The sequence below is a fragment of the Argentina silus genome, assembly GCF_951799395.1.
Source record: "Argentina silus genome assembly, chromosome: Y".
In the NCBI taxonomy this organism is placed as follows: domain Eukaryota; kingdom Metazoa; phylum Chordata; class Actinopteri; order Argentiniformes; family Argentinidae; genus Argentina; species Argentina silus.
In genome coordinates, this window is record NC_139654.1 from 10,609,688 (window position 1) to 10,729,713 (window position 120,026).

The 120,026-nt window shown below is 47.7% G+C and overlaps 1 protein-coding gene and 1 pseudogene across 2 annotated transcripts; one reads left to right on the forward strand and one right to left on the reverse strand.

Moving 5' to 3' along the window:
• Positions 1-3,529: 3,529 nt before the first annotated feature.
• Positions 3,530-39,695, reverse strand: LOC310823986 (ELAV-like protein 4; annotated as a pseudogene). Its single transcript has 4 exons — positions 39,621-39,695; positions 34,696-35,021; positions 8,057-8,210; positions 3,530-3,758 (listed from the first exon to the last, which is right to left on the reverse strand). The product of its transcript is annotated as an ELAV-like protein 4 (transcript).
• A 42,481-nt stretch (positions 39,696-82,176) lies between these two features.
• Positions 82,177-83,276, forward strand: LOC310823987 (uncharacterized protein; the record flags this gene model as incomplete). The annotated part of the gene is made up of 2 exons (XM_083696903.1): positions 82,177-82,322; positions 83,057-83,276. The coding sequence occupies 2 exons, from the start codon at positions 82,177-82,179 to the stop codon at positions 83,274-83,276; spliced, it is 366 nt and encodes a 121-aa protein (XP_083553029.1).
• Positions 83,277-120,026: the final 36,750 nt, after the last annotated feature.

The window sequence follows — 120,026 nt, forward strand, 5'->3', positions numbered from 1 at the left end:
GAGTATGAGCTCCGGGCTTGGTCTCCAACACACTCAACACACTCCGATGCCTCAGGTTCATACGCTCCTCAGCGGGGTGCGCCCAGCGAAATGCCCCAAACTGCATGTTTTATACCCTGGCTAAAGTACCTCCCTATCTTGTTTGTTGTGTCTATGTCTTGAACAGTACATATCTATGTTTTGCATGTAGAACATCTCTGTTTGTTGTACATCTATGCTTTGCTTACAGTGTATCTATTACACTATTACACATCTTATTACACTCCATGCATAGTGTGCATCTCTGGTTGTCACACAGCAGGCCTGCAATGCTTCCTTTCCAGAGATCACAAGACAAGAAGGTGGGGGCTGCTACAGCTCCAAATGTAGCAACTCTGTGGTTAGGCCATTTCCCTTCCCCCAACAAGTATGGCTTCCAGGCCCTATTACCAACACACTCGCCAGGGGGCGGGGGGCCGGCGCCCGGAAGGAGCCGTGGTGCTGGAAGAGGAGAGGCCGGCGCCCGCCCCGAGGACGAGATGGCAGGGGCAGGCATGTCGAGAACCAGCCCTGGCCCCACAGCACCCCAAGCGGCAGGGGGTGTGTGTTGGCGATGCGGACGGCCGGGCCATGTTCAGGTGAATTGCCCAGTGATGGAGGTGGGGCAGGTCGTCCGCATCGGCAACATACCGGGCCCTCCCCCCAGACCAGGAGAGGCGTATTGTGTTCCGGTAAGGATACAACACGATACGCACCAGTCGTTCTTGGATTCGGGCTGCATGCAGTCCATGATCCAGGAGCGCCTGGTTCGACCGGGGGCATTGTTAAAGGCATCGAGGGTGTTGGTGAAATGTGTGCATGGGGACATTCACAAATACCCTGTGGTCGCTATCGAAATTCATTATGAGGGGAAAAAGCATAGTGTACAGGCGGCGGTTACGCATCCCCTTGTTCTGGGTGTAGATTAATAAATTCAGGAAGGATAACTCAGATACTCCTTTAACCCATCGTCCATTAGATCTAATAGCATGCATCAACAACACAATTCAATCTCATGTATGTGCATGCGAATTCGAAATGCCCAAGCCTTACATAAACGTGGGAACGTTAGACCACATTTCAACGTAGATGATGTTGATCAAAGGATAAATAAATGTGACACCATGAATTGTATAACCCTGATTGTAATTCCTTTTACTGATTTTGCGAATTAATTACGAATCCTCTGACTCGACGCGAAAGAACCTCAGCTACTTCAGCCGGTCAGATAGCGCCCTTTGCAATCAAGGAGATGCTCTGACTGAAGACTGAAACTGAAGACACCTTTTTTCTTTAAATATATTCATCTCTCTGTCAATTATTTAGTTTACATATAACTGTGAAAGATTAGTAAAATCATGTATTTTCTTTAGTAAGGAAATTATATCCATTTTATTATTTTATGCAATTTTTCGTGTTATCCTTGTTATTGTGATGGGAAAACTTAAAGCTGTTAATTAATCATGTAATTTACTTCTACACATATTCTTGTATGGGATTTTGTCCTCGATATGGATGAGGTTTTGCTCAAATAAGACATATATACACAGTATAGATTATTTAGTCATGCACTGACCTTTTACTCAATTCTAGTCAATTGTGGATTGAGATGTTTGGTCGTGTGTGATCCAGATGACTGAGAAGTTGTACCTCTTTTGATAATCATGGACTATTTCTCAGCCATGTGGACTTGTCTTAATGACAGCATCTTTAGAATTCAGGAAAATTAAGTATCCAAATAGGAGAAAAATGGGGGATTGTTAGAATTGAGTATTTTCTCGAGAGACCCTTGGAATGTTATTTTACCACAGAGGTAGCCCAATCCCATGCTCTCGGGTGACCAGGCGAGAGTTACTCGCACCGTGTCAACTGATGTGAACCATATGTCCTGGTTTCCTGTTTACTCTCTACTATTAGAACTAACTGCAAGATTTCTTCGGTGTCACTGCCCTGCTGCCCATTCTCTTGGACAGTTGTGTGGTGTCCAAGATCGATCTGACTAATCCGTCTGTCCCTAAGTCTGTCCCTCTGTCTGTCCCTCTGTTTGTCTGTCTGTCTGTCTGTCCCTCTGTCTCTCTTTCCCTCCATCTCTCTGTCTGTCTGTCTCTCTGTCCCTCTCTATGTTTCTCTGTCTGCCTGTCTGTCCGTCTGTCTGTCTGTCTCTCTGTCCCTCTGTCCGTCTGTCTCTCTGTCCCACTTGCCTGCCAGCTCCAATAGCCTCTCCAAGCCCCAGGCAGCACAATAAGCCCTTTGTGTTCTCTGCCTCTCGATGCTGCATGTTAATGGGGAACGTCTGCTCGTTTCAACCCTGGCTCCTGTCTTTATAATAAGGTTATTAACCAATTAACGCCGTTCGTAACGAGGAACGTCTTGATCAACCGATATCTGCTGTGATCAACGCTAAGAGGATTTTGATTTTGGGAGGCTGGTGGAGGTAGAAATCATTGTAATGCATGGACACATCTGTGTTTGATACCATTTCTCTATGTATTACAATGAGGCCGTCCTCCAATTTCTACCTCTACAGCCTCTACTCATCTGTCTCTATGTTGGTCCTGGTCTCTTATTGGGTGAAATAAAGTCATGTGATACTGGTAAAGTCATTGCATCACAATCAAAGACTCCCATGGCAACAAAGCTGTCTGGGAACAAACATAGAAAGCTTCTATAGAAAGTTCCATCGGAGACTAATAAAAATAACGATTTAAGCTAGATTGTTGAGTGTGATCAAATATTTGTATTCGGTATTCAAGACTGGTACAAGTAACATGGCCAATGTCACCAGTTGGTAATATTGCTAAAAAAACGATTTAAAAAACTAATAATTCTACTGTCTCCATTTTTATACTGTCTCCATTTCTGGGATGATGGGGAAAGCGAAATAATGAATAATTTTCAATTATATTATGGTGGGAGTACATTTAGCAGCTAAATATCACCATCTTCATGTCAGTGTTGCAGTGCTGCATGTTTGTCTGGGTGTCTCCAGTGACGTTCCACTTTACTAGCATATTAGCCTGGGGAACCAGTTTGCGTCACGGCTAGTAAAAGCTAACAGGTATCATTGATGTTGTATGTGAGTGAGCTGAGGCAATGGACAGCTGTGACTGTGGTGTATATTGGTGTATGCTGTATATTATGTCTCCGTAGATGAGTCTATAGATAGACAGGGTGCATTCTGGGATGTGGAGGGTAGATACTGTTGATAACATGATCGAAGTTCCAATATTCACACGAGCATATCATTGGCTAATGGCTAATACTCTGCTTCATTCTATGTGGGATGCTAGGTTTGATATTGGAGGAGGGTGGTGGTAATGGTGTGGAGGATGATGAAGGTGGAGGAGGGTGGATGAAGGTGGAGTGATGGAGGACACAGTGAACGACAGAACCCCTCTCTCTTATGAACAGTTGTTTTCTGGCCCGGGTGGGACGAGTCAGATACAGGATTTATCAAAGAACCCACCACCCTCCTCCCCGTGCCTACCCCCGCTCTCTCCCTGGGGTATATTCACCTGAACCTCTGGGCTTGGTGGTGAAGCGGGCCGGGGTACCGGCGGTAGGGGGACTGGTACAGCTGGGACAACAACGCCTGGCTGGTCTTTTGACTCAGGTTGTTGGCGAACTTCACGGTGATGGGCTCCATGGCTCCGGACGGCTTCTGCTCGTTTAACCCCTTGATAGCCTCCTCCGCTCTATCCTCTTATCAAAGCGGATGAAGCCGACGCCTCGCGAACCGCCTGTGAGGCCAGCACAGCACAAACACAGGACAGACTTTACTTCACAGTCACACGTACACACACGACTGACTTTACTTCACAGAGTCACAGGATAGACACTTACAGTATGTAGCCTATAGACACACACATGCATGCACACACGCACGCACGCACGAGTGAGTCTGTCTGTTGTTTTTTAACAATGCATACAAAAATATTGTCAAATGTTTTGTGTGTTGAAGATGATCTGTGTGTCATGTTGGGATGAGGGTTGAGGGATGTGTGTAGACTACAACAGAAAGACTATGATTGGAGCTGATGCCTTCTGGTGTGTGTGCGTGTGCGTGTGTGCATGCATATGTATGCTGTGTGAGGCATGGGGACGCTCAGGGGACACTCACTGACAGCACACTGAGAGGAACATTTACATTTTTACAGTGTGTGTGTGTACAGACATGCATCTTTAAGCGCACACAGAGACATACCCTCTCCCTCTATGGTAAATTTCTATAGCAAATAAAGAGAGAACATAACAAGTAAGACAGGACAAAGAGGCCAAGAGTGAGGTATGGGAAATTGAGAAAACCAATTATAAACATTCCACACAGGACAGGACAAAGAGGCCAAAAGTGAGTTATGAAAACCAATTATAAATGTTCCATAAGAAAATAGGTTGATATAGAGAGGGAGCAAAATCAAGAGATAACCAGATTTATAGAGGGAGTGATATCAAGAGGTGCTTAGAAGTTGGTGCATGAAAGGAGCAGAGCCAGGGATACCAAGTACTAGAAATGTAATATTCTTTTTGATAATTACGATGAGCTTACCACCAATATTGTAGCAACCCGATAACTGTCTTTAGAAATGGGAGGGGAAACCAAGCCGTGACAAGGTATAGGAACTGGGTGAATGATATTGGTGGCGAACAGCCAGGAAGTGTAAATGATTTGCATATGAGGGATGGAACCTAAATTTGAATTGTATAAACATGGTGTGCTGAGGAACAAGCGGGGGGGTGCTTCGCGAACCACCTCAGCTTTTGTTACTTGTAATAAAAGTCTCTGAATAAACCATCAGCTCTAGTCTTTGGCATTTTATTTCAAAGTATTTTAACTTAGAATTCCACGACACCTCTCTCTCTCTAGTGTTAGTATTGGGTTTGTTTGTTTTTCCCTATCAAGCTGCATCAACACAATGAACTACCAGTTACTTTCTGAGCCACATCATTACAAACAAAGCCAACAGGCAGTCTGGGAAAGCAGACAGACAGACACACACACGCGCACACAGTACTTATCGGGCCGTGTACAGCGCTAGTCCCCTCTTCTCCACAGTAATGAGCACTAGCTTACATAAGAATACCTGTGCTTATCTCCTCAGCACACTGGCACAGGGACAGACGGGGGTATTAATAATCCCTCTACAAGGACAAGGGACGCTGCCGCCGCTATGCTACCACTTTGCTACCGCTATGCTAATGCCACAAAGTCTTCTACACCCACTCTCCTCCCGCTCCCCACACCCCTGACTAATGCTACACAGCTCCCCAACACACACACACACACACACACACACACACACACACACACACGTTGTGAATGATGTGAATTGGCATGACTCTATCACTAGAGGAACAACACCTGATCCTGGAATGCCATCAGAAGCAGGGGGCCAGAAGAGCCCCAGGGAAAGGACGTACACACTGCTACCCACGGGATCAGACAAGAGAAGTAAAGACTGAACTATCAACTATGGGCCTCCCAAGATACTTGGGAAGGGGTCGTCAAGCCTGAAGAAAGGTCATGAGGTGGAAAATAGGCTTCCCAACACAGGTGGAGAGGCACACACCCTGCTGGGAAATATGAGATGCGAGGACTACGGTTAATCAAAGAGTTCCTCTCCTCTCCTCTCTCCTCTTCCTACCACCCCCCCCCCACACACACACACACACAGACACACTCCTCCCCCATCCTCTTTTCTCCGTTCCAAACTTGAACGCTTATCAGCATTTCCTTCTTTAAATAGAGAACGTTTATTGAACTTGCACATTAAATACATCAGAGGAGAAGAGTCCTTATCTTCTCCTTTCTCACTCTCATTACCTAACGATCAAAGACAAAGACAGAGGGAGGGGGAGGGAGGGAGGGAGGAGAGAGAGAGGGAGAGAGAGAGGACGTCCTTGTTTTATAACTGAGTTGGTAGGAGTACAGATGGCACTGTGAACAGGCTAAAGGAGTCTTTGAAGAGTGGAGGTGGTCTCTCCTCTCGCTTCTGTCATCTCTACGGTTACAATCATCTGTCTGCTGGTACGGGTGACTACAGGCCAAAGTAACCAGGCGACTGTCGCTATGCTATTAACTCTGCTATTAACTCTTCTATGGTAACTACATCTGCTATGACTGTCTGTGTGAGAGGGTCAGAGAGATGCAAAACAGGCAGAAAGGGAGCAGTCGTTTTCACTTAAGAGGTATTTGTTCTCATTGATCAGTCATCTATTGACTGCTGTACTTGGAGCTCAACAGAGACACTGTGAATATCAAACACTTCTCTTAGATATGATGAAGCTAGTCGGCGCTGACGGGTCCTATTGAACATTCTGACAACGTTCCCGCGTCAGAGATGCGGAGGGGGAAGTCGGAATCTTTGCTCTGCGCTATTTGTCCTGATAAAAAAAATATGCTGCTTATCCTTTCTGAAGAGATCAATGCAGAGAGAGAGGGGGAGAGGGAGAGAGAGAGTGAGTAGAGGATATACTAATATCGACATGTACTAATGAGTGTGAGATCTGCCTAGCAGCAAGTTGCACTGTGCTGATTAGTGGAGAGATCAGGGGGTCATCCTAGCTGGACAGAGATGAATGGTTCTAATCAGGAAGTGAGATGTGAGAGGACTAGGGTGGGCATCAGGGGAGGCTGGGGGGAGGTAGAAATCGGAGGAGGGGCTCATTGTAATGCATGGAATATGGAATAGAATGTGCGTTTGATACCATTCCTCATTCCGTTCCATGCATTACAATGAGCCCATCCTCCGATTTCTACCTCCACCAGCCTCCCCTGGATGGCATGAACCACCCCGGTCCACTCCTGCCTCATCATCAATTCAATTCCGGCTCCGTCAGCTAGTTTGGGGACATTGTGGAGTCCGGCTTTCTGACCATATACGATAGCATTAGCTCGCTAACAACGACGTTCACTAACTCTGTTGTTTCCAGACTGTTCCTCCCCACATAACTGAGCAGCAGACTGACTGCAGCCTGCGACCCACTGAATGAACCAACTCTGAATAAACCAACTCTGAATGAAACAGCTCTGCCTATTAGAGGGTTGGCTAAGGGACCGTTGGCCTTAGTGAACTGTAGAGGTGGTGTGGTGTGTTAGCACTGAGCTAAGGTGACGTGGGGTTGGCCTTGATGATTTGAGTAGGCTGCTCGACGAACTGTGTGTCCTGTTCATATCAATGGATAAACACGTAAGGACAAAGGTCTCTCTCACTCAAACTCACACACACACACACACACTTGCTCGAGTGGTAGGAGAGTTATAATTTGCGGCCCATTTCTCTTTATTTTTTCTCTCTGTGTGTGAGGAGTTGAGCCAGCAGCAGGGCAGCTCTAGAACCCTCTGTGTTTCTTGATCACCAGCAACTAAGATTTAATTAGTCATTAAAATTCAGTGCGTGCGAGAGAGAAAGAGAGAGTAAAAGAGAGGCCGAGGGGGATGACAGAGAGAAGAAAAAGAGAGTGTGTTTAAGAAAGAGAACAGAGATAAAGGGAAAGATAAGGTGTGTGTGTTTGTGTGTGTGTGTGTGTGTGGAGTGACAACCCTCCAACCTCCTAACAGTAAGACTGTGTGCGTGCGTGCATCCGTCCGTCCGTGTGTGTGCGCGCGTACGTGCATGTGTGTGTGTAGTGAGAACCCTCCAACCTTCTGACAGTGACAGAGTGTGTGCGCGCGTGTGAGCAGCATGCTAATACAACCAATTAACCAACCCAGTCTCCAAATTATTACGTTCTGGGGGATCGTTTCTGCAGACCAGGAAATAGGGTGTGGGGATCGTATTATCTGGCTATACCAGCGTTTGACCACCTGTTATGACGTAAGATACATCAAAAACCTAAGATACGTAACGACTTACGACACAGTTAATGCAGTATTAGGCATAAACTTTGACTGTGTGTGTGTCTGTGTGTGTGTCTGTGTGTGTGTCTGCGTGCGTGCGTGTGTGCGTGCATACCTGCCTCTGTGCGTGTATGCCTGCATGTATGCCTGCCTGTGTGTGTGTGTGTGTGTGTGTGCCTGTGTGTGTGTGTGTGTGGCTACCTGTGACCTGGTCGGCCAAGATGCGGGAGGTGATGATGCGTCCATACTGTGAGAACAGCTGCTCCAGCTCCTTCTGGGTCATGGTCTTAGGCAGACCGCTCACGTACAGGTTAGCATAGCGGATGGAGGCAGAGCTTGGCCGTGCATAGGACACCTGGGGGAGCGGGAGGCAGGACGAGACAGTCATTTAAATCAATCAATCAATCAATCAATCAATCAGATATACAGTGCCCTGCGTAAGTAACGGGACAGTGAAGCATTTTTTCTTTTTTTGGCTCGACACTCCAAAAGTTTGGATTTGGAATCAAACAGTTTGTTTTCCCTGGGGGGCTCCCGGGCGGAGCAGGTCTAGTGGAAGGAGCGAAACACGTCAACAGACAGCAAGGTTAAAGTAGAGAACTCAGCCTTTATTTGATGGGGTTTGTGTCCATATTGGTTTCACCATTCAGAAATGACAACACTTTTTATGCATAGTCCCCCTATTTCAGTGTAACTGAATCTGGCAATAATCTAAAATGGATGCCGATAAGAAATATAAAGAGCAGACGTGTGTTAAGTGAGATTAAAAACACGACATTTGTGGTGCTGGCTGTGTTAGTCTTGGTAATATCTAGTCCAGAAGAGGCTGGTGGAGGTAGAAATCGGACGGGCTCATTGTAATGCACGGAACGGAATGATATCAAACGAGAGGACAGGACAGGTGAGGAGAGGCAGTGTGAAAGAAAGGGATAGGAGTGGAGGAGAGGAGAGGAGAGGCAGTGTGAAAGAGAGGGATAGGAGCGGGGAAGATGCATTCTGTCCCATGCAATACAACAAGCCCGTCCTCCGATGTCCAACTCCCCCAGCCTCCTCTGATCGGGTTCGACATCCGGTTCTCGTGGTTCCAATGTAGCTGTATAGCCGTAGCCTTCATCGTGTTTCTACAGCGGACGGGGGTCCGCATCTCCTAGTCTGGCTTTGACATCAATGCAAGACTTACACAAATGTGGGTTAGGAGTCAGAATTGACCTGCTGTGAAATCATATTCAGAGAGAATGTTGTTGTTGTTTACCTCACCTGCACATGGATGCCCTTGATCTTTCTGTTCTTCTTTTTATCAGTATTGTTGTGTCCATACCTTTATCCATTAATTTATCTATTGCATTGCATTCATTATTTCATTCTTACATTGGATTACTGTATAATGCATTAGTGTGGTTTACCTGCTGTAATTGCATCCTAGAGGGCGCTCTCTAACATAAGGAATGTATACATCAATATACAGTTACCACAGGTACACCTCCAATTGACTCAAATTATGTCAATTAGCCTGTCAGAAGCTTCTAAAGCCAGAATTTTCCAAGCTGTTTAAAGGCACAGTCAACTTAGTGTATGTAAACTTCTGACCCACTGGAATTGTGATATAGTGAATTATAAGTGAAATAATCTGTCTGGAAACAATTGTTGGAAAAATGACTTGTGTCATGCACAAAGTAGATGTCCTAACTGACTTGCCAAAACTATAGTTTGATTATGTAGTAGAATTTAAGTAATGGTATTTTGAAATAACATACCGTTAACCAGAGCTGTTGATTCATTCAGAGACTTTATTCACAGAGAAAGAAGCCGGGTCAGGTTTGCAAAGTTGAACACCCTTCACTTCCGTTACCTGTCTTTTTATAAACATCACACAGGTCAATGCCCTTCATTCAAATTCCTGTCTACTTACACCAATGATATTTAAGAACTACATTTCGTCATCCAGGGGCTACTCCCACCTGATGTGGCGTCGGTCAGTCTGTGGAGAGATCAATTGACCTAGGCTGTTTACAAAAGCCATCTGTCCTGGCTGTTTACAACTGTGTTTATTACTCATCTATCCTGTTTCTGCAGCTTTGATCTATTGTACTCCATTGTGTTCATACCCTCTAGTCAACCCCCACTTATCTGATCTCACCCCTTCTGAGATGTTCCAGGATCATCTGGTGTCCTTGTGACCTTTTCCCCTAGGTGTGGGATTACAACCCTTATATTGTCTTTAAATTTACCATATTAACATGAAGTCTGTGGAGTTCTTAAAAAATGAGTTTTAATGACTTCAACCTAAGTGTATGTAAACTTCCGACTTCAACTGTATATGCTACGCGCAATACATTGTGGTTGTTGAGACGCACAGCATTCCGTTCCATGCATTACAATGAGCCCGTCCTCCGATTTCTACCTCCGCCAGCCTCCCCTGATACAGATACACGTCTAAGTCTGTATAGACAGTAGGGTATTTGTGACTGACATGTGGATATGAGGTACAACTATTCTTTTGAAAACAGATCTGACTGTGTTCCTCTAAGCAGATGTCCTGAGTCACCCCCCCCCCCCCTAGATGAGGGTAGAGGTCGGCAGAGGCAGCTGCTAGCAGCACTACCACTACCTGGATGGGATCCATCCAGTTGCTACGCTGCTCACTCAGCACTCACACTCACACACAGCAGGATCAGCATGCAGCCTGTCTGGGATAAACACACTAGCCTGGCACAGCTCGGCCCAGCACAGCACGACATCAAGTAACACAGCTTAGTATAGCTCAGCTCAGTTCTGCATAGTTCAGGTCAGCACTTTTTAACCTAACACAATGCAGCACAGCTCAGTATGGTTCAGTATGGTTCAGCACAGCTCAGTATGGTTAAATGGACATAAGGTGTGTGGTGTAGGACCCAGGCGCAGAGAGGAGACCAGATGAATGATAGCAGTTGAAAGGAAAAGCCACTTTTACTTGCAGTAATCCACAGAGAAGACAGGAACAGGCTTAGGAAAAATAACAATATAGTGCTTAACTTAAATCACTAGAGCATAGGTTCTATGATATGCCAGAAGAGGATCAGGAGGGACAAGCCTCTATCAAGTTCCAAGCTCTCACACTGGGAGATACAGAGGGATAGACAGATCCACTGTAGATAGATAGATAGATAGATAGATAGATAGATAGATAGAGAGGCGGGTACATAGATATATACCATAAACCCATCTCTTTAATCTAGAGTGTTGAAAGACATGGTGATAAACTGTTTATATTTGATATTCGAGACATGTGCACTGTGACAAGTCCCTAATGAAAACCAAAGTCATTATTATTTGTGAGTTTATTGCACATTGTGTATGACATTTCGATAAAGACTTAAACTGATGCAGAAATAAAAATATCCTATTAATTAATATGCAATTTCGCGGACACACTGCCACATATATTCCATGTCTGACATCATTTTATGAAGTGTCCATGAAGACATAAATTATTTCGAAATTAAGGTTCATCCAAATACATCACCACCCCCCTCACAGCATTTTAGGCAGCACCCTCTCACAAAATATATTTGTGCTACAACATTTCCTTCTCTGCTGTGAGAGAATGCGTGATGATGGTATGAGAGTAGATCCTCTTAAAATAACCTGATATTTAAACCATTTCCACTCTTCATCTCTGTAATTCATGAGCTGCTATAATTAACTTGATGGCGAATCTATCTGATAAGGCAAGCTGATAAGGCAAACCATTCTCTTTTCAAACATCCTTCACAGCTCTTCTCACCACCTTGCGGTGGCTTTCAGCAGCACTTCACACCACATGTGCAGGGATTAATCTTACCTACTGTACCTACCTACCGACCTCCTCCTCACTCCTGCTGCTTCCTCAACTGACTCCTCATTGTTTTCCTGTGTTCACCTTATTTACTTAATTGGCTACAACTGTGCCTTGTTTTAGTGCCAGCATATAAACTTGGCTCATTGTTCACTCTGTGTTCAGCCCTGAGCCTTCACTGTCGTATGTATCTGTATTACCTGAGTTTCCAAGTAAAGTACCTATGTTTTGGATTATTGAAAACCTTGACTCCTGTGTTACTGAATCAAACATAGACCCAGCAGAGATGGACCAAGTACGCACCGCTCTGGCTATCCAAGGAGCCACGGCCAGTAGGCATGAACAACTACTCCTACAAGTCATTGACAATGTACAAGCCCTCACCGTGGCCATCCAGCAACGCCAGGCTCAGACGGCATCTCCTACTGACCCACCTCCACCAATTCATCCTGAGCCCGTTACCCAGCAATTCAGGGACCTACGACTGCTTACCCCAGAACGTTATAATGGTAATCCGGGTGGGTGCCAGGGGTTTCTGGCCCAATGGTCTTTGATCTTTCAATTACAGTCTGCTATGTTTCCTAATGATATGCACTAAAGTGGTGTATATAATTTCAGCACGGTAGAGCTCTCTCTTGGGCCACAGCTGTTTGGGACCAGCAGACATCCTTAAGTTCCAACTATCACCTCTTCACCAGGGAGATGAGAAGGGTCTTCGACCATCCTGTCAGTGGATGCGAGGCGGCCAATAGCCTTCTGTCTCACGGAGTGTGGCGGACTTTGCCATCGAGTTTCACACTCTCGCCCACCGCTGATAGTGGATGGAATCCTGAGGCCCTTATCACCGCTTTGTCACAGGCTTACAGAGGAGGTAAGGATTACCTGCCTACCCAAGAGCCTGCCTATGACTTTGACGCCTTTGTGGATATGTTATGTCATATGTGTGGATAATAGCATACGGGAGAGGCATCGAGAGCGCCGGGCTACAGCTTCCTCATTTCCCGAGTCCCGTCATCACCCGAGCACAGACGAGTCTCCCCGAGTCCCCTTCGGTCTATGGTCGAGGAAACAATGCAGTTGGGGAGAACCTGACTCACTCAGCAGGAACGGGATCTTAGGATGAGGGAAAGATGCTGTCTCTATTGTGGAGTATCAGGCCACTTCCACTCAGACTGTCTAGAGCTCTCAGGAAAAGGACAGACTCGTCCAGGAGTGGGAGACCTGTGACAAGCCCTATCATTCCTCCCGAGTCCTCCATCCATCGGCCTGGCTAAACAACTCAAGACTCCTCTGGCCAGTCTCAACCAACCTGTCGCCGTTACTGCTCTTGACGGTAGACACCTGGGTTCCGGACGGGTTCGCCACCTCACCATCACTCTACGCCTCTGTGTGGAGGATCAACACCACAAAACCATCCAGTTCCATCTCATGCACTCCCCGGTGGTTCTTGGTTACTCGTGGCTGGTCATAACCCCCCGATCGACTGGTCCCTCTGTGCGGTGATAGAATGGGGGCCTACCTGTCATGCCACCTGCCTCTTCCCTAACTCCTCTCCTCAGCCTCTCCAGTCTCCAGCCCCTCCTGAGTTGTCCCGGGTTCCCTCCGAATACGTCGACCTGGGGGAGATGTTCAGCAAGAGGAGGGCCACATCTCTTCCCTGCCATCAACCCTACGGCTGCACTATTTACTTGCTCCCTGGTTCCTGTCCCCCCAGGGATAGAATATTTTCTCTCTCCACTCCCGAGACGGCGTCCATGGAGGAGTACATCCGCGATGCTCTCGCTACTGGCTTCATTTGCCCCTCTACCTCACCAGCTGGCGCTGGATTCTTCTTTGTGGGGAAGAAGGATGGAGGTCTCCGCACGTGCATTGACTCTCGTGGTCTCAACCAAGTGACTATTAAAAAACGCTATCCTCTCCCGCTTATGTCCAGAGCCTTTGAACTCCTTCAGGGGACAACCTCGGTCTTCACCATGGTCTTCACCAAACTAGACCTCTGCAATGCCACAATCTGGTGCGTGGCCGTGAAGGAGATGAGTGGAAGACTGCCTTCAACATGCCTACCGGTCACTATGAGTATCTGGTCATGCCCTTCGGACTGGCTAACGCTCCAGCAGTTTTTCAAGCACTCATCAACGATGTCCTCAGAGATATGCTCAATCGATTTGTCTTTGTCTACCTGGACGATATCCTCATCTTTTCTAAGATCCCTCACAAACACGTTCAACATGCTAAACAGCTGCAGCACTTCCTAAGCTTTGCAATCTTTTACGAGAGATTCATCCTGAACTTCAGCTCAGTTGCCACTCCTCTCACTGCGCTCACCAAGGGCTCATCCACCCAGTTCAGTTGGTCCTCCGAGGCGGAGAGGGCTTTCAAGGACCTCAAGCGGCGCTTCACATTGGCTCCTGTCCTGGTTATCCCGGATCCTGGGTTAGGTCGGACGCACCTGACAGGTGCTGGAGGTGTACTTTCCCAGCGTGCCAGTGATAACAAACTACATCCTTGCGCCTTCTTCTCTCACCTCCTGACGCCCCCTGAGCATAACTACGACATCGGGAATAGAGAACCGTTGGCCATCAAGCTGGCTCTGATGTTAACACTGTGGAGTCATTCAGATTCCTGGGGACAATAATTTCACAGGATCTCAGGTGGGCAGAGAACATCACCTCCACCATCAAGAAGGCCCAGCAGAGGATGTTCTTCCTGCGGCAGTTGAAGAAATTCAACATGCCGCAGAAAGTGATGGTCGAGTTCTACACGGCCATCATTGAGTCCATCCTCAGCTCATCGATCACCATCTGGTTCGCTGCCTCCACTGCCAAGGACAAAGGACCATTCAGTCAGCCGAGAAGATCATCGGCTGCAACCTGCCGTCTCTCCTGGACCTGTTCCACTCCAGGACCAGTAAGAGAGCAGGCAAGATCATAGCTGATCCTTCCCATCCTGGTCACCACCTCTTCCACAGACTTCCATCCGGCAAAAGGTTCCGGTCAATCAAGACCAAAACCTCGCGCCACCTGAACAGTTTCTTCCCCATGGCAGTGGGGCTCACAAACAAGCTCCCTGCCTCTCACTGACTCTGGGACTTCCACCCCCCCCCCCCCACCCTGTCACACACACACACACAATTTATAATTATTTAAAATTATTCTAATTTATAGTGTACATGCCCAATACCCATTTCACTGCCTCTAGCCTCATTGCCACTTAGCCTCGCACAGCCGACAAGATGTATTGTTTTATTGTTCTATTTGGTAAATTTGTTATTGCTATTTTGTTCATATTTTGCTATTTGGTAATTTTTTTGTCAATATTTGCCATTGTTTTTTATGTCCCATGCACCAACCTCACCAAGTCAATTTCCTGTATGTGCAAATATATTTGGTCAAATAAAAGAATTCTGGTGGAGGTGCCAGCCGCGCAGAGGTTCATTGGTCGTTGCCGCAGAACCTGGAGGAGCAACCTACTGTACAAGTCTGTAACTGAGCACCTGTCCCCATGAGCAACAACTTCCTTTATACTTATATGGTTACACAATTGTTAACAAAAAGTAAAATACTGCAAAATAAACCAACCTGTAATGAGGCCAAAACTTATCCATTATAAGGGATCATCCATTGTGTCCCTGAATCTATGACTTTCCCATTGTTGCCTCTTTTACACACTTTCAATATAGACATTTTATCAGTAATACAAACAATAGTTATACATGTATAGTTATACATGATACCATAAAACACATCATTGTCCGGTGAGTCGCAAATATTTCCAAGGGGAACATAGTCCTCATATTGCCTGGGGTTTTTCTTTTTTAATGAATGGAGCAGTGGTACTCTCGAGTAGGTGTAGGTCACTGGGTCAAACTGATTTTTAATTCGACTTCCATGGTCCAAGAACTGTTGGAACTCGAGAGTCATGACTGGGAGTCTAGACGATCCCGTCGTCGTCTGAGGGGGCATAAGACTCACTGTCTTCCTCCTCCCAGTCAGAAACAGGGTATAGGTCTGGTTGTTCTCCAACTCTGTTGACTGCTATCGGCGCTGTCCCTGCTGTCACACTCATTTGCTTAACTGTACTCTGTACATAGAAAGATCTCAAGAGAGGCATTATACAACAAAACATTAGTCCTAGCACTACAATCACTATTGTAATCATTATTCCCATTTTTGCCAACATTGTGCCTAGCCAGCTCCCATAATGGATTTTCCTTGTCTACTCTGTCGTCATCTATTTTTGTATTATCCTGTGTTTGCTCCACTTCCTGAATCAATTCTAGCGGCAGGGCCTGTTCTACTTGTGACAGCAAATAGATTAGTACTATTATTATGGATAGCACTAGTCCCTTCCCCGGGATCCCCCGGGCTTGACTGCCCTTCCCATCCGGCTGGGGGCTGGGTTTCTGGCCCCTGTAGAGCCTTTGTACCTGCTTCTTCATTTTCCAGGTCCTCCTGTGCGATCCCACCCGTCCCTTCGTCCTCGTCTCTGGTCTGTCTGAGTGCTTGCCTCGGGACCCTGGTGCAGTGGTTTAGGTGGTACCAGGTGAGACTCCCTCTGACCTGTATTGCAGTGGGGGTGACTCGCACTACCTCGGACGGTCCCTCTCTCCTTGGCTTGTTCCACTTCCTCCGGAAGACCTTAATGTACACCTGGTCCCCTGGTGTAATTGGATTGGGTAGGGGTGGCTCCGGCTGCTTGTCTTTTTCCTGTGAATATATAACTTTGTGTATCTCAGTTAATTGTTTCATGTATTGCTTTAGTTCCGTCTGGAGTTGTTCCAGTGGGGGTCCTTTGTAAGGTCCTCTTAGTGTTGGCACTGGCATGGGTCGACCCAAGCATTTCATGCGGTGTTAAGTGCGTGTTTCTGTTAGTCTGCATGCGGTAGCTCATTAATGCAAGTGGCAAGGCATCTATCCAGTTAAGCTTTGTACTGGCACATATCTTATTCAGCTTTGTTTTGAGGGTACCATTTATTCTTTCTACCATTCCTTGTGATTGTGGATGGTAGACACAACCCAGTCTTTGTTTTATACTGTTATATGACTTGTTTCACAGTTTTCTGAATAAATGCTGCACCGTTATCTGAGCTAATCTCATTAGGTATTCCAAATCTGGGTATTACTTCTCTTGTTAGGAATTTGACTACTGTTCCTGCCCCTAATTCTGCCGATGGCGTTGATTCAAGATTCAAGATTCAAAGTGTTTATTATCATATGCACAGTAGAAAACACGTTTCCCTGTACAATGAAATTCTTGCTTCGCTGTCCGCAGAATGCCAACCAATGTAAAATGTACAATACTAAAAAATATACAATATATACTAAACAAAATGTACAAGATAACAAAATTTAAGGCAGCATGTGATAATAAAAAAGCAACAATAATAATAATAAAACAGTGCAAATGTAAACAGTGCAATTATGCATGTGCAAACTGAAAATGACAGTCAGGTTCAGTTATATGAGGTAATCAATGATTATAATCTCCTATGCGTTGTTTCGGAGTCTGATGGCAGTGGGAAAGAAGAAGTTCTTTAGTCTGGTGGTCCTGCATTTAACACTTCTGTACCTCCGGCCTGAGGGTAGAAGTGTGAACAGTCCGTGCTGGGGGTGGGTGGGGTCCTTGAGGATGGAGGCGGCTTTCCTGTGGACTCTGCGGTGGTAGATGCTCTGCAGAGAGGGCAGTGGAGTCCTGGTGATTTCCGTTGCTTCTACCCATCTGCTAAATCTATCTATGACAACAAGCATGTCTCGTTTCCCATTTACTTTTTTTATCATGTCTACATAGTCCATTACTAAATGTTTGAATGGCCCATCTGGAAGCGATACGTTCCCTAAGGGTGTTGTGATTCCCTTTCTTACATTGTTTTGCGCGCATACTGTGCATTCTGCTAATGCGTTGTCTACCATTGCCTGTAAATAGGGTGACCAATACCCTTGAAGTTTTATTTTTCTCACAACTTCCCCCCTTGTGCAATGGTCAAAGCCATGTGCATCAGTGATCAAAATCCCCAGCAGCACCGTAGGTGCTACTATTGTTCCCTCATGAGATCTCCACAGTCCTGTAGAGTCGGCCTTTGCCCCCCTTTGGTGCCACATGGATTGCTCATATGGCCCCGCATTCTGTTTCATGCGTATGTCCTCTGGCTGCGGTATTGGTTCTACCAATACCATTGGTGCCAATACAGCCACCATACATTTTGATGCTCGTTTTGCCGCTTCATCAGCAGCATTGTTTCCCTGAATAATGTAATCATTGCCTTTCCGGTGCGCCTGACATTGAATGATAGCTAATCGCTTTGGTTTCATCATGGTCAACATTAATTCTTTGATTTGTTCAAAATGTTGTATGGGTTTTATCTTTACTTCAATTAATATTCCCCACAACTGTATTTGACACTCAGTTTCTGTTTTTTTGAATAAGACAACAATCTCATTTGCTGTTCTTTTCTGCCTATCAAATGGTCTATCCCTCAAAGTCTATTTCCCACGTGCTCTCTCGTAACCAGTTTATTATTTGATCTAAAAACTGAAGGGAGTGTACCTCTCTCAACAGTGTTTCATTGCGTACCTTTTTAAAATATTCTGCAGGGCGCGGTAATACTACTTGCCGTCTTATCCCCTTCTCATATTCTTTAAATATCCTTCCCTTTATTATGCTTTCTTGCCAAATTAACTCTTGCCCCAACTTTATCTCTACCCAGTGAATGAATCTCACTCCGTCTATTAGCTGGGTATTTCTGTAGCTCTTATTTATTGGTATTGTACACTGTCCTCTTGCAGCAATTTGTTTTTAGGGTGATCGTAAAATCTCCTAGTTTCCACTCTTTCCTGCGTTTTGCCTCTATGAGATCAGCTCGGAACAACATAAGCCTTCCCCCTTTCTTTTAAGGAATATGATTTATTACAAGAGAGCAATGTTGTATTATTGGTTGTCTAGGATATTACTGTAAGACAAACAAGTATGATAAACAAGTTAAACAACAAGATAAACAAGTATGTTAGGAAGCAGCTTTGGAACCAGCTTGACCTATCCTATTCACATTTGGTGTATAACACCCTGGAAGGCAATAATGGGTGTATGTGTGTATGTGTGTGTCTGTGTGTATGAGAGCGTGAGAGTGTGTGTGTATAGTATGTGTGTCTGTGTGTATGAGTGTGAAAATGTGTGTGTATGTGTGTGTGTGTGTGTGTGTGTGTGTGTGTGTGTGAGAGTGTGAGAATGTGTGTGTGTGAGTATGTGTGTCTGTGTATGTGTATGAGAATGTGTGTGTGTGTGTGTGTGTGTGTGTGTGTGTGTGTGTGTGTGTGTGTGTGTGTGTGAGAGTGTGAGAATGTGTGTGTGTGTGTGTGTGTGTGTGTGTGAGCATGTGTGTGTATGTATGTGTCTGTGTATGTGTATGAGTGTGAGAATGTGTGTGTGTGTGTGTGTGTGTGAGAATGTGAGAATCTGTGTGTGTGTGTGTGTGTGTGTGTGTGTGTGTGTGTGAGAGAGTATGTGTGTGTGAGCATGTGTGTGTATGTATGTGTCCGTGTATGTGTATGAGTGTGAGAATGTGTGTGTGTGTGTGTGTGTGTGTGTGTGTGAGAATGTGAGAATCTGTGTGTGTGTGTGTGTGTGTGTGTGTGTGTGTGTGTGCGTGTGTGTGAGTGAGTGAGAGTATGTGTGTGTATGTATGTGTCTGTGTATGTATGTGTGTGTGAGAGTGTATGAGAGTGTGTATGTGTATGGTACCTTAGAAAGTGAAATAAATCAATCTGAGTTTAGACATGGGATTCTACAAGTCAAAAAATTACTTTCACACAGCATATACTACACAATAAAAATGTCCAAAAACAAATTGTTTATGGTCATTGTTATGGACATAGTTTTACACCTAAACCTAACTGCTTTAAATCCTAGAGTGCAGAAACAGCTCAGCACACTGGGTCTTTATGAAGTAACAAATCTGTTGGATTTTTTTTTTTTTACCCCCTCCCCTTCGAAGATGGCGCACAGCCCTTCTCTCCTTTCAGATGGTCTATTTTATTCTATTTTATCTATTTTATCTTTGTCTCCTAAAGTCAGTTTCCACTGTGTCTCTTACAGCTTTTATCCCAATTCCCCAACGGTTCTCTTCTATCTGGTGTTCTTATTTTGATGAATGTTTTAACACATATCAAATGTTTCCTCTAAGAGAAAACGATGGCTTCCTGCCAATACTGTATACTCCTGAATCTATATTCTTGTTATTTTGTACTCTGGGAGGCACGCAGAAATTGCGCACGTTGACACGTTATCGAAAGAATGTGAACCCTTTGTTCTTCTGTATATAATGTCTTCAATCTTTCTGTTAAATTAGACGTTTGTCCTCATTACTTATCCTATGTTCTGATTGTCTTTCTCAACACCAGACAAACTGTTTTATACAGGATTTCTGTGTTGCTATTCAGCCTTCTGTTGCTTTACTCCCACACATAACGCAACTATATTTCACTCTTTCAACACAACATAGCGATTTTGACAAATTTTCACAGCACGACACAGCGCTCGTAAAAACACCACTGTCTGCCTTCTCATCGACTTCCGCATACGTCACAATACTATATGTACAATTTCACAACACAAGATATATCATAAGTAATATTACACACCTCTGCCCAGCAATTCAGCACTATATTTGATGCACTTCCTCGACACAAATACAGAGTTTATTCGCTGAACTTCGGTCTATATAATCAGCTTCATATTAATTCACTTCCTCAACATAACATAGCTAGATTATTCACTTTTTGCCTGTCCGTGCAGCCTCATAATTTGATCACTTAATCCAATTATGACGATATCCACAGGTTTTGCACATGTGACCCTATGCTCTTTCAGGGCTTAGTCCGCTGGAGCCTGCAGTATCTGGTGGATTGGGAGGGGTATGGGCCTGAGGAACAGTTCTGGATTCTGGCCCGGGACATCCTGGATCTGGCTCTTATCGAGGAGTTCCGTTGCCATCACCCTGGGCATCCCGAGTGAACACCACCACTTGTTTTAGTGCCAGCATATAAGCCTGGCTCATTGTTCACTGTGTTCAGTCCTGAGCCTTCACTGTCGTATGTATCTGTATTACCTGAGTTTCCGAGTAAAGTACCTACGTTTTGGATTATTGAAAACCTTGACTCCTGTGTTACTGAAGCGTTATTGCTGCACTTGGGTCCACACGACTCCACCCCACACAAAAACACACAAAAACATGTGCAAACACACACACACACACACACACACACACACACACAAAGAAGCTAAGCGGCTTCAGTTGGGGCTAGATATGAGATGTGTGTATTCTGACTGGGGTTTTCAGCTTCTTTAAAAGCTCTGTGTTAAACATTTACATTTTTAGAATCATGGCATTTAGCAGACGCCTTTATCCAAAGTGACTTACAACAAATACATTTGTTTAAGTAAGTGAATCATCTATCCATCAGTTATCATAAGAAAAAATAATCTATGGTAGGATCTGGGGATATTGGCAGTCACAATGTTAGAAGAAGGAATAATTACTTTTTTCTTTCTTTTTTTTTCTTTTTTTTTTACAGGAGAGAAACTTGTACAGGGGGGTAGTGGGGATAAAGAGGTCTTTAGGAGGGACAGTTAAGATGTAGCCTGAAGAGATGGGTCTACGGCAGAAGAAAGGTAGTGACTCTGCAGTCATGACAGCAGTGGGAAGCTCATTCCACCAGCGGGGCACCAGGACAGTGAAAAGCTGTGACCGAGTAGCGCGACTGCTGCATCCAAGTAGAGGCGGCGGTGCCAGGCGGCCAGCTTGCAAGTAGGGAGGGGCTGATCCCTTTGCCGCCTGGAAGGCGAGCACCAGGGTCTTGAATCTGATGCGAGCTGCTACCGGGAGCCAGTGAAGGGTGCGAAGGAGGGGAGTGACATGGGAGAATTTGGGGAGATTGAACACCAGACGGGCGGCAGCATTCTGGATGAGCTGGAGAGGCCGGATGGTGGAAGCGGGGAGACCGGCCAAGAGTGCGTTGCAGTACTCAAGGTGAGAGATCACAAGTGTTTGGACCAAAAGTTGTGCTGCTTCTCTGGTGAGGAATGGACGTATCCTTCTGATGTTGTAGAGGAAGAATCTACAAGAGCGTGCTGTCGCTGTGATGTTCGCCACACAGGTTAAGTGGTTGACGAGGATCACCCCAAGGTTCTTGGCTGTATGGGAGGAGGTCACAGTAGAGTTCTCTACTATGATGGAGAAGTCTTGGAGAGGGCAGGCTTTCCCTGGGAGGAAGAGCAGCTCAGTCATGTTATGGTTGAGCTTGAGGTGGTGGGCTGACATCCAAGCAGAAATGTCTGCAAGACACGCAGAGACACATGTTGCCACCTGTGAGTGAGAAGGGCGAAAAAAGAGAAAGAGTTGAGTGTCATCTGCGTATCAGTGGTAGGAGAAACCATGTGAGGAAATTACCAAGCCAAGAGATTTGGTATAGAGGGAGAACAGTAAGGGCCCTAGGACAGAGCCCTGGGGGGCCCCAGTAGTGAGGGCTCATGGAGAGGACAGCGATAGTCACCTGGTAAGAGCGATCGGCCAGGTAGGATGCAAACCAGGAGAGTGCAGAGCCAGAGATGCCCAATTCTGAGAGGGTGGAGAGAAGGATCGGGTGGTTTACTGTGTCGAATGCAGCAGACAGGTCCAGAAGAATGACAACAGAGGAGAGGGAGGAAGCTCGAGCAGAGTGGAGGGCCTCCGTGACAGTAAGGAGAGTAGTCTCAGTAGAGTGCCCAGCCTTAAAGCCGGATTGGTGAGGGTCAAGGAGGTTGTTCTGAAGGAGGTAGTGAGACAGTTGGTTCGAGACAGCACGTTCAAGGGTTTTAGGTAAGAAGGAGAGAAGGGATACCGGTCTGTAGTTATGGACAGCAGACGGGTCAAGAGTTGGTTTCTTGAGAAGAGATTTGACTCTGGCTGTCTTGAAGGTCACTGGGATAGATCCTGTGGATAGAGAGGAATTGATTAAGGTGGTAAGGAACGGAAGGAGGTCTTTGGAGATGGATTGGAGAAAGCGGGAGGGGATAGGATCGAGGGGGCAGGTGGTTGCCCGCTTGGATGTGACCAGTTTTAGAATACCATCAGGGGAGAGGGGGGAAAAAGCTGATAAACCAGAGACCGGGTGGAGCGTAGTGGGTTTGGGAGGAGAGGTAGCAGTGTTGGCGAGAGGTAGAGAGAAAGAGCTGCTAATGTCATCAACCTTCTTTTCAAAGTAGGTGACAAAGTCGTCCGCAGACAGGGAGGAGGGAGGAGGTGGGTTGAGGAGTGAGGAAAATGTGGAGAACAGGCAGAGGATTGAGGCAGAGGATTGAATTTTGGAATGGTAGTAAGAATCTTTAGCAGTTGATGGAGATGAGGTGTAGTTGAGGAGAAGAGAGAGATAAGGTTCAAGTTCATCAGGGAGGCCGGTTTTTCTCCATTTCCTCTCAGCTGCCCGGAGCCCTATTCTACTAGCTTGCGGGGTTTCAGACAGCCAAGGAGCGCGTGGAGAGGATCGTGCCGCCCTTGAGGTCTGTGGACAGAGATAGTCGAAGGATGAGGAAAGAGTGGACAGGAGGGTGGCTGCATCAGTGGATAGAAGGGAGAATGATTCAACAGAGGGTAGGGAGGATAAGACAGAGGAAGTGAGAGCAGTGAGTGACAGGGTACGCAGGTTGCGATGAGAGGACACAGTGTGGGTAAAGACTGACTGGGAGGGGGAGGATTTGAGAGGAAGGGAGAAGGATACAAAATTATGATCAGAAACCGGAAGAGGGGTAACAGTAAGGTTGGAGGTATGGGAGGATCTGGTGAAGACAAGGACAAGCTGATTGCCTGCCTTACGAGTCGGAGGAGAGTGGGACAGGGTAAGGCCGAAGGAGGAGAGAAGGTCAAGTACTCCAGACAAGTGAAGCTTCTCCGACTGGATGTTGAAGTCACCCAGTAGTGTGAGCTGTGTGCCGTCCTCAGAGAAGAAGCTGAGAAGGACATCTAAGAAGTGGCCAAGCTGACCTGGGGGACGATAGATAATGACAATGTGAAGTTTGACAGGGGAGGTGACAGAAACAGCATGGAATTCGAAGGTGGATATGGTGTGACAGGGGAAGGACATTATGTGATCACTTAGGTGAGGTGAGGAGTCCTGTTCCTCCCCCCTCAACCAGAGAGTCTTGGGGAATGAGAAAAGGAGTTGGCGTCAGAGAGGGCTGCCGGAGTAGCTGTATTTTCCGGGGTAATCCATGTCTCTTTGAGGGCAAGGAAGTGGAGGGACATGAAGCAGGCATAGGCTGAGATAGCCTCTGCTTTCCGGACCACTGACTGGCAGTTCCAAAGTCCTCCCGCGACAGTGAGGTCTCAGTTGAGCATGGTGGGTAGATTAGATTGGAATGGTTGCGAGGGGAGGTGTAGTGTCGGTGTGTCCTCCTGAGGGATGAAATAACAGGAATGAGGAGAAAGCACATTGTGATATTTGCCGGTATAGAGATAGAGGGTTTGTGGTCAATACTTGATGTAGGTTGCACTCAAAACACACAGAGTAGTGAAAAAAATAAACGTATCAAAAAAATACTTCTTAGTTTGACCTTCCTCTCAGGCCTTCCTCGATGGACTCCACAGATTGACTCCTTCGTCTTCGTGTCAGGAGGCTGTCGCAGAGGCTGTCGCTCTATGACTGTCACGATAGAAATGCAGATTCTGTGACTGCTGATGACTAGTAGGGTAGCAGCGCCTCCCACCTGGACTGTAATATCATGGTTTTCACGGAAACCTGGCTCAACAGGAAGCCAACAACGCTATCGAGCTAGCAGGGCGCTACGTTCTCCGAGCAGACAGAACAGCGGGCGACTCCGGTAAGACCAGAGGTGGAGGTTTGTGCATTTATGTGAACAAGACGTGGTGCACGGACACTACCATCACCGAGAGTCACTGCTCAGCTAACCTGGAGTTTCTCATGGTTAAGTGTAGACCTTTCTATCTGCCCAGAGAGTTCACGTCCACTGTTATCACGGCAGCCTATATCCCCCCGGATGCTAATGCTAAGATTGCCATGAAAGAACTGCATACTGCCATTAGCAAACAACAGACTCTGCATCCCGAGGCAGCCTTCATTGTCGCGGGTGACTTCAACCACTCAAATTTAAAGACTGTACTGCCCAAATTCCACCAAAATGTCTCATGCCCCACCAGAGGAGACAGGACATTGGACCATGTATATACTAGCATGGCTGATGCTTACAAAGCCGTTCCCCTCCCCCACCTAGGTCAATCTGATCACCTCTCATTGTTCCTACTGCCCAAGTACTCAGCACTCATCAAATGGGTGAAACCTACAGTCAAGGACAGTCAAGGTCTGGCCAGAGGGAGCTGACTCAGCGCTCCAGCAGCGTTTGGTGTGTGTTTGCCACACAGGCCACCCATGACTCCCACACGGACATTGACTCATATGCCTCCTCTGTTTTGGACTACATCAATTCCAACATCAATAGTGTCACCACACTCAAACGGATTACCACTTTCCCTAATCAGAAGCCATGGATGAACAGTGAGGTCCGACTCCTGCTGAAGGCACGCGACATTGCCTTGAGATCAGGGGATGCTCGGGCCTATAGCTCATCCAGGGCTAACCTGCAGAGGGGCATCAAAAAGGCCAAGCACAACCACAAGCTAAGGATCGAGGATCACTTCAAGAACAACTCTGACCCCCGACGCATGTGGCAAGGCATCCAGGCCATCACTGACTACAAACCCACTAACACCTCACCCCTCTCCATCGACGCCTCCTTGCCTGATGAGCTGAACCACTTCTATGGCCGCTTTGACAGGGACAACAAGGAGGTGGCCATCAAGGCTGTGCTCCCTGCAGATCACCAGCCCCTCACTCTATCTCCCACCGATGTGTGTGCGGCACTGAGCAGAACTAATGCACGCAAGGCTGCTGGTCCTGATGGCATCCCCGGACGCGTCCTCAGGGCCTGTGCTGTGCAGCTGACTGAGGTTTGGACTGACATATTCAACCTGTCCCTAGCCCAAGCAGCTGTCCCCGCGTGCTTCAAAACCACCTCCATTGTGCCGGTGCCAAAACACTCCACTGCAATGAGCCTAAATGACTTCCGCCCAGTTGCACTCACGCCCATCATCATGAAGTGCTTCGAGAGGCTGGTCTTAGCTCAACTCAAGACCTGTTTACCACCCACACTGGACCCCTTCCAATTCGCCTACTGTCAGAACAGGAGTACAGAGGATGCCATCTCAACGGCACTTCACTCCGCCCTGTCCCACCTCGACAATAGCAACACCTATGTGAGAATGCTGTTCACTGACTTCAGTTCAGCTTTCAACACCATCATCCCCTCCAAACTGATCACCAAACTCAGTGAACTGGGCATCAACTCCTCCCTCTGCAACTGGATTCTGGACTTCCTAACCAACAGGCCGCAGTCTGTTAGGCTCACCTACGACTGCACACCTGTACATGGCTCAAACACCATTGTTAAGTTCACAGACGACATAACGGTGATTGGTCTCATCAGCAACAACAATGAGTCGGCCTACAGGGCACCTGACAGTGTGGTGCACCGACAACAACCTGGCTCTCAACACCAGGAAGACCAAAGAGCTCATTGTGGACTTCAGGGAGTCAAGAGCTGGCACACACACCCCCATCCTCATCAACGGGACTGAGGTGGAGCGAGTCACCAGCTTCAAGTTTCTGGGTGTCCACATCTCTGAGGATCTCTCCTGGACCCTCAACACCTCTACCCTGATCAAGAAGGCTCACCAGCGTCTCTTCTTCCTGAGGAGACTAAAGAAGGTCCATCTGTCTCCTCAGATCCTGGTGAACTTCTACCGCTGCACCATCGAGAGCATCCTCACCAACTGTGTCACAGTATGGTATGGCAACTGCTCTGCATCTGACCGGAAAGCACTGCAGAGGGTGGTGAAAACTGCCCAACGCATCACCAGTTCCTCACTCCCCTCCATTGAGGCTGTCCAGGACAAACGATGCTTGCGTAAGGCACGCAGCATCGTCAAGGACATTTCTTACCCCAACCACTCTACAGGTCTACCGGCACCCGAACCAGCAGGTTCAGAGGAAGCTTCTTCCCTGCGGCTGTCACCCTACTGAACTCCAACTCTGCACCTAGGTGACAATCTACCAACCCCTGCAAACCCCCCCCCCCGGACAATTGCACTACTCTACCCTACAGTATTCCTATAAACTGTACATACTGTATCCTCACTTGTACACACTGCTCTTACTACATACCACTGCTCTTCTGTACATATCTGTCTATACTGTTTATAATGCACATATCCTTATATTTTTCTTTTAATACTACTGTTAATACACTGCACATATCTGTACATACTGTACATACCTGTTTATACTGTTCATACGGCATTCCATATTTATTCTGCTATTTACTCTAATAATTACTGTTAATACATATATACTGCTTATACTGCATTGCCTATACAGCTCATATGCTGCTTACACTGTTCATCCTGCATTCTATTTATTCTGCTTATAATGCTACTGCTAATTCATATACTGCTTACACTGCACTACTTATACTATACTGCACTACCTGTATATACTGTTCACACTGCACTTTTCTGCTTTTTTGCACTTCTGGTTAGACGCTAAGTGCATTTCGTTGTCTCTGTACTTGTCCTCTGCACAATGACAATAAAGTTGAATCTAATCTAATCTAATCTAACCTAACGATCAGTTAACGACCAGACAGGTTTTACCACTCAATCCCAAATGTATTAGTCCTGGTTCAACGTGAGCAGGAATGAAAATACCTTGTAGGATAGTGTCAGGCCCTCCCATAGAAACTCGGTCCCAGAGCTTAAGGCAGGGTAGCCACAGCAAAATACACAAACTACCAACAGCACACTGACTTTAAACAAGATTAAACTAACTTTCTTAGACTGGAGAACAGGCTTCACCACTCAATCCCAAATGTATCAGAAAAGCATCTGTTTTATTCAGCGCCTCCAACTCATCCCGTCCTTGACTTCACTATTTACATATGAAGCCTTCTCCTCTCCTCCCCTCTACCTCTCCCCTCTTCTCCTTTCCTTTCCTCCCCTCTCCCGTCCTTGACTTTGTTATTTACATATGAAGCCTTCTCTTCTCTTACAAAGGGAGCATGGAGGAGCCAATCAGAGCTTTAGCTCACATCTCACATTTACAACACAGAGAGACACTTATTTATTTAACCCCCAAAAGATCATAGGGTGTGTGTGTGTGTGTGTGTGTCTATAACAGGGATAAACACATACCCTATGTGTGTGTGTGCCGAGGGAGAAGGAGAAACACTCCTGGCTCTTCACACAGCTGCACTCAGCTAGGCCTGACAGGCAAGCCCAGAGAGGGGGAGTCTGCCGGTGTCTCACGCTCCTCTCGCTTCATCAGGGCTGACAGACGTGCTCCAGAGAGAGGAGTAGACCTCACACACACTCCTGCTGAGAAGGTAGTCCCATCAGTGTTTGTTTTGGTAAAACATTTGTGTTGGCTCGGGATTCTGGGAGCAGCGCAAAAGCATAATTTCAGCTCTAGAGAACAGGAATAGCACCGAGCATAACTAACTTAACTAACTTACCTATCTCTCTCTCTCGACAGCCACCAGACCCAGATTAAACACCTCACCACCCACACAGCCTGCAAACCTAGATGACACACCTGATACATAGCCACCATAGCCTTTATCTACCTGAATTAGACCTGATTTGCGGCAGTGGAGCTCTTGAACGCTCACTGGCCATGTCCAGCCTCGAACTTAGAACCTCCAGCCTCCTGTTCTGCCTCAGCCAGCTTCCAACCTCCCCAGGGATCATCGCTGCCATGCCATACTACCCTGTACCTCCCAGGCCCACCCTGTACCCACCACACCCATACTGTACCCACCACACCCACCCACCACGTTTGATACCATTCATCATTCCATTTCATGCATTACAATGAGCCCGTCCTCCGATTTCTACCTCCACCAGCCTCCCCTGGTGTACAGGCCATTTCCCTACATATATTGTTATCCTACAGCCTTCAAAGTCATTGGCTGGCTGGCTCTTTGCTGGGCTGGTGAGGCCAATGTTTCCTTCACAGTCAGAGCTGTTGTACCAACTGTTACTGTCACTGACAACATGGACGGATAAGAGAGACACATTACGGCCACTCTGTTCTATCTCTGTCTCCCTCCTTCCACTAAATCTATGGCAGATATTCAATCAAACCCACTGACACAGCACACTACCTCTATCAGGGGAGGCTGTGGAAGTAGAAATCTGAGGACGGGGCCCATTGTAACGCATGGAACAGAATAAGGAATTCCGTACATGTTTGATATCATTCCTCATTCCGTTCTATGTGTAACCCGCGTTTCGGTATGAACACCGGTGACTCAAATATGTATACTGAATTCGGGTATGGACCAGATATCAGATCAATAACATTTTAAGTGTGAAATGAGAATATCAGTAACTCTTAAATGCCAATAATCAACACCTTTTTCTTTAACTGTACAACCCAAGGCATTTCACTTCTTGTGAGATAAGATAATATGACTAATTAGTCATTTACCCATATGGTTAGTTACTTTTAGAACCTGATCCCTGGTTCTAAACAGGAATACCTTGCTTTTGTATTAATAATAAGTATTCTAGTTTAAGATATTGTTTAGAGTTTTTTTTTTTTTTATTTATTTATTTATTTTGGTATTACCCAGTAGGTCTTTTGGTCTTTTAGTTAAATTACCTCTTTGTAGTTATTAAACCTTGAGCATATTTTAACCAGGACTTATTTTGAAATGGACTCAACCACAAGATTGTACCAAAGTACCAAAATGAAATATTCACATCCCAAAATCAAATATCAGTGTCAATACATGTGTACTCTGGATTCAAACATCAATAAACTTCAATAAGTAACATTACAAAAACAGTACCACACTCCGATGAGTGGATGAGGAGATTTGTGATTACTTAGTCTCAGTCCATGGACCAGGGGTCTGGTGGTTCAAGTGTGTGTGGATGCAAAGGATCTGTCCTACCGAAATCCAGAAGGCACAATGCACAGTGTCTCTCCTTTTCTCACTCAGATCAAATCAACAAAAGGGACGTTGGGAATGGCTCGCCAGTTCGCGCTCCGCAGAGCTCCTCCAACAGAAGCATAGCAGTACGAGGACGAAATCCAGGATCCAAAGGGAATGAACTCAACTCAACCAAAAAACCAAAAAAAAAAAGCCAAAATAAATAATTAATATCCTTTCTCTTAATTACATTCATTTACCTCTTAATTTCAACTTTCATCATGCTTGGGTTGTCAAAATTCAAATGTATTCAATAAAGATATTTCAATGCCATATCAAGTGTCAACTCTCTTTCCACTGAATACTAGTATTCACTCAACCGAATATTCATTTAATTCCAATGCTTTAAGCTTAGCTTAAACCGGAGATACTGTATCATTAGCTGGAGTTAGCTAATTTAACTTCACATTAGCAAGGCATATACAGTGCATTCGTGCAAAGTATTCAGACTGGCACCACCTTGAGGCCCAGGCGATCATCGCTGGAGCGTCACCCTCCCAGTCGACAGCGCACCTGTTCCCTGTCTCCACTCAGCACACCTGCGAACCATCAGCAATCACCTCCCTAAAAGAACCCTGCCTGAACTCCACTCCGGCGCCAGAACGTACTTTGTCCCACGGTAACTTTTCGAGTATCTACATACGTTTCCAGCCAGTTTTGCTATGCTCCCGTGTCCCTTGTGTCTGTGTGTATCTCACCGTCCAGAACCCTCGTCTTCCTCGGATTCCCCTCCTCTACACATCCACGGACCTAGCACCTACCCCCTCTTCGCTACTGGACCTCCCTGCTACTGACCCCTGGACCGAACCCTGACTACTCCCCACGGATTACCCCACGGCGCCTTTCCCCTCTCCTGAACACTGGACCTCCCGTTATCGACCCCGGACTGGACCTCGACGACCCACTTGGATTATCCTTCTCTCCCCAACCCTTCAACCCGGGTCGAAGGGAGGCAGGGGCCGGTGTCACCGACCATCCCCTGCTCGGCATCATCCAACAACACGACGCCCTCCTTAACCGGGTCATGGACCAGATCGACGTCGCTTTCCGGCTGATGCATGAGCGCCTCACCCACCTCGACCTCAACAGCTGTAGCAGGCCCCAACTCTCAGCGCCAGCACCGCCGCCTCGTGATGCGAGCCTAGTCCCCGGACCCAGATTCCCCATAGTTTCCGAGAGCCTCACCTCGTGCCGCCTTGCCCCTTCGGAGGGGAGTTTATCTCTGCCACGGCTTCCTGGCTCAATGCGAGCTCGCCTTCCACTTCCAGCCCAGCAGATTCCGCTCCAGAGGGGACAAGGTGGCCTTCATCATCTCACTGCTGACCGGGCGCGCGCTGAAGTGGGCCGTCGCTGCTCTGGCCAGTAGCTCCGCCTTGGCGTCGAGTTATGAGGACTTCAAGGCGGAGTTCCGTTTCTTCTTCGATCACCCCCAGGAGGGCTCAGACACAGCTTCCCGCCTCCACATCATCCACCAGGGGAATCGTTCGGGGCAGATTACTCCGTTGAATTCCACACCCTCGCGGCGGAGAGTGGCTGGGGGAATAAGGCGCTCCACAGCGCATTCAAGCGGGGATTGAATGATAACATCAAGGACTGGCTTCTGAAGAACCGCCCCTCGTCCTATCAGGAGCTGGTCACCCTCGCCCTGGAGATGGACGACTGCCTGCGTGAGAGGCGTTATGAACGCAGTCAGGTCAGGACTCCAGGGTGGACGACCCCCCTCGGCCGCTCTCTCCCCAGTTCCTCTCCCGGACCTCCCCGAGCCCCAATTCCCACGAATTCCCACGTTTCTGGGCTTCGCGGGATTCTACAGGTGGTTCATCCGGGGTTTTAGCCAGGCAGCCGCCCCACTGACCACCCTCACCTCCACGCTCCGCCCGTATTCCTGGACCTCGGAGGCGGAGGCCGCCTCCTCGACCCTGAAGAGTCTGTTCACGGCAGCCCTGGTGCTCATCCACCCCTACCCGTCAGTTTTTTGTGGAGGTGGATGCGTCTGACACCAGCCTCGAGGCCGTCCTGTCCCAGATGTCCACGGAGGACGAGAAACTCCACCCCTGTGCGTACTTCTCCCAGCGGCTTACACTGGCGGAGAGGAATTATGACATGGGCAACCGGGAGCTGCTGGCAGTGTACGCGGCCTTGGTGGAGTGGAGATACTGGCTCGAGGGGCCCCAGCAGCTTTTTGTGGTTTGGTCCGACCATAAAAACTTGACCTACATCCGGTCGACCAAGAGGCTCAACTCCCGCCAGGCACGCTGGGCCCTCTTTTTCACATGCTTCGAGTTCACCATCACATACAAGCCGGGCTCCACTAACACCAAGGCCGACGCACTCTCCCGCCTGGCCCCGGAGGAGGTGGCTCCGTCAACCCCTGGCACCATCCTTCCCCCCTCCCGAGTGGTTGCCGTTGTCACCTGGGCCATCGACTCCGTTGTCCAGGCTGCCCAGCGAACTCACCCCAGCCCAGGAGGCGGACCCCCTGGACGTGTCTTCGTTCCCCCATCAGCCCGATCCCGAGTCCTGGAGTGGGGGCATGGTAGCAAGTTCGCGTGTCACCCAGGGGTGAGCCGGACGCTAGCATTTATCCGGAGGCAGTTCTGGTGGCCCGCCATGGAGACGGACACCCGGGAGTACGTGGCCGCATGCACCCAGAGTAAGGCGTCTCATCAACCCCCGGCTGGACTACTACAACCCCTTCCTATCCCCAGTCACCCTTGGTCTCACATAGCCCTGGATTTCGTAACCGTAATCTTCCTGCCTCCCAGGGTAACACCGTGGTCCTCACCATAGTTGACCAGTTTTCGAAGTCCACCCACTTCATTGCCCTTCCCAAACTCCCCTCCTCTGCAGAGACCGCCGACCTCCTGGTGCTCCACGTTGTCCATCTCCATGGCATTCCCCAGGACATCGTGTCTGACCGTGGTCCCCAATTCACTTCCCGGGTGTGGCAGGCCTTCTGCAAGGGCATTGGGGCCACGGTCAGCCTCTCCTCCGGGTACCACCCCCAGACCAATGGCCAGGCGGAGCAAGCCAACCAGTGCTTGGAGACGGCTCTCCGTTGTGTCTCCTCCTGCCATCCTTCCACCTGGAGCCGACATCTGCCCTGGGTGGAGTACGCACACAATACTATGACCAGCAACGCCACCGGGATGTCCCCCTTTGAGTGTTCCCTGGGTTATCAACCCCCCATGTTCCCCAGCCAGGAGGTAGAGGTTGCGGTCCCGTCCACCGGGGCCCACCTCCGTCGGTGTCGGCGGGTCTGGAGGACCGCTCGGGCCGCTTTGGAGAAAGCCACCGAGCGGTCCAGACGCACCGCCAGCCGCAGACGCAGATCCGCCCCCACCTACCGTCCGGGCCAATGGGTTTGGCTACGGGCCAAGGACCTCAACCTCCCCTCCACCTCCCGGAAGCTTGCCCCACGCTACGTGGGCCCCTTCATGGTCGACCGGATCATCAATCCCACCGCAGTACGTCTTACCCTCCCAAGTTGCATGTCAATTCACCCAGTGTTTCACGTGTCCCAGCTTAACCTTCCTGTAGTGTTCGTTGCTACCCTGCCACTCATGGTGTTCGCGGCCAAATTTGGCCGGTCTGTTTTAACTGCTATTATTTTAACACAAAAACCATAAATCATCACCAAATTTTGTTTAAAGACCTTTTTAAGGTGAAACCATGTATGCTGTGTGACAATGCTGTGTAGCATTTGTCTCCAACTAGAAGTAAACATGAGTAACTGCAGTGAATATAGAAAGAACAGACACTGAAAATGTATTTCTCAATGAAAATGTATTGTAAAAACACAAACAAATACAAAACAGAGACCATATGAACATAACATTTACATAAACAGTCCTCTGTGAGTGTGTGTGTGTGTGTGTGTGTGTGTGTGTGTGTGTGTGTGTGTGTGTACAATTGCAGACTCCAATTCCAACTCCAATTTTTCCGCATTATGTTATGTTACAGTCTTATTCTAAAATGGATTAAATTCATTTTTTCCCTCATCAATCTACACACAATACCCAATAATGACAAAGCGAAAACAGTTTTTTTTTTTTTGCTAATTTATTAAAAATAAAACATGTAAATATCACATTTACATAAGTATTCATGTAAGTATTTATATAACCAAGGCTTGTATGTCTTTGAAAACTTAACAACTCCATAGATGACTTGGAGGCAGCACCAACTGGAGTGATACCGAATATTGTTAGCTATGAGGCTATCTGCTAGCGGAGCTATGCTACTCCACACTCTAGTTCACTCGACGCTTGTCAAAGTAACGATAGTCTTTTATATTCTCAATAAATGGAAGTAAGTAGTTCTAAAGTAGATCTTGCAAAGGAAAATTACTTATTGCAAAGGAAAAGCAATTCTTCACATACGTGGGCAGGAATCTTAAGCGCAGAGTGCGTACACGTCTGATCAGTACGAGAGCTAACACGGAAAAAAAGACAGCGATATGATTTTTCCATGATCCAACGAGGCGTAGGGCGGACCTACACTTCTGATTGGTTAACTCACAACGAGACTAGGGTTCTCATTGGCTGATTGAATAGTCTCTCAATTCTACAAAAACTAATGAAATACTGCTAAATAATAATGATGTCATCCACAAATCACCTTTCCAAGTTCTTACATGAAATACCATTTACAGTTTTTAACCATGAATATATCCCATATCATGTTATCTTTTATAGATTGTAGCTTCTCTTAATCATTGTATATTCTTCTTTGTGTCTAATATTTAGTCCTAATTCACTTATTTTAAGGATCATTCTATTTATTTAACTCATTTCATAATACTGGAAGTGCATTATTATTGTAATACATGTGTAACTATTTGTCTGGGTCACACATGCATTACAATAAGCCCTCTGTCCTCCAATTTCTACCTCCACCAGCTTCCCCGTGGCCTCTGTCTATCTCTATGTACAATAATGCGTGTGTGTGTGTAAATCCTGGTGTGTGTGTGTGTGTGTGTGTGTGTGTCTCCAGGTATGTACCCTTGTCTAGTTCACCTGTGATCTTGTCATGGACCAGCTTGCAGGACTCGATCTCGCCGATCCTGCCAAAGAGGCTGCGGAACTCCTCTTGGGTCATGTTCTGGGGCAGGTAGTTTACTATGAGGTTAGTCTTGCTGTCGTCCATGGGCCCGCTCGTCTGCATGGGTGAGGGGCAGCCGCGGCTGGTACAGGTTGGCCCATTGGACGTTGTGCCGCTGGGCCCGTTGGACAACTGAGACTCCATGTTACTGATGATCTGGAGATGGAGGGGGGAGGAGGGAGGAGGGGAGGAGAGGGGAGAGAGGGGGAAGCAGAGGGGGGAGGGAAGTGGGGAGAGGAGCGAGGAGGAGGGGGAGGGAGGAGGAGAGGGGAGAGGAGAGAAAGGGGGAGAGGGGGAGAGGGGAGAAAGTTCGGGAGGGGCTTCTCAATCTGACGCCAAGGAGGATAACAGCATCTTGCACGGTACAGTTCATTGACCATCTTTATTGATTATACATGACTTTATTATCTATTGTCTATAATCAAGGTGTAAGCTTTAGCACGGATGGAGTTTCAGTGAAGAGGCAGACATGTTGCAAAAAAACCCTTTGTGGGGCATTTTATTGGTACCGATCTCACCCCCAAAAACCAACTTCTAGTGATGGCAGTGCGACACTGAAGCTTCGATACGTGCTTCAAACACTGAACAACAATTCAATCGAACCACTGCTTCAAAGCTTGCTTTGGTGCGAAAAAAATCATGTGACATATGACGTCCGAAGCAGCAACTGCTTCATTGCCTGAATGAATCACCTGACTGTTTCGCGGTCCAATCAGGTGATTCACTGGCACTGCCTCGTCTCGATTCTGACAGGTGATAGGTTGCGACAGTTTTGAATTTGAGTGCCTCAACACTTTATAACCGCTCGAAACAATGCACAATTTGTGGATTGTCGTAGTAGGTGCGTTGTTGCTGTTGAGTTGTTGGTATTGCGTTTGTATTCTCTGAGTGTTCTTCTTGTAATCTTTGAGTGTTCCCCATCCCACATAATCACCCCCTGCCATAGTTACACAAACACACCCAACCTATGCCATATTTTCCCCAGCATTCTCTCCTCAATAACACAATACACACATTCATCAATCTTTATTTGTAAATAGAACATGATATTCAGTCTTAGTGTGTGTGTGCATCAAAGAATTTCATCAAAGCAAAGATACTGTAGCGAACGGCGGGGTAGAACAGCTTGCCTTAAGCGGGTATCGAACTCGCAATCTTTCGCTTACAAACCGGCCACGCTAGCCACAACACCAAGAGAGTTAACTCCCTTGGCGGAGTTGCTAACGGGCCTTACACAGGGTCGTTACAATACTTTAAATCCAAGGGTGATCAAAGCAAAGATGCTTCAGAACAAAAGATCTTTTCTACAAAAGTAAAGTAGTTTCTCCAACACTGCTCATTGAGGTGTGTGTGTGTGTGTGTGTGTGTGTGTGTGTGTGTGTGTGTGTGTGCGTGCATGCGTGCGTGTAATTAAAAGCCTCCTGTCCACCAACTAGCCTGCCCAATTTGACTGCAGCCTTGCACTTCGCCAGGAGAGGTCACTGTAACTGAAGCTTCAAGTAATGAACCCATTTTCGAAACAATTGGCTCAAGTGGTTCAGTGCTTCACAAAAGCTTCATTTGCCCATCACTACCAACTTCCAATGGCCACACTTAAATACCCTTCCAGGTGACATGATTAACATAGGACAAACCAAGTAAGGGGGGAGCTTCACAATGTACACAAACCAAATTACATAATCTAACATCTATTTTTACACATTATCACACATAACCAAGTATCACAGGTAGGTAAAAACAAACAATCACTGTTAGGCTATGGTAAGTGCAAAGGACACAGTATATTCTCCAGCCACAAATCCCATCCCCCCGTTCAATTAACAATGGGAACTTCCAGAACCATATAGGCTGTCCCTGTGGCTTGAGGACTCCTTTTGCCGGTGAACCAGGAACTGCAATCACAACCAGGTGAGTATATACACACATTCGACCTTTCATTCATCTCCCATATACAATGTAAAATGTAGAATACCAATGTTTCACAATAACTCAAATGTTATTTATAGTTAATGTTATTTACAGCTGTGAGTACCAATGTGTTAGCCGCGTACTCATACCTTTTATTCTTTGCAGAACCGCCCCTCATGACTGCCCAACAACCGCAGACCCATGAGTCCTCCCCTGCGTTGCACAAGCACCTAAACACAACATATACCCCTGCACACAAACACACACTCCCAACCCGTGATGGACTGATCTCCATCACACAAGGTCATAACAAACATAGAAAAACTTCAAACAAAGACTGATTCAGAGAATGAAACCATGAAGTAAACTCTAAACACTACACACTACAATACACACTATACACTACACACTAAACATTAGATAATACGCACTCCACACTAAACACTTAATATTACACAATACACACTACACACTACACTATACACATTATACACTACACATTACACACTTAACATTAGTGGAAGAGAGGAGTGATCGGGCAGGGGTTTGGGGGCTGACCATTGCTTGCAAGTTGGGAGGGGCTGTTCCCTTTGTCGCCCGGTAGACAAGCACCAGGGTCTTGAATCTGATGCGAGCTGTTACCGGGAGCCAGTGAAGGGTGCGGAGGAGGGGAGTGACATGGGAGAATTTGGGGAGATTGAACACCAGACGGGCGGCAGCATTCTGGATGAGCTGCAGAAGCCTGATGGCGGAGGCGGGAAGCCCGGTGCGTTGCAGTAGTCAAGGCGAGAGATCACAAGTGTCTGGACCAAGAGTTGTGCTGCTTCTCTGGTGAGGAATGGACGTATCCTTCTGATGTTGTAAAGGAATAATCTACAGGAGCATGCTGTTGTTGTGATGTTCGCCGCACAGGGTAAGTGGTTATCAAGGATCACTCCAAGGTTCTTGGCTGTCTGAGAGGAGGTCACAGTAGAGTTCTATACTGTGATGAAGTTGTCTTGGAGAGGGCAGGCTTTCCCCGGGAGGAAGAGCAGCTCAGTCTTGTTAAGTTTGAGCTTGAGGTGGTGGGCTGACATCCAAGCGGAAATGTCTGCAAGACACGCAGAGACATGTGTTGCCACCTGTGAGGGAAAGAGAGAAAGAGTGTCATCTGAGTAGCAGTGGTAGGAGAAACCATGCAAGGAAATTACAGAGCCAAGAGATTTGGTATAGAGGGAGAACAGTAAGGCCCCTAGGACAGAGCCCTAGGGGACCCCAGTGGTGAGGGCTTGTGGAGAGGACAGCGATCACCTGGTAAGAGCGACAATATTACCTGGTAATATTACACAATACGCACTACACACTAAACAGTTAATATAACACAATACACATGACAATATACACACTACACTGTGTAGTGTCTCGTGTCAACTAAACACTACAGACAACAAACTAATCACGAAACACTACCCACAGCACAATACAGAGTTTAAAAACTAGACACTAGACACGAAACACTAAACACTAGACACTCAACACTAGAAACTAAACACTAGATCCTACATACTAGACACTAGAAAAGAGACACTAAACACTGGACACTAAACACTGGACACTAGACACTGGACACTAGACACTACACTCTAGACACTACACACAGCACAGTACACACAGCACAGTACACACTTCACAATACATCTTTTAAACACTAGACACTAGAAACTAAACACTAAACAATCGACACTAAACACTCTACACTGAACAGTAGACACTTAACACAAGACATTAGAGACTAGACACAAAGTGGAAACACTAGAAACAAAAAGCAAAAAATGTAACTCTCTACACTTAACACTAGACACGAGACACTAAACACTGAACAAATTTCTTTCTGATGAAGAAAAAGTTTACTTGGCTTATTTACTACTGTATTAGAGCGGGTCGAGGGTTTTTAAAATTAGAATTAGAACACGTGCTGAACAAATCAGAGCTTATGCCCTCGTGGGTCGTGCATCTTGGATGCATCGGGTGAACCTGAATAGAATAATAATTTGATGGGGAATTGTGGGTGTATTATACTGAACCAGAGTGATCGATACTCTGGTACCCATACTCTGGTACTCATGGAACCGAGCCCAAGAATTTTACTCCCTGCACGTATGAGACGTAACAATAAACTTGAAACTGAACTGAAACTTAGTTATAGTTATTTAGGCTGAGTTATATGTAGCTCTTATGCCCAGATGGGTCATGTGAGGGGGATCTCTGTGAAGGACTCTACCTTGTTTCTATTGTCTTCACCAAGCTGTTCTTTTTCCCAGTGGAGAGGAAGACAAAACTAAAGATATATTTTGCTTGCGCTTGCCACCTGTGCTTTGGATTTGTGTTGAGGGGTTTATGATTTAACTAAGGGCTACCGGGCAAGCATAAGACCTTGTACGCTACTTAGTGATATATATTCTTAGGGTTAAGAATACCTTAAAAAAGGTGCCTACTTATGAATAAATGTTTTATTTGAATATCTGGATAATAAAAAAATAAATAATAATAAATACATTTAAAAAAAAGGCCAGTAAGTTCAATGATATGGCTTAGGTTGGTTATACATTTATGACTTTATGTTTTCACCAGACTGGCGTGGGGTGTGATACTTGTGAGCTACCCCTGGTGATGGCCGGCTATCTGTGGGTCGTTGGTCAAGCTCTGTGGTGCCACACCTGCTATCACCAAAGATTCATTGTGGATTCAGCACAGGCCATCTTCTGTGCTTACGGACAGACCGATCCTCCCGAGGCTCACGATGGGGCTCTTGGACGCCTAGAAGAGGCTGCAGCTCTGGGATGGGTCGAGAACAGAGATGTGTGGTACCGTGAGAGTGTCTTGCACCCCTTGATGGTCAAAAATTGGGAGCTCGAGGATGGGCGTTATCACACCAGTGTGCATCTTCGAAATGGGAAAGTGATCAAATATGGGGGGATCGTCTTGAATGTGAGGGGGATCTTTAAGGGAATAGGGGTAGCAGGTTGGGGTTCAGACCATGGAGGGGGTGTCGAAAGTCTGGCCCTCCCCCGACCTGCATCGCCACCTGAGAATGCGACTCAAAGCTTCAGAAGAGGGGTTCAATGCTTAAATCGTGGCAGGCTCCCACATGGACAGGAGGAGATGGTGGTGTCACGTGGGCTGGATGCACCAGTGGAGAGAAAGCACCGGTGGATTCCGGGTGGAGCGCCCCGGCGTGGGGAGATGGCCCCATCTAGTGTCCTCCGGCAAAAAGTATCCAGTGAAACTGAGAGCTCGGCTCATAAGAAGAAACAGGATGAGCCTAAAAAGGAGTTTATTGAACCAGAGGGAGTAGAGGATGATGGAGCTATCGATATTTCTCCTGGGGATTTCCCTATATTGGTTTCCGCTCCCGATCCGCTCCCTGCGGAGAGGCAGGTGGGGTCAGGGGTGGCAGACGGGGGGGCTACGGAAGAATATGTCATAGGGCTCCTCTGTGACATGGATTACCCACAGATAGATTTTGATATCTTTTCAGTAACAAAAAGATATGACATGAAATATAACCAGCAAAACATACTATATACTACTGATGGTATGTACTACTAATACACTGAAATATAACCAGCAAAACATACTATATACTACTAATGATATGTACGACTAATATATCACCGAACTGAACTGAATATATATATCTTTTTGTGGGGGGATATGCAGCGTTCGGCCTGTAGAGGGTGCTACAGGACCGTGGCCAAGGTGCGGAAGCGAGGCTTTGTCGCACACCTGTTGCGAATGAAGCCTCGTTAACGAAATGGTCGAGTCCGCCTCTGTGTCCAAGAACATTGTTACATTGGCGCCCAACGTGGGGCACAGAGGAGAGGCGGACTCGATATGTCTGGTGAGGGAAAACCCCGTTTATTTTATAAGTGTACGTCAGGACCTGGTTGACTTTCCAGTCGACGCTTTCCAGCCGTCCTCCTGAAAGCAGAGGCACACACATCTTAAACCATTTCGTTAACAAGGCTTCATTCGCAACAGGTGTGCGACAAAGCCTCGCTTCCGCACCTTGGCCACGGTCCTGTAGCACCCTCTACAGGCCGAACGCTGCATGTCCCCCCACACTTTTATTTTCGGTTAATTACTTTACCTTTTCGTTAATTTCTATGATTTCTTTTTTACCCCATGGTTTAATTACTTAAATTACTTTTTGTCCGTTTTAATTTTTTTTTGTCTGTGTGTGTGTGTGTGTGTGTGTGTGGCACGTCAGAGAGGAGACAGGGATGACACATACACACAGCTATTTCTGTCCGTGATCAACAGCGCAGAGTAGTAGAGAGCCATGGATACACCCTCCTGTACCACACGGCATGCTGGGACGGTGGCAACCAGAGGTCACACATACACCGGACCAACGCTATTTTAGACACTCTATAAATACCCCTGAATACAAATAGCATTGAATAGTTATTGAATCAGAATGTCAGGTTCATGTCTGAGAGATAACCTGAGTTCTGATGTCAGTTAAACATTGTAAAAGGTACAGGGCAGTAACCTAAAAAGGTAAGGTTTGGCAGAGGTGGAACATCAACCTACAATGAGTTTCATAGAGGTACTATTAACTTAAAAGGGAATGGGGTTGTCAATGCAAGCATACTATTGTCTTAAAGGGAATGAGGTTGCCAAAACAAGCATTAAAAATGTGGTGGCAAATATGGTCTCACAGCAAGCTGATGTATAGATAAACATTGAATATGGTTTATGATAACGAGTTACAGATGTAGACGCTCTACTCTTAAATGTTATTATTAGAGTCAGAAAATAAATGTTTGTGTTAGTTTTTTTGTTAATTTGAACAATTTTATTTACTGCACACAAACCACTTGTTTTTGTCATCTACACTCACTGAACACTTTATTAGGAACACCTGTACACCTTCTCATGGTGGAGGTGGTGTAATGGTGTGGGGAATGTTTTCTTGGCACACTTTGGGCCCGTTAATACCAATCGAGTGCCACAGCCTATTTGAGTATTGGCCACAATGTACCCATCTTCTAATGTCTACTTCCAGCATGATAATGCACCATGTCACAAAGCAAAAGTCGTCTCAAACTGGTTTCATGAAGATGACAATGACTTCAGTGTTCTTCAGTGGCCTTCCCAGTCACCGGATCTGAATCGAATAGAACACCTTTGGGATGTGGTAGAACAGGAGATTCACAGCTTGAAATTGCACCTGTTTCCAACATCTTGTGGAATCAATGCCACGAAGAATTGAGGCCGTTTTGAGAGCAAAGGGAGGCCCTACCCAGAAAAGTATAGTGTTCCTAATAAAGGGCTCCGTGAGTGTATATTTCATTCTCCAAGAAGCTGTCAGGGATATTGTCAGTCCACAGAGATGAGAAATCGCTCATGGATGCACGCACGCACGCACACTCAGTCTTTTAAACATGGCTGCCCAGAGACAGAGAAATGAGTTGGAAAATGAGGTACATTTAAACAAAACATTTGACCATATATATATTTTTTTTTTCATCCATCCATCCATAGATCTGGCTCACACAAACCAAACTCTCTAAACTCAGATCTTAAGAGGAAGCCAGTGTTCTCAGACCCACTCAGACTACTCCCAAACAGGGATTACACCAACTACGTCTCACGCACAGACCAACACACCATTTACAGTGGGGGAAATAATTATTTGATCCCCTGCTGATTTTGTTAGTTTGCCCGATTACAAAGAAATGAGCGGTCTATAATTTTTATGGTACTTTTATTTTAACAAATAGAGACAAAATATCAACAAAGAAGTCCAGAAAAAACACATTATATAAAGTTATAAATTCATTTGCATTTGATCGAAGGAAATAAGTATTTGATCCCCAAGCAAAACATGACTTAGTACTTGGTGGAGAAACCCTTGCTGGCAAGCACAGAAGTCAGACGTTTCTTATAGTTGGTCACCAGGTTTGCACACATCTCAGGAGAGATTTTGGTCCACTCCTCTTTACAGATCCTCTCCAAATCCTGAAGGTTTCAAGGCTTTTGCTTGGCAACTCGAAGCTTCAGCTCCCTCCACACATTTTCTATAGGATTAAGGTCTGGAGACTAGCTAGGCCACTCCATGACCTTAGTGTGCTTCTTCTTGAGCCACTCCTTTGTTGCCTTGGCTGTATGTTTTGGGTCATTGTCATGCTGGAAGTCCCATCCACGACCCATCCTCAGTGCTCTGGCTGAGGGAAGGAGGTTCTCGTCCAAGATCTTATGGTACATGGCCCCGTCCATTGGCCCCTCAATGCAGTGAAGTCGTCCTGTACCCTTAGCAGAGAAACAACCCCAAAGCATAATGTTTCCACCTCCGTGTTTGACGGTGGGGATGGTGTTCTTGGGATTGTAGCATTCAGCATTTCTCTCCCTCCAAACACGAAGAGTCGAATTTATGCCAAAGAGTTCAATTTTGGTCTCATCTGACCACATCACCTTCTCCCAAGCCTTCTCTGAATCATTTAGGTGTTCATTGGCAAACTTCAGATGGGCCTGTACATGTGCCTTCTTGAGCAGGGGGACCTTGCAGGCACTGCAGGATTTCAATCCGTTACGGTGTAGTGTGTTACCAATGGTTTTCTTGGTGACTGTGGTCCCAGCTGCCTTGAGATCATTACCAAGCTCCTCCCGTGTAGTTCTGGGCTGATCCCTCACCCTTCTCATGATCATCCTTACCCCACGAGGCAAGATCTTGCATGGAGCTCCAGGCCGAGGGCGATTGATGGTTATTTTGTATTTCTTCCATTTTCTAAAAATTGCACCAACAGTTGTCTCCTTCTCACCAAGCTTCTTGCTGATGGTCTTGTAGCCCATTCCAGCCTTGTGCAGGTCTACAACTCTTACCCTGATGTCCTTTGAATGTTCTTTGGTCTTGCCCATGGTGGTGGAGAGGTTGGAATGGAAGAGATTGATTCTATTGATAGGTGTCTTTTATACCCATAACAAGCAGAGATTAGGAGTACTTTTCCTAAAGTGACAGGACTAATCTGTGTGCCTCATGGGCATATAACCGGTCTGTATGAGCCAGAATTCTTGCTGGTTTGTAGGGGATCAAATACTTATTTCCTTCGATCAAATGCAAATGAATTTATAACTTTATATAATGTGTTTTTTCTGGACTTCTTTGTTGATATTCTGTCTCTATTTGTCAAACTAAAAGTACCATAAAAATTATAGACCGCTCATTTCTTTGTAATCGGGCAAACTAACAAAATCAGCAGGGGATCAAATAATTATTTCCCCCACTGTATGTATCTCAACTCCCAGACACTTCTCTTCTCTGCCATATTGATTTTTTATGTTGCCGTGTTTCTCTTTTCTTTCCGTTCTTCTTTTCTTTCCGCTCTCCGCCCCCGACAGACTCCTGCCATCTACACCACAGAAGCGGGAAATTAATCTGGCACACCTCCCCCCGACCACCACCACCACCACCCCCACCCCACGCCAGATGCCGTCTGACTCCAACCCTATCGATCCACAGCTAGTTTGCCCAATGGATTCTGTTTCTCCCTGCCTCTCCTCTCCACTTTGTGACTCTCTCTAACAGCAGCTCCTTCTGATGTCTATGGGGTTTTAGACGGTCGATGGAACTTTTTCCCAGAACCACCCTCTTGTGGCCCCGTCCTCTCGCTCACATACGCACGCACGCTTGGCCCTCTGGGTAATCTGCGCATGCTTCTCAGGGTCGAAGGTCAGGGGATGACAGGGTAACAGTGGTAATAGCCGGACGAGGGGCCAATCAGAGGAGAGCAGTTCTCTCTAACACCATCCCACTGCTGCGTCTGGGTCCGGGCCAGGGGAGGCTACTGGAGGTGGAAATCAGAGGACGGGCTCTTTGCAATGCATTCAATGGAATGAGAAATGGTATCAAACACAATGAGAGGACGGGCTCATTGTAATGCATGTGCTTGATACTATTCCTCATTCCATCCTCCCATTTCTACCTCCACCAGCCTCCCCTGGTCCGGGCTAATATCATTCTACCTCTGATACATTAGCGTAGCGTGTGTTTTAGTTTTAAGTCCGTTCCATTCTTTACGATACTAGCCCCGTCGAAGCTCAATAAGGCTGTAGGTTATTTTTATCCACAAAACACATTCAATCATCTTTAAACCGCTCTGGGGCTTTTCACCATTGCGCCTCCTCTCAAACGGACAGCTGCCTGCCAGTTAGCCTGTAGCCTACTAGCCTTTAGCCTGAAGCATGCTTCGTGTTTCTACCCTGGAGGTTCATGTTTCCAGCCAGGCCTCATCTCTCATCCTGGGGTTGTTTTTTGCCGGAGGACGATCACCCTCTCACTGCTGCGTCTGGGTCCGGGCCAGGGGAGGCTGGTGAAGGTAGAAATCGGAGGACGGGCTCATTGTAATGCATGGAATGATATGAAAAAGAAGAAGAAGACTCTTTATTTTGGCCATGCAATCAATTCTCATCAATTGTAGGAATTTGATACGTGCACACCCCTCCCGAGACAACACACACACTGCACACACCACACCCCCAAGGGAGAACAGAGCTCTGGGCTCTGGGCACAGGGCAGCCATATTCAGCGCCGCTGGAGCAGTTAGAGGTTAAGTGCCTTGCTCAAGGGCACAACGGCAGTGGTAGGAGCCTCAGATATGATGCCAGTAACCTTCCAGTTACCAGCTCACATCCGGCTCCCTCTTAGGGTGGGGATCGAACCAGCAACCTCCCGATTGCTGGCCGGCTTCTCTAACCTCTATGGTATCAAACATGTCTTCATTCATTCACCATTCCTCATTCTGTTCCATGCATTACAATGAGCCCGTCCTCCCATTTCTACCTCCACCAGCCTCCCCTGGTCCGGGCTAATATCACACACACGCACACACATAGCACACACTGCGTAGATAGTTTCCCTCAATGCTCACTGACACACACACACACACACACACACACACACAAGCACACGCATCCTCTGCACATTCAATTCTCAGTCATGTCAAGAGCTTTGTGCAGCCCAACAAAAAAAATCATTGTTGTACTCGGATACTACAATAGTACCCCTGTATGTTCTATCAAATACATTAGCACAGGTTTGTCTCTGAGCCGAACACCTTCTCCCAATAGGCCTTTTAATAAACTAACAGTGATCTGAAGCTAGGAGAGTCATGTTGGCTTTGTAGAACAGGTACTTAAAGAAGTACAAATAGCTGTCACGCCCTCTACTTCCATCTAGCCTGCAGTACCCCTCCTCTCCTGCTCTCACTCTGTCGCTCTTTCCCTGATTATCAGAAGTGGAGTCAGGTGTGCGGGAGTCAGCTCACCAGCTGTCTGTCATCTTTCCATCATTAGCCCTGCAATAAAGACTTCACCCATCCAGACTTCACCACGCTGCCAGATCGTAGCTTCAGTTTACTTACCCCAGCCTGACTCCAGCCTCCTGTTACCTGCCCAGCCACCTCTTCTCTGCTTGCCATTCCACCTTGCAACTCTGTTCTCCCCTACTCCTCATCCTCCCTCCTAGCACACCCTTGCCTCTACAATAAATACACCCTTTGTTTGGGTTCAACCATCATCTGCCTTTGTTCTCTGTGTTCTGCATTTGGGTTCACTAGCCTGACCATTACAATAGCCCTGTAGGTAAGAGAGAGGAACGGAACCTGCAGCCGAGGAAAAACCTTGAGTCCCTGTGTTCCCTGAACACACACAAACAGACGCCTGTGTGTGAGGAAGAGCTAGTAATGACAAGGCAGCAGGTGGAGTGAGAGTTAGGCAATCACACTGATGATCAGGAGAGATCCAATGACTCCCCTGTGTGGTGGTACAGTTCAATGACTCCCCAATATATATATATATATATATATATGCCATTTAGCTGACGCCTTTATCCAAAGCGACTTACATTGCAGTGAGTGCATACATTTTTCAGTATATATGGTCCCAGCAGGAATCGAACCCCCAACTCAAGCGTTGTTAGTGCCATGCTCTACCAACTGAGCCACAGAGGACCCCCCCTGTGTGATGGTACAGTCCAATGACTCACCTATGTATGGTTTGGTCCCATAAAGGGTAAAATATTGTCACCTTTACAGTAATGTAATGCAGTTTATTCACACTCAATTTAGCATCAAATATTTAGTATAAGTGTGTGTCGACAGTGTGTGTGATCTCTTCTAGTGTGCTTGTTGTGGTAACAGTGGAATGAGAACTATCATTCACAATGTGAGGTGTGTGTGGGGAGTCTCTGTGTGTTGGAGAGTTCAATATCACTGCAAATCAGCTTCGGGAGTCAGAGAGAAGACATGCACAAGCCTAGGCGTATACAGTATAAACACACACATACGCACGCAGAGTAGTTTCCTGCGTGCGTGAGGATCATGAGGTGTATTAAAGGAGGGGATGATAATAATAATAATAATATAATAATAATAATAATAATAATAATAATAATAATTTAAAATAATAGGGAGGGTAAAAATCTAACTAACTTATTAAAGGGAGGGTGTATTAAAGGGTGATTTAAAGGGAGGGCTTATTAAAGGGAGGGTGTATTAAAGGGGAGATTTATTAAAGGGAGAGTTTATTAAAGGGTGTATTAAAGGGAGGGTGTATTAAAGGGAGGGTATATTAAAGGGAGGGTGTATTAAAGGGGAGATTTATTAAAGGGAGGGTTTATTAAAGGGAGGGTGTATTAAAGGGATGGTTTATTAAACGGTTCATTAAAGGGAGGGTTTATTAAAGATAGGGTGTATTAAAGGGTTTATTACAAGGAGGGTGTATTTATTAAAAGGATGGTGTAATAAATGGAGGGTATACAGTTTTGAAGGGAGGGTGTATGAAAGGGGAGGTGTTTTAAAGGGAGGGTATACAGTATTTACTGGATGAACACACACACACACACACACACCCTCCTGCTGGTGACTATGCCTGGCCAGAGAGACACACACACTTGCACTCTCTCTCACACACACACACACACACACGCACACACACACACACACACACACACACACACTTGCACTCCCGCACGCACACACACACACACACACACACTACCATTTGACATTTCAGCGAACGATGGAGGATGCAGTGGACAGTGCAGGCTCAGTACAGCGGGACACACACACACATGGCACACACACACACATGGCACACACACACACACTTGCACTCACTCCCGCCCGCAGGCGCACACACACACACACACACACACACACACTACCATTTGACATTTTAGCAGCTTACACTAATTACCCAGGATGCAGTGGGCAGTCTCAGGTCTCAGAGGCACCTCGGCATGTCAACAACAACAATAAGATGATTTTTTGTAGAGTAGCATCTGATCACTGGAGGGGGTTTACAGTGTAAATGCTATTGTGGTGACTGCCTTCTGAGTTCAGAGACCGACTGCCTAGTAGAGACAGAGGAGTCTACATCTGTCCACTCCTCTCTCTCTCTCTTCCACTCCTCCCTCCCTCTCTCTTTTTTCCACTCCCCTCTCTCTCTCTCTCTCTCTCTCTCTCTCTCTTTCTCTCTTCCACTCCTCCCTCCCTCTCTCTCTCGACTTACTAGACTCATCTACACAGCATAGAAATACATTAACTAGACATCAGGAACCCCAGTGTTCTGAATGACTATAGACCGGTAGCCTTGACATCCCACATCATGAAGACCATGGAAAGACTGGTGCTAGCACACGAGGCCCCTGGTGAAGAAATCCTTGGACCCCCTGCAGTTTGCCTACCAGGCAGACATTGATGTGGAGGATGCCATCATCTACCTGCTACACAGAGCTCACTCCCATTTAGATAAGGCTGGCAGCACTATGAGGGTCATGTTCTTTGACTTCTCCAGTAAATTTAACACCATACAGCCCTTACTACTTCCAGATAAGCTGCTGAGGATGCAGGTGGACTCCCCTATTGTTTCCTGGATTACGAACTACCTGACCAACAGGCCACAGTTTGTACGGCTGCAGGGATGTGTGTCGGACTGGGTGGTGAGCAACACTGGCACCCTTCCTCTTCACCCTCTATACCTCGGACTTCAGGCACAACACAGATACTTACCATCAGCAGAAGTTCTCGGACGATTCAGCTATTGTGGGATGTGTCAGTGGAGGCCAGGAGATCGAGTACAGAGGACTGGTGGACAGTTTTGTTGAGTGGTGTGAGCAGAACCACCTGCTACTCAATATCAGCAAGACAAAAGAGATGGTGGTGGAGGACGAGGGTCCCTTTGTCTCCTGTTTCCATCCAGGGAGAGGACGTGGAGGTGGTCCAGAGCTACAAGTACCTGGGGGTGCACCTGGACAATACACTGGACTGAACTGGTAACATAGATGTCCTGTACAAGAGGGGCCAGAGCCGGCTTTATTTCCTGAGGAGGCTCAGGTCCTTTGGTGTGTGCAGGACTCTGCTGAACATGTTCTACCAGTGAGTAGTGGCCAGCGCCTGTGGCCAATTGGAGGATGAGGACCAAACTCCTGGCCATCATGGACAATCCCTCCCATCCCCTACATGACACTGTGGCAGAGCAGAGAAGCTCCTTTAGCAACAGACTACTACAACCACGTTGCACTAAGGAGCGCTACAGGAGATCTTTTCTGCTTGCCGCAATAAGACTGTACAACTCCTCCTCCGGCTGGCTCGATCAGGGTGATTCTCTGCGCAATAAAAATGTGAATTGGAAAGAAAGCAATTCTCCAGCATCATGACATGGCTAGCCACGTGCCTCAGGCTTGGTGTGTGTGTGTGTGTGTGTGTGTGTGTGGGTGGGTGTGTGGGAGTATGTGTGAGTGTGTGTGTCAGCCCTGCCACTTGGCTGTGTTAGAGGAGGGAGGCAGGGGGAAGGGGGGGGGGCAGGGGGAGAGAGAGGAGACAGGCAAGTGTGGCAGGGAGAGGCTGGGTGGTGAATGGAGGTGGAGGAGGGGACTCAGAGCCTTTAGTCAACAATGGAGGCACAAACAAACCCAGCTAGCCACAATGCAGCACAGACGACGTTATGCCACGCTACGCTTGTGGCAGAGAGCAGAGAGCAAACACGGCCCATGCTTAAAACACGGCGAAGTCTGGGGAATGTACTGTCAGACTGACACATGTGCAACACGCACACCTGCGCACACACACGCATGCACACGCACACACACACACACACTCCATCTCTTTCTCTCTCTGATACAATACGCATAAACAAATACAAACTCACAAATCGTGCACACACTATTGAGTACTACATAAATAACACCTACAGACATTGGCGGAATTTCAAGTTAAAAAATACTTTAAAATAAAATGCCAAAGACTAGAGCTGATGGTTTATCCAGTAACTTTTATTCACAAGTAATAAAAGCAAACACGTTTGCAAAGGTTTTTTTTTGTTATCCTCTCAAACCGCCATTTATACTTTCAAATATAGGTTACCTCCTTCATATGCAAATCACTTATATCCACCAATATCATTCGTCTCCTACATTTCATCACGGCCTGGTTTCCCCTCCTATTTGTAAAGACAGTTCTCGTCTTACTACATATTGGTGATGAGCTCATTAGATTTATCACTGTTCATTCTAGGGCCTGGCATGGTTGGCCTTATCTTCACCTACCAGTGCATTGTTTATTAGGGTTTTCCTCTCTCCCTTGTCCTGTTTTTCTCACAGAAAAAGTGTATCTTGTTTCCATCTTCTGCTCTCAGCTTGTTTGATCTGTCCATTTGGATTCTTCACAACTGGTTAAGTTTATATCTGCTTCTCTTTTCTGTTGACCATATCCTGCTTTCCCTTGCCCTGGTCATCTGTTTTCTCTAACCGTTGCTCCCTCCTGCAACCTGTATAAACATCTCCACTACTCTCCCTTCACAGATCAATCACTGGCCATCCTGGTCTTAATTCTCTCTCTACCTTTCCTTTGTGGAATTAGGAATCTTTATTTTCTACAGAAATTTACCATACACAAGACCCTTTGGGACTTTATAGTCCCACATCCTATACTAGTGTTTAAAATGATATACTAATAAATCATGCAAGTGATTCAAAACATTATATAATTGAATCATATAAATGAAAATCATCAATATGACAATAAACTCCAACTCCTGGGGACATGTCTCTTTTACAGGCAGGGGCGAAAAACCTAGCCTCTTATTCAATATCAATCTACCAGGAAAATTCCCCTGCGGCTCTCATACCATCCGTCCAACCTTGAGCAACCACGTTACAAGTCTGTAACTGAGCACCTGTCCCTATGAGCAACAACTTCCTTCACATTTATATGGTTACACAATTGTTAACAAAAAGTAAAATATTGTAAAACAAATCAACCTGTAAATGAGACCTATACTTATCCATTATAAGGGATCATTTGCTGTGTCCCTGAATCTATGACCTTCCCACTGTTGCCACTTTACACATTTTCAATATAGTCATTTTGTCAGTGATACAAACAACAGGTGTTATACATGATACCATAAAACACATAATTGTCCAATAAGTTGCAATTATTTCCAAGTGGAACACAGTTCTTATATGGCCAGGGGTTCTTCTTTTTAATGGCTGGAGCAGTGGTACTCTCGAATGGGTGTATCTGTTGGAGCTCGAGGGTCATGGCTGGGAGTCTAGATGATCGCTTCATCGTCTAAGGGGGCAGAAGACTCACTGTCCTCCTCCTCCGAGTTAAGAACAGGATATAGTTCTGGTTGTTCTCCAACTCTGCTGCCTGCTATCGGCGCTGTCCCTGCTGTCACACTCATCTGCTTAATTGTACTCTGTATAAAGAAAGATCTCAAAAGAGGCATCATATAACAAAATATCAGTCCTAACACAACAATCACAATTGTAATCATTATTCCCATTTTTGCCCACATTGCTCCCCACTTTCCTAGGGTGTTTTCCAACCAGTCTAATTTCCCAAAGTCTGTGCCTGCATTGTGTCTCACTTCCTGTCTCAAGGTTTTTAGTTTAGTCATTGCTCTAACAAAACTTCCTGAAGGATCGATGTTATTAGGAATGAATGTACAGCATTGATCCCCAAACATTTTACACACTCCACCTTGAGCGGCCATCAGAAAATGTAATGCTTGTCTGTTCTGCCATGTCATTCTACTTGTCTCTCTGACCTGCTCTCATAGGGCTGATAAGGCATCATCTGTATAATTGATGAATCTCTGCTGATTGTAATAAATGGCATTTATTCAATCTACATTTTTATTTATTGTGGGCCAAAGGAAAATTGATTCCAGTCCTGCCAGTGCCAGCAGGTAATGCCGCCATTAGCCTTCCTTCTCCACATACCCAATAGTAATCTGCCACTGGCTCATTCTGGCTGAGACATATATCGATTAGGGGTATTCCTCCTGGAGCCCCAGGAGCCCCTAATCTTATTACTAGTGGTCCAGAACAGTTTCTTTGCCTATCTTGTTTTATCCTGCGCCTCTTATTGGATACCTCTTCTTCTGTCTCAAACATGTTAGGGGGATGTACTACCTTACGGGTAGCATTTGAAAATGTCCCTATTGCTTGGTTATAAGGTACTTTTGGCCGAGGTTGTTCCATATTCCATGGTACAATACGCCATGTGACGTGACAGTCCCCTTTAAATTTCCCCAGGTTTGTGGTGCCATATGTTGTGTTAAATGGTTTGTCAAAGCATTCAAACTTTTGCATCCAATCTATTGAATAGGGTCCTGGAATCTCTCATCTATTCTCACATCTATTTTTCTGCATTGGTCTTTAAAGGTTTGATCATAAAATTGATGGTATCTGGTGTTGCTTAAGATACCCAAATATTCGGCTGGACAATATGGTCGTTTTGATTCTTCTATAGGACAGGACTTTTTATTAAACTGTGCACAAGTCTGGTATGTGTGTGGGTTAGGTACAACTCGTAGTTTTTTAAGTGGTGATGGACTACACATGAGGCAATCTCCTTCTGTTACTGACTGGGCTGTAAACTCTACCCATTAATACCAATCATTTTGTCTTGCCTGTTCCCATAATGAATTTTCCTTGTATTCTCTGTCCCTATCTCTTTTGGTTTCAACCTGTGTTTGCTTCACTTCCTGAATCAATTCTCTCGACAGGGCCTGTTCTACTTGGGACAGCATATAGATTAGTATTATTACTTTATACAGCACTAGTCCCTTCTCCGGGATCCCCCAGGCTCTACTGTCCTTCCTGTACGGCTGGGGGGTTGGGTTTCCGGCCCCTGTACAGCCTTTGTACCTGCTTCTTCATTTTCCAGGTCCTCCTGTGGGTTCTCACCCGTCTGTGGTCTGTCCTAGTGCTTGCCTCGGGACCCTGGTGCAGTGGTTCAGATGGTACCAGGTTAGACTCCCTCTGACCTGTATTGCAGTGGGGGTGGCTCGCACTACCTCGTATGGTCCCTCTCCCCTTGGCTCGTTCCACTTCCTCCGGAAGACTTTGATGTACACCTGGTCCCCTGGTGTCATTGGATTGGGCAGGGGTGGCTCCGGCTGCTTGTCTTTCTCCTGTGAATATATAACTTTATGTATCTCAATTAGTTGTTTCATGTATTGCTTTAGTTCCATCTGGAGTTGTTCCAGTGGGGGTCCTTTGTAAGGTCCTCTTAGTGTTGGCACTGGCATGGGTCGACCTGTAAGCATTTCATGCGGTGTTAAGTGCGTGTTTCTGTTAGCCTGCATGCGGTAGCTCATTAATGCAAGTGGCAGGGCATCTACCCAGTTAAGCTTTGTGCTAGCACATATCTTATTCAGCTTTGTTTTGAGGGTACCATTTATTCTTTCTACCATTCCCTGTGATTGTGGATGATAGACACAACCCAGTCTTTGTTTTATTCTTAACTGTTGTATGACTTGTTTCACAGTTTTCTGAATAAATGCTGCACCGTTATCTGAACTAATCTCATTAGGTATTCCAAATCTGGGTATTACTTCTCTTGTTAGGAATTTAACCACTGTTCCTGCCCTTAATTCTGCCGATGGCGTTGCTTCTACCCATCTGCTGAATCTATTTATGACAACAAGCATGTATCTTTTTCCATTTACCTTTTTTATCATGTCTACGTAGTCCATTACTAAATGTTTGAAAGGTCCATCTGGAACAGGTATGTGCCCTAAGGGTGTTGTGACTCTCTTTCTTACATTGTTTTGTGCGCATACTGTGCATTCTGCTAATGCGTTGTCTACCATTGCCTGTAAATAGGGTGACCAATACCCTTGAAGTTTTATTTTTCTCACAACTTCCCCCCTTGCGCAATGGTCAAAACCATGCGCATCAGTGATCAAAATTCCCATAGCACCATAGGTGCTACTATTGTTCCCTCATGTGATCTCCACAGTCCTGTAGAGTCGGCCTTTGCCCCCCTTTGGTGCCACATGGATTGCTCATATGGCCCCGCAATCTGTTTCATGCGTATGATGTCCTCTGGCTGCGGTATTGGTTCTACCAATACCATTGGTGCCAATACAGCCACCATACATTTTGATGCTCGCTTTGCCGCTTCATCAGCAGCATTGTTTCCCTGGATAATGTAATCATTGCCTTTCCGGTGTGCCTGACATTTAATGATTGCTAATCGCTTTGGTTTCATCATAGTCAACATTAATTCTTTGATTTGTTCAAAATGTTGTATGGGTGACCCATCACTTTTCAAAAACCTTCTCTGTTTCCATACTGCTCCAAACAAATGACAGACTCCATGCGCATACCCTGAGTCAGTAAAAATATTCACTATTTTGCCTTCTCCCAATCTATAGGCTTCTGTCAGTGCTTTTAATTCTGCCAATTGGGCAGAACATGGTTGTGGGCAACTGTCTACCTTTTCTTCTTGGAATGTCTGCCCTTCTTGTCTGACAATGCCATACCCTGCATGGTTTCCTAAGTGATCTCTATAGCATGAACCATCTACAAAATATGTCTCTTCTGCATCTGGTAAGGGTGTTGATTTGAGGTCTGGTCTTAACTTGGTGAATGTTAGCGAGTGTGCTATACAATCATGTTCTTCCCCTTCATCTGCCAGTGGTATTAGCTCAGCTGGATTTACTGTGCTACATCTCTTAATAGTGATGTCTGGGTATGTTAATAACGACAAATATGACAGGTTTCTAGCCTGCGTTAGAACAAATCTTCCCTGCTCTAACAGTTCCACTGTCTTGTGATGTGTGTATATTGTTATTGGGTAGCCCATTGTGACTGACGAGGCCTTCTCATAGGCATAGTGCATGGCCGCCACTCCCTGAAAACATGGCGGGTACCCTTGGGCCACACTGTCTAATTTGGTGCTATAGTAAGCTATGGCTTGCTTTTTCCTACCACTACATGTGTCCTGTGCTAGTACTGCTGAAGCATACCCATTTCTTCTATTTGCCACATATAACAGGAATGGTTTGTTATAGTCGGGCACAGCCAATGCTGGCGCCCGTTGCATTTCCTTTTTCAATGTCTCAAATGCCATCGTTGCATCTCTTGTCCATGTCAAAGAGGCTTTTAAGTTCTGCCTATCGGCTGTTTTCATCAACTCTCTCAGAGGTGCTGTTTTTATCGCATAGTCCTCTATCCAATCTCCACTGAATCCTGTCATTCCCAGAAACGTCATCATTTGGCCCACAGTTATTGGTTTTGGTGCTTTGCGTATACCTTCTAATTGTCCTGGTGATATTGCTTTTGACCCATGTGCTATTGTTCTTCCTAGATATTCGACCTGCGGTAAGCAATACTGCAGTTTTGTTTTTGACACCTTGTGTCCCCCTTTTGCCAATTGTTTGAGAACTCTTATGGAGTCCTCATGACACTGTTCCAATGTGGGTGAACAGATTAGCAAATCATCCACATATTGGATTACTGTACTGTTCAGCTCCAAATCTTCTAGATCAGCTTTTAACACCTGGTTAAATACATGAGGTGAATGTTTGAACCCTTGAGGTATTCTAGGATAAGTATATTGTTGTCCTCTATAGGTAAATGCAAACAGGTACCGACTTTCTTCTGCCAATGGTACACTGAAAAAGGCTGATCTTAAATCTATCACTGTATAATATTTTGCCGTTGGAGGGACATTTGTCAACAATGTATGAGGATTTGGTACTTCTGCTGGCCAATCCTGTATTACATCATTTACTGCTCTTAGGTCATGTACCAATCTCCATTTTGTCTTATCTGCTTTTAGAATTGGAAGAAGGGGGGTATTGCAGGGGCTGCTTGTTCTTTCTAAGACTCCCGCTGCAATTAATCCCTCTATTGTTTTGCTTATACCTTCCTCAGCTTCAGGTTTCATAGGATATTGGGCCTTTCTAGGTAGTACGCTGCCCTGTTTAGTGGTTACTATTATAGGGCTTGCTGATTTTACTAAGCCCACATCAGTGTCATGTTTTGACCAGAGACCTTCTGGGATCTGTATTTCCATGTCATCTCTCAGCTGATTGTTTACTTTCTCTTTTACCTGAACTTGTTGTTTTACCGATATGGCTACCTCCTGTGGTATTCCATTCATAGGCGTGGCACATATTAGTTTTATGAATTCTTTATCTGCTGAACGTTTTATCAGGGGGTTGTTTGTTTCTTTCCAATCACTTCTTGCTGCATTTTCATCATTTGTCCCAAGTCTTTTGCTCTCTACCCTTTGTTTATCATTAATGACATGAGGAACAGCGTTAGGTACATTATACCACTTTTGCATAAATTCTAACTCATCTACTTGCATAGCTGCTCCCTGTTTTCCCACTATGATGTGTTGTGACATCATTGGGACAACCAGATTTTTTGTTTGTTCCTGCCAAATTAGTTCCCTGTGGGTTTCACAATTTGGATCAAACTGCATGGTGCAGTGATAGTCAAATTGTGGTCTGCGTGCATCAGGTAATTGGGCTTCAATACATTTTCCCCATTTTAACCAAGTCTGCTCTACTTCATGGTTTATTTTCCCCAACCAATAAACGTTTGCACTTCCATTTATCTGTGACTTTTGTGTCTTGATTGCTGTGTTGTCTACATGTACACCTTCTGGGGAACACCATATTTTTATCCCCAACGTGCATAATGCACCCCTCCCCAAGAGATTCACTGGTGTCTGGTCTGAAATCAGTATGGGTAAGGCTGTGGCTCTGTCTCCTATCTTCAGACATACTGGAGTTGTCATTGGAATTAGCTGCACTTGTCCCGAGAATCCTACTGTTTTAACAATTTTTCCTGACAGGGGGAGGTGAGAGGCATATTTTGGACCTACACAAGTATAGGTGGCTCCAGTGTCTATCATCATGGGTATGTCTGTATTTTCTATCTGAACCTGCAGCATTGGTTCTTGATCAGCTTCTGTGGTTAATCCTGGAAACTGACCCTCCCCATTAGGATGGGCATCCCTAGTAACCGTAATTTAGTCCCCTATATGGATTGGCTGGTCCTTGTGGAGGCTTCTGCTGTTGCTGACTATAGCCTTGTTGTCTATTCTCCCTCGGCTGCCATGGATTAATTGGACATTGCCTTCGGTTGTGTCCTGCTTGGTGACATCCCCAGCACACACCGGGTGGGCCTAGTGGGTCTGTTCTTTGGAACCTTCCTTGGGGGTTCTGTCTTCCTCTCCATGGCTGAGACTGCTGGGGCTGCTGGGCATACACATTGATTATAGGTACGAAGGATTGCTCTTGTCCCCGTGGCCTCGGCACTGGAGGTGGCTTTGGTGTGGCCATGGGTGGAACTGGTTTCCCGGTTTCGGCAGACATCACCCCTTGTATCTTCTTCTTGCTTCGTTCTGTGAGTTCCCCCAACTGGAGCTGTGTTAATTTTCTCTGGATGTCCTTTTCTTGCTCCTTTTGTCTTAGTTCATCCTTCCGGTATCTTTCCACCGCATGGACTAGATGATCACAGAACTCTATGTGTTTTTGATGTAAGTCCGACCACATCCTCTAACCTGCTTCTCACCTGAGGGGACATGGCTTCCACCACTGCAGTTCTAAACAGGGTTGTCATCAGTGGGTCTCCCTCTGGGTCTGCTTCAGTTTCTTGTTTCCACTTCTTCAGTTGCTTGTGAAGGTATGTGGCAGGGTTCTCAGTTTCTCCCAGTGGGTCTCCCTTCAAGGTCTTGGGATCCAGCCTTTGTGGATATACTTTTTTCAGGGTATCCCACATCAAGGGTCTGGCTCGATCAAATCCCATCCCATCAAGTGCGGTACCGTCTGTTGCCGGTCCCAGTCCACAGGTCAGGGGGATATCTTCCATCTTTGTCACTCCCAGCACCTTGGCCAGCAGGGCCTTGAGGTCTCCGACCGCCAGCAGCTTCCCCATTGTCTCTTCCTCAAAGCTTCTAATCCATTTGCCTGCTCCCTCATGTATGTCAGGTAATCTGCTGACTATCCCCTGCATGTCCTGCATTCCCCAGGGCACATAGTGTCCTTGCCTTCCTTTTATCAGGATGGGGCACTGTAATTTATCTGGTGGACATAACTTTTCCCTATCTCTCAACACTTGTGTTGTTGGTCTTTCGTCGTCGTCTCTCTCATCTTTTTCCTCTCTATTACCCAGGTCACTATGATCACCCAGTTCGTACATACTTCGGGATATCTGCTGCATAAGTCTTGTGTGTAGTGTACTGAGTTCTTTCATTTTTTCTATCTTCTGTTAGGCGGGTGGTAGTGCGGTGGACCTAAGTGCTGAGAGATACTCAGACGACAGCGTAAAGTGTTTCTCAAAAGGGGGTTTTAATCACAAAAGTGGGGAATGGGATACAAACAAACACTGGGACCAAACGGTAAAACAAGGGTGGAGAAAACAAGCTCCATTAAACAAGGTACACACTTAATAAGTGGAATAATAAGGACAACGGGATAATCACTGGGAATAGCGAAACAGACGGGCAGACAGGGTACTTACAAACAGACAGGGAGAATCTCGGACAAAGACATGGGGAACACACAGGCTAGATATACAAACGGGACAGAACACACAGGTGTGACGATTCAGGGTAGATTGGGAGGCCACTGGCCCGTATAGCCAGAGGGGGGTGCCAGAGTCACCAGACAGCAACCTCAGGCGTGACAATCTTCCAGTTTGGTTCCTCTTCCAACAGTTCATCTCTCCTTCTTTGTTTTGATTCTGGCTCCCATATGCTTTTCTCGACCTTTTTTAGGGCTTCTCTCATCTCTGCATAGCAATCAAGTTCTATGGGCTTCCCTCCTTCACTTTTTTCTTCACTATCCTTCTCTTTCTCCTTTTCCTCTGGACTTATCTCCACTTCTCCATCCAGGTAGAGTTTTCCTGTTATTAGAGGGAATTCCCCCTGATTATAGGGTGGAGGCATTGTCTTTTCCTCCTTTCCATTTCCCACTGTATCCTTTCCCAATCGTCTTATTTGTCTAGCATTTTTTAACATTATTTCTCCTTCTGTCTTGAATAGTTTCTCTCTTTCTTTTCTCCTGTCTCTTTTTTGAATTACTTCGAGGTTTGTGGTTTTTTATTAACGTCCCCATTTCCCTACACACTGCAATATCAAATGTCCCTTCCTTAGGCCACTTTGTGGGAAATTTACTAGTTTGTTTTTCCCATTTTTCTGACATCTTTTTTATTTCTTTATCTAAAAGGGTTTTTTTGTTTGCTAGTATGTCTACCGGAGTTGTCATGGTAGTCCCTTTCTCCATTTTTCCCACTACTTTTACTATTTTAGTTCCTGTTCTTAGAGCTTGAATAATTTACTTAACTCACCTCTGAGGGTCTGAGGTTACTATTATGATACGGCAAGGAGTTAAACGTGCTTTTTTTCTTTTTAATAAAAAATATTATTATTATTTATTTATTTATCCCTTTGCTTGTGGCAACTATCATTCATTTGGGTCTTGGTTTCATATTAAATTGAGGGATATACGCATAGGGGGAAGAACATCTGTTGATATCGTTCCACTGTCTACAATTAACAACTGTGTGTATGTGTGTGTATGACTGTCTATGTATGTGTAGGAAATTGTGAGTGTAAGTATGTGTGTGTGTGTATGGGTATCTGTGTGTGTATCTAGGTGTAAAGTGTGAGTATATGTGTGTGTGAATGTGTGTAAGTATGTGTGTGTGTGTGTGGGGTATGGTACCTTAGAAACTGAAATAAATCACTCTGAGCTTAGACATGTATTTCTACCAGTCAAAATTACTTTCACACAGCATATACTTTACAATAAAAATGTTTTGGTTTTCCACTCATAAAATACAAAAACAGCTGAACACCCTGGGTATTGTATCGTTACAAAAACTCTTGAACTAATCTTTTTTCGAGGGTGTTACCGTCGCCCTTGAGTGACGGCCCAAGATGGCGCTCAGCCCTTTTTTCCTTTCAAATGGTCTATTTTATCTTATCTTTATCTCCTCAAGTCAGTTTCCACTGTGTCTCTTACAGCTTTTATCCCAATTGGCCAACAATTGTCTCTTCTATCTAGTGTTCTTATTTTGACGAATGTTTTAACACATATCAAATGTTTCCTTTAAGAGAAAACGATGGCTTCTTGCCACTTTCGTATACTCCTGAATCTATATTCTTGTTATTTTGTACTTTGGGAGGCACATCGAAATGATTCACGTTGACTCGTTATCTAAACAATGTGTACTCTTTATTCTTCTGTATATAACTCTACGATCTTTCTGTTAGATTAGACGTTTGTCCTTATTACTTATCCTATACTCTAACTGTCTTTCTCAACACCCGACAAACAGTTTTATACAAAATTTCTGTCTCTCTTCTGTTGCTTTACTCCCACACAACACAACTATATTTCACTCTTCCAACACAACTCAACGATTTTACAAATTTTCACAACACGACACAGCGAAATCAACAACAAAACAGCACAAAAATATAGCCACAGCGCTAGTAAAAACACTACTGCCTTCTCATCTACTTCCGCATACGTCACGGTATTAATGTGACGTTTCACAACACAAATAGTAATATCACAAATCATATTATACACTTCTATCCAGCACTTCACTTCCTCGACACGAACACAAAGTTTATTCACTGAACTTCAATATACGTCAATATAACCAGCTTCTCATTAATACACTTCGTCAACATAATCAGAGCTAATTATATCATTAGTACACACCTCTGCACAGCAATGCAACACTGCATTTGATACACTTCCTCAACACAAATACAGAATTTAGTCACTGAGCTTCGGTCTATACAATCAACTTTCTGTCAATTCACTTCCTCAACATGACAGTTTATAAGTACTCTCTGGCTTATCCGTCCAGACCCATATTAATCAATTAAACTCAGTGGTAGCCATAAACTTCTGTTTATCCGTGCAGACCTGAATTAATTGATAATACAGCGGTACTATAAGCTCATTGCCCTCTGTTCAGCCCAGTATTGATCTTGTTTCAATTCTGCGGTACCCACGGGACTTGCACATGTGACCCAATCTTTGGGCTTTAACTTATTTACAGTTATTAACAGTTATTGCATGCACATTTTCTGAAATCCCCAACAGCTCTAGTTCAAATCCTAAATTTGGTTTCTTTATTGGTAAGACTCATGCTAGTGTCCTACCGTCAAGCCCGGAGTCCCAGAGCGAATTACACACATTTTCTATACTAAAGCAGGAAGTCTGCTTACCTTATCTGTGGCCACTCAATTTGTGCAATCCGTCCAGTTCCTTTCTCAATGATAGTTCATGGTGCAAGTCTTGTTAATCCAATCCTGTTCGTGACGCCAATTATGTGGCGGAATTTCAAGTTAAAAAATACTTAAATAAAATAAAATGCCAAAGACTAGAGCTGATTGTTTATCCAGTAACTTTTATTCACAAGTAATAAAAGCAAACACGTTTGCAAAGGTTTTTTTTTGTTATCCTCTCAAACCGCCATTTATACTTTCAAATATAGGTTACCTCCTTCATATGCAAATCACTTATATCCACCAATATCATTCGTCTCCTACATTTCATCACGGCCTGGTTTCCCCTCCTATTTGTAAAGACAGTTCTCGTCTTACTACATATTGGTGATGAGCTCATTAGATTTATCACTGTTCATTCTAGGGCCTGGCATGGTTGGCCTTATCTTCACCTACCAGTGCATTGTTTATTAGGGTTTTCCTCTCTCCCTTGTCCTGTTTTTCTCACAGAAAAAGTGTATCTTGTTTCCATCTTCTGCTCTCAGCTTGTTTGATCTGTCCATTTGGATTCTTCACAACTGGTTAAGTTTATATCTGCTTCTCTTTTCTGTTGACCATATCCTGCTTTCCCTTGCCCTGGTCATCTGTTTTCTCTAACCGTTGCTCCCTCCTGCAACCTGTATAAACATCTCCACTACTCTCCCTTCACAGATCAATCACTGGCCATCCTGGTCTTAATTCTCTCTCTACCTTTCCTTTGTGGAATTAAGAATCTTTATTTTCTACAGAAATTTACCATAACATCAGATTAATATACTTTACAAACACGGATATACCAAACACACACACACAGGAGCAGGGCTATATTAGCCTCACAACGCCTCGACTCATTTAGGTATTTACCGTCAGACACAAATCCCGCTCGAAAATGTCTACTCAGGTGAATCAACGTAATCTAAGTTTACGGTTATGATTTCCTCATTTAAATAAATAGTGTGTTTACTTACCATGACCATTCTCGTGTTGTGTTGATGAGGGGAGCAGAAGACAGGTGCTTAATCTTCGTGAGGATAAAGAAAATCGGTTGGCAAGAGAGTCAGTCTTCGTATTGGGCGCGCGAGGTCCCGAAATAATAGGAACGGTTCCGAAAAAATAAAACAAAACAACAGAGAGGGAAACGTTGTTCAGTGAAACGACAGCAAGCATGTGCAAGCATACTTGTGTCATACAAGCCCTTTATGGAATAATAATAATAACGGTGTAGATTCTCATCGAGGCGGACTCGAGCGGGGCGCGGGGAGGAGAGGGAGCGACAGGGGGAACGATGCTGGGGCTGTAGCGGTGCTGTTGATGACGCGTGTAACAATGTTCGTTGACACAGAGGCGGATTCGGTAGGTGTGGTAAGTAATTTCCGTTTATTAACACTTTGTTAATCCCGCTCGTTTCTCTTCTGTCCTCAATACCTCTTCGACTTTTCAGTCGATGCTTTCCAGCTCTCCTGCAAAAGCAGAGGCACACACATTTTAAACCATCTCGTTAACGAGGCTTCATTCGCAACAGGTGCACAATCAGCCTCGTTCCCGTAACCCCGGCCACGGTCCTGTAGCTCCCTCTACAGGCCGAACGCTGCATGTCCCCCCACATACCCCCACCGCCCGACACAGGCCGGGGACACGACGGCCGACAGCCTACTCCCCCCCCCCCCCCCCCCTGCCCGGGAGAGGAAGTCTGCCACGACCATCTGCGCCCCCAGTCTGTGCACGACCGAAAAGTTGAAGGGCTGCAACGCGAGATACCACCGGGTGATCCTCGCGTTCACATCCTTCATGCAGTGGAGCCACTGGAGGGGAGCATGGTCGGAATAGAGGGTGAAAGCGCGACCCAGCAGATAGTAGCGGAGGGCGCTGACCGCCCACATGATGGCGAGGCACTCCTTCTCCTCTGTGCTGTACCGGCCCTCCCTCTCCGACAGTTTGCGGCTCAGGTACAGCACCGGCCGGTCAGCCCCTTCCACCCGCTGGGTCAGCACTGCTCCCAGGCCTCTATCCGACGCGTCCGTCTGTAGGGAGAAAGGGAGGTTAAAATCAGGCGCATACAGGACCGTTTCTCCACAAAGAGCTCCCTTAAGGGCCTCGAACGACCCCTGGCACTGGCCCGACCATTGGACCGGATCCGGGGCACCCTTCCGGGTGAGGTCCGTCAAGGGACTGGCCAGCTCTGAGAAGCCCGGCACGAACTGTTGGTAATAGCCAGCCAGCCCGCCCCAGGAACGCCCTCACCTCCTTCTTGGTCTTGGGCCGCAGAGAGGCGGTGATGGCCGCAGTCTTTTCCACCTGCGGCCGCACCTCCCCTCGACCCTTAAGTGGTACCCCAGACACCGGATCTCCCTCCGCCCGATCACGCACTTTTTCGCGTTGGCCGTCAGCCCCGCCTGCCTCAAGGACCGCAGGACAGCAGCCACACGCTGCACATGCTGCGCCCAGGTGTCACTGTAAATTACAATGTCATCCAGATAGGCAGCAGGATAGGCATAGTGCGGCCGCAGAATGCGGTCCATGAGGCGCTGGAAAGTGGCTGGGGCTCCGAACAACCCGAAAGGGAGCAACGTGAAATGATACAACCCGAGTGGAGTGGAGAATGCAGTCTTCTCCCGGGATACCGGCGAGAGGGGAATCTGCCAGTATCCCTTCGTGCAATCCAAGGTCATAAAAAACCTGGCCGTGCCAAGCCGGTCCAAGAGCTCGTCAACCCGGGGCATCGGGTAGGCATCGATTTGGAGACCGCATTAACCCTTCTATAATCCACACAGAACCGTATAGACCCATCCGGCTTGTTGACAAGCACGATGGGGCTAAACCAGTCACTGCGGGACTCCTCGACCACACCCAGCTCCAGCATGGCTTCCAATTCCTTGCACACAATGTCTCGTTTGTGTACCGGCAGCCTATAGGGACGCGTACGCACCGTTAAACCCGGCTGCGTTTCTATCTGGTGGTCGATAAGCGTAGTCCGACCGGGCAGGGGAGAGAACACGTCAGCGAACCTAGCTTGCAAATCTGGCTAGCAGAGAGGTGGTTATCAATACCGACCGGAGTGCTAATTTTTGATTTTGGGACTTCCGGTCCGAACTCATCTCTCTCTGGAATTATTGTAGCCAGAGCAACAGTGACCACGTCGTTCCATTTTTTAAGGAGATTTACGTGATACACCTGCAATCTATCCCCCCGGTCCGAGCGTACTACCTCCTAATCCACGTCCCCCATGCGACGTGTGACCACAAACGGCCCTTGCCACTTCGCGAGTAATTTCATGCTGGAGGTGGGTAACAGTACGAGCACCTTGTCTTCCGGTGAAAATTCTCGCAGGTTAGTTCCCCTGTCGTAGAGGCGCTTTTGACGCTCCTGGGCTTGCTGCAAATCCTCGCGTGAGATAACCCCTAGGGCGTGGAGCTTTGTGCGCAAGTCCAGGACGTACTGAATCTCATTTTTACTGTCGCTAAACCCTTCCTCCCAATTTTCCTTAAGAAGGTCTAGGACACCCCGGGGCTTACGCCCGTAGAGCAATTCAAACTGGGAAAACCCGGTGGAAGCTTGGGGAACTTCCCGTACCGCAAACAACAGGGGATCTAGCCATTTATGCCAATTCCGACTATCCTCGTGCACAAACTTCCGGATCATTGATTTCAAGGTCCGATTGAACCACTCACAAAGGCCATCCGTGGCCGGGTGGTAAACACTGGTTCGAATCGCCTTGATGTTCAACAACCCGTACAGTTCCTTGAGGGTGCGTGACATAAAATTGGTGCCCTGGTCGGTGAGAATCTCTTTCGGGATTCCCACCCGGGAGATCACTTGAAACAATGCCTGCGCTACACTCCTGGCAGAAATATTGCGCAGCGGTTTTGCGATATCCCTGTGTACACCGATCAAATGGCCCGATAATATCCATGGCAATGCGGTCGAATGGTGTGACGGTCGCAGCTACACTCCGCCCGGGTCTGTGTTTGTTGTTGTGTGTGTTCTGTGTTTGTCTCCTTAATGTTGTGCAGCAGGCTCCATATGGTCCATGGTCCGAAGGCTCCGCCCACTTCCTGGTTGATCAATCACCATTCTACCTATCAGCCCAAACCACATGGACTATAAAAAGCCTACTGAGTCAGTGTTCTGGAGCTGTACTAGCTCACCACCTTGCGTGTATCTGTTCGATTTGCATCTTGTTTCGTGTATTTAGTGATTATCCATATAGGGATATTGGTTGCTGTGTGTGTGTGATTCTGAGGAGGTTTAGATTGAGGAACAGGTAACAGTATTTCACTTTATATTATTAGTCACTGATTCACATAAAGTCACCTTGTCACGTAGTTTGTTAATGTTAGAAACATTAGGGCGAGGGGCGACTGTGGGTTTATGTACTTTTGTTTGAGATTGTTGTTTAGTTAGTGAGGTTTTGGTTTATTGGTATTTACTTTTATTTTAGCTCAGATGGGAGCAGGGACTCACTCTTTTTGGAGTCCAGTTTTCTTTTGTGATTATTGTTTATTTGTTTCTTTGATTTCCCCTGCGCCCATAGGGAATTTGCCTCCTTTTCGTTGTAGTTTGGGATCTAAAGACATTTCAATTTCCCTGTTAATAAATAACTTGAATTTTACCCACACCATCGGGTTTATGTTGCTTCTCTTTTCCCTAGCGAGCTAGGGTCGTAACAAATGGGTTCTCGACCAATGGTAAGGGCCGCAACGGGGCCCGGGGAATGGCTGGGGAATTTACCAACTGACATTCGCGACAGGAAGCGCACCACCTACGCACCTCTGCCCGAATTCCCGGCCAATAAAATCGAGCCATTATACGGTTTAGTGTTTTATCATAACCTAAATGGCCCGCCATGGTGTTGAAATGAGCCGCCTGGAAGACCATTTCCCGGCGGCTACGGGGTTACTTCCTCCTGACTATGCGAGTCACGACTCACTCGGTATAACCTGTCGCTGATGATCGCAAAATAGGGGTGGGCGCGCACTGTGTCTGGCCGTACCAAAGTACCATCAATCACTTGGTCATAGGCCGATCGTAGGGTCTCGTCACGAGACTGCTCGAGGGGGAAGTCACCTAGCAGCGGATAGTTTGGCGGGGAAATCTCGGGTTGAGACCCCCCCGCCGGCCCTGGTTCCTCGGCAGTGTCGCGAGGCACCGCCTCAGCACAGAGCACATTACACGCCTCACACCTCCCTCTCTGTCGTGCACACACCCCGGTAGCCCGCTTTATCGCTTGGGGAAACCCCTCCCAATCTACACCCAGAACAAGGGGATGAGAGAGGCGCGGGCTAACCGCCGCCTGTACACGATGCTTTTTTCCCTCATAATGAATTTCGATAGCGACCACAGGGTATTCGTGAATGTCCCCATGCACACACTTCACCAACACCCTTGATGCCTTTAACAATGCCCCCGGTCGAACCAGGCGCTCCTGGATCATGGACTGCATGCAGCCCGGATCCAAGAACGCCTGGTGCGTATCGTGTTGTATCCTTACCGGAACACAATACGCCTCTCCTGGTCCGGGGGGAGGCCCGGTATGTTGCCGATGCGGACGACCTGCCCCACCTCCATCACTAGGCAATTCGCCTGAACATGGCCCGGCCGTCTGCATCGCCAACACACCCCCCCTGCCGCTCGGGGTGCTTCCTGTGGGGCCAGGGCTGGTTTTCGACATGCCTGCCCCTGCCATCTTGTCCTCGAGGCGGGCATCGGCCTCTCCTCGTCTGGCACCACGGCTCCTTCTGGGCGCCGGCCCCCCGCCCCCTGGCGCGGGGCCAAGGTTGGTCGCCGGGACTCCCGCGGTGGAAGGGAGAGATGGTCCTCCGCCAAGGTCACGGCGGCCGCGAGATCCTGGGGCCGGTGGTACTGGACCCAGGCGCCGGTCCGGGCCGGGATCCCCGTGAGGAACTGCTCCATCACCACCCGGTCCCCGACCTCCTCCGCCGAGCTGTTCCTCGGGTCCAGCCACCGCCATGCGCTGTCCCGCAGCCGCTGGGCGTAGGCAAAGGGCCGGCTCCCCTCCTCCATCGTCAGGGCCCGGAACCGGCGACGGTGTTCCTCCGGGGTGAGGCCCAGGCGGTCTCGAATTGCCCGGGCTAGGGAGGGATAATCCCGCTGGGCGGCCGCTGGTAGGCTGTGGGCAGCAGATGGTACGCCCACTCGCCGTCCGGCCACCCCGAGACCCTCGCCGTCCCCTCGAACACCGCCAGGAATGCCTCCGGGTCGTCCAGGTCCCCCATTTTCTGGAGGTGGACCTTGGGGGGGACCTTGTGCCGACCCTGGTCCCGCCTTGATGGCCCCGACGAGCTCCCGGAGGAGGGCACGGTCCTCAGTCATCGCCGTCACCATCTCCCCCACCGCGGACTGCTGCTCCTGCTGGAGGTGGGCCTGCTGCTCCAGGATAAGGGTCATCCTTGCGATGGCCGCGCTTAATGTCTCCATCTTTTCCTCTATCCGCCTTCCCTCTGTGCCCCACATTGGGCGCCAATGTAACAGGGTCCTTGACACAGAGGCGGACTCAGTAGGTATGGTAAGGGTAATTCCCGTTTATTAACACTTTTTATCATTTGTTGGTTCTGGTCGACTTTCCAGCCCTTCTCCTGAAAGCAGAGGCACACACATCTTAAACCATTCGTTAACGAGGCTTCATTCGCAACAGGTGTGCGACAAAGCCTCGCTTCCGCACTTTGGCCACGGTCCTGTAGCACCCTCTACTGGCCGAACACTGCATGTCCCCCCACAGTATGTATTCAACAAGAGTTGATGGGAGACATCACTGTCCTCTCCACGCCCTAACGCTCATAAGGGCACAAACTGGCATTCGTCAAATGTGTTTGCTTTATGAATATATACAGTACATATATTTATGAGTATGTATGTGCTGTACGGCTGTGAAGAACTTTGAAGCTCTCCAATCTCTCCTCTCCACCTTTCTCACTCTCTCAGAGTAGCCAAGCACTTCCACGCAGCGGTGGAGCCACACACATGCACACACCTCTTCACTTTTCTCTCTGAGTAGCTAGCAGAGTACTTCCACGCGGCCGCTCAGCCCTGTGCTTGACATTGTGACAAACCCCGGGGAGTGTGGAGTTGCCACGAAACCAAGCCAAATAATGAACGAGAATCACAACCAAGGGAATGAGATCTCCATCAGAGTTTTAGTGAACTTCAACGAGAAAGGGGAAAGAGATAGTCCGTAATCCTGGAGAATCGTCGTGGGTCAAGAGCTGGGGTCGGTACACGGGCAGATTCTCGTACCGTCCTGGTCGGGTCTTTCAACGGGGTAATCAAACGGTCGGGGTTCGGTACACAGGCAAAAGGTCAAAAACAATTAATGGCACACAGCATGATCACTTCACTTCACTTCACTGTAAACACAGATCTATAATGTGTGTGTGTAGACCTGGGATGAATACCCACACCAGCTCTCCCATTCCTTCTATCCCTCAGAACTGACCTTTTGGATTCATAGCATTGTGAACACGCCAGGAAAATCTCTCTCTCCGCCTGGCTGGCTTTAATACTCTCTCTCTCTCTCCCCTTGGGTTTTACTGCCTCTTTAATTCTGTAAACAGAGCATAACAATGATGGATGGATAGCAATAATTCTTCTGTTTGATTGCAGTCAACTTTAGCTATGTACGTATTGGGGAGGCAATGGAGGGCAGTCGGAAGCAGACTATTACATCCATATCACTACACAATACTAATATATTGTAACAATGTCCGTTCGTACACAGAGGCAGACGCAGTATGTCGGTAAGGGATGGTTCCCGTTTATTCATAAAGGTTTTTGGTAATACTGTTCGTTTGGCTTTCCAGCCTCCTCACAAGTCACTTCTCCACTCTCTCTCTCCCGTGTCGCCATTCCCAGCTCACCTACTGAAATGACAAAGGCACACACATCTTAAGCACTAGCCAACGAGGCTTCATTTGCAACAGGTGTGCAACGAAGCCTCGCCGACACAACCCTGGCCACGGTCCTGTAGCTCCCTCTACAGGCCGAACGCTGCATGTCCCCCCACATATATATATATAGTATATGCTGGTAGATATAGATAGGTAGTTATGTTGGTACAAATACTGGTCGATATACTGTAAAACACTGTCCCTGGCCACGCCCTGTCCATCTGCTCCCCTGCCCTTCTCCCTGGCTACGCCCTGTCTCTGTCCTCTCTGTATCTCTGCTGCTCCGATTGATGCTGACCCCCTCCAACAACCAATAGAAAGGTGTCTCTCCCACTGTGTAACAAACTCGCTACACCACTACTGCTAATGCTGCAGGTTAGCATTAGCTCACAGCCAGACATCCATGACTGACAAAGCCAGTGGTGGCAATGGGCAGGGGTGGGCCCAGTCCACCCAAACGTGCGTTTTGCCCACCCAATAAAAAGTTAAGAAACATTTTTTTTTTGTTCAGCCAATGGAAAAATAGCACAGAAAATACCAGTACCATTTCTAACTTCTGATTGGGTGGGCAGCCTACAGCCCGCCTCCAAAGTCGCCTACTGCCCACTCCCTCTTCTCGTCGTGTTCAGGCACAAACACACAGAGCTCTGAAGCAGACCCATCCGCTGCACAAAGTGTCTCTCGGAGCATGCCGAGGGGGAGGGGTGTTGCTATGACAACTATGAGCTCTGATTGCACACACACAGGGCAAGGCAAAACAAGTAAAAGCACACACACGGTCCCACTGCTCGTGAAAAATCACATTTTAGCTACTCGCGAATTTCCATCAGCAGTCCATTTGCATCAAATCAAATTTATTCGATGAAGGGAGAAGGACAGACTGAAGAGAATGATCTGTGTCTGCCAGACCCAACCCAAAGTCCCGCCCCCAGCAGCAGAGAATAGTTCCCCACCAATCGGTGATTACTATTGTTCCACACACTAACAGATACCACACTACTACCTTTTTTAAGATAGAATTACGGTGACTTTTCTAGAAAGTTTACCTATTCTCTCAGTTTGTGAATGCTGTACTGCTAGCGAAAGCTCATAGTTTGACCTACATTCCATTCCATTCATTTACAACACAAGCACTGCTCCTGTACCCTCCACAAGCACTGCCCCAAAGCAGTTCCCTCTCTCGGCTGCCTCAGCCCCACCTTACGCGGTTAGCGACTTGAATGGTGATGCACCATCCCAGCCAATATTGGGTATATATACACAATATACAGTCATGGCCAAAAATATTGCCACCCCTGCACTTCTTTCAGATAATGCACCAGTTCTCCCAGAACATTTTTGCAATTACAAATGCTTTGGTATTCACATGTTTATTTATTTTGTTTGCATGAGACACAAAAAAACCTGAGAAAAAAAGCCAAATCTGATATCATTCCACATAGAACTCCAAAAATGGACTGGACAAAATTATTGACACCCTCAACTTAATATTTGGTAGTACACCCTTTGGAAAAAATAACTGAAATCAATTGCTTCCTGTAACCATGAATGAGTTTCTTACACCTCTCTACTGGAATTTTGGACCACTCTTCTTTTCCCAACTGCTGTTTTGAGATCTCTCCACATGTTTTCTATGGGATTTAGATCTGGACTCATTGCTGGCCACTTCAGAACTCTCCAGCACTTTGTCCTAAACCATTTCTGGGTGCTTTTTGAAGAAACAATTTTCTGGGAGAAGTGGTGCATAATCTGAAGTGCAGGGGTGCCAATATTTTTGGCCATGACTGTATACAGCTAGCTACCCAAAGCGTGCATTCGGTGCTATATTACGATCATTCAATCCTGCCTGGTATCGCACACGACCATGGCTGGAGTACTCTGTTCTGCGGGATGCATGCTTCTGTTTCCTCTGTCGGAAATATGTCACTGCCAATGAGAAGGATGTTGTTTTTACCTCGCATGGTTTTAACAACTGGAAAGCAGCACTCGAGCGTGACGGGTTACAGAAGCATGCATCCAGCCACAGTCATGTACAAGCAGAGCACAAATGCAGAGAGGCAATAAGGGAAACCATCGACTGTATGCTGGTAGGTAAAACACAGCTTGAAAAGAGACGATTGTAACAAAGTCCGTTGTACACAGAGGCAGACGCAGCGTTTGGGTTTAAAGGAACAGCTTCCCGTTTATTCATTAAGCAATTTATCAACACTATTTGGGCTTTCCAGCCTCTGGCGAAAGTCTCTCTCTCGTGTCGGCGTTCCCAGCTCACCTCGCCTACTGAAATGGCAGAAGCACACACATCTTAAACATTCGCCGACGAGACTTAATTCGCAGCAGGTGTGCAACAAAAGTCTCGCCGACACAACCCCGGCCACGGTCCTGTAGCTCCCTCTACAGGCCGAACGCTGCATGTCCCCCCACATACCCCCACCGCCCGACACAGGCCGGGGACCCGACGGCCGACGACCTACTCCCCCCCCCCTGCACGGGAGAGGAAGTCTGCCACGACCATCTGTGCCCCCGGTCTGTGCACGACGGAAAAGTTGAAGGGCTGCAACGCGAGGTACCACCGGGTGATCCTCGCGTTTACATCCTTCATGCGGTGGAGCCACTGGAGGGGGGCATGGTCGGAATAGAGGGTGAAGGCGCGACCCAGCAGGTAGTAGCGGAGGGTGCCGACCGCCCACTTGATGGCCAGGCACTCCTTCTCCACGGTGCTGTACCGGCCCTCCCTCTCCGACAGCTTGCGGCTCAGGTACAGCACCGGTCGGTCGGCCCCCTCCACGCGCTGGGTCAGTACTGCTCCCAGCCCTCTATCCGACGCGTCCGTCTGTAGTGAGAAAGGGAGGTTAAAATCAGGTGCATACAGGACCGTTTCTCCACAAAGAGCCCGCTTAAGGGCCTCGAACGACCCCTGGCACTGGCCCGACCATTGGACCGGATCCGGGGCACCCTTCCGGGTGAGGTCCGTCAAGGGACTGGCCAGCTCGGAAAACCCTGGTACGAACTGGCGGTAATATCCCGCCAGCCCCAGGAAGGCCCTCACCTCCTTCTTTGTCTTGGGCCGGGGAGAGGCGGCGATGGCCGCAGTCTTTTCAATCTGCGGTCGCACCTCCCCCCGTCCCAAGTGGTACTCCAGATACCGGATCTCCCTCCGCCCGATCACGCACTTTTTCGGGTTGGCCGTCAGCCCCGCCTGCCTCAGGGACCGCAGAACAGCAGCCACCCTCCGCACATGCTGTGGCCAGGTGTCACTGTGAATGACAATGTCATCTAGGTAGGCCGCAGCATAGGCGGCGTGCGGCCGCAGAATACGGTCCATGAGGCGCTGAAAAGTGGCTGGGGCTCCGAACAACCCGAAAGGGAGCACGGTGAACTGGAATAACCCGAGCGGAGTGGAGAATGCCGTTTTCTCCCGGGACACCGGCGAGAGTGGAATCTGCCAGTATCCCTTCGTGCAATCCAATGTCGTGAAGTACCTGGCCGTACCAAGCCGGTCCAAGAGCTCGTCGACCCGGGGCATCGGATATGCATCGAATTTGGAGACCGCATTAACCCGTCTATAATCCACACAGAACCGTATAGCCCCATCTGGCTTGTTGACAAGCACGATGGGGCTACACCAATCACTGCGGGACTCCTCGACCACACCCAGCTCCAGCATGGCTTCCAACTCCCGGCACACAACGTCTTGTTTGTGCACCGGCAACCTATAGGGACGCGTGCGCACCGTTAAACCCGGCTGCGTTTCTATATGGTGGTCGATGAGCGTAGTCCGACCGGGCAGGGGAGAGAACACGTCGGCGAACTTAAGCTGCAAATCTGCAACGTCCGCGGCCTGGCTAGCAGAGAGATGGTTATCAATATCGACCGGAGTGCTGCCTTTCGATTTTGGGACTTCCGGACCGAACTCCTCTCTCTCTGGAACTATCGTAGCCAGAGCAACAGTGACCACGTCGTTCCATTTTTTTAGGAGATTGACGTGATACACCTGCAAGCTATCCCCCCGGTCCGAGCGTATAACCTCATAATCCACGTCCCCCATGCGACGTGTGACCACAAACGGCCCTTGCCACTTCGCGAGTAATTTCGTGCTGGAGGTGGGTAACAGTACGAGCACCTTGTCTCCCGGTGTAAACTCTCGTAGGGTAGTCCCCCTGTCATACAGGCGTTTCTGACGCTCCTGGGCTTGCAGCAAATGCTCACGTGAGATAGCCCCTAGGGCGTGGAGCTTTGTGCGCAAGTCGAGGACGTACTGGATCTCACTCTTACTGTCGCTAGACCCTTCCTCCCAATTTTCTTTAAGCAGGTCTAGGACACCCCGGGGCTTACGCCCGTAGAGTAATTCAAACGGGGAAAACCCGGTGGAAGCTTGGGGAACTTCCCACACCGCAAACAACAGGGGATCTAGCCATTTATGCCAATTCCGACTATCCTCGTGGACAAACTTCCGGATCATTGACTTCAAGGTCCGATTGAACCGCTCACAAAGGCCGTCAGTGGCCGGGTGGTAAACACTGGTTCGAATCGCCTTGATGTTCAACAAGCCATACAGTTCCTTGAGGGTGCGTGACATAAAATTAGTGCCCTGATCGGTGAGAATCTCTTTCGGGATTCCCACGCGGGAGATGACTTGAAACAATGCTTGCGCTACACTCCTGGCAGAGATATTGCGCAGAGGTATTGCCTCGGGGTATCGGGTGGCGTAATCTATCAAGACCAACACAAATCGATATCCCTGTGTGCTCCGGTCAAATGGCCCGATAATATCCATCGCAATGCGGTCGAACGGGTTCTCGACCAATGGTAAGGGCCGCAAGGGGGCCCGTGGAATGGCCGGGGGATTTACTAACTGACATTCCCGACAGGAAGCGCACCACCTACGCACCTCTGCCCGAATCCCCGGCCAATAAAATCGAGCCATTATACGGTGCAGTGTTTTGTCATACCCTAGATGGCCCGCCATGGGGTTGAAATGAGCCGCCTGGAAGACCATTTCGCGGCGGCTGCGGGGAACCAGCAACTGGGTTACTTCCTCCTGACTATGTGAGTCACGACTTACTCGATATAACCTGTCGCTGATAATCGCAAAATAGGGGTGGGCGCGCACCGTGTCTGGCCGTATCAAAGTACCATCAATTGCTATCACTTGGTCAAAGGCTGATCTTAGGGTCTCGTCACGAGACTGCTCGAGGGGGAAGTCGCCTAGCAGTGGATAGTTCGGCGGGGAAGTCTCGGGGTGAGGCGCCCCCGCCGGCTCCGGCTCCCCGGCAGTGTCGCGAGGCGCCGCCTCGGCACAGAGCACATTACACGCCACACACCTCCCTAGCTGTCGTGCACGCATCCCGGTAGCCCTCTTTACCGCTTGAGGAAACCCCTCCCAATCCACACCTAGAATCAGGGGATGCGTGAGGCGTGGGCTAACCGCCGCCTGTACACTATGGTTTTTCCCCTCAAAATGAATTTCGATAGCGACCACCGGATATTCGTGAATGTCCCCATGCACACACCTCACCCGCACCCTCGATTGCCTTCAACAATGCCCCCGGCCGAACCAGGCGCTCCTGGATCATGGACTGCATGCAGCCCGAATCCAAGAATGCCTGGTGCGTATCATGTTGTATCCTTACCGGAATACGATACGCCGCTCCTGGTCCGGGGGGAGGGCCCGGTATGTCGCCGATGCGGACGACCTGTCCCACGTCCATCGCCCGACACTCGGCCTGCACGTGGCCCGGCCGCCCGCACCGCCAACACACCCCCCCTGTCGCTCGAGGTGCTCCCTGTGGGGCCGGGGTCGGTTCCGGATAGGTGCGCCCCTGCCATCTCGTCCTCGGGGCGGGCGCCGGCCTCTCTCCTTCTGCTCCCCCGGCTCCTCCTGGGCGTTGCCCCCCCCCCCCTTGCCGCGGGGCCGGGGTTGGTCGTTGTGGCCCCCGCGGTGGGAGGGAGAGATGGTCCTCGGCCTGTCCTCGGCCTGTCCGACGGCGGTCTGGAGGTCCTGGGGGCGGTGGTACTGGACCCAGGCGGCGGTTCGGGCCGGGAGCCCCGCGATGAACTGCTCCATTACCACCCGGTTCCCGACCTCCACCGCCGAGTTGTTCTCGGGGTCCAGCCACCGCCATGCGCTGTCCCCCAGCCGCTGGGCGAAGGTGAAGGGCCGGCACCCCTCCTCCAATGTCAGGGCCCGAAACCGGCACCGGTGTTCCTCCGGTGTCAGGCCCAGGCGGTCCCGAATCGCCCGGGCCAGGGACGTGTAATCCCGTTGGGCGGCCGCCGGCAAACTGTGGGCCGCGAGCTGCGCCTCCCCTGACAGGAGGGGCAGCAGATGGTAGGCCCACTCTCGGACCGGCCACCCCGAGATCCTTGCCGTCCCCTCGAACACCGCGAGGAACGCCTCTGGGTCGTCCAGGTCCCCCATCTTCTGCAGCTGGACCTTGGGGGGACCTGGTGCCGCTCCGGTCCCCGGCGCCGGCCCGCCGGCCCTGGTGAAGTCCTGGAGGAGGGCACTGTCCGCGACCCTCGCCGCCGTCAGCTCCTCCAGCGTCGCCTGCTGGGTCTGCTGCAGGGCCGTCTGTTGCTCGAGGACGAGCGTTATCCTCGATATTGCTGCTGTTAGCGTCTCCATCTTCCGCCTTTACTCTGTGTCCCAGGTTGGGCGCCAATTGTAACAAAGTCCGTTGTACACAGAGGCAGACGCAGCGTTTGGGTTAAGGGAACAGCTTCCCGTTTATTCATTCACGTTCTCACAAAATGTCTCTGGCTTTTCAGCCCTCCCGAACACTCTCGTGTCCAGCTTCGCTTCCAGCGTCTCTCTCTCTCTCGCCTCTCTCCTCGCCTTTCTCGCCGTTTCCAGCCTAGCTACTGAAATGGCAGAAGCACACACATCTTAAACATTCGCCGACGAGACTTAATTCGCAGCAGGTGTGCAACAAAAGTCTCGCCGACACAACCCCGGCCACGGTCCTGTAGCTCCCTCTACAGGCCGAACGCTGCATGTCCCCCCACACCTCTACAGCCACTTCAATATCATAATGACGCCATGTCCAGTCTGATGCAACGGCAGTGCAACCACAGACAATTGAATAAAGTAGTTTCACCTACTTTTTGTTTGTTGATGTTTTATTTGCTACCACCAGGTGTACAAGGTCACCTGAGTTTGTCAACAGTTGTCAGTAGGCTGGCATAGACATGAGGTCCCTCTGGACCAAGACTAGTGTCTCCCGGCAAAAGTTGAGTTTCAGTTTAAAAATATTAAATTCACAAACAGAACTCAAAGCCCTATACAGGGCTCCGGTACCAACCCTCTAGTAACAGGTTTGGACCTCGGGGTCCGGTGTAGGTCGGTGGTGGTTAGATTCACTCCGCTGTTAACAGCCTAAAAATCCCATAGTTCCTCCATAAAAGCTTCCTTCACTCACTTCAAATGCACAGAAGCAGGCGACCTCTATGGTTGTACGGCTGCTCTAACCTTAATGAGTGCCAGTTGGTGTGAAAATATACCCAATGGAGGTAAAAATAATGGGCCAGATATAACCTTTCAGATCCTATGATATCACATGCACAGTAGCCTATAACTTTTTACATTACCAGGAAGAGAAATATGACTTATACTGAGTTCTTCAATTTAGAATAAAAATTATAATAAACCATTAAACTTCTTGACACTGTTGCTTTAAATGCAGGATATGATGTTTAATTAATATTCAAAGCATTACAGCATAGCTAAAATATCATAAAATGGGGTTACAGACAGCTTGATTAAATTGTTAACATGATAATAGAAAAAACCTAATAAATAATAAAACCTATCAGTCTGTCTTACTATTGGTCAGTGAAGATTTGGAGAGGCTCCGATTCCAAACCCCGTCGAGTTAGATCCGTTTCCTCTACCCAGCCAAGAGGCTCTGATTCCCCGCGGGGGGCCTCAGCCTTGCCCCTGACGAGTAAAATCCAGAAAAACTACTAAAATTAATTTCTTTTGGAATTGATTGAAGAATCCTGAATTCTGGACGAACCTGAACTCTCAATGATCCGGAACTCCGGTTGATCCTGAAATCCTGTGTCCAAGTATTATCCGTGAATCTGATGAGAACTCCTGTAATAATACTATATCCAAAGGTGTTCCTCTGAAAACAATAAAAATTAGAAAAGAACAAAACTGTAATAATTGATCCTCCGTGTGAAAACCTATAATAAATGCTCCTCAGAGTGAAAACCTATGATAATAGCTCCTTGGTGTTGCTTACTGCCACAGCCCCAACAGCTAAGGGTTTAGCCCCGTGCTGAAAGAGGAGCTGTGGAGTTCTCAGATTGTGGTCTAGTCACTAAAATGAACTCCAAATACTTATCAAGAAAACTCGTCTCCAAAAGTTGTTCAGCGGTGGCAATCCGTAAGTCAGAATATGATCAGAGTATGAGCTCCGGGCTTGGTCTCCAACACACTCAAATCCTGCTCCGATGCCTCAGGTTCATACGCTCCGCAGCGGGGAATGACCAACGAAATGCCCCAAAAAGCATGTTTTATACCCTGGCTAAGGTACCCCCCTATCTTGGGTGTTTTGTCTATGTCTGAACATTGTGTCTAAGTTTCCATTGTGTGTGTCTATGTTCTGCAGAGCAGGCCTGCAAAGTATTTTTTCAGAGAATATAAAAATAAAAAAGAGGAAGAGGGTATTGCAATAACACCAGATTTCGCAACACTAAGACTAGGACATTTTCTCTGTCCCACACATCAACACACTCTCCAACCGTATAACCATATAGTAATCAATAATTTTAAAGGATCTAAAACCAGTAAATCATTCTATTCTTCATATTATTAGTATTACACATCTCTTAACATGTTCACACTTGATTTCGGACGCCATGGTACTTTTCCTGTTGGGGACTTTCCATCACCTGACCTGACCTTTCGACGGGTCTCACTTCATATTTTCTTTCCTATAGTGGTTGCACTTTGCACCCATGACTTCAACTTTTCAAAGATATATTGCCTTACCTCAGCGATTAATTCTGAGCAAGACCATACAGTTAAACATGGCTATTTCTAGCACTTTCTTTGTTAGCGGGCCTACTCTTACAACGAGGCCTAAGCAGATATAGTGACACGGGGTCAAGCACTTGCATTCTAATTCCTCTTATTTAGTTATGCAGTTACACATATTCAGTTATAAGCAGTTATGCAGTTGCACCTATTTGAGGGATAGATCAAAGATAAATTTGTTTCAGGAACATCCGCAGCCGCGGTGTCCCTCGTCAGGTTGGGCCCCCAGCTGCTAAGCTTTTTCTCTTTCTCGCAGTGTCGTGGTGATTCACCAAGGTTGCTCTCAAACCTCAGGCCAATCCTGCTGTGCTTAACTGAGTAACGTTGGGAATGGTGTTTAGGCCGGGGAAAGGCCATACTAGACTCGCGCTCGGCGACACTAGACATACACTCACTTAACACTTAATTAGGAACACCTGTACACCTTCTCATGGTGGAGGTGGTGTGGGGAATGTTTTCTTGGCACACTTTGGGCCCGTTAATATAAATTAATCATTGCTTGAATGCCACAGCCTATTTGAGTATTGCTGCTGACCATGTGCATCCCTTCATGGCCACAATTTACCCATCTTCTAATGGCTACTTCCAGCATGATAATGCACCATGTCACAAAGCAAAAGTTGTCTCAAACTGGTTTCATGAACATGACAATGAGTTCAGTGTTCTTCAGTGGCCTTCCCAGACACCGGATCTGAATCCAATAGAACACCTTTGGGATGTGGTAGAGAGATGGGAGATTCACAGCTTGAAAGTGCACCTGAAAAATCTGCAGGAATTGCGTGATGCAATCATGTCATCATGGACCAGAATCTCAAAGGAATGTTTCCAACATCTTGTGGAATCAATGCCACAAAGAATTGAGGCTGTTTTGAGAGCAAAGGGAGGCCCTACCCAGTATTAGTATAGTGTTCCTAATAAAGTGTTCAGTGAGTGTACCTACCTGTCTACCTGCTGAAGAATTGGAAATAAAACACTGAAGAATAGAGGACGGGTCAAAAATAAGAATTATTCCCAATAATTACTTCAAATGGTTATGGACATGATGAAGCGAACTTAACCCATTCACATTGACAAATGGCTAGGGTGCGATTTCTTCAGGATGTCCGCCAGGCATGCTCATTCAACTGTAAATAGGTATACACATTTAAATCAAGGCCGGCGCCACCAAGATCCATCTACACTGCCATACATACCTGTCTACCTGCCATACATACCTGCCTACCAGTCTACCTGCCATACATACCTGTCTACCTGCCATACATACCTGTCTACCTGTCTACCTGCCATACATACCTGCCTACCTATCTACCTGCCATACATACCTGCCTACCTGTCTACCTGCCATGCATATCTGCCTACCTGTCTACCTGCCATACATACCTGTCTACCTGTCTACCTGCCATACATACCTGCCTACCTGTCTACCTGCCATACATACCTGTCTACCTGTCTACCTGCCATACATACCTGTCTACCTGCCATACATACCTGTCTACCTGTCTACCTGCCATACATACCTGCCTACCTATCTACCTGCCATACATACCTGCCTACCTGTCTACCTGCCATGCATATCTGCCTACCTGTCTACCTGCCATACATACCTGCCTACCAGTCTACCTGCCATACATACAGTGGGGGAAATAATTATTTGATCCCCTGCTGATTTTGTTAGTTTGGCCGATTACAAAGAAATGAGCGGTCTATAATTTTTATGGTACTTTTATTTTAACAAATAGAAACAGAATATCAACAAAAAAAGTCCAGAAAAACATATTATATAAAGTTATAAATTAATTTGCATTTGATCGAAGGAAATAAGTATTTGATCCCCAAGCAAAACATGACTTAGTACTTGGTGGAGAAACCCTTGCTGGCAAGCACAGAAGTCAGACGTTTCTTATAGTTGGTCACCAGGTTTGCACACATCTCAGGAGGGATTTTGGTCCACTCCTCTTTACAGATCCTCTCCAAATCCTGAAGGTTTCAAGGCTTTTGCATGGCAACTCGAAGCTTCAGCTCCCTCCACAAATTTTCTATAGGATTAAGGTCTGGAGACTAGCTAGGCCACTCCATGACCTTAGTGTGCTTCTTCTTGAGCCACTCCTTTGTTGCCTTGGCTGTATGTTTTGGGTCATTGTCATGCTGGAAGACCCATCCACGACCCATCCTCAGTGCTCTGGCTGAGGGAAGGAGGTTCTCATCCAAGATCTTATGGTACATGGCCCCGTCCATTGGCCCCTCAATGCGGTGAAGTCGTCCTGTACCCTTAGCAGAGAAACAACCCCAAAGCATAATGTTTCCACCTCCGTGTTTGACGGTGGGGATGGTGTTCTTGGGATTGTAGCATTCAGCATTTCTCTCCCTCCAAACACGAAAAGTCGAATTTATGCCAAAGAGTTCAATTTTGGTCTCATCTGACCACATCACCTTCTCCCAAGCCTTCTCTGAATCATTTAGGTGTTCATTGGCAAACTTCAGATGGGCCTGTACATGTGCCTTCTTGAGCAGGGGGACCTTGCGGGCACTGCAGGATTTCAATCCATTACGGTGTAGTGTGTTACCAATGGTTTTCTTGGTGACTGTGGTCCCAGCTGCCTTAAGATCATTACCAAGCTCCTCCCGTGTAGTTCTGGGCTGACCCCTCACCCTTCTCATGATCATCCTTACCCCACGAGGCAAGATCTTGCATGGAGCTCCAGGCCGAGGGCGATTGATGGTTATTTTGTATTTCTTCCATTTTCTAATAATTGCACCAACAGTTGTCTCCTTCTCACCAAGCTTCTTGCTGATGGTCTTGTAGCCCATTCCAGCCTTGTGCAGGTCTACAACTCTTACCCTGATGTCCTTTGAATGTTCTTTGGTCTTGCCCATGGTGGTGGAGAGGTTGGAATGGAAGAGATTGATTCTATTGACAGGTGTCTTTTATATCCATAACAAGCAGAGATTAGGAGTACTTTTCCTAAAGTGACAGGACTAATCTGTGTGCCTCATGGGCATATAACCAGTCTGTATGAGCCAGAATTCTTGCTGGTTTGTAGGGGATCAAATACTTATTTCCTTCGATCAAATGCAAATTAATTTATAACTTTATATAATGTGTTTTTTCTGGACTTCTTTGTTGATATTCTGTCTCTATTTGTTAAAATAAAAGTACCATAAAAATTATAGACCGCTCATTCCTTTGTAATCGGGCAAACTAACAAAATCAGCAGGGGATCAAATAATTATTTCCCCCACTGTACCTGCCAACCTGCCATACATACATGTCTACCTGCCATACATACCTGCCTACCTGCCATACATACCTGCCTACCTGTCTACCTGCCATAAATACCTGCCATACATACCTGCCTATCTGTTTACCTACCATACATACCTGCCTACCTGTCTACCTGCCATACATACCTGCCTATTTGTTTACCTACCATACATACCTGCCTACCTGTCTACCTGCCATACATACCTGTCTACCAGTTTACCTGCCATACATACTGTACCTGTCTAGCTGCCATACATACCTGCCTACCAGTCCACCTGCCAAACATTCCTGCCAACCTGCCATACATACCTGTCTACCTGCCATACATACCTGCCTATCTGTTTCCCTACCATACATACCTGCCAACCTATCTACCTGCCATACATACCTGCCATACATACCTGCCTATCTGGTTACCTGCCATACATACCTGTCTACCTGCCATACATACCTGCCATAACATACCTGTCTACCTGCTATACATACCTGCCTACCTGCCATACATACCTGCCTACCTGCCATACATAGCTGCCATACATACTTGTCTACCTGCCATAAAAAAAGCAATCATACAGCCATGCAATCTCCATAGACAAACATTGGCAGTAGAATGGGTCGTACTGAACAGCTCAGTGACTTTCAACGTGGCACTGTCATAGGATGCCACCTTTCCAACAAGTCAATTTGTAAAATTTCTGCCCTGCTCGAGCTTCCCCAGTCAACTGTAAGTGCTGTTATTGTGAAGTGGAAACTATGGTAAATTTCGATAGAAAATAAAGATTCCTAATTCCACAAAGGAAAGGTAGAGAGAGAATTAAGACCAGGATGGCCAGTGATTGATTTGTGAGGGGAGAGTAGTGGAGATGTTTTAAAGGTTACAGGAGGGAGCAAAGGTTAGAGAAAACAGATGACCAGGGCATGGGAAAGCAGGATATGGTCAACAGAAAAAAGAAGCAGATATAAATTTGACTAGTTGTGAACATTCCAAATGGACAGGACAAACAAGCTGAGAGCAGAATATGGAAACAAGATACACTTTTTCTGTGAGAAAAACAGGATAAGGGAGAGAGGAAAACCCTAATAAACAATGCACTGGTAGGTGAAGATAAGGCCAACCGTGCCAGGCCCTAGAATAACAGTGATAAATCTAATGAGCTCATCACCAATATGAAGTAACACGAGAACTGTCTTTACAAATAGGAGGGGAAACCATGCCGTGACGAGATGTAGGAATTGAATGTTATTTGTGGATGCAGCTGGGAAGTATGAATGATTTGCATAGGAGGGAGGTAACCTATTTGAAACTATAAAGCAGTTGACTGAAAGAACAACGTGGTCGCCTTTGCAAATGTGAACGACTTTTATTACTTGTGAATAAAAGTCTCTGGATAAACCATCAGCTCTAGTCTCTGGCATTTTATTTCAAAGTATTTTTTTACTTGAAATTCCACCACAAAACGTCTAGGAGCAACAACAGCTCAGCCGCAAAGCGGTAAGCCACACAAGCTCACAGAACGGGACCGCCGAGTGCTGAAGCACGTAGCGCATAAAAATCGTCTGTTCTTGGTTGCAACACTCACTAATGAGTTCCAAACTGCCTCTGGAAGTAACGTCTGCACAAGAATTGTTTGTCGGGAGCTTCATGAAATAGGTTTCCATGGCCGAGCAGCCGCACGCAAGCCTAACATCACCATGGCAAGCGTCAGCTAGAGTGATGTAAAGCACACTGCCATTGGACTCTGGAACAGTGGAAACTCGTTCTCTGTAGTGATCACGCTTCTGCTATCTGGCAGTCTGACGGACGAATCTGGGTTTGGCGGATGCCAGGAGAACATTACCTGCCCCAATGCATAGTGCCAACTGTCAAGTTTGGTGGAGAAGGAATAATGGTCTGGGGCTGTTTTTCATGGTTTGGGCTAGGCCCCTTAGTTCCAGTGAAGGGAAACTGTAATGCTACAGCATACAATGAGATTCTAGAAAATTTTATTTTTTCAACTTTGTGGCAACAGTTTGAAACCTTTCCTGTTTCAGCATGACAATGCCCCTGTGCACAAAGCAAGGTCCAGAATGACATGGTTTGCCGAGTTTGGTGTGGAAGAACTTGACTGGCCTGCACAGAGCCCTGACCTGAACCCAATTGAACACCTTTGGGATGAATTGGAACGCCGACTGCGAGCCAGGCCTTCTCGCCTAACATCACTAATGCTCCTGTGGCTGAATGGGAGCGAATCCTCGCAGCCATGTTCCAAAATCTAGTGAAAAGCCTTCCCAGAAGAGTGGAGGCTGTTATAGCAGCAAAGGGAGCACCAACTCCATATTAATGCCCATTGTTTTGGAATGAGGCTTAAATGATGTTTAACAGGCACATATGGATGTGATGTTCGGTGTCCACATACTTTTGGCCATGTAGTGTACCTTCCTACCTATCATTAGAGCCTGACTGATACTGGATTTTTGGGTCCGATACCGATGCTGATTTATGGGGGGCAACATTCACCGATAACCAATATCAAAGTCAAAGTGGCTTTATTGTCAATTCTTCACATGTCAAGACATACAAAGGAATCGAGAGGACGTTCCTCACTCCCCCACGGTGAGACAGATAAAGTGCCCAGGCACAACAGATAACACATACTAAAAGTAAAACATTCAATAAAAATAATTTAAACAGTGCAAAAAGAGCAGTCAGTAAAGACAGTAAATAGCAGCCAAATACTGTGTATTCTGTATAAAAAAAAAAAATAGTGCAATAGTGCATTGTAGCAATAGAATAGTGGATTGTCCAGAGTCCGTAGTGTTTTTTTTGGGGGGGGGGGGGGGGGGGGGGGTGGTTGGGAGGGGGGGTGGTGGTTTCAGCTTCCTGACAGCTTGGAGGATGTGGCTGGGGGAAGTGAGGGGAGAGAATTTAGCTTCCTGACAGCTTGGGGTATGAAGCTTTTCGTGAGTCTGGTGGTGTGGGCACGGAGGCTCCTATACCTTCTTCCAGAAGGCAGGAGGCTGAACAGACTGTGTGCGGGGTGGCTTGCGTCGCTCACAATCGAGGTAGCTTTGCGGGTGAGGCGGGTGGAGTAAGTCTCTTGCAGGGAAGGGAGTGGGGCACCAATGATCTTAGCAGCTGTGTTCACAATGCGTTGCAGTGCTTTCCTACTGTGTTCCGTGCAGCTACCGCCCCACACAGTGATGCAGCTGGACAGGATGCTTTCAATGGTGCCTCGGTAGAATGTTGTCAGGATTGGTGTGGGAGCTTTCGCTCGCTTCAGCTTGCGGAGGAAGTAGAGGCGCCGCTGGGCTGTCTTCGCCAGTGATGCGGTGTTGGTGGTCCAGGAGAGGTCCTCACTGATGTGCACCCCCAGGAATTTGGTGCTGCTCACTCTCTCCACAGCAGCACCATCGATGGTCAGTGGTGGGTGTTCGGTGTGCCCTCTCCGGAAGTCGACCACAATCTCCTTCGTTTTGCTGACATTCAGCAGGAGGTTGTTGTCTCTGCACCACGTGGTCAGAAGGTTGACCTCCTTTCTATAGTGGGTCTCGTCTTTCTTGGAGATGAGACCCACCAGAGTTGTGTCGTCCGCAAACTTCACCATGTGATTGGTGCTGTGGGTTGATGTGCAGTCGTGAGTCAGCAGGGTGAAGAGCAGGGGACTGAGCACACAGCCTTGGGGGGCCCCTGTGCTGAGTGTGATGCTGCTCGAGGTGTTGTTGCCGACTCGTACTGCTTGTGGTCTCTCGCTGAGGAAGTCCAGCAGCCAGTTGCAGAGGGAGGTGTTGAGCCCCAGCTGGTCCAGTTTCCAGATCAGTTGTTGCGGGATTATGGTGTTAAATGCTGAGCTAAAGTCTATGAAAAGCATTCTCACATATGAGTCTGCTTTTTCCAGGTGGGTGAGGGCTGGGTGGAGAGCAGAGCAGATTGCGTCCTCTGTGGAACGTTTTGCTCGGTATGCAAACTGAAAGGGGTCCAGGGTGGGGGGGAGGATGGACTTAATGTGAGACATGACTAGCCGTTCAAAGCACTTCATGATGATGGGGGTCAGTGCTACAGGGCGATAGTCATTGAAGCAGGATGGAGCGGATTTCTTTGGCACAGGTATGATGATGGAGGTCTTGAAATGTGATGGGACAGCAGCTTGACGCAAGGAAGTGTTAAAGATGTCCGTGAAGACATCCTTAAGCTCCTCTGCGCAGTCCCTCAGCACACGGCCTGGGATGTTGTCTGGGCCTGTTGCTTTGCGGGGGTTGATGGTAGAGAGTGTCCTCTTCACACTGGCAGCAGACAGGCACAGGACCTGATCGTGGGGGGGGGGGGGGTTGGAGTTTTCTGTGGGCTTGTGTTGTTTGTTGCTTCAAACCGTGCAAAGAAGCTGTTGAGGTTGTTGAGCAGAGAGATGTTGTTGTCGCAGGTCTGTGGCGCGGGCTTGTAGTCCGTTATGGTCTGAATGCCCTGCCACAGGCTACGCGTGTCTCTGCTGTCCTTGAAGTGGCAGGTAATCTTATTTGTGTAGTCCAGTTTTGCTTTCTTGATGCCACGGGACAGGCTGGCTCTCGCTGTTCTTAGGCCATTTTCATCCCCGGCTCTGAAGGCTTTGTCTCTGGCCCTCAGCAGCCGATGGACTGCCCCTGTCAGCCATGGCTTCTGGTTAGCCCGAGTGATGATGGTCTTTTTGTGGGTCACATCATCAGAGCACTTACGGATGTAGGAGAGGACAGTGTCTGTAAGCTCCTCATTGTCCGTATGGTTGTTCTGTGTGGCTGCTTGCTTGAACATGTCCCAGTCTGTTGTTGCAAGACAGTCCTTGAGAGCAGACCTGGACCCCTCCGGCCACACAGTTATCTCTTTCCGGACCGGTTTTCCGACTTTCACTCTGGGCCTATATGCTGGCATTAGCATGACAGTGATGTGATCAGAGAGTCCGATGTGGGGGAGGGGGGAGGCCTTGTATGCTCCTTTGTGAGAAGTGTAGACCAAGTCTAAGGTGTTTTCCCCTCTTGTTGTGAAATTGACATGCTGATGGAGTTTTGGTAGGACAGTCTTAAGGTCAGCATGATTAAAATCTCCAGCGAGGATGGTAAATCCATCTGGGTGTGCTGTCTGTTGTTCACTGATGGCCTGGTACAGTTCACAAAGTGCCGCATTCCTGTCACTGTTGCTGGAGGTTGGAGGGATGTATACTGCGGCTAGCAAGACCGCAGTAAACTCCCTCGGCAGATAGAAAGGACGGCACTTTATGATCATAAACTCCGCCAGTGGTGAACAGTGTCTGCATACTACCACAGCGTCCCGGCACCACGCATCACGAATGTAAACACAAACTCCGCCGCCACGCTGTTTACCTCCGTTGACGAGGGCTCTGTCCGCTCGATAGAATGTCAGCTGCTCAAGTTGTACAGCGGAGTCGGGGATGTTGTCGTTAAGCCATGTTTCAGTGAAAACAAGTACACAGCAGTTACTCACTGTCCGATTCGCTGACCTCAGCAGTCGTATATGATCCATTTTGTTGTCCAAGGATCGTACGTTGGCCAGGATGATGGATGGTATGGCTGGGCGAGTTGGACTAGCCGCTAGCCTAGCCCGGATACCTCCGCGCTTGCCCCTCTTCTGCTTCCTCGCGCACCGCTTCCGACCTCTCCTTTCCGGGGGAGTGGTGGCAGTCAAGTCGAGTCGGGTCGGGTCGAGTAGTCGCGGGCCGGCGAAGTAATCCGAGCTCTTTGAGTGTCTCTGTTGTGGTGTCCAAAACGTTGTAAATCTTGCTCTCGCAGATGTCTAGCAGAGCCTGTCGACTGTACTTGTATTTCGACGCAGACAGACGAGACGAACACGACAAACTTTCGGGCAAACACTTATTAAACAAACAAAACACCGCATTCTCTGGAGCGCGAGTGGTCGCTGCGTGTGCACGCGCCGCCATCTTGCCGTTCCTTTTTATCACAGTTTTCATAAGTAAACAATGGCAAAAATGTGCTCTAAATACTGATTCGGCAAAAATCCATGTCAATAATTACCTGAAATGATCCCCTTTGATGAAAAGATGTGCACAGTTACTTATACCAAATGAGTATTTCACATGTTCAGTGCACTGCATGTTGATATCAGTGATTTGCTGTTCTGACAGTTCTTTGTTAGTTCAGTTATTTGTGTTATACTCATGATATTTCATTTACAAAAACGCACTGTGAAAAGCATTCTTAAAACACCTAAAAGTTTTAGTTGCCAATCAATCACTCTAATTTCCAGTAATGGTTTATTCCAGCCCTCCCCCTCCCCAATACAAACTTTATCAAAGTGGTATATACGCACGCAAGCTGTCAAGTATCAGAACTAGTGAACCCAAGTGCAGCACACATAGTCAGGACACAGGTATAAAAATAATAGAGAATTTAATAAGGGACAAACTGAGAAAGGGTAACAGGGTAGACTGGGCACGCAGGTAGGCAGAGCAGACAGAGCAGGTAGGCAGGGGAGGCAGGCAGGTAGTTCAGGCAGTGGTCGGTACACAAGAGGGCAGTCCAGAGACAGGCAGATAGGTAGGGGTTAGGCAAAGACACAAACCAGGAAAGTCATAAACCAGGAAAAACAACGGGCGAGAAATTGCTGGGATGTATAGGGGTAAGTACTATAACGAACTGGCAGGGAGTAAATGGAAAACCAGGGTATAAAACACAGAAGGGTTATGAGGAGACGAGCCGCAGGTGTGTAGATGGTGACGTGAATGATCGGCAAGAGCCTGAAGCCACACCCACACCAAAACATCCAGGCTGGGAAGAGGGAGAGAGACTGACACCGGCTAGGAAGTGGAAGTGGAGGGCGTGACACAAGCTGCTTGTGACAAAAGTCAGCTGAAAAACCCAATTACTGAGATTTTCGATCATTTCGGAATTTGAGGCTGCCGCACATTGGTGATTATCGGAGGGATACAGTGCATTCGGAAAGTATTCAGACCCCTTCACTTGTTCCACATTTTGTTATGTTCCAGCCTTATTCTAAAATGGATTCAATTAATTTTCATCAATCTACACACAATACCCCATAATGACAAAGCGAAAACAGGTTTTTAGAAATGTTTGCTAATTTATTAAAAATAAAAAACTGAAATATCACATTTACATAAGTATTCAGACCCTTTACTCAGCACTTTGTTGAAGCACCTTTGGCAGCGATTACAGCCTCAAGTCTTGGGTATGACGCTACAAGCTTGGCACACCTGTATTTTTGGAGTTTCTCCCATTCTTCTCTGCAGATCCTCTCAAGCTCTGTCAGGTTGGATGGGGAGCGTCGGTGCACAGCTATTTTCAGGTCTCTCCAGAGATTCGATTGGGTTCAAGTCCGGGCTCTGGTTGGGCCACTCAAGGACATTCAGAGACTTGTCCCGAAGCCACTCCCGCGTTGTCTTGGCTGTGTGCTTAGGGTCATTGTCCTGTTGGAAGGTGAACCTTTGCTCCAGTCTGAGGTCCTGAGCGCTCTGGAGCAGGTTTTCATCAAGGATCTCTCTGTACTTTGCTCCGTTCATCTTTCCCTCAATCCTGACTAGTCTCCCAGTCCCTGCCGCTGAAAAACATCCCCACAGCATGATGCTGCCACCACCATGCTTCACCGTAGGGATGGTATTGGCCAGATGATGAGCGGTGCTTCGTTTCCTCCAGACGTGACGCTTGGCATTCAGGCCAAAGAGTTCAATCTTGGTTTCATCAGACCAGAGAATCTTGTTTCTCATGGTCTGAGACTCCTTTAGGTGCCTTTTGGCAAATTCCAAGCGGGCTGTCATGTGCTTTTTACTGAGGAGTGGCTTCCATCTGGCCACTCTACCATAAAGGTCTGATTGGTGAAGTGCTGCAGAGCTGGTTGTCCTTCTGGAAGGTTCTCCCATCTCCACAGAGGAACTCTGGAGCTCTGTCAGAGTGACCATTGGGTTCTTGGTCACCTCCCTGATGATGGCCCTTCTCCCCCTATTGCATATCTGACCAATTACCAGGCAGTTATAGATTAGCATTACTGACAGTTGTTGTTGCTAGGTTCGCATAGCTAGGATCACGTCTTTCCCGTGCCGTTTCCCCGAGTAACGTGTGTCTAAGACGAGAGCGGGAGGCTAGGAAGGCAAGGACAGAGCCAAATAAAGTGACTTTTTAAGCCATTATAACTTTTAACTATCAAATGACCGCACATAATGTTTCTACACACTGAATTGATATGAAAAACCGAGAGGAAAAGTTGCTAATCTTTATCACATTGGTGTGAGTGGAGATTTTGTCTAGCCTTCCCATAGGCAACCTGTCTGAAAAAGACACCTCTCCTTACTGAAAATAAGCGCCCAAAGAGGTGTCGCCAAGATGGCGGTGTAGTGAACTGTCTTCCTTTAAAGAGGTTTTGCTACTGCTAAGGTTTCTAAACACACTGACTCATATTACATACAGCTTTCAAAATGTTTGACTTAAAATTATTATATTTGTAAACAAAACAATCTAGTTATGACAAACAGTAGGTCTTAGGAAGGTATGATTTTGAGCGATATGAATGGGGTCTCATCTGGCCTGTCATAACAACCAGCCCTGCTCTTTCCAACTCAGTTAGGCTACTTTACAAAACCACCGTCTTTCCATTGATACAGTATGTTTGAAGTGGTGTTAGACAAACATTGCCTTCATTTCTTCCTCAGTGTGTCATGCCCTCCACTTCCACCTAGCCTGTGTTAGTCCCTCTCCCTCTCCCCAGTCTGTGTGTTCTGTGTGTGGACATGGCTCCAGGCTCCTGCTGGCCCATTCACGTCATCATCTCCACCTGCCGATCTACACACCTGTTGCTTGTCTACTCATCACCCATCTGTGTTTTATACCCTGTTTTTTTGTCCACTCTTTGCCAGTTCGTCATAGTACTTCCTACCTATACGTCCAAGCATTTCTAGTCTGTTGATTCCTGGTTTCAGATCTATGAGTGTTTTGTGGACTGTGCTTCTGCCTAACCCCTGTCGGATTATCTGCCTTCCTTAGAACTGCCTACCCGTGTCTCGACCTCTGCCTGGATTTCCCTGTTGGATTATCTGCCTTCCTTAGAACTGCCTACCCGTGTATCGACCCCTGCCTTGATTACCTGCTATCCTGCCCTGCCTACCTGCCCTGCCTGCCTGCCCTGCCTGCCTGTGTGCCCAGTCTACCCTGCCTTCCCGTTCCCCCCAATTCCTTCATTAAATACTCTATTATTTTATACCTGTGTCCAGACTCTGTGTTCTGCATTTGGGTTCACTAGCTCTGATTCGTAACAGTACGAACTGGCCATGACAACGAACCCAGCAGACACAGAGGCGTTCTGCCAAGCGCTCACCAACCAAGGCGCTATTCCGAGCCAACATTCCCAAGCCCTTGAGACTACTTCCGGTACAGGGGAGTTTCTCCGCCAAACCTGTGCCGCCCAAGATGCTCGTTTGGGGCAGTAAGAACAGGCCCTCACAGACATATCAGTGAGTCTGCGGGAGTTTTGGGCCGTGCTCAGCAGCCTCGGCAACCCACCACTACCTCCGACACCTTCCCTCGCTCCTAGCCCAGCCCCTAAATCACTTCCTGTTAGTCGGTAGTATGTTTGTGGTAGCATGCTTGTGGTAGTATGTTAGTGGTAGTATGTTGTGGCAGTATGTTAGTACTAGTATGTTAGTGGGAGTATGTAGTGCTAGTATGTTAATGGTACTATGTTGTGGTGGTATGCTTGTGACAGTATGTTAGTGGTAGGATGTTGTGGCAGTATGTTAGTGTTAGTATCTAGAGGTAGTATGTTAGTGGTAGTATGTTGTAGTAGTAAGTTAGTGGTAGTATGTTGTAGTAGTAAGTTAGTGGCAGTATGTTTGTGGCAGTATGGTGTGGTAGTATGTTCAGGGTTGTATGTTGTAGTAGTATTTTAGTGGTAGTCTGTTGTGGCACGATGTTAGTGGTAGTCTGTTGTGGCACGATGGTAGTGGTATTATGTTAGTGGTAGTATGTTTTGATAATGTTGTGGTAGTATGTAGTAGTAGTGGTACTATGCTATGGTAGTGTGTTTATGGTAGTATGTTAGTCATAGTATGTTAGTGGTAGTATGTTTTTGCACTTTGTTTGTGGTAGTATGTTATGGTAGCATGCTTGTGGTAGTATGTTAGTGGGAGTATGGTGTTGGAGTATTGTTATGATGAACTTTAGCTGGGGTGCAAATTACGTAAGACTCGTAATGATAACCAGATGTGGAACATAGCCAGGGCCCCCCAACCTCCTGACTTGCTGGCGTCCTGCCACGTATGATGGGGGGAGGGAGGTTTCCAGAGTTGTTTATCTACTAGTAGAAATATGAGAGTAACCCCCACTTCGGTGCTCTCTTATGGGAAAGATACATGACCATGTATCTTCCATTGTGAGCCCAGATAGATCTGAATTAAACTATCCTGATTCAACTTTTATTCGGCGTATCTACTTTGTTACATCACCGGTGACTACATTCTTCAACATCCGAAAATCATCATTACAAGTATGTTGTGGTAGTTTGGTAGTGGTAGTATGTTGTTGCAGGTAGTAGTGGTAGTATGTTGTTGTACATTAGTGGTTGTATGTTAGTGGTAGTATGCTTGTAGTTGTATGTTAGTGGTAGTCTGTTGTGGCACTATGTTAGTGGCAGGATGTTGTGATAGTATGTCAGTTGTAGTCGTAGTATGCTTGTGGGAGTATGTTAGTGGTACTATGTTTGTGGTAGTTTGTTGTGGTGGTATGTTAGTGGTAGTATGTTGTTGCAGTGTGTTAGTGTTAGTATGCTGAGGTAGTATTTTGTGGCAATATGTTAGTGGTAGTATGCTTGTGGTGGTCTTATGTTAGTGTTTGTATGTAGTGGTAGTATGTTAGTGGTTGTATGTTGTGGTGTTATGTTTGTGGTAGTACATTAGTGGTAGTATGCTTGTAGTTGTATCAAAAGTCAAAGTGGCTTTAATGTCAATTCTTCACGTCAAGACATACAAAGGAATCGAGAGGACGTTTCTCACTCTCCCACGGTGAGACAGATAAAGTGCCCAGGGTTAGGGTTAGTAAAGATAAGACAAGACATACTAAAAGTAAAACATTCAATAAAAATAATTTAAACAGTGCAAAAAGAACAGTCAGTAAAGACAGTAAATAGCAGCCAAATACTGTGTATTCTGTGTACAAATAATAGTGCAATAGTAGATTATAACAATAGAATAGTAGATTGTCCAGAGTCCGTAGTGTTTTTAGGGGGGGGGGTTTCAGCTTCCTGACAGCCTGGAGGATGTGGCTGGGGGGAGTGAGGGGAGAGAATTTAGCTTCCTGACAGCTTGGGGTATGAAGCTTTTCGTGAGTCTGGTGGTGTGGGCACGGAGGCTCCTATACCTTCTTCCAGAAGGCAGGAGGCTGAACAGACTGTGTGCGGGGTGGCTTGCGTCGCTCACAATCGAGGTAGCTTTTCGGGTGAGGCGGGTGGAGTAAGTCTCTTGCAGGGAAGGGAGTGGGGCACCAATGATCTTGCCAGCTGTGTTCACTATGCGTTGCAGTGCTTTCCTGCTGTGTTCGGTGCAGCTACCGCCCCACACAGTGATGCAGCTGGACAGGATGCTTTCAATAGTGCCTCGGTAGAATGTTGTCAGGATTGGTGTGGGAGCTTTCGCTCGCTTCAGCTTGCGGAGGAAGTAGAGGCGCCGCTGGGCTGTCTTCGCCAGATGCAGTGTTGGTGGTCCAGGAGAGGTCCTCGCTGATGTGCACCCCCAGGAATTTGGTGCTGCTCACTCTCTCCACAGCAGCACCATCGATGGTCAGTGGTGGGTGTTCGGTGTGGCCTCTCCGGAAGTCGACCACAATCTCCTTAGTTTTGCTGACATTCAGCAGGAGGTTGTTGTCTCTGCACCACGTGGTCAGAAGGTTGACCTCCTTCCTGGAGTCGGTCTCGTCGTTCTTGGAGATGAGACCCACCAGAGTTTTGTCGTCCGCAAACTTCACCATGTGATTGGTGCTGTAGGTTGGTGTGCAGTCGTGAGTCAGCAGGGTGAAGAGCAGGGGACTGGGCACACAGCCTTGGGGGGGGCCCCTGTGCTGAGTGTGATGCTGCTCGAGGTGTTGTTGCCGACTCGTACTGCTTGTGGTCTCTCACTGAGGAAGTCCAGCAGCCAGTTGCAGAGGGAGGTGTTGAGCCCCAGCTGGTCCAGTTTACAGATCAGTTGTTGTGGGATTATGGTGTTAAATGCTGAGCTAAAGTCTATGAAAAGCATTCTCACATATGAGTCTGCTTTTTCCAGGTGGGTGAGGGCTGGGTGGAGAGCAAAGCAGATTGCGTCCTCTGTGGAACGTTTTGCTCGTTATGCAAACTGAAAGGGGTCCAGGGTGGGGGGGGAGGATGGACTTGATGTGAGACATGACTAGCCGTTCAAAGCACTTCATGATGATGGGGGTCAGTGCTACAGGGCGATAGTCGTTGAAGCAGGATGGAACGGATTTCTTTGGCACAGGTATGATGATGGAGGTCTTGAAATGTGATGGGACAGCAGCTTGACTCAAAGAAGTGTTAAAGATGTCTGTGAAGACATCCTTAAGCTCCTCTGCGCAGTCCCTCAGCACACGGCCTGGAATGTTGTCTGGGCCTGTTGCTTTGCGGGGGTTGATGGTAGAGAGTGTCCTCTTCACACTGGCAGCAGACAGGCACAGGACCTGATCGTGGGGGGGGGGGGGGGGTTGGAGTTTTCTGTGGGCTTGTGTTGTTTGTTGCTTCAAACCGTGCAAAGAAGCTGTTGAGGTTGTTGAGCAGAGAGATGTTGTTGTCGCAGGTCTGTGGCGCGGGCTTGTAGTCCGTTATGGTCTGAATGCCCTGCCACAGGCTCCGCGTGTCTCTGCTGTCCTTGAAGTGGCAGGTAATCTTGTTTGTGTAGTCCAGTTTTGCTTTCCTGATGCCACGGGACAGGCTGGCTCTCGCTGTTCTCAGGCCATTTTCATCCCCGGCTCTGAAGGCTTTGTCTCTGGCCCTCAGCAGCCGATGGACAGCCCCTGTCAGCCATGGCTTCTGGTTAGCCCGAGTGATGATGGTCTTTGTGTGGGTCACATCATCAGAGCACTTACGGATGTAAGAGAGGACAGTGTCTGTAAGCTCCTCATTGTCCGTATGGTTGTTCTGTGTGGCTGCTTGCTTGAACATGCCCCAGTCTGTTGTTGCAAGACAGTCCTTGAGAGCAGACCTGGACCCCTCCGGCCACACAGTTATCTCTTTCCGGACCGGTTTTCCGACTTTCACTCTGGGCCTATATGCTGGCATTAGCATAACAGTGATGTGATCAGAGAGTCCGATGTGGGGGAGGGGGGAGGCCTTGTATGCTCCTTTGTGAGAAGTGTAGATCAAGTCCAAGGTGTTTTCCCCTCTTGTTGGGAAATTGACATGCTGATGGAGTTTTGGTAGGACAGTCTTAAGATCAGCATGATTAAAATCTCCAGCGAGGATGGTAAATCCATCTGGGTGTGTGTGGGGGGACATGCAGCCTTCGGCCTGTAGAGGGAGCTACAGGACCGTGGCCGGGGTTGTGTCGGCGAGACTTTTGTTGCACACCTGCTGCGAATTAAGTCTCGTCGGCGAATGTTTAAGATGTGTGTGCTTCTGCCATTTCAGTAGCTAGGCTGGAAACGGCGAGGAGAGCGGAGAGCGGACAGTGGAGAGAGAGAGACGCTCTGACGAGGCTGGATAGCCAACGAACTCTTATTGAACGATTACTGACTACATGAATAAATGGGACCTTTCCCTCACTACACCGCTGCGTCTGCCTCTGTGTACACGGACACCACTACATTTGGCGCCCAACGTGGGGCACAGAGGGAAGGCGGAATGGAGGCGCTAGCAGCGGCGATGTCGAGGTTAGCGCTTGTCCTCGAGCAGCAGACGGCCCTGCAGCAGACCCAGCAGGCAACGCTGGAGGAGTTAACGGCGGCGAGGATCACGGACAGCGCCCTCCTCCAGGACTTCACCAGGTCCCCCCAAGGTCCAGTACCACCGCCCCCAGGACCTCAAGACCGCCGTGGGACTGTCTGAGGACCATCTCTCCCTCCCACCGCGGGGGCCACAACGACCAACCCCGGCCCCGCGGCAAGGGGGGGGGGGGGGGCGACGACGCCCAGGAGGAACCGAGGGAGCGGAAGGAGAGAGGCCGGCGCCCGCCCCAAGGTCGAGATGGCAGGGGCGCACCTATCCAGAACCGACCCCGGCCCCACAGGGAGCACCTCGAGCGACAGGGGGGGTGTGTTGGCGGTGCGGACGGCCGGGCCACGTGCAGGCCGAGTGTCAGGCGATGGACGTGGGACGGGTCGTCCGCATCGGCGACATACCGGGCCCTCCCCCCGGACCAGGAGCGGCGTATCGTATTCCGGTAAGGATACAACATGATACGCACCAGGCATTCTTGGATTCAGGCTGCATGCAGTCCATGATCCAGGAGCGCCTGGTTCGGCCGGGGGCATTGTTGAAGGCATCGAGGGTGCGGGTGAGGTGTGTGCATGGGGACATTCACGAATATCCGGTGGTCGCTATCGAAATTCATTTTGAGGGGAAAAACCATAGTGTACAGGCAGCGGTTAGCCCACGCCTCACGCATCCCCTGATTCTAGGTGTGGATTGGGAGGGGTTTCCTCAAGCGGTAAAGAGGGCTACCGGGATGCGTGCACGACAGCTAGGGAGGTGTGTGGCGTGTAATGTGCTCTGTGCCGAGGCGGCGCCTCGCGACACTGCCGGGGAGCCGGAGCCGGCGGGGGCGCCTCACCCCGAGACTTCCCCGCCGAACTATCCGCTGCTAAGCGACTTCCCCCTCGAGCAGTCTCGTGACGAGACCCTAAGATCAGCCTTTGACCAAGTGATAGCAATTGATGGTACTTTGATACGGCCAGACACGGTGCGCGCCCACCCCTATTTCGCGATTATCAGCGACAGGTTATATCGAGTAAGTCGTGACTCACATAGTCAGGAGGAAGTAACCCAGTTGTTGGTTCCCCGCAGCTGCCGCGAAATGGTCTTCCAGGCGGCTCATTTCAACCCCATGGCGGGCCATCTAGGGTATGACAAAACACTGCACCGTATAATGGCTCGATTTTATTGGCCGGGGATTCGGGCAGAGGTGCGTAGGTGGTGCGCTTCCTGTCGGGAATGTCAGTTAGTTAATCCCCCGGCCATTCCACGGGCCCCCTTGCGGCCCTTACCATTGGTCGAGAACCCGTTCGACCGCATTGCGATGGATATTATCGGGCCATTTGACCGGAGCACACAGGGTTATCGATTTGTGTTGGTCTTGATAGATTACGCCACCCGATACCCCGAGGCAATACCTCTGCGCAATATCTCTGCCAGGAGTGTAGCGCAAGCATTGTTTCAAGTCATCTCCCGCGTGGGAATCCCGAAAGAGATTCTCACCGATCAGGGCACTAATTTTATGTCACGCACCCTCAAAGAACTGTATGGCTTGTTGAACATCAAGGCGATTCGAACCAGTGTTTACCACCCGGCCACTGACGGCCTTTGTGAGCGGTTCAATCGGACCTTGAAGTCAATGATCCGGAAGTTTGTCCACGAGGATAGTCGGAATTGGCATAAATGGCTAGATCCCCTGTTGTTTGCGGTGCGGGAAGTTCCCCAAGCTTCCACCGGGTTTTCCCCGTTTGAATTACTCTACGGGCGTAAGCCCCGGGGTGTCCTAGACCTGCTTAAAGAAAATTGTGACAAGGTGCTCGTACTGTTACCCACCTCCAGCACGAAATTACTCGCGAAGTGGCAAGGGCCGTTTGTGGTCACACGTCACATGGGGGACGTGGATTATGAGGTTGTACGCTCGGACCGGGGGGATAGCTTGCAGGTGTATCACGTCAATCTCCTAAAAAAATGGAACGACGTGGTCACGGTTGCTCTGGCTACGGTAATTCCGGAGAGAGAGGAGTTCGGTCCGGAAGTCCCACAATCGAAAGTTACCACTCCGGTCGATATTGATAACCATCTCTCTGCTAGCCAGGCCGCGGACGTTGCAGATTTGCAGCTTAAGTTCGCTGACGTGTTCTCTCCCCTGCCCGGTCGGACTACGCTCATCGACCACCATATAGAAACGCAGCCGGGTTTAACGGTGCGCACGCGTCCCTATAGGTTGCCGGTGCACAAACGAAACGTTGTGTGCACGGAGTTGGAAGCTATGCTGGAGCTGGGTGTGGTCGAGGAGTCCCGCAGTGATTGGTGTAGCCCCATCGTGCTTGTCAACAAGCCAGATGGGGCTATACGGTTCTGTGTGGATTATAGACGGGTTAATGCGGTCTCCAAATTCGATGCATATCCGATGCCCCGGGTCGACGAGCTCTTGGACCGGCTTGGTACGGCCAGGTACTTCACGACATTGGATTGCACGAAGGGATACTGGCAGATTCCACTCTCGCCGGTGTCCTGGGAGAAAACGGCATTCTCCACTCCGCTCGGGTTATTCCAGTTCACCGTGCTCTCTTTCGGGTTGTTCGGAGCCCCAGCCACTTTTCAGCGCCTCATGGACCGTATTCTGCGGCCGCACGCCGCCTATGCTGCGGCCTACCTAGATGACATTGTCATTCACAGTGACACCTGACCACAGCATGTGCGGAGGGTGGCTGCTGTTCTGCGGTCCCTGAGGCAGGCGGGGCTGACGGCCAACCCGAAGAAGTGCGTGATCGGGCGGAGGGAGATCCGGTATCTGGAGTACCACTTGGGACGGGGGGAGGTGCGACCGCAGATTGAAAAGACTGCGGCCATCGCCGCCTCTCCCCGGCCCAAGACAAAGAAGGAGGTGAGGGCCTTCCTGGGGCAGGCGGGATATTACCGCCAGTTCGTACCAGGGTTTTCAGAGCTGGCCAGTCCCTTGACGGACCTCACCCGGAAGGGTGCCCCGGATCCGGTCCAATGGTCGGGCCAGTGCCAGGGGTCGTTCGAGGCCCTTAAGGGGGCTCTTTGTGGAGAAACGGTCCTGTATGCGCCTGATTTTAACCTCCCTTTCTCCCTACAGACGGACGCGTCGGATAGAGGGCTGGGAGCAGTGCTGACCCAGCGCGTGGAGGGTGCCGACCGGCCGGTGCTGTACCTGAGCCGCAAGCTGTCAGAGAGGGAGGGCCGGTACAGCACCGTGGAGAAGGAGTGCCTGGCCATCAAGTGGGCGGTCGGCACCCTCCGCTACTACCTGCTGGGTCGCGCCTTCACCCTCTACTCCGACCATGCCCCCCTCCAGTGGCTCCACCGCATGAAGGATGTAAACGCGAGGATCACCCGGTGGTACCTCGCGTTGCAGCCCTTCAACTTTTCCGTCGTGCACAGACCGGGGGCGCAGATGGTCGTGGCAGACTTCCTCTCCCGTGCAGGGGGGGGGGGAGTAGGTCGTCGGCCGTCGGGTCCCCGGCCTGTGTCGGGCGGTGGGGGTATGTGGGGGGACATGCAGCGTTCGGCCTGTAGAGGGAGCTACAGGACCGTGGCCGGGGTTGTGTCGGCGAGACTTTTGTTGCACACCTGCTGCGAATTAAGTCTCGTCGGCGAATGTTTAAGATGTGTGTGCTTCTGCCATTTCAGTAGCTAGGCTGGAAACGGCGAGAGAGGAGAGTGGAGAGCGGACAGTGGAGAGAGAGAGACGCTCTGACGAGGCTGGAAAGCCAACGAACTCTTATTGAACGATTTCTGACTGCATGAATAAACGGGACCTTTCCCTCACTACACCGCTGCGTCTGCCTCTGTGTACACGGACACCACTACAGTGTGCTGTCTGTTGTTCACTGATGGCCTGATACAGTTCACAAAGTGCCGCATTCCTGTCACTGTTGCTGGAGGTTGGAGGGATGTATTCCGCGGCTAGCAAGACCGCAGTAAACTCCCTCGGCAGATAGAAAGGAGGGCACTTTATGATCATAAACTCCGCTAGTGGTGAACAGTGTTTGCATACTACCACAGCGTCCCGGCACCACGCTGTTAGTGCTAGTCTGTTGTGGCACTATGCTAACATACATCCCGGCACCACGCCGGGACGTATGTTAGTGGTAGTCTGTTGTGGTCGTATGTTGTGGCAGTACATTAGTGATAGTATGCTTGTGGTAGTATGTTGTGGCACTATGTTAGTGATAGTATATTGTGGTAATATGCTTGTGGTAGTATGTTGTGGTAGTATCTTGAGGTAGTATGCTTGTGGTACAATGCTTGTGGTTCTATGTTAGTGGTAGTGTGTTTGTGGCACTATGTTTGTGGTAGTTTGCAGTGGCACTATGTTGTGGCAGTATGGTCATGGTAGTTTGTTGTGGCAGTATGTTAATGCTAGTATGTAGTGGCAGTATGTTAGTGGTAGTATGTTGTGGTAGTATGTGCATTATGTTCGTGGTAGTATGCTTGTGGTATTATGTTTGTCGTAGTGTGTTAGTTGCAGTATGTTTGTGGGAGAATGTTAGTATGTTGTGGTACTATGCTTGTGGTAGTATGTTGTGCAGTATGTTAGTTTGTCGTGGTAGTATGTTGTGGTGTTATGTTAGTGGCCTCATACTTGAGCCCATGCCCAGTAAAACCAGGAGCTCGGCTCGTAGGAGGAAACAGGATGAGCCTAATAGGGGGTTTCGCAGGGGTCCTGTAAACCGAAGGGTCGAGAAGACGATGGGGTTATCGACCATTCTCGTGAGGGTTTACTATGTCGGTTTCACTCCAGAGGTAACTATCCCTGCGGAGAAGCAGGTGGCATCAGAGGCGGCGGCAATGCCAGTTCCCAATCCAGACAGGGGGATACCTACGGTGCATTTATCACTGTTATCATGGAGTTTTTGGAACAAAACATTGACAAAGCTTTGGTGGAAAACTTGCGTACATTATCTAGAAGTGCTAAATTGGGAGCACTCACGAGAAAAAACAATGCTATTTTGCAACTCATGGATGATGATGATGAAAATGTGGAGCTGGTCAACAGAAATCCCCAAACTTTGCCAGGAATTGTATTGTCTCAATGCATCTGTGAAAGGTTTATTATCTGATGAAGACAGATAAGGAACAAGTTGAATGGTATGACCCAAAGGTCGCATTATTGGAAAAGTGTCTCACATCAGTGGAAGAGTGGATAGAGGGAGTGTTGCTTCATAAAGCAAATGCCCATGAACATAATGAGGATGTCAACCCAGAAGACATGACAAGACAAGTGCATCAAATGCATCAAATGCACCAACTAAACATGGAAGCAAATCAACACGCTCAGGATCTTCAACATCCTCCACACGTTCTGCACGATTGAAATTGGAAGCGGAAAAGGCAGCATTGGTGCTGTGAGTTGAAACACTGAAAAGGAAGCAAGCTTTGGATAAGCAGGAAGCTGAGCTTAAAGCAATGAGGGATGAATTTGATCTTGAGGCCCAAATAACAGCTACCAACGCTAAGCTGCATGTGTTTAAGGAGTATGAGTCATTTGCAAGTCAGTTGCAAGACAGAAACTCAGCTTTGGTGATGGAATGAATGGTTACCTGTTGGACGCCATAGGAATGTCTGAGCAGACTCTGCAGGATATTCAGGCTAAACTGATAACCACTCCCACTCAGGCCATCACAGGACCACTCCTTAACACAGCACCTCACATGTCTGCTGTGGTAACCCCACTTTTCATTTTCTCTGCACAGGGTCAGCCTCAGGAACAACATGACTTGGTAAAGCAAAGTTCTCTGACCACACACTCCTCTGCTCTGTATAGATCAATGGCTGCAAAATCAGAGCAGTGTGATGTAAGACTGTATGAAGACAGACCACCTGATGTCAGATCACGTGACATTATGGTCAATTTCTATAGCAAATAAAGAGACATTCCACATAGGACAGGACAAGGAGGTTACAAGTGAGTTATGAAAACCAATTATAAATGTTCCTAAAGAAAACAGGTTGATGTAGAAAGGGAGTAAAACCAAGAGAGAACCAGATGTTGATTTATGAAGGGAATGATGTGAAGAGGCACTTAGAAGTTGCATGAAAGGATGAGAGCCTAGAGGAAGCAGATAACCAGAGCATAAAAAAACTGGAAATAGTAATAAGGAGTACAGGGGGTGATGTAATATTAACCAATTATAAACATTCCATATAAGACAGAACAAAGAGGCCAAAAGTGAGTTATGGAAACCAAATACACATATTCCATGAGAAAACAGCATAAGGGATAGAGGGAGTGACGATTTATGGAGACACTGTGCGGTCGGTATGTGAAAGGAGGTTCATCGGTACCAAGCACTAGAACCACAGTACTAATATTCTTGTGATAATTACGATGAGCTCACCACCAATATTGTAGCAACCCGAGAACTGTCTTTAGAAATGGGAGGGGAAACCAGGCCGTGACGAGGTATAGGAACCGGGTGAATGATATTGGTGGCGAACAGCCAGGAAGTGTAAATGATTTGCATATGAGGGATGGAACCTAAATTTGAAATGTATAAACATGGTGTATTGGGAGAAAGAAGGGAGATGCTTCCCGAACCACTTCGGCTTTTGTTACTTGAAATAAAAGTCTCTGAATAAACCATCAGCTCTAGTCTTTGACATTTTATTTCAAAGTATTTTAACTTAGAATTCCACCACCGCACATAGAATCTCTGTTTCAAGGTGGGAGGAGCTACTGCATCAACAAAACAAGTATGACTTTCCAAAGCGTGGACTGTCCAAGAAAGATCACCTGTTCATGGAGCGTGTTTCTCAGTCAGTGAAACTCATTGATGGGCACTACAGTATCAGCCTACCACTGAGTGACAAGAACACAGAATTTCCAAACAACCGCTGTGTGGCAGAGCAATGCACTCTCAATCTGAAAAAAAACTGAGCAAAAACCAACAGTTCAGTGATGACTACACTAAGTTCATGGCAGACATCATAAATAAAGGCTTTGCAGTAAAAGTGCCAAAAAGACTCACTGGGTAACAACAGCAAGAGGGTTTGGTACATTCCACACCATGGAGTGTACCATCCTAAAAAGCACAATCTGTGAGTAGTATTCGACTGTGGTGCCAGCTATAAAGAAACATCACTGAATGCTGAAGGCCCAGATCTTACAAATAGCCTCATTGGTGTCTTAACTAGATTTCGCCAGGAGCCTGTTGCCTTCATGACAGACGTTGAAGCCATGTTTCACCAGGTAAGAGTGCCCGAAGAGGACACAGACCTGCTGCGATTTCTCTGGTGTACGGATGGAGATTGGAATAAGGAACTGGAAGAGTACAAAATGGTGGTGCATATTTTCGGAGCAACATTTACACCAAGTTGTGCTAATTTTGCTCTCAAACAATGTGCAAAGGACAATAAGGACTGTTTCAAGCCAGAAACAGTAAGTACAGTGAGGAATTTTTATGTCGACGACTGTCTAAAGTCAGTACCAAGTGTGGAGCAAGCCTTACCACTTATTCAAGACCTCACAACTTTGTGTGCCAAAGGAGGCTTCAAGCTGAATAAATGGATCAGCAATAGCAGAGTCATGCTTGCATCAATTCCTGAAGGAGAGAAAGCCAAAGAAATCAAAGACCTGGACTTAGACTAAGACATACTACCAGTTGAAAGGGCATTGGGAGTGCAGTGGTGCATAGAATCAGACATCAAAGATGAACTTCTCATTGAAGTTCAAAATAACAATCAAAGATCGACCACTTACCAGACGTGGGATCCTTTCTATGGTGAGTTCAGTTTATGACCCACTTGGCATACTTGCTCCTATCATTCTGCCTGCAAAACAGATTTTGCAAGAACTGTGCAGGATGAAGCTTGGATGGGACGAAAGCATCCCTGAGGTTACCACTCAGAAATGGTTGAACTGGTTAATGGATTTGAATCAGTTATCCAATTATGAGGTAAGGAGATGCATCAAGCCCAATGACTTTGGAGAACCAACTTCTGCACAACTCCATCATTTTGCAGATGTCAGTGAAAATGGTTACGGCACTGTCGAACAGCGACAGGCAAGCTCGCTGTGGATTCATCATGGGTAAGGCCAGGGTCGCACCACTAAAGCCAGTCACAATACCAAGGATGGAGCTCACTGCAGCTACAGTGGCTGTACGCATTGACAATGATGAGAAAACTTGTACTTGTAAGTCGCTTTGGATAAAAGCGTCTGCTAAATGTAAAAAATGTAAATGTATATATATTTTTTTTTTTTTTTTTTTAAATGTAGTGCATCACAAGTCAAACATTTTTGAAATGAAAACAAAGATTTGCTAGAAATTGTATGATTTCTCTACATTGTAAGATTTCTCTACATTTCCCAGTTTGCTGTAATGTTGTAAAGTAAAGACACACACACACAGACATGGTAGTTTTCTCTGCATGTTGTCACACGGCGGGGAACATGGCCAGAGTGCAGGGCGGGGTACACACATGATTGCTGTACCGCAGCTGAGGCTGAGACACTGCTGTGTGTGTGTGTGTGTGTGTGTGTGTGTGTGTTTGCTGAGAGTAAACAAATGTTTTTTGTGATGTCGTGATGTAGCTCCTCTGGGGAACCAGTGGACTTGTACCTTCATGTACCCTCCACCGCTGAGACTGAGAAACACACACACAGAGTAACACCACTGCACATTATGTTCCTTTATACCCGTGTAGTAACACAGTTATTCACATCTCTGTTCCAATCTGTACTTTACCACTCTGCAGAGATTGCACCCATCTTAATGGTGTTTAAGTTTCATTCTAAAACCAAAGTTCCCCCAATCTGAGATCTGTTAGCAATGCGGATGCGGTGGACCCAAGTGCGGAGAAATACTCAGACGAAAGACTTAAATACAAGAACTTATCTCCTTAATTAAGAATGGTCGGGGCAGGATGCACAAACAAACACTGGGAGAAAAGGGTAAAATAAAAGTGGAGAAAACCAAGCTCCAATAACACAGGTACTCACTGGCAGACAGGGTAAACACGAACAGACGGGGAGAATCTCTGACAAGGACATGGGGAACACACAGGCTAGATATAGCAAACAGGGGACAGAACACACAGGTGAAACGAATCTGGGTAGATTGGGAGGCCACTGGCCCCGTACCGCCAGAGGAGGGCGCCAGAGTCACCAGACAGCAACCTCAGGCGTGACAGAGATCCAATTTAAGAACTATAGATTGAAATTCTAATTGCACATTGATTGCTTCCTAATAGTCTGTGTGATTAATTGACGGATCTCTCCTGATTTAATACAAGATAAATATTGCATTAATTAAATGGCTGATCGTGTCCCCTCGTTGCCCTCATCATTAAACGGTTCGAGGTTTCACTGGACTGACGTGAACAGCCCTGTCTACTGAGGGAAGAACCCACGAAGAGAGAAGTGGTGCTAGCCTAGTTATTACATGATGAATCTGATATGTGTTTCGAGAGAAAACAGGGACTGCAAAGAGATGCTACTGTGTGCTGAATTATAAATTATATATATAATATATATATACATAATATATACATGAAAGGAGTGCTTCCTCCTTCTTCTTCTTATATTCCCAACATACCAGTGACAGGCTATTGTGCTATCATGCTATCATGCTATCTGGTCTGTCAGCCCTGAGGACTGTACCAGTGACAGGCTATCAGGAGGGGAGGATGGAGGGAGAAATATGTTGTTGATAAAAGGAAAGAGAGAGTAGAAGTTCTAATGAGCACTTGAGTGTGTGTACAGCTGAATTAATCAGCGCGAGGAAGAACGCTGCTGGAACATAAAACATGTTGGAAGGCTTTTCATCTGTGAAATATGTAATCAAGACTGATTTTATACCGGCTCCATTCAGAGGCTGGCAGAGAGGAGAGAGAGAAGGCCAAAGAATTTTCGTGTGTGCGTGCGATGAGATGAGATGCAGACTTTAATCACTGATCCATTACAATGACACCAGCTCCCGTTCCGAACCCAAATCTGAGTGTCGTAGTTGATTGTTGTGATGTTTTGAGAGGAGGCCTTCAGAGACACACACACACAGATACAGAGGAGGCCTTCGGAGAGACACACACACACACACACATACATACAGAGGAGGCCTTCAGACACACACACCACATACAGAGGAGGCCTTCACGCACACACTCACACTCACACACACACACACACATGCGCACACACACACACACACATACAGAGGAGGCCTTCAGAGACACAAACACACACGCACGTAAACACACTCAGACAGGCGTGGCAGGTGGCGGGACCGATACACATGATCGGCCCGGAGGAATCAGATAAATATCAGGGGCTCAAAGTGAATTGAGGGCATTGTAAAACCAGAGCTGTGGTGACAGCTCCAGGAATGGATGGGCAGGATTGGGCGGCCACCCTTGAAGCCATCATAGAAAGTCAGAATCTTGAGCATGTTTACCTCGCGGATCACTGCAACGCAAAGAATGACTGTAACAATGTCCGTTCTTACACAGAGGCAGACGCAGTATATCGTTAAGGGATGGTTCCCGTTTATTCATAAAGTTCAGGGTAATGTTCGTTGGGACTTTCCCGTCCCCGCTTTCCAGCCTTTCCAGGCTCCGCGACTTTCCAGTCGACGTTCTCTCTACTGTCTCTCGTGTCGCCGTTCCCAGCTCACCTACTGAAATGGCAGAAGCACACCCATCTTAAACATTCGCCGGCGAGACTTAATTCGCAGCAGGTGTGCAACAAAAGTCTCGCCGACACAACCCCGGCCACGGTCCTGTAGCTCCCTCTACAGGCCGAACGCTGCATGTCCCCCCACAATGACGTCTTGGTTGCTTTGGACGGGGTAATCAGGAAAGCGGTGAAGGGAAGGCTCCATCTCCCACCTACTCAAGAAACATAGATCGGGGGCCTGGGACTGGTGAAGATGGCCTGTCAGATCCCGTCGATCCAAGCGTGTCGATGGTTCCGGCCGTCTAACTCGTCTGATGATCTAACGCGGTGGATGGCAAACAGGATGGTGGTGAGGTCAGAGTTTGTGAGGCTATGGCGGAGAGCTGGTGGTGGCGAGGAGAGCTTACATTCTCTACAACCCCCCCTGGTGAAAGGCGGAGCAGGTGTACGTAGACCCTCCTGACTGGCATGGGCTGCCCTGAGTGTGTGGGAGTGTTCCTGGCATGGGCAGCCCTGAGGGTCTGGGTGTGGGAGTGGAAGTGCTTGGGAACGACACAACGTAGGGTTCCAGGAGAAACACTACATCACTGCATTGCAGCTACGGGCCAATGTCTACCCCACCCGCAAGGCACTCTCCAGGGGAAGGGACAGAGTGAATGCAGGATGCAGACCATGTCCTGCCAGGAAGGAGACCTGTTCGCACATCTTGGGGCTGTGTGGATTTGTGCTAAACAACTACTCCTCCTCGGAGCTCTGGGAGATGGAGTTTTAGACTGCTACAGTACCAGCCTGATGCTTGAAGGCTCTGGATTATAACAACAAAACAACCCCAGACAGGATATTCACTCCATGAATTCCTATTGTTTTGTGAAGCTATGATTAATCATCGCTGGAGGAGACGTCTCCTTCTGCAGCTCCCAAGCTCCGTACTTACCAAAGAAAAGTCAAACACACTGAAAGAAAATATTTGTTAAAATGTATTAAAGAAAATGGGGCATTTAATTTGCGAGAGTTCCCCAGCTCCCTGAAAATAGGTGTTTTGCATAGAAATGAAGATTGAACAGGGGGGCCTCGTGTACACAGAACGACGATACACCAGTTGAGCGAACTAACTTCAATAAAAATGGAAAACATTGTTTTATATTTGGAGCCCCAGGAGAGAGACTCAGCTCCCAGTTGACCAGGGAAGGACTTCCTCCATTATCCAGATGGCACCATTAACCATTAACCATTTCCCAGCTCGAATTGACTCCATAAGCTAAGTTGGCCGGAGACTGGGGGGGGGGGGCTTTCTCTCTCCCTCTCTCTCTCTCTTCCCCTCCCCCTCTCTATATCTCTCTCCCTCCTTTCCCTCGATATCTCCCTCCCTCACCCTCTCTCTCCCTCCTTCTCCCTCTCTACCTCCCTCCCTCTCCCTCGCTACCTCCCTCCCTCTTCCTCTCCATCTCCCTCTAACCTCGGCGCAACAGCAGATAATCTTGGCTCTTCTTCCTGTCTCTGATAATTGTCTGTTGCTGTACAGTGTGCCTGCAGGTCATGTGATTTATACAGTAGGCTTATTGCACAGTAGGTGTTGAATGAATGAATATTGCTCCAACATGAATATTGCTCCAACTCTATAGATGGAAGCACTTGTCCTTGGTCAAGGGCATCCTGCAGAGTAGATACTCAATAAGTAGATATTTCAAATTTGTCAGACTTGGCTTTATACAATCAGGGGATGCTGGTGGGGATAGAAATCGGAGGACGGGCTCATTGTAATGCATGGAATGGAATGAGGAATGGTTTTAAGCACATATATTTGATACCATTCCTCATTACGTTCCATGTATTACATTTTAGCCCGTCCTCCGATTTATACCTCCAACCAGCCTCACATAGCTTCCGGCGGCTGCCTGATTCAGAAAAACACACCGTTCTGTTCCAAGCCTTGTTGTTGCTCTGTTTTATTTCTGAACAGACTGCCAGTAGTCCTTTTATAGCAGAAAAAAAGAACAAACATGTTATTAATTATGCATCGGTATGGCTGGGAGTGTTATATCTCTATAGTGTTATATCGCTATTGTGTTATAGCTTTATAATGTTATAGCTCTAGTGTTACAATAGAAATATAACACTATACCACAATAGAGATATAACACTATAGAGCTATAACACTATAGATATAACATTATAAAGCTATAACACAATAGAGCTATAACACTAGTGTTATAGCTCTATTGTGTTATGTCTCTATAATGTTACACATAGTAAAATATGACTGCTTCATTGAACAGTAAGTGGTGGTCAGCGCAGTGCTGTATGTGGTGGTATGCTGGGGGGGGGCAGCATCAAGGAAGGTGACACCAAGAGGCTGAACAAGCTTATTAGGAAAGCTGGTTCTGTCCTCGGTGTCACCCTGGACACTGTGGAGGAGGTGGCCAATAGAAGGATGAGGACCAAACTCCTGGCCATCATGGACAATCCCTCCCATCCCCTACATGTCATTGTGGCAGAGCAGAGAAGCTCCTTTAGCAACAGATTATTACAACGACTTGCACTAAGGAGTGCTATAGGAGACCTTTTCTGCCTGCCGCAATAAGACTGTACAACTCCTTCTCCGGCTGGCTCGATCTGGGTGATCAGAGTCAGGCTAGGGGATGTTAAATCATAACTGGACTGTTCTCACTGTATATAATGTTTCAGATGTCTGTTTTATTTTATTCTATTATTCTATTGTCACTTTATTTTGTTCTTGTTGTTTGGGATGTGAGCTGCTGTAACGCCTTAATTTCCCCTCGGGGATCAATAAAGTACCTATCTATCTATCTATCTATCTATCTAAGGTTAAGCGTTTACAACAGTCCATTGAGTCACGAGAGAGTGATGCTTCCGACACTGAAAGTGGCATTAGCTCCGCCTCTGACTTTTGTAAATCTGAAAACTCAAACACTACTGCGCATGTCTCTGTTTCTTGAATTACTAGTGCGCATGTCAAGCGATGCAGGCAAGAGAAGAGAGTTCTCTAAGGGCCATTCGACAGGCAGTAGAAAGTCACTTTCTAGTCAGTCCTCGGTACACTCAATCAAAGCCAATGACAAACATAACTTTAGGTATTGTGGTTACTGCAAGAGACAGGGACACTCTCTGACAAGATGTTGGGATTTGGGTTGGGGAAGTCCTCCTCCATATTCAGACATGGTGTATACTCTCAATGTAAAATAACCCGCTGTGACTATTGCCAACAGAGTGGTCACACCAAGTCAAACTGTTGGGATTTGGGGAATGGAACTCCGTCCCCATTTTTCGTGTCACGCAATTCAGAGATGTGCCCCAATAGTCTCCCTTCTGTATTACAATATACACTCACAAACATTTTATTAGGAACACCTGTACACCTTCTCATGGTGGAGGTGGTGTAATGGTGTGGGGAATGTTTTAGAGATTTGAATGTTTTGCCAGTTAATACCAATCAATCATCGCTTGAATGCCACAGCATATTTGAGTATTGTTGCTGACCATGTGCATCCCTTCATGGCCACAATTTACCCATCTTCTAATGGCTACTTCCAGCATGATAATGCACCATGTCACAAAGCAAAAGTCGTCTCACACTGGTTCCATGAACATGACAATGAGTTCAATGTTCTTCAGTGGCCTTCCCAGCACCGGATCTGAATCCAATCATAAATCTACATTTACATTTATGGCATTTAGCAGACGCCTTTATCCAAAGCGACTTACAACAATACATTTGTTTAAGTAAGTGAATCATCTATCCAACAGTCATCATAAGACAAAGTAATCAATGCTCACACCAGGGGCCATTGGCAGTCGTAATGCCAGTAGGCTATTTTTTCTTATTTATTTTTTTATTTTATTAGCAGGACAGAACTTGTACAGGGGAGTAGCAGGGGTGAAGAGGTCTCGGGGTTGGGGTTAGGGTTAGTATAGGGGGGGGTAGTGAGGGTGAAGCGGTCTTTAGGGGGGACTGTTAAGATGTAGCCTGAAGAGATGGGTTTTCAATCTACGGCGGAAGATCGGAAGTGACTCTGCAGTCCTGACAGTAGTGGGAAGCGGGGCGACAGGACAGTGAAAAGCTGTGACCGAGTAGCGCGGCCACTGCATCCACGTAGAGGCGGCGGTGCCAGGCGGGCAGCCGAGGTGGACGAGCGGAGTGATCTTGCAGGGGTTTGGGGGCTAACCATTGCTTGCAAGTAGGGAGGGGCTGTTCCCTTTGCCGCCCAGTAGGCAAGCACCAGGGTCTTGAATTTGATGCGAGCTGCTACTGGGAGCCAGTGGAGGGTGCAGAGGAGGGGTGTGACATGGGAGAATTTGGGGAGATTGAACACCAGACGAGCGGCAGCGTTCTGGATGAGCTGCAGAGGCCTGATGGAGGAGGCGGGGAGTCCGGCCAAGAGTGCATTGTAATAGTCAAGGCGAGAGATTACAAGTGTTTGGACCAAAAGTTGTGCTGCTTCTCTGGTGAGGAATGGACGTATCCTTCTGATGTTGTAAAGGAAGAATCTACAGGAGCGTGCTTTCGCTGTGATGTTCGCCACACAGGATAAGTGGTTGTCAAGGATCACCCCAAGGTTCTTGGCTGTATGGGAGGAGGTCACAGTAGAGTTTTCTCCTGTGATGGAGAAGTCTTGGAGAGGGCAGGCTTTCCCTGGGAGGAAGAGCAGCTCAGTCTTGTCAAGGTTGAGCTTGAGGTGGTGGGCTGACATCCAAGCAGAAATGTCTGCAAGACATGCCGAGACACGTGTTGCCACCTGTGAGTCAGAAGGGGGGAAAGAGAGAAAAAGTTGAGTGTCACCTGCGTAGGTGTGGTAGGAGAAACCATGTGAAGAAATTACAGAGCCGAGAGATTTGGTATAGAGAGAGAACAGTAAAGGCCCAAGGACAGAGCCCTGGGAGACACCAGTGGTGAGGGGTCATGGAGAGGACAGCGATCCTCTCCATGTCACCTGGTAGGAGCGAGCGGCCAGGTAGGATGCAAACCAGGAGAGTGCAGAGCCAGAGATGCCCAATTCAAGAGTTGGTTTCTTGAGAAGAGGCTTGACTCTGGCTGTCTTGAAGGCAGCTGGGACAGATCCTGTGGATAGAGAGGAATTGATTAAGGTGGTAAGGAACGGAAGGAGGTCTTTGGAGATGGATTGGAGAAAGGGGGAGGGGATAGGATCGAGGGGGCAGGTGGTTGCCCGCTTGGATGTGACCAGCTTTAGAACATCCTCAGGGGAGAGGGGGGAGAAATCTGATAAACCAGAGACTGGGTGTTGCACAGTGGGTTTGGGAGGAGAGGTAGCATTGTTGGTGAGAGGTAGAGGGAAGGAGCTGCTAATGTCATCATTAATCTATGCACAATACCCCATAATGACAAAGTGAAAACAGGTTTTTGCTAATTTATTCAAAATAAAAAACTGAAATATCACATTTACATAAGTATTCCTTTGCTATGACATTCGAAATTGAGCTCAGGTGCATCCTGTTTCCGTTGATCATCCTTGAGATGTTTCTACGACTTGATTGGAGTCCACCTCTGGTAAATTAAATTGACTGGACATGATTTGGAACAGCACACACCTGTCTATATAAGGTCCCACAGTTGACAGTGTATGTCAGAGCAAAAACCAGGCCATGAGGTCGAAGGAATTGTCCGTAGACCTCTGAGACAGGATTGTGTCGAGGCACAGATCTGGGGAAGGGTACAAAAAAAGTTATGCAGAATTGAAGGTCCCCAATAACACAGTAGCCTCCATCATTCTTAAATGGAAGAAGTTTGGAACCACTGAGACTCTTCCTAGAGCTGGCTTCCCAGCCAAACTGAGCAATAGGGGGAGAAGGGCCATCGTCAGGGAGGTGACCAAGAACCCAATGGTCACTCTGACAGAGCTCCAGAGTTCCTCTGTGGCACCGCTCATCACCTGGCCAATACCATCCCTACGGTGAAACATGGTGGTGGCAGCATCATGCTGTGGGGATGTTTTTCAGAGGCAGGGACTGGGAGACTAGTCAGGATTGAGGGAAAGATGAACGGAGCAAAGTACAGAGAGATACTCGATGAAAACCTGCTCCAGAGCGCTCAGGACTTCAGACTGGGGCGAAGGTTCATATTCCAACAGGACAACGACCCTAAGCACACAGCCAAGACAACGCAGGAGTACCTTTGGGACAAGTCTCTGAATGTCCTTGAGTGGTCCAGCCAGAGACCGGACTTGAACCCGATCGAACATCTCTGGAGAGACCTGAAAATAGCTGTGCACCGACGCTCCCCATCCAACCTGACAGAGCTTGAGAAGATCTGCAGAGAAGAATGGGAGAAACTATCCAAATACAGGTGTGCCAAGCTTGTCGCGTCATACCCAAGAAGACTTGAGGGTGTAATCGTTGCCAAAGGTGCTTCAACAAAGTACTAAGTAAAGGGTCTGAATACTTATGTAAATGTGATATTTCAGTTTTTTATTTTTAATAAATTAGCAAACATTTCTAAAAACCTGTTCTTGCGTTGTCATTATGGGGTATTGTGTGTTGATTGATGAGGGAAAAAAATGCATTTAATCCATTTTAGAATAAGGCATGTAACATAAAATGTGGAAAAAGTGAAGGGGTCTGAATACTTCTCGAATGCACTGTATATTAGATTTATATTCATGTTGACTCACCCCACTTGACACTTCGTATTTCATACTTGTTATTCAAATGTTATAACTGTTTACAGATTGTTCTTCCTGAATAGTAATCAAAAGTGAGTCTTCTAAGCAAAACATATTTCAAATCACACAGACATAAACATAATTTGAGTGAACTTCTCAGTGAAACTATATGGAGAGAATCACTCCAACTCAAGATTATGGCTCTCATATGCGAGCCTGACTGCGGTGTTTTCCTCCCCCAAAAACAGTGCACCCTTTTCGGCTATGATGACGAGACCGGTCTTGATATTGATAGTGAAGTTGAAAGTCGTCCGTCCCAAAACATTTCAAATCACACAGTCACAAAGACAAGTTGAGGTAACTTCCTCGTCAAAACTATATGGTGAGAAATCACTGCAACTCAAGAGCTTAAAGTTAAGCTGCTGTACACAAGCTAGACCAACCTCTTTAGCCTACCGAGACTATTATACTGTACAAAACGCAGAATGTTTGAAACAACTCATAAAGCAAGCTACAGTACAGTACTCTTGTAATGTAAACATATCCATCATACTCAACCATGCCTCCTGGTGGTTGTTTTGCGAGGTGAATGACCTGAAAAACAACTCATTGGTGCCAGAACTCCCGCGACATTGTCAAAGTGGGGACTTTCTAAACTTCTGCCTACTGTATATACACTCACCAAGCACTTAATTAGGAACACTATACTAATACTGGGTAGGGCCTCCCTTTGCTCTCAAAACAGCCTCAATTCTTCGTGGCATTGATTCTAGAATTCTATTGGGGGCTAGAGGGTTAACCTCAGCCTATCTGCAGTGAACATGGCAAATCAATTTAGCAAACAAAAATGTTTATGTAACTAAACAACACATACCTCAGATATACATATGAGAGTTATCCGAATTCTGATTTAATCTCAGTCTTCAACGCAAACATGTATACATATGTAATTAAACAACACATAACTCAGATGCAGATATTGTCGTGGAATTCTAAGTTAAAATACTTTGAAATAAAATGCCAAAGACTAGAGCTGATGATTTCAAAGCCGAGGTGGTTTGTGAAGCATCCTGTTGTTTGTCCCTCAGCACACCATGTTTATACAATTCCCAATCTTTTTCAAATTTAGGTTCTATCCCTCATATGCAAATCATTCACACTTCCTGGCTGTTCACCACCAATATCATTCACCCGGTTCCTATACCTCGTCACGGTTTGGTTTCCCCTCCCATTTTGTTGTTACAATATTGGTGGCGGGCCCATCATAATTATCAAAAAGAATATTACATCACCCCCGGTACTGATTAGTATTGTTCCTGTTCTTATCATTTTGGGTACTTGGTACCCCCTGGCTCTGCTCCCTTCATGTACCAACTTCTAGGTACTTCTTGATACCACTCCCTCTATAAATCATTCCTCCCTCTATTCATCAACCTGTTTTCTTATGGAACATTTATAATTGGTTTTCATAACTCAGTTTTGGCCTCTTTGTCCTGTTCTATGTGGAATGTTTATAATTGTTTTTCTCAATTTCCCATCCCTCACTCTTGGCCTCTTTGTCCTGTCTTACTTGTTATGTTCTCTCTTTATTCGCTATAGAAATTTACCATAATATTAGATTTTTTTCTAAGTCAGATTTCATCTTAGCTTTTAACTTAGTACTACTTAGTACTTTCCACAGCACATTTCTATGTTGTTTATCTTAAACCTTTGTTAAATCCATTCGTTTGGACAAAGGAAGGTATGTACTGTGTTGGTTCATGTGCTGCTAGTCCAACAACCTGAACGAGTCCACACAATTGTTCTTGGAACAGTAAGCATTGTTTTAGATCTTACCAATCGCAGCACCACAAACCAACACTGTCAAAAATCATATCATATTCCTAAGGAAGGTTTTATTGAAGGCAACTGTTACACAGGAACGTCTGCGGAACCAAATGACGGCACACAGAGAGGGTAGGGTTTAGCCCGAAGGCGTATTTAATAATAATAATAATAATAATAATAATAATAATATAGGGAGAGGGGTGGTGGAGAGAAGGATAATCCGAGGGGGTCATCGGGGTCCGGTCCGGGGTCGGGAGGTCCAGTGTTCGGGAGAGGGGAAAGGCCGTGGGGAGTAGTCGGAGTTTGGTCCAGGGGTCGGTAGCAGGGAGGTTCAGTAGTGAAGAGGGGGTAGGGGCTAGGTCCGTGGATGGGTAGAGGAGGGGAGTCCGAGGAAGATGAGGGTTCTGGAGGGGCACAGGAGAACGAGGTGAGTCACAAGGGAAAAGACAAAACACAAGGAACAGCTAGGAACTCGGGAGGGCTAGAAGCGTCGTAGTGAAGATACACAAAGATTACCATGTGGTTACAGTACATTCTGGCATTGGAGTGATGACCGGGCAGGGTTCTTATAGGTGGGTGATTGGGAATGGGTCGCAGGTGTGCTGATTGGGGATAAGGAACAGGTGCGCTGTCGACTGGGGGCTGGGCGCTGCAGCGATGATCGCCGTGGCCTCGAGGTGGTGCAGGGAGGTTGGTGGACTCCCATGGAGTCGCACTACGTGTATTACCAGGAGGTCGGTGGTCTCAGCAGAGGAGGGGAGTTTGGGAAGGGCGACGAAGTGGACAGATTTCGAAAACCGGTCAACGATGGTAAGGACCACGGTGTTACCCTGGGAGATGGGGAGACCGGTAACGAGGTCCAGGGCAATGTGGGACCAAGGGCAGCTGGGGATAGGAAGGGGTTGTAGTAGTCCGGCCGGGGGTTGATGAGACGCCTTGCCGGGTGCAGATGGCACACACGGCGACATACTCCCGGGTATCCAATTCCATGGCGGGCCACCAGAACCGTCGGCGGATGAAGGACAAGGTCCGGCCCACCCCCGGGTGACAGGCGAATTTGCTGGCATGCCCCCACTCTAGGACTCGGGATCGGGCTTACGGGGGAATGAAGACACATCCGGGGGGTCCGCCTCCTGGGCTGGGGTGTTTGCGTTGGGCAGTCCTGACCACGGAGTCAATGGCCCAGGTGACGACGCCAACCACTCGGGATGGGGGAAGGATGGGTCGGGGGTTGGCGGCACCACCTCCTCCGGGGCCAGACGGGAGAGTGCGTCGGCCTTGGTGTTGCTGGAGCCTGGCTTGTACGTGATTGTAAACTCAAACCGAGTGAAGAAGAGGGCCCAACTCGCCTGGCGGGAGTTGAGCCTCTTGGCCGACTGGATGTATGTCAAATACTTGTGGTCGGACCAAACCACAAACGGCTGTTGGGCCCCCTCAAGCCAGTGTCTCCACTCCACCAAGGCCGCGCACACTGCCAGCAGCTCCCGGTTGCCCACGTCGTAATTCCTCTCGGCCGGTGTCAGGCGTTGCGAGAAGAACGCACAGGGATGGATCTTCTGGTCCTCTGTGGACACCTGGGAGAGGACGGCCCCGAGGCCGGTGTCGGATGCTGGCGGTTCAGGGGTTGGGGCCACTCCACCACCGCCTGGATCTTCCTCCAGTCCGCCCATAGGTGACCCTCCTCCACAATGTGGCCCAAGTACTCCACGGAGGCGGCATGGAATTGGCACTTCTCTGCCTTCACGAAGAGTCTGTTCTCCAGGAGCTGGAGGACCAGACAGACGTGCTGGAGGTGCTCCTCCTCAGTCCTGGAGAACACCAGGATGTCGTCCAAGTATACGACCACAAAGACGTTCAACATGTCACGCAGCACGTCATTCACCAAAGCCTGGAAGACGGCCGGGGCATTAGTGAGCCCGAAGGGCATCACTAGATACTCAAAGTGCCCCAGGTGAGTGTTAAAGGCCATCTTCCATTCATCCCCCTCCTTTATGCGCACCAGATGGTACGCACTCCGGAGGTCTAGCTTGGTGACTGAGAGGTTCGAAGGTCGAGCTGATGAGGGGTAACGGATACTTGTTTTTGATGGTGATGTTGTTCAGACTCCGATAATCTATGCAGGGCTGGAGGTCTCCTCCCTTCTTCTTAACGAAGAAGAACCTCGCTGCCACCGGGGAGGAGGAGGGCCGGATGATGCCTGAGGCCAGGGACTCCGAGAGTGAGAGGTTGTACAGTCGGCCGGACGGGAGGGCGGCACCAGGGACGAGGTCAATCGAACAGTCGTAGGGGCGGTGAGGAGGAAGGGATAGGGCACGTTCCTTGCTGAAGACCTCAGCTAGGTGGTGGTAGAGGGGAGGCACGCCGGACAAGTCTGGGGATGGGGCAACCGGTCTGGGAGGCCCGGGCGGAGAAGAGGCGGAGCGGAGGCAGTTGGCATGACACCCCACGCTCCATCCCAGGATCCTCCCAGTGGTCCAGCATACGTGGGGATTGTGCCTCTCTAGCTAGGGTCTACCCAACACAAGGGGGGCCGTAGATGCAGGGATGACAAGGAGCCTGAGAGATTCACGGTGGTTCCCTGATTGGGTGAGGGTGAGGGAGATTGTTCTATGGGTTATGGTACCCAGGGGTCGGCCGTCCAGAGCCTGAGGGCGCCCAGGCTGTAAGACTCCTGGTTCCAGGCGAGGGTTGTAGGAATGAGCCAAGTTTGAGGGGTACCAGAGTGGATGAATGTTGTATGGCTTACCAGGACCCCTCTCTCTGGTAAGCCATGTCCTTTTGCCGCGGGAGCTCGAGGGCGGGTTGGGCAGGCCCGGATGTAGTGACCGGTCTGCCCGTAGTAGAGACAACGCTGGTCCCGGAACCGCTGCTCGCAATCTGCTGCGGACAGACAAGACCTGCCCACCTGCATCGGTTCCTCCTCTGCTCTGGGGACGACTGCTCTGGGGGCGGAGGTGGTCAGGGTGGGCGTCGTAGAGATTCATAATATCCATCTCCAGGGCGAGGGTAACCAGCTCCTGATAGGACGAGGGGTGGTTCTTCAGAAGCCAGTCCTTGATGTTGTCGTGGAGACGCCGCTTGTAAGTGCTGAGGAGCGCCTTTTCCCCCCGGCCGCTCTCAGCAGCGAGGGTGCGGAACTCCATGGTGTAGTCAGCCACCGATCGAGTCCCCTGGCGTATGACGTGGAGGCGGGCAGCTGCGTCGGAGTCCTCCTGGGGGTGATCGAATATAAACCGGAACTCCGCCTTGAAGCCCTCGTAGTCGGACGCCACTTCAGCGCACGCCCGATCAGAAGAGCGACGATGAAAGCCACCTTGTCCCCTCCGGATCGGAACCTGCTAGGCTGGTTAAGAATGGCGAGCTCGCATTGGGCCAAGAAGCCGCGACAGAGATCGAACTCGCCTCCGAAGGGACAAGGTGGCCCGAGGTGAGGCTCTCGGAACCTGGGATCCGAATGGGTCCGGGGGCTGAGCTCGCATCTGAAGACGACAGTGCCGGTGCTGACGTTTGGGGTTGATTCGAGGTGTTGAGCTCGAGTCGACGGAGCCGTTCGTCTATGAGCCGGAAGGCGTCGTCTAATTGGTCTGTGACCCAGTTCAGGAGGGCGCCGTGGTGGTGAACGATGGCGAGCAGGGGATGGTCGAGGGCACCGGCCCCTGCCTCCTCCCAACCCGGGTCCTTAGAGCCGTCTGGTTCCGACATTTGGTGGCCAGAACGTTCTGTTACACAGGAACGTCTGCGGAACCAAATGACGGCACACAGAGAGGGTAGGGTTTAGCCCGAAGGCGTATTTAATAATAATAATAATAATAATAATAATAATAATAATAATAATAATATAGAGAGAGGGGTGGTGGAGAGAAGGATAATCCGAGGGGGTCGTCGGGGTCCGGTCCGGGGTCGATAGCGGGAGGTCCAGTGTTCGGGAGAGGGGAAAGGCGCCGTGGGGAGTAGTCGGGGTTCGGTCCAGGGGTCGGTAGCAGGGAGGTCCAGTAGCGAAGAGGGGGTCGGGGCTAGGTCCGTGGATGGGTAGAGGAGGGGAATCTGGGGAAGACGAGGGTTCTGGAGGGGCACAGGAGAACGAGGTGAGTCACAAGGGAAAAGACAAAACACAAGGAACAGCTCGGAACTCGGGAGGGCGAGAAGCGTTGTAGTGAAAATACACAAAGATTACCGTGTGGTTACAGTACGTTCTGGCACTGGAGTGATGACCGGGCAGGGTTCTTATAGGTGGGTGATTGGGAATGGGTCGCAGGTGTGCTGATTGGGGATATGGAACAGGTGCGCTGTCGACTGGGGGCTGGGCGCTCCAGAGATGATCGCCGTGGCCTTGAGGTGGTGCCAGAGGGTTGGTTAGGGGGAGGGACCGTAACAGCAACTTTAATAAGACCCTCCTGCATGACATGAACCTGATTCGGGTCCACGTGTTATAACATTTCAAATGTTCTTTCAGCCTACATTTCCCGCTGCAACATTGCTGATAATAAAACATTGAAATGGTTGCAGTCAAATATGGCTGAATTGGTATCTAATTGCAAGGACAGACTAGCTGTCCCAATCCATTTGTTTTTTGTTTGTTTTCAAGGTGATCTCTTTCTCTCGGAAAGGGGGTAGCTCATTTTTAACATGCAGTGACATGTTTTACTCTTTCCTATGGGAAAGTTAAATCTTCTATTATTAATATGTAATCTTTGATTATACATCTTATATGTTTTTCAGAAGGATCTGTTCCCTTTGCTTCTCTTTTTTATCCATTCTGATGACTTAATTGTATTTCAATTTTACCATGAGCTGTTGTAAGGAGCCAATCTTATCAGATCATTCCAAACATCTTGATCAATGTTATGTTCTTCCACTGATTGTGTGTGTGATTTGCCTGTGTCGACGTAGCTTGTTTGCAGAAAGCTGTTTCCTAAGGGACATTTGCATGTCAAGGACAGTGCCTCCTCCCTGTGATATCTTCTGAACAAGCACAGTGGGTAACCATTTGTGGGGGGACATGCAGCGTTCGGCCTGTAGAGGGAGCTACAGGACCATGGCCAGGGTGACGTCAGCGAGGCTCCGTTGCACACCTGTTGCAAATGAAGCCTCGTTGACTAGATGGTTTAAGATGTGTGTGCCTCTGCGTTCGAGAGGACGGAGGGCGACTGGAAAGTCGCCGAGTGTTTACTGAACAATTAATGACTTTATGAATAAACGGGACCTTTCCCTCTGCCTCTCTGTGTACACGGACTTTGTTACACCATTATCACCAGGATTCTAACCACACACTGGACCGAAAGTGTGATGCCATCGCTGACCGCTCGCAGATGCCTTTATCCAAGGCGACTTACAACAAATACATTTGTCTAAATAAGTGAATCATCTATCCATTAGTCATCATAAGAAATCCATGCTTGGACCAGGGGCCATTGGCAGTCACAATGCTAGAAGAAGTAAGAATTACTTCCCCCCCCTATCTTCAGTTGACCCTTCCC